General features: G+C 29.8%; 1 protein-coding gene across 1 annotated transcript; it reads left to right on the forward strand.

Moving 5' to 3' along the window:
* Positions 1-37,863: 37,863 nt before the first annotated feature.
* MS3_00007686 (uncharacterized protein) lies at positions 37,864-109,651 on the forward strand. Its single transcript, XM_051216002.1, has 7 exons — positions 37,864-38,347; positions 71,994-73,856; positions 92,117-92,674; positions 93,496-94,254; positions 101,766-102,219; positions 105,531-105,622; positions 107,303-109,651. The coding sequence occupies exons 2-7, from the start codon at positions 72,153-72,155 to the stop codon at positions 108,122-108,124; spliced, it is 4,389 nt and encodes a 1,462-aa protein (XP_051066549.1). The 5' UTR covers positions 37,864-38,347; positions 71,994-72,152; the 3' UTR covers positions 108,125-109,651.
* The last annotated feature ends 9,341 nt before the right edge of the window (positions 109,652-118,992 follow it).

A 118,992-nucleotide genomic window follows, 5' to 3' on the forward strand; every position in this document is an offset into this window, starting at 1 on the left:
TACTGTTGATTAAGATTTAAATGATGAAGAAGAAATTTTCCAAATTTTCATTAAGAAAGAAAATTAGTGTCCAGTTATATTAGGAATACTAGTAATTTTCAGATGTCAAATGGAAGATCAAATTTCAGTAAGATATAGAACAAATAAACGTAATCAGTAGTTTTTTATGTACTCAGGGGATACAGGTTGTACTTTAGGTTTGCATGATAAAGAAAGATTCGCCATGGAATATTCATTCTGTTTCATAGTTAACTTATACGCTTACTAGATACAACTCAAACTAACAATGTTCAACCTACTAAGTAAATACTTTCCGTTTAGAAGTAATTTGAAAAATTGTTCTCTCTCTCCCCCACACACACACATCCACAGTCCTTTCATATCATCATAACTTCATCTAACATTGTATTTACTAAATTGTAATGAAAAACAAATGAGTTCTTATTCCACAAATTCCATCTCACCATTCCTGTGCTGTTAAATATGTATCATGGATACACGTGTATGATAACAAAGTTTATTTAGTGTTGGTATATTAAATTCAACTGTATCCACTTTGTGTTGTTTAATTACTTGAAGTCAATCTTTCATTAAAATGTAAAATTGACTCATAAATCAGTAAACGTTAGAGGACCTTTTCTCGTTCTATTCTTTAAAGCTACAGCATTACACAAATATGTCTTTTATCGAAGTTGAAATCAAAATCTCTTCACTAGCCAAAACGTTTATTTGGCATTGAGTTGTTGAACCAGTTTTTACTAAAATTTTGTAACTTATTCAAGAAATCAGATAAACTTGTTGTTTAAACTTTTGATAGAACCAATAAAATCAGATTTGTGAACTTAGTAATTCCAGTGCATAATTCATATTGCTTAGATGTAAAATCTATGAATTATTTACATTGCTTTATTAAAATTGCTCAATCTCAGAGATAAATTAAGACCTCTTTCTGGTCTCATTGTACTTATACAGATACCTATCCACTCCAAAACTATTAAGATTATTTAATGTTAACGTAAATTTCTAGTTATTATTTAGTTTATCTGTTAACATTTTCCTCGAAGGTCATATGAACCGACTGAATATGGAGTAAAACAGTAGAAATCGAAATTGCACTTAAGTCACAATTCGATTAATATTGAATCACAACACCTACAAAATACCTTTTATCACCAATAAGACTTCAACGAGAAAGTCTACCTTAAAACACTTTTGTATATATTGACGTTTTCATTTAGTAGATTACTTCAGTTCTATCACCAGCTCCATTTTATTTATTAAAAGCTGAACCGTTTTCGGATGAAATGTCAACTAGTCAAAACACCTTGATAGTTGAATATGTGACAATCTACCAAGGATTTTAAAACAAAGTTTATGAATCTGAAAGAAAATCTACTGACTATCGAGTTAATATGCTATTTTTGGATAAATCACTGAGAACTCAGTGATATTATTCCTATTGATTGAAAATCCCTGAATTTCTTTATCAAAGTTGACTATTACTTAAAGACAAGCTGATAGTGTAGTGAACAGAACATCAGTGGGAACAATCGAATGTATTTAACACAAAATTACAGAACATGTTAATAAAATCTAACAATCAAATAGTAAATACATAATTTGCAAATTATCCCTCACTTGTCTAAAAATGACTCAGACTTCATTGTTCTTGCGTTTTCATACAAATTCCATCCTGTTTCCATTCGTTACTGTTTGATCCTCTTGTTTATCTGTTGCCAGACATTTTGTTCACGACTAACATCATATACTACTTATGTCAATATAAGTAGCACACACCACAATACAATCTAGAAATGTATTGGAAAATAAGGGTCACAAAAAATTTTTTTGACTCTATTTTTCAAATAAATGAACATCACCTAATCACTGCCCTACATATAAATAATTCCAAGAACTTCAAATTCCTCGGTAAGTATAGCTTTAAATTCACTAATTCTAAACTTAATTTCAATGAATTCATGGAAATATATTTTCATGGTAAAATTGAACAACTTTCCATGGTCTATTTAATTTAATATTCACTTGTTAGAAGAAATTAATATTGTGTATATTAAATTTAAATGAAACAAAAGCTTAGATGTGTTAGTAAATCTTATTCACTTATATATATATAATGTTATGACTTGTGACCTGTGTGCCCTGTTAATGTATAACGTGATAATACCGCCAATTAGAAAGCAATGACTTATCAATCGGACAAATGACGGATAAAACCCGCGCGATCAATCTAGAGTACTTAACGGTCCTGCTTCCCGCCTAGCTCAGCCAGTTAAGTCCAGAACTCCAATCTCAGCCTCTACAATATGAACCATTTCTTTCAAACATACTGGGTTTATATACCAACCAAACAGACCACATCGTACCAATAAAATAGGAAACAACATTTGTACATGATTTAGCCAAATGTGGCTGCGAATAAAGGAGATAGTAATTGATAGACAGAGCATAACTCAAGAATGGTAAATCGTATAATAATAGTTCATAAGTCAAAATAAAGCTCATAATAAGAGAGACATGAATATGAATAGTTTAGTTATTTAATAATTATACGATAAAAATATACGCATAGTATTGGTCCATAAATGGATCCCAGAAATTACCATTCATTATTCTTATCGGAAATATAACACAATCTTTATTAGAAGTGGTATAATGTAAATAAAAGTTTCTGTATACAATGGACAACAGAATCAATAAAATAAAATAGTTTTGTTCAGTACATTATTTTGTCAAATTAATAGATAAAGTTAAAGTCAATTTATTCTATGATAAACAAATAAAATGAGTTTTTATTTCCTTTTCTTTTCTGACAAAAACCATTCATGATTGACTTTACTGTTTAATTATATGTTTATTGTTTAAATTTAACCATGATATATTGCATTGACATTTTTTCCACAAAAAAAATGTAGTAATATCTTTGTTTATTTTGAATTATTATATTATAGAAAACAGGCTAAGTGCAAATCAATGGAATCTGAACCAGAGTTTGTGTTTATTGTTTCCAAAGAAAAAATAATGGTAATATATATAAATAGTGAAATAATTAACTAAATAAATCAGGAGACTGTCTTTTCGAGATAATGAAGAAGATTTGTAGTTCAGATTGGTGATTTTGATGAAATTTTGTTCACTGAAGTTTGTGCTAATAATGTCATTCAGAAGATCGATGAAATCTCCATGATCCAACTATCCGGCATAGAGAACAAAATTCCATCGAAATGATTGTGTTTTCTTTTTTAATACATTATTTTTGGTATCTAATGTAAATATATTATAAAATGAAATCAATAAAATAGCTTAACTATTTCAAAGGAAGATTTTGTGAAAATGTTTTTAGAAATTTAATAGCTGAATTCGTGGAAAACCTGGAAGCACTGGATGACCATTTCATCCCAGTATGATGGTCTAGCTTTAATTGACTGATGAATTCAACTATTATTTATTTTATCAGAAGAGTGTTTTGTGGAGATTATAGTAACTTAATAGTTTAATTCATGAGACAACCATGGAAAACTTGAACACACTGAACGACCGTTTCCTTCTAGTATGAGACTCTTCGGTAGTGCTCATTGACGATGCTGCCTCGCAGGATTTCAAATTGTATGGTCTTCAGAACTGTTTTATATTGGAAACATCCTCATCTATTTTAAAAACAAAATTGACTTTAAAATAAAATGAGTTATTTCTGCTTGATTACTGGTAAGGACGTGAATATATAATAATTTAATATTTAAGGTCAATTATGGTAACTTATAGATACTTTGAATAAATGCTAAACACTTTCATCATTTGACACATTGTTGACAATAATGAACGTCGAATGAAATGTGATTTATAAAAATAAGTGATTTAAGAGATTAAAAGCAAAAATAACAATAACATAATAAATGAACATAATACAATCATGGTAACACAGTCAAACTAGGGCATTTGAAACATTTCGTCCCTGAAACCATAGTATGTCATGTAGGATGGTTGTGAGATTATTTACCAGTGGTTACATTATTAACTGTGTAGAGATGTAATTAAATTAATATTTTCCTCATGGATGCTTATTATTTTCAGAAATACTTCTTTACACAGATATATAGATTTAAAAGAGATCAGAATTAAACTATGGTATACCATTATTTCGAGGATATTCGAGGTAGATACTAAATTTAAGGACAGAGAAAAAAATTGTTGATGGTTGAAAACATTTATATTCTTACAAGCCTTAAGTTAAAAATCAGTTGGAAGATGATGTAGCTTTCTTTAATCAACGTGATCATTGACATCAACAAGAATAAACCAAATCTATTCACAACGACAGTCATTTATTGAAAAAAATACATCAGGGGATTATACATCTTTCAAATAATTTCACAAAACTCAGGTTTAATTTCTGTAGTTATTTATTTATATATAAATATATAAATAATGTTTTAAAGCATTTTATTTATTTAAACAAACATCTGACTTTGTTGTTTCATTCTAGTTTACAGTGTCAATCAATAAACAAAAGTTGAGAAGGAAGATGGAATGAACAAAGAAGACAGAATGTATAATAGAAAATATTTTATTAGATAAAACACAAAGAAGAAAATAGAATGAACCAAAAAAGGCTAGCAAAAGAACTGCATACATCTCCCTTAATTGTATATATATATAAAGCCATTGTTTTTCGTAGACCGTCATTTATCTATTCACATATTTCTCTTGAGAGAACAAATTAATCTTGAACAATGAACAATATAAATAAATGATTAATTAAAAGAATGACTTATTACGTCTTCTCATTTCATTAGTACTTTGTTCAGAATTATATATGTTTTGTATGTATTCAAGGCGTGTTTTTCTTTTCTCGTTTTGATATTTCGATTTATTTTTCTTATCTTTCCTCTGTGTCTTTTCATTTTCTTTCACCATCAAATACGCATGAATCATAATGTTATAGTATGTGAAAAAATAAAAAAAAGAAAGTTTCGTTTTTGTTTTTTATTGTTAATTACACATTTGTATTGAGTTTTTTTATTCGCCTTAACAAAATTTATCGTGAAGATGGTTATTGATTATAATGATCATTTCATTCATGAGTTCTTTTCCTAAAATAAGGCAAGGAATAAAGTTTTTTACACCTCACCACTGAACAAAGATGATTGAGTGTCTCTAGTTTAATTTAGATGATAATTGATCAATGCATAATTAGTAATTGATTGCCTTAATCTATAGTAGTAATTGTATTTAAGTCAATATTTTCTATAGTATGAGTTAACTAAAAGATTATATTAAATTCACTTGATGTTGTTTTACTTGTATCTCCTCATTGTTGTTTAGGACTGCAATTGATCTGTCTCGTGTTGGCATATGTGCATACTGTGCAGATTGCCTCGATATTGCTTTAAGTCACAAGGTTTTTAAGTAAAGATGGATGATGGCTAGTAGTGGAATCCAGAACGCGCGTTTCATCCTCTTTGAGACTCGTCAGCTGGATGTACCTGCATCCCAGAGTTGATGTTTACTCTGCGACTCGAACCCAAGCAGGTGGCTACCAGGACTCTGTAGATAAGTGGATAATGTGATCAAGTTTGCAGTAAACGTCATTGGGTTCGACTCCCACAGTGAATATGAACTCGGAGATGCAAGTACATCCAGTTGACGAGTTCCAAATAGGACGAAAGGCGAGTTCTGGATTCTACCGCTAACTAATATTTATCTTACAAAGATTATATTAGGCTAGTGTTGGTTAGGAATTGACTTCACTTAGATGACTGGTAAAAATTGGTGAATACTAGACAACTGTTATATTCTAGTATGGTACTCTTTACTAGCGCACATGGGTGATCGTGGAAGAGATTAAACTCGTAGATTTCCAGGTATCGTTCTAAGTTTACCAAATTCAGAGTACCGAGTTGTTTTTAATGCAGATATCACCAGAAATTAAACCAATTAGCCTTGAACGATATAGATCCTAATGAAAATCTGAATCGACCGATTTTTACATAAGTTGTAACCGAGAAGAGTTCATAGCAGGAAAGTCAAATAATATTGAAAAAGAACATGTACAGAAAAAATAGAACCATAAAAACCTATGATAGAAACAAGTAAAAACGTCCTAATTAATAATAGAATAAAGATTTAAATGAATACAAAACATGAATCTCTATGTTTAACTTTGAGCTATATTAACTAGACTGTTCAAAAATATTAAATAATTTACCCCTGGGAAAAACGACTTTGTCTGTGATAGAATTAAATTCAATAGTTACTTACTTCAGGCACTGATGTCATATTGAATGTATTGACATATTTCACACAAGAATAATACATAAAACTCTAGCGTCTGAAATGAATTTAACATAGAAACAAAATTTAATATACTACTGAAAAAACTTATTTATACATGAATTAATTTAGATGAACTGAATTAAAAGGAAAAGGGAAAGTATCATTCTTTATAATAACCTTTTAATAATAGTCTTTTCTCAGTCTAAATAATGTCATATAAAAGATAAATAAATAAACAAGGGAAAAATCGAAACAACTTTATTATACATTTCACATTGTTTGTTTGAATCTTTACATTGATGTTTAGGACTGCAATCGATCAGTCTTTTATTAACATATGTGTACCTATGCAAATTGTCTCGATGTATATATAACTATATGAAGAGAATATTCATTGATTCTAGTTAATGTGATTACTTGGAATCATCAACATATTTAAAAATATTTGTAAAAGTTTACATTTTTGTGTTGTTGATATTAAGAAATGACATTTACCAGTCTCTTTTTTGGTATGTGTACATTCTAAGTGCATGACTTTTGAATAACACCAAGATATAAGATGCATTTTTTGACTAGTTTAGAACTCATCAGCAGGATTTATCAGCAACTCAGTCTTTATGTTCACACTGATACTCGAACTCAGTAACTTTAACTTCAAATGGAAAAAAGGTTAGTGTAGTGTTGGTTGCTATGTTAAGCTCATATAGATTATTCTAGCTTCCGAACAGGTCGAACTATCCAAGCTACATTTTGACTTTGTTAATCATTCACTTACTAATCTTGACCGTTTTTATATAAGCGTATGTATGCGCATTTCTTATCTTACTCATTACATGTCTGTAACATATTTTTCTGTGACTATAACGCTTGATTAAATTTAGTTGTCTCACACGCTTCGCTCTACGCTCTCTGTTTCGTCTCTCTGATTGCTTGTTCAAATCACTGAGTGCATGAAATAAACATTCTCAAAGTTCATTCTCATATTTTTCTTATTTAATTTTGATATTCACTAACGCGCTTTAAGTCGATAATTATGTGCAAAGATTGGCGACATGTATATTTTGATAACAATCATTCGTACCTAGAGTCAGATATTTAAAGACCACTAAATTATACATTGAGCTACTCAATATTCGTAGTTAATGACTTTTTCAGCGGGTATGATATTATTACTAGTAGTTGTTCGAGTTATTCCATCCCGAATATAGTGAAAACTATGCAACTATCCAAACTTATGAAAATAATGTACGTTCCTTCCATCCAACCATCAAGAATAACTTTAAATCCAATGAGAATCTTCATACTATATTTCAAAATAATTTTTGCGCATTAATAAATGAAAACCTGTTAGATAAAAGTAAAATTTCTGTTTTTTATAGATTTCAATGACCTTAGCTTCTCTATGTGAATAAGCAAATGTTTCTTAATTTTCTTTTTATTGGATGAAACAAAAGTAATTTCGAACATGTCTATACAATAGACAAAACTATTTTCATGCTAAACTCCCTTTTCAAAAAGTTTTATTCAAATTTCCCTAGTAATTGCAGAAATAATAATAATAGTAGTAGTATTAGTAGTAGAAGTGATAGTAGTAGTAGACGTAGTAGTAGTAGTAGTAGAAGTAGTAGTATAGTAGTAGTAAAAGTAGTGGTAGTATAGTAGTAGTAGTATCAGAAGTAGTAATACAACTAGCAATAGTAGTAGTATTAGTAGTAATAGTAGTAGTAGAAGTAGAAGAATAGTAGTAGTAGAAGTAGAAGTAGAAGTATAGTAGTAGTAGTAGACGTAGTAGTAGTGGTAGTAGTGGTAGTACTAGTAGTAAAAGTAGTAGTATAGTAGTAGTATCAGAAGTAGTAGTACTAGTAGTAGTAGAAGTAGTAGTACTAGTAGTAGTAGTAGAAGTAGAATTGGTAGTATAGTAGTAGTAGTAGTAGTAGTAGTAGAAGCATGAATTGATAAGATTATTATTTACTGATTAACTTTTTATATTTATTAATAAAATAATGAAGATTGTAAGTGTAATGAAACGTTTTGATTTGTTTGTTTGTAAGCCATTAAATTGGTTATTAACCTAAGTTCTAATTACTTATTTGAATAAATACTTGTAAATTATTCATTTTATAAATAAAACATTAGTGTTTTATTTTGATTTATGATGCTTAACCATGAGGAGACACATCTTTAATATGGGGTGTAAGTTTAAGTAAATCCTCACTGGTTTATTGACTTTAAATATTTATAAGTTAAACGATAGTTAAGCGGTAATAAGTACTGGTGATAATGTTCAGAAAGATAATGAAATCTTTTCAACTAAAAATCTAGTTCAGAAAACATAACACTGCCAAAATTATACATGCATTCAATGATCCCACAGCTTGTATTATTTCATTAAGATAGTTTCAAAATTATAACAGTAACCTCATGAAACACCCAAGAAAATCATATTAGTTTATTTTATTTCATTATAAGTCGTCGAATATGTTCATTACATTCTTTTTCCTCCTTTGTACCATTAATTATGTAAAAATATGAACTTAATCTAATAGCTTGACAAAGTAAATCATTCTTCTTTATAAACCTTGCTTAGTAATACCCGTTCACCATAAATGATAAAAAAATTATCATACTACTCAATCATTAATTTTCACAACCACTAAAGTGTTCATTTAATGGTATATATATATATACCCTCCGTTTTGAAGTATTCTCTAGTAGCTTTGAGCATAGTTTATGAATAACAATGTGAACTCGTTGTCTTCTATTCTCAACATAAATTACGTTCATGATATTCATCACAACTAGATATTTTGGCATAATTTACAAAATCCAATCAATAATTTAATAGGGTTTATATCTTAATGTATTAGGAATTTCAAAACGTTCAGTTATCTACGAAATAAAATTTGAGATTTTGTACTAAAACACTTTGTTAAATCTCTTATTTCATGATGAATTTAGTTTTATCATCATTTACTTTTACATGAATAGAATTCTTTTCATTTTTCTTCTTTCCTTATTATTTTCATAGAAGATATTTCTGGTTAGAATTCTTGATTATTATAATTATTCATATTACGTGCTCCTTATATTCAACATTCATATTTCCTCTGTTTATCTTAATGATCATGTATTTCTTACATCTCATAAATACTGCCTCACCTTTCTACAACTACTTCATTAGAACTATGTAGCCAATTTCTAATCATAACTCACTATATTACAATGTTGACAGACGTACAATTTGCATAAATAAACTAGAAAAAATTATTACTTATATATATATACTTGAAAATGAGCTCGTTGGAAAGTATTCTTTCTTTGAATTAATTGTTTCATGATTCAATGAATATATTCAAATTATCCATGCATATTAAGTTGATTTTTATAAAGAATTTTCTTTAGTTTATCTTAACTTCATTTCAGTAGTATGTAAATGAAATAAATTGAAAAATCTATTGATAAGAGTCATTCATTTATTATTTTCTTATACTTTTATAAATTTGTGAAAGTACTCATTTGATTGTTAATTAACAATCTTTATTATTATTTATTATAATAGTAAATATTCCATAGCATTATGTTTCAATAAACACAATTATTATTTTCTTTGCTATTTATTAGAGCTTATTGTGTAATTAGCGCTTTACGTGACAAAAGTCATATAAGATAAATATTATATACTAAGCTGTAATTAGCTTATTGGAAATCATAACACATACTTTACTCATTACCATATGATTAGTTATACTGAAAAGTTCTCAATATAAAGTTTACTGTATTCTAGCAATTACATTCATTTATCCATCTGCATTGTAAATATATATATTTTTTCTAAAACAGATAACATCTCGACTCGTTAACATTTTTCAGTAGTTTTGATGAATAAATTCCAAATTTAATACCCTCTCGCTTTTTTTAAAAAAAGATAAACAAAAGGAAAACTATATATTAACCACAATGATGATGATGATGATGGTGAGTGGGTTTGGATTTTTCTCTATCAAATATTTTAAGAGTTTGTAATTCGTTCCAATTGAAGCTCATAAGTACATTGAGTGGTTAATTTATACAATAAATTGTAAAAAAGAATTAAAAGCGGTTAATGTTTTTATCACAATGTTTCCATCATTAGAAATAGATGGTACAAAGGCGCATGGAAGTTGTATAGTTTGAAAGATTAGAATTGCTCTATTTAGAAATTAATTAGTTTATAACAATTTAATGCTAGCATGCAAGTATTATGAGATGAGAATAATATTACAAAATAAAGTATATACAAATGCTATTCACATATTGGTATATATTCTGAGAAAATTAGTAATAATGGTCATCATTAAAAAGAATACTTGTAAAAACCATGTAATGTGTAAGTATCACCCCATAATCTCAAGTAACCGTGGTTTAACTTTGAAGAAGCAGCTCTTTCCTATACCGATGTGAAAGCTAACTAGATTATTTAAATATCAGTTAAGAATATATATACAAAACTGCCTGCTCTCCCTCTTCATCTTTCTTCTGCTGGTCGACTGCATTATGAAGACCTCGACATCTGAGAGAAAGCACGGAATACAATTGGCAGCTTGGAATCAATTAGAAAATTTGGACTTTGAGATGACCTGGCCCTTCTATCCCATACACATGTGCAAATGCAGATTAAAGCAACTAGTGTAGTAGAAGCCTTTAAATCAGTAGGCGTCAACATACACAAAGAAAAAAGCAAAATCCTCAAAACAGCACTTAGAACATCAATTCAATCACACTTGATGGAGAAACTCTGCGAGATGTGGAATCTTTCACGTATCTGGGAAGCATCATCGACGAACAAGGAGGATCTGATGCAGACGTAAATGCGAGGATCGGCGAAGCAAGGGCCGCATTCTTACAATCCAAGAACATATGGAACTCAAAACAACTGTCCGCAAATCAACATCAAAGTCAGAATGTTCAATACGAACTCCAAGATAGTCTTAATACACGGAGATGAAATGCGGAGAACTACTACAACCATCATGGAAAAGGTACAAGTATTTATAAACAGCTGTCTACGCAAGATACTCAATATCCATTAGCTGGATACCATCAGCAACAACCTACTATGGGAGAGGATAAACCAGCTTCCAGTTGGAGAGAAAATTAGGAAACGACGTCGAAGGTGGGTAGAATATACATTGGAGAAATCACCAAACTGCATTACGAGACGAGCCCTAACTTGGAATCCTGAAAGGAAACGAAAAAGAGGAAGGCCTAAAAACCCACTGCAACGGGAATCGGGAGCAGATATGAAAAGGATGAATAGCAACTGTAAAAACTGTAAAGGACTGCCCAGGACAAAGTTGGAAGGAGACTGCTTGTGGGCAGCCTATGCTCCTCCGAGAGGTGTAAAAGGCGTAAGTAAGTAAGTAAGTAATATATACATACCTTAAGCTCTACGGAACTATTTATTAAAATTTAAACTTGCCTTTAAAATTCTTATAGTTAGATGAATTAAAAAGACATGATATATATTTTAGTCTTCACTGTGTATCTTCTGGACACAGATGTAATTGATTTTTGACGAAAATCACTTCAATACAATATTGTGCAAAATGGAAATTTCCTCCGAAAGAATATAATCAGTTTTCCTACGATTAAAAGAAAAGCAGTCGTGTATTTAAACGTATTATGATTTGAGATTGTTTTCTTCTATTCGAAAATAGATATCTTTAGTCAGTAAAGAAATTTCTCTTGCATATACGCTGTTTTGTTACTGTTAACAGGATCATCTCTGATAGATAAAACGACTATAAATAAGGTTAACCTAGATGGAATTGTATGAGAAATAATTTATTAAGACTTCATAGTCGACAAATAATAAAAGCCAAACTATTTTTGACGAATTACTCAATCATTTTACTATCATTATATATGTATATAACTAAAACTTCACAGACTAATTGTATATTCATGAGAATTACATTACAGTGAGTTCGAATCATAAGCTAATTACTTAATTTTAACATACAACAATAATGGTAATAATGGTGTTACTCTATACTACACTTGTTAAAACAAACAATTTTCGATTTCATTTGTTTATTACTACAGTAAATGTCGTTTTTCCAACATACATTAAAGATGTAACTATTCAAAATGGCGAGACTATAATTTATGGACGAATCAATCACATATAAGATAACAGGTATCGGATTTTGACGTGAAATTCACCCATACATTTGGCATTATAGCTGATGTCAGTGCGTTATGGAAACCCTAAATTTAACTCCTAACCTTAACGATCAACTGTAAATCATAATTCTAATTCCTTACACTGGTTTATAATCCTCATTCGGTACTGGTTATTAAGTGAAAACTCCCAAGGTCAGTTGAGCGTCACTCAAAGGTCGTCCATAAATTATAGTTTTACCTTCAAAACATATTTAAAAAGGTTTTCAATAGTAAGTATCTGCCTTTTATATTCATTTATTAAAGTTTTTTCACAAGTTTAGCTTCTATAACTACCTTTTTGACCTATCATAAATCAAGTGCTTGAATTATGATATATTTGTATCTGATCATTTCAAAAGGTAGATGACATGTGAAATATGATTAAAAGTTCAGTGTTTCTATTTGAGTTTTCCAGCATTTTGTATTATAATAATTTGCAACCCTTTTATAATAGCATGCAATTGAGTACATGCAATTCGTAATTATCCATTTGAAACAAATTTAAAATTGGTTTGTAGAGTTGGAAAACATGTAGCCTTAATGTTTGTCCAAGTTATCACTGCAACTTGATAAAATTAGTATTGAACACTAATGTACATACATACTACTGTATAATTTTGAAAATGAACACGTTGTAAGGGCTCCCTTTGCTAATTAAACTGTTTTATGATATAATAGATAGGCCGGAAGGGGGTTTTGTGGATATTATAGTAATTTAATGATTGAGTTCATGAGTCAATTGAAGCTAGTCCACCATAGAAAACCTGGAAACACTGTACAGCCGTATTGTTTTACTATGAGACTCCTTAGCAGTGTTCATTTGAGATCCCGCCCCGTGGAATTTGAACCCAGGACCTATTGGTCTCGTGCGCGGGCTTCAATCTACTCACGAACCTAACCATTAACTTACTGTAATATCCACAAAAACCCCTTCTGATAATAATCATCATATGCTCACTAGTGACTGCTTTCAGAAGGTACTTCCTGGAGCTCTGGTGCGAAGCAGTGACCAGTGGATTTAAACCCGGTCCGTTGTGAGATAGTAACTTAATTTTGTGGACCTTTTGAAGTTGGACATTAGCACAATTGTATACCAGCTCAGTGATATAGAAGTGAAGCGTTCGCGCGCGAGACCGATTGGTGCTGCGTTCGAATCTCTCGAGGCGGGATCGTGAATGAACACTACTGATAAGTCCCGCAATAGGACGAAATGGCCATCCAGTGCTTCCAGGTTTTTCATGGTGGTCTAACTTCAAGTGACTCATGATCTCAACCATTAAATAACAGATATGTATCGAAATATCAGTATTTCTGCTAAAAGATTTCTAAGAAATTTGACAACTTTTCACAGTTGAATTCGTGAGTCAATCTAACCTAAACTACCATTGAAAAAGTGGAAGCACTTGTGAATTCAACTATGAAAATATTATAACCTACAAGAACTCTCATTCAAATATGAAAACTGTCTGATAACAGAAGACAATATGATTAATGCAGTTAATTGTATACTATTAAATAATTCTGAATAGCTCTGATCACATTTTAATATATATTTACTTATAAAACAGCAAAGTTGTCAGTTTTCATTGTTTACAAACTTTAACTCTGATGACTATTATCTAAACTATTTGAAAATGTCCAATTTATTTGTAAGTTTATTAAAGTTTGCAGTTTTCAAAATGTATATCAACTGGTGAATCATAGAATACTCGAAAAGTGTACCGACTTTATTTGTAAATCATTGTTTGTAATTATATATATATGTATGTATAATGCACCCTTTTATTTATTTGATTCATATGAATAACTATGTATCCAAATGTTTTGATATGCATATGAAAAAGAAGAAAAGTTTAGAAAAATGACAAAAAAGAACGTAAACATTTCGTCCTAATTGATTTTACTTTTTCTATTATCTCAAATAATCAGTTATATTTTACTACAAACAATTTTGTGGTTATTGTTTGAATGTATTGTTTCATTTATACTTTCATTATCCCCGCCTATACATTTTTCCATGCTGTCATTGTGTTTCCTTTAAGATTGTTAAATGTACAATGATCATTGGAAATTATTAGTCATCATTATAAATAATTAAGCAGTTGTTCCATTCTCTAGAAATAATCTCTATACAGATTGATGTTAGTATATTTAAGAATGGAAAAGCAAGCTTTTATTGATTTACTGTATTTTAAGTAATGGTATTGAGAAAGAATTTGAAATAAATGTGTTTAAAAAAGGTGCTTACCTCTGTGAATGATTACATATATTTGCTAGTGAAGGCGTTGTAGAGTATTGATATCTTTTCAAAACCTGTTTAAAACCAGATTATTACATGAAAGTATCTCTCTCTCCCTCAGAAAAAAAGTTGATGTAAAGTCGTAAGTAATCTGATCAACCTATATTAAATAAATCCACACATATTAGTTGCTGATTAATTTTTTCAATATACATTAACAATAAAGCTTACAAACGATTTAACAAAGATTTATCAATAATCCTAATGAGAATCTTCAAAATTTTATGCTACAGGGAATGTCTAGATTGTCTAAGATTTTTATGTAACTAGGTGTATTATTTCGTTATTCTTTTGTACAAAGAATTTTGTTGACTTATTTGGATATATAGTTGTCAGTGTTCTTCATATGTGCCTTGATAATCTCCCTAAGTATGCTAGTGAGCAGTGTTTGACACCACAATCCATGTAGCCGCTACAAAACAATAATAAAATAGATTTACATTTGCAATACTTTAATACTGTTGAATAATAATAAATATAATTTTTGTGGGTAAAAAATTGTCTTTCTGACGTTTCGTGACTTCGTGTAAACCACCTCTTCAGAATAAATGAGTATAATATGAAGAAAACAATGAATTATTTCCTTTGTACTATCTTAATTTGTGTTAATTTTATTTCAATCATTTACTTATTGTGAACAAGTGGTTTATATTAAATCCTAAAGCGTCAGAAACACAGTTTTCTAATCAGAACAACACACAACACACATGTCTTCCTACTATAAACTTGTACTTTTACCTATTATGTGTAGAGACTTATTCTATTTCATTGTGATTATTGACTCATATTGCCTTAATTGGTTTAAAATTTTCGTATAAATATTCATGTATATTAGAGTAAAGCCTGATGACGATCTAATTGAAAACAATTGTTCGCCTATATGTGTTGTTCTAATTTTCACAATGGGAATCTTTAATAGTTTTCTAATCATTGGGATATCATACAAAATATATTTATTATTAATTTTTTACTCAATGCTCAATTTATTTGAAAATATCGAATTCAGTCTTTGTATCGATATCTACAAAATGTTGAATAATATCTGAGATTGCAATAATAATTACGTTAAAGAGATGTGAACATAATCAAGGTGGTCCATAAAACCCAATACCCACGGCTTGTTAATGAATTGAGTGATTGTGATTGTGTAGCTTATCAAGATACAGTAATACTTTACAAATGAAACGTTTAACCTTTTATGATAAAATGAAATTTATTATTCTTATTTAAGGATAACTTATTTTATGATTTTATCCCTTTCATTCTTCTTTAGTCAAAAGCATGTGGTTGATAAGGACCTTGTTCTACGCCAAGTAGCTTACTTCAAACGTCGTTATTTGTTAGAATGATGGTATCTGTATCTTATTCATGACTTATTGTTAAGAAACTAAACAAATAAAATGGTGTTCTTTTATGAAGAAAGTTATTAAAATTAAGTAAATAACATTCCCATATAGAACTGTTGAAATTGGATGTGATAGAATATTTAACTACTGGTGTGTTGTAACTAATTTCTTGCAGTACGCGACAATGAAGTTTACCTAAGTTGTAATTAGTATTAATAATTTAAAAAATACTCAGGAGTAATGTTTTTAACTCGTATTCAGTGATACATTTATATAATGAATTTATACATTTGGTTGTAATACAGATAATTCAAGATTGAAGTATTTCACTGAGAGTTTGATTTCGATGAGTAGAACAGCCATATATAACTTATATTCTTTTAAAAATAGTGTTTAACAAAGCTTGACACAAGTTGAAAGATTCTTGAAAAAACAACAAAGTGTTTGGTAAAATACTCACCTCATGAATTAATAGTTTCAATATTGATGTTATGTTAAGGTTAAAATATTTTAATATAGTAAACTTTGGTATTGAACAGAAATGATTTTCCAGTTCTTTTAGGTTTTCATATATATAGAATAAATGTTTCCCGATTTGTGACCTAATAATTAGGAACTACCTACAAGAGTTTAAAACTATCTCCTGATTCTCAAGGATACCAGTAAGCTAGAATTATGGAAAACGTAATTAATTTATCATAATAGAAGCTCACTCAGGACATAGTTCGATAGGAAATCCTTATGGTTGGCCTGTACTCCTTCACGAGGGGTAACAGGTGTAAGTTAGTAATAGAAGCTGCAAAACTTATCAGAAGTAACAAGATTTTCAAAAATGTTTTACTTCAAAGACCAACTTAATAATCAATGAAAGAATTCCGTTTCAAAGAAGGACTTTTCAGAAGTGTCTACCAATATTCTTACTGGCACTAAACGTAAAATCTTCAGGTTCTGTACATGTAATTTAGAAACTGTATGTTGTATCCCGATAAGAATAATGAATGGTAATTTTTGGGATCCATTTATGGACCAATACTATGCGTATATTTTTATCGTATAATTATTAAATAACTAAACTATTCATATTCATGTCCCTCTTATTATGAGCTTTATTTTGACTTATGAACTATTATTATACGATTTACCATTCATGAGCTATTCCCTGTCTGTTAATCGCTACCTCCCTCATTCAGAGCCATATCTGGCTAATTCTTGTACAAATGTTGTTTCATATTTTATTGGTACGATATGGTCGGTTTGATTGGTATATAAACTCAGTATGCTTGAAATATAATGATTCATATCTTAGAGGCTGACTTGCGTTCTGGACTTAACTGGCTGAGCTAGACAGGGAAGCAGGACCAATCAGAACTCAAGGCCGTTCTTACATGTTTACGCGTCTTTGGTCCGATCGGTAAATCACTGCTCTTTGATCTTCAGTCCACAAGATATAATACTGTACATCATTAAACAATCCCAAAATTAAAATAAAATCACCGTCAATCTTAACCCTTTCTTCAATGATCCTTCATTTGATATAAGTGTATGAAATTTAAAAAAAATCTACAAATATCAAATCCTTTCAAATAATACATAAAACTGTATCTAGTCCTTTTATTTCTGTAATATACATTTCAGGTCTACAAGTGACAAGAGCTGATATTATCACTTTTACAAATCAAAAATAATCCCAATATTTAAAAAAATCATGGTTTACAGTTTCATATAAGAAAATTATATTCATCTACATGAATATTGTGAATAAGTATATGGTACTGATGTAAAAAAAATTGATAGAATTCAATAGTTTTGTTAGATTTGCATAACTAAATATGGTCAAATAATACAGTTTTAAAAGATAATACTAAGCTATACACACACGGATATATATATGCAATGCAGTACTTCTGATAATAATATTTTTCTTACAGACAATGAATTTGCACTCAACTTTTGTATCTATCTTCTTTATCTTCATTTGGTTACGTAATTCTTCTATACTTTCGAAAGTTTTACGATAAACAATATAACTATATAATCTTTATAAAATTAAGTGAAGATAGATATGCACGAACAGAAAATAATATAATATAAACAATAATGAAACTATTTTTGAGGTTTATATTATAAACTTCAGAAATATTATAAATTCTATCTTTTCTCTCATTTTGTTAGGTAATTTTACAACTATATAAATTTGAAAATATAATTATGACAATTCTTCAAATTATTGAAACTAATCAAAGATGGATAGTGGCTAGCAGTGGAATACAAGACGCGCGTTTCATCATATTTGAGATTCATCATCTGGATATGCCTGCATTCCAGAGTTGATGTTCACTCCGGGATGGATAGGATCGAGTTCTGAAGTAAACATCAAATCTAGGGTGCAGGTACATTCAGCTGATGAATCCTAAATGGGACAAAACGCGCGTCTTGTATTCCACTGCTAGCCACTATCCATCTTTGCTTATAAAGCTTGTGATTTAAATCTATATCGAGTCAATTCGTACAGGATTTATATATACCAACAACAGACTGATTAATTGCAGTCCTAAGTAACAATTGGAAGATACACGTAAAACAACACCAAGTGAATTTAATGAGGCTAATTCTGTGAAAATGAAAAAGATAATTTTCTATTCAATTCATCAGAATGTACGCATAGAGATGAATTATATTTCATTGTTAGGGAAATGGAGTAAACGTTGTATGAACTACATGTATTCGAAGATGAAAACAAACAATTTGATTTTCTTTTTACAAAAAACGTTTCGTTGTTTTAACTTGCCTAATTTTGATTATTGTTTTTCGTATGAATCTTATTTGATTTACAATGAATGTTTCGTGAAATTTAGTGTGTATTTTATAAAATGCGTATTCACTACAGACAGATGACATCCAGTGTTTGTGAAAAGTAAAGAGTTACTACTGTATTTAAAGGTTTTATGGTAGAAACTGTTGACGCTTAGTCCATGAAGCAAAGTGTTTATAAATATAATTTACAGAATATATATAAATAAGGCATAAATGATGATTTTATTGTCCAGTTTACACAATAATAATACAGTAATTCGTGAGCCTTTCGTTTATAGAGACGTATAGAACAAAATCTCATTGAGTTGTAATATTCAATATTGTTTACGTAAATTATTTTGCATCACATATCCTTAGTAAATTGAGTTCAATATTTAGGCAACGTATACGCTGAAAGTATGGTAGTTTTAACATTTTTGTTCCAAAAAACAGAGATCTTTTATAACACCTAGTCAATTTTAATAATATCAAGACGGAAAGCATTCAAACATTGAATTGATTGAAAACGGCTATCAGTTTGTTCTTGACCACATTTCTATATTGATATGTTGATAATGAAACAGTGAGTCTAAGAATTAAAACTTGTAAAACTCGGTGAAGAAGTCCAGTTGAGAGAGATATTATGTAAATCTCATAAATTCATGCCAGCCACGAATTCATTGACAGCCAATGATCACTAAAAATCTGCTTCAAATTAATTCGATACTGCTCAAAATCTTTACAGAACATATCAGTTTACTTCAGAAATCAAATACCGAAAATTCTTGCTAAACACTTTACTCCTAACTTAATATATCGAAATCCAACTTCCGTCAACTTATCACAATCAATATTGTTCAATCAAACGTCGATAAGTTAGTATCCTACTCTCAACTTAGCTAAACATTTGAATTGTTAGTTTTGGTACAGGTACCTAAAAAAATCTTACTCAACATGAAATTTAAATCTCATGAATTCAATTCCGTGTAGTGTTGTGATTACTTAGTAAATGGCTCTATAAAATTATTGATAACTCACGAAACCAAGCCAATTCTTCAATAACAGCCAGATTACAATCGATATTTATTTGTACTTTTTAAAATAGTTGCATTATTCAATTATTATTATTATAAATTAATAAACCACTGAATATGTAAGTAATATATCTCTATAAAAAAGATAAATAGTAGCTAGTAATGAAATGAAGGACACGCGTTTCGTTCTATTTAGGATCTATCAGTTAGATGTGCCTGCATCCTAGAGTTGATGTTCACCCCTGGATTCCACTGCTAGCGATTACCCATCTTTGCCCAAAAACATATGCCACTAAAAGACTGGTCAATTCCAGTCCTAAATAACAATGGAAAGATACAAGTAAACAACATCAAGTGAATTTAATATATCGTTTATTTTAAATTTATTTTAGATTAGCGGCATTTCAAAACTCTACAATAAAAAAAGAAATATATCATACTGTCCACATTAAGAAAATTCAACATAAAAATGATTCTTAGTCTTTTCTCACTCATCATACATAAACTAATCTTAATTCTCTTGATGCTTTTTTTTTAGTTACTTATTAAAATCGGCAATTTTGGCCTGTTTTCACTTATTTAAATAATTCAATTTTTTCTTTTTTTTAAGATAGAGAATCATGAAAATAACTCAGTAAATCGGTAAATGTTTCTTTTTTCCCCCTTTTTTTTAAACAAAAAAATTGTAAATTGACTGAATATAACAAGTTACTCATTAATTAGTACTGAAGTTTGAATTTATAATAATTATTCAATATAAAATAGTTACATAACATAGTTACATTTTATACATTTCATGTCAAATACATTTACATCTACCATCCTATAATTTCTTCGCATATATATATATATATATATATATATATATATATATATACCACATATCTGATTATAATGCGGCTAATCATATGTAATTCAATTGTTTAATAAATCCGGTAGTAAATAACAGATTCTATAGGAAATATATCCCTTTTTTTATTCCTATCTTTTAAAGTATAAACAAAATTGCGTTGTTATTAGGATAAAGCCGACAATATTATTATATATAATTTGTTTATATTGGTCAATTAAATCAGTTTTATTTATTGATAAGTTGTGTATATATATACAGTAGATTATTGATTAATCAATACCAATTATTCTCTCAGTTCACTGTACTCATATTTGACTAATGATCCGATAAATAAACAAACTATACTACAGTATATTTTGATACAATTAATCAGTTGTTTATCAGTTATGACTGTGTGTGTTTGTGTGTGGTAAAATCTTCATCTAGAGTCTTAATTTCATTTTTACTTGAAGATGCATCAGTTTTTATTCATCTATAACAAGTAGTATGTATCAGACGTTCTCTAGTTATAGAAAATAACCAAACTACAGTGTTTTGTTTCACTGGTACCAATTACCATTCCGATTATATTATCATCAAATTATTAAACTTGTAATTTATCTTAAACAATATCCACTGATAGTTACTTCTTTGTTTCAATTGTTATTTCAGAAAATAATTTTACAATTAACAATTTAGACATTTGTATTGTCACCATTTTTATTAATTCTGTATGTCTTTTGTTTTAAATAGATGAAAAAATCGTTTTATTTATTTATTTGCTCTCCAATTTATCTGTTATTTAATTGGAGACAAAAAATGGATGATTGGAAATTTGATGGATTGATGAAATGTTATTCATCATGATGTTGGTGATGATAATTTAATCAACTTTTTTTCGTATCGTTCATTGTTCCGTGTATTCAGTAAGAATGTGATTAAATTGAATGTCTGACACGATGTCTAAGAAATTATGCCACTTTATGATTGATGACTAGAATCTTTTCGGTAGTTGTGTTAGAGAATTAAAATATTTCTATCTCATCTCAGTTTCATTCTAATAAGTAATCCACAGTGCATGTGTATGTGTGGAAGAAAGATAGGGTAAGTAATTTCTAGTAGAAAAACATTTATTTTCAATTGTTTTTGTCCTATTAGGAGTTGGATTTTTTGATAATTTTTTCTGGTTATTTATTGGTGAAAGCCAGTAAATAGTAGTGTACATAAGGAATTAATCTCAGTAAGAAATTCGCAGAAAACCAGGAAGAATTGGACAATCGTTTAGTCTTAGTATTAGACTCCTCATAAGTGCTCATTCATGACCCCATCAGAATCCATAGTTATTTGACTATTGAGTTAAAGTCATTAGATCTCAATATAATGTTCTAGATGTCAAGCCTTTACGTGCTAAACGGAAAGCCCTGAACTCGAACCTCAGCAGGGTTATCAAACAATACAGAGTACTACCATACTGGAACGAAACATAGAGTCGATAGTTCTTTGGTAACTTAAACTTTTACCATCAATTATTGACTATCTGACCGATAATTTTCAGTCATAATTAATTAATTTAGTCATCAAAACATGTATGCTTTATCTAAACGAATATAAAATACATGTTACTAACAGATGTACGCATAAGTTGTTCTGTTTGTTTTTTTAATCTTCTGACATACAATTTGTAAATAATACAAGAATGCGTGGTTTATGAATACCTATAAAATCATGGCATTATCCAGAAAATTAAAAAAAACTAAATTATTTCATAGATTCATAAATAATTAACATCTGTAATTAATCATATCATGACCGATTTTTAAAACATATTGTACATTTATTTTGAACTAATGTGATGTATATATTCGGAGAGAATGATTTTACATATTTACTGCACAAGATATGGATTCACTGAACTGAGGTTATATAGTTGTAAATATTTAATTAACAAACAATAGATACATAGATTGTAACTAATATCATTTCTTATAGATTGAAGTAATAACCTTTTAATTATCAGCTTACAATAATTCAAAATCATGAAACATCGTGGTCAAACTCTCAACTACGTAATGCTGAAACAGTTGATTTAGTTTAATATCTAGAACGACTGACCTGGTCAAAATGATCGAATCCTCACGAGATCGATTTTTTAATCATAGAGAACAGAACTATTGACCGACTGACGGAGAAAATTTAAGATATCAAATAAAACAATCAGTCAGTAAAGTTTACCTTAGCAAATGATAAATGATTAATCATGTGTAGCAAGAAAACATTTTCATTTTCTTCGTTATTACATAATCATATACATATATCAATCTTAACTATATTTATTCATGTACTATTTATCCCTATTCTTCTTCTTATGATTCTGGTTACGTTTCGAACATTCATTTAAAGTGTACAAAATAAAGTGTGTTAAAAGCCCTTTTAATAATCATATCAATAATTGTAATTTTAGGTTGTATACAAATGATGAAAAATTTGCTCTATTCAAATTTATCAAGGGATCTAGTTATCTGAAAATATTTAATGTCCTTTTTTTCTCAACGAAAAAATTTATTTTCTCTTTCTCTTTTCTAGAATAATTTCCAAACGTGATAGTCATGACTTTCAAATTAGTTAATAGATCGATCTAATTATAAACCTAATTAATTTGCACTGTTATCTAACACCAATAAGAATTCGAAAAAATACCAGCTAAACCTGGTAAATCTAGCGTCGATAGATTTTCTCTATTTACATCATTTTTGTTTATATAAACTGATTATTATTTCTCATATCATGATAATACTTGGCGTTAAACTCATTATTGTCCATCACTTATTGACTATCATCAAAGCAAATTTCTATATTTCTATTGTATTAATAATCAAAATTATCATGTTTATCATCATAACAGCAGACGGAAGAGAAGTAACTAGATTGCATACATAAATTTGTTTTTGCTGTTTACTCCTTTTGGATTTAGCCTGTGAAATGTGAAAGGGTATAGAATGCAAAAATAACGGTTTGTTTTCCTGAAAATCATCATCATCAAATATAAAAATGTTTCAATAAACTCTTATACTTGTACTACAAAGTTGATTTAACAAGTTGATATACGAAAAATTGAAAATCGCCATTTAAACTTACTTCTTAATATAGTTTCATAGAATAAAAAAGTTTTTTTACATTCAGAAACGCAGTTCAAATGAAAAAGTAAATAGAAAAATTAATTAACACTTTACCAATCAACATATGCTCACTAGTGACTGGCTTCAAGAGGTTATCCTGGAGTTCTAGTGAGAAGCAGTGACCAGTGGAGTTCAACCGGGTCAATTGCGAGATAGTAACTCACTGATGACAATGGTGGATGTGTCGCTCGATTTCGTGGATAAGTTGAAGTCAAACATCAACACCATTGGATGCCGGCTCAGTGGTCCAGTAGGTTAAGCGCCTGGCGCGAGACTGATAGGTCCTGGGTTCGAATCTCGCGAGGCGGAGTCGTGGATGCGCACTGCTGAGGAGTCCCACAATAGAACTAAACGGCCGTCCAGTGCTTCCAGGTCTTCCATGGTGGTTTAGCTTCAATTGACTCGTGATCTCAACTGTTGAAATTAGTACAATCTCCACAAAACCCCTTATGATACTTTACTTTTAGATAGAACGTAAATTACTTTTAGCTAACTGATAATTTCCTACTTCTCACTACATGATACAACTTTTTGCAAGATATTCAATTACCAGTGAATCAGTTCTCATTTTCTATTTATTTTATTTATTTATTTGAATACATGAATATTGGTACAAAACATTCGATATGTAAAGGCTGGAATACTACTCAGATATCCAAATCGAATAGATGGTTATCTTTGGGGGCCACACCCGGAGCCTTCGACCTTAAGGTTTGATCTGCAATGTAGTGGAGCAACGTCAGGTAATGTAGTCTCATGGTAACGGGTGACCAACAATTGGTTCCTATGCCATTTGTTCCTTCAGAAACATCGAGCCCATGTATATCATCAGATTGGAATCGGGGTTTTCCAACTCCACTAGGTAGATCCCCCATATCCACCAATCAGGTTTTCGCTTTTCGTTCTCTCAATTTCATAAACTACTTGCTACTCATATGTTTTTAAATCATTTTCAACTTTTAGAAAATATGTTAAATATATATATATATATATATATAATTCTTATTTTCGGAAAATAAAACGTTATTAAATGTATTTATTGAGTGACAAGTAAGTTACTAATCCAACGTTATAATGATAATGCTGTTAATAAGATAATATCAACTGTGTTTACTGTTATCACTACTCATGATTTAAAACAGGCATGAAATCTATTATTTGTTTAAATAACAAAATAAATCTCATACATTAAATATTGTATTACATTCATTTTAATTCAATAATTATAAGGTATCATTGTAATGATAGTAAAGTTTGTACATTTAAGTAGAAAATATAAAATAAACAAATTTCACAAATAATGAACAGTCTATCATTCAACTACTCATTCGACATTTATTTATTTATGAGTTAAATCTAAGATTATGAGCACGAGAAAAAGAATATTCCAAATGAAAATGTTCATCTCACAATTAAAAAACAAAACAAATAGAGATTGAATTTATCCGTTTATCACGTTTAATTTCTTTTTTTTCATTGAATGAAAGGAATAAAATGAAAGTCTTTCGATTTCATACAATTTTCTCTCATTGAAAATAAGAACACAACTAAATAATGTGAATTTATTGATTTCATGGTTTCTCATCAGTTACTTACAAGTTAGAAACAATAGTAATAAGTATTTATAATTGATATATATATATACTTTATATTAATAAAGATCAACAGGGTAGCAACAACAAGTGCGAAAGAATTATAATGTGACAAAATGGACCGATAGCTTTTTGTTACTAACTGTGAAAAAGCACATGGAGACAAGTTTTTTTTTTAAAAATGAATATTGATATTAAAATGAAATTATAATTCTAAAATATTTTTTTGATAGAGTGACAGAATAAAATGTGTGGGGCACAAAAGAGACTTAAGAATAAAAAAATGAATTTATCATTGAGAATATAAAATAGGGTATTACATAATCAAATGACGTCAAATCTTCTAAAAAATGCTAGGATAGTGAGGGATTTACAACGGTCTCTGCTTTTTAATCCTAATGACCCAAGTATAATGTGGTGAACTTGAAGTTACTTGAGTATTGATTATTTTGAACAATTTTAAAATATTAACCATCAAACAGACGACAGGTAATTGAACTACTGAAAATACATCAGTACTTTATTCTCAATTTTTATGGAATGTAGTTTAAGATGCGAATAAGAATTCTTGTTTCTATTCTTTTAATATAAGTGCTTTGGTACGAAAATGTAAACTGGTAGATATAATTAGAGGTAACACGAAGTGGAAATTTGTAAACTTTGTCTGTTTCAACTAGAAGTTTATTTGAAAAAAGAGAAAAAAGTTTGCCGGCTGGATATATCGTTTTCATTGCAACATTCAGTCTAAACTTAATCATGTTAGCTATTTCATCACGTCTGAAGACAAGCCATGAAAATAGTGTCTTTTTCCAATTGTCGTAAATTCTGTTTTCTTCTTTTTTGTCCACTCATACATATGGACAAGCTTTTGACTATCCATTATCACAAAGACACTTTTATCACTATTTGATTTTGCTTCAAACTTCCCTTCTAAACATTATGCTTTTTTGAAATAAACCCACTTTAGCTAAAGGGATTATTCAGATTTTTCGAATAATATATACTTTGATAATTTTTCGTAGCAGGGAAATCAATTAAATAAACACCTGGCAATCATTAAACACTTATTAGCATTGATATCATGAACTGATCAACTTTAGACAACAATTGAAGTCCTGGAAGTACTAGACAGTGACTTCATCTTCGTATGGAAGTAGGCGTCCACGATATCACACTCAGAAGTCGAACGCAAGATCCTCAACCACGAACACTTGTCCTCTAGACCACTATCTCACAAGAGACCTGGTCCAACTTCACTGGTCACTGCTTGGTGGATGCGCACTGCTGAGATGTCCCGCAATAGGACGAAAAGGCCGTCAAGTACTTCTTGGTGTTTCATTGCGGTCTAGCTTCAACTGACTCATGATCTCAACTACTAAAATTACTATAATATGCACAAAAATCCCCTCTGATATTTTCATAATAAGCCACTTCTATATAATATAGCAATCATCTATTTTACGGTTTAGTTAATTTTAAACATAACTCGACATTTATTAGTAGTTACAGAACATAGTTACTTATAACTCCTACTTCAACTTTACTACTGAATTATTGTCTTTGTTTTTGTTAAACAAAGTGCAAAAAATATTGAAATTTCACTCATTCTATATTTTCTTTCAACAAATTATGAACTAACATGATATTATATCAAAACTCATGTTTCATAATAATAATCGGATTCTTTCCAAAAATCGTTTATTTATGTAAAATAGATAGATTTGACTGTTAAACGATATATATATATAAATATATCAGAATGGGTTTTGTGGAGATTTTAGAAATTTCACTGGTTGAAATCATGAGTCAGTTGAAGCTAGACCACCATGGAAAACCTGGAAGCACTGGACGGCCGTTTCGTCCTAGTATGGGACTCCTCAGCAGTGCGCATCCACGATCCCGCACCGCGCAGGGTTCGAACCCAGGACCCACTGGCTTCGCGCGCGAGCACTTAACCACTAGACCACTGAGCCGGCATCCAACGGTGTTAATGTCTAACTTCAACCAATCCCGCGTGGTTCGGGATCGTGGATGCGCACTGCTGAGGAGTCCCATACTAGGACGAAACGGCCGTCCAGTGCTACCAGGTTTCCCATGATGGTCTAGCTTCAATCGGCTCATGATTTCAACCTATGAAATATATATATATACTTGATGATTTTAATTTAGATGATTATCGTGAGGAAGTCCAAAGAAGTTTGTTGGACGAAACTCTAAAATTATATGGAATTTCAATCGGTAAAATTAATTAAAATATAATTCTCATATATAATATCTTGTCTCTATGATCGGTGCTCACTTTTTATTAAACTATTCATTTGAATCTTGACAAATATTTGTATACATAAATTCGTTCATTTATTTTATTATTTTCAATGAATATTTATCAATGTATTTTGATTTGCGGAAATTGGCAATTATTCTTATGATTGGAATTTGTTTTATTTTTCATAGTATAATTGGTTAATGAACAGATTCAATTATTCATTATTAAATAACAATAATAATAATGATAACAATTACTTTGTTAAAGATTTTGATTCTTTTTTCTGTTCTTAATCATACAGGTTTTTTCTTTTTTTCTTCTTCAAATGAAAGAAAATTAAAAAAAATTTTTTTTGTCATAACAGTTCTAAAGGTACTTGTTGCTTCATTCATAGTTACCCATTAACTTATATATATATATATATATATATATTAACCAGCTTAACCGCACAATCAAATAAACAAATATACAAATACATGTGTACAGAAAAAAGATAAGTAAGAATAGAGATTTTTTGTTTATCTATAGAATAGAATAAGTATTGACTTTAAAGATAATAACCATTATGATTTATTTATCTATGTATATATGAATTTATACAAGTTGAATGTATGTATATATGAACACATGCAGTAATTATCTGACAATTAGAGAAATGTACATTTTCATTTATGACCTTATAATATCCAACTGTAATAATCATAGTAATAATAATAATGACATTAATAATCATTAGATATAAATACTTTTGATAAAAAAATATTACTGCGTGATATGGTAAAAGCATACACTCACGTGTTCAAATGTATGCTGTATGTAGACATATATATATATATATATATATATATATATATATATATATATGAAGAAAGTAAAAGGTCTTATGAATATAACCAATATATATGGTGATTATAACGAACATTCTGTCTGAGGTTCATTCCATTCAATATTCATTTTAATTTTCGTAAACAATAATATTTTTTAGAAAAAAAATCAGTAGACTATACAGAAAATCTAAGAAATATACCATAATTCCAATTGTTTGACATTAAAACAAACGATCAACATTTAACTTATCATACAATCAGTATTCAGATTTTATGTTTTACTACTGTAGATATATATATATATATATATATATATATCACTCATCAACCAATTAGTTACTGCTGTAGACGAAAACCAGAACTAATCTATACAATTTTCAATACTTTGTTTTATTGTTTCCAGTTAGTTTTATGTGATATTTTCTGAATATTATTTTGTTGTTTAAATTATCAACTGGTACTTAAATAGTTGTTTTTTCTTTTTTTGCGAGTTCATATTTTTGTTTAACTATCAAAACAATATATACTCAAATACTTGGCTGAAATAATATGTTCCCTTTCTTCGTTCTATACATATATATAAATACACTCATTATAAGTAGAGATGATGTTTAATAATTTCGTATGTGAAAAATCGACAGATGGTTTTCGTAATTTCAGTAAATTAAAAGGACTATGCGGTATACGAATATATTCATATCAATAAGTTTTAAAAACGTTAGAGGCAGCTAACTACCGCTAAACTACCATTAAAAAAAAGAAAACTCTTCATTGTCTATCACATATACACATACAGACATATTTATCTGCCAACAGGTTCACAATTACTGTTGCAATAACCGAAATAGACAAATATTAAAATGAATGGAGACAAAAAGTAGTCTAAACACTCTACTGGTAATATATCATAAAAAAAAATGAGAAAACCTAACATTATTTTAGTTTCCATTAATGTTTGCAGTAATATTTCCCATCTATAATTTCATTTGACTTATACGTCTTTTTCTTCGTCTTCTTTTTGTACTTTCTATTCTTTATTTCAATTAATAAAAACTCATAAATTATTTGTTAAAGCTGATGGGAAAGAAAATGTTTTGCTTATTTTGAAAAATTATTGGGTTTCTAATGCTATTTACACATTGAGAGGGAGAGAGAAAGAGAGGGAAAGAGTGAGTGAGAAACAGTGGAAGGTTATAAACTTTATCACTTCCATTAAATGGTATGGCCGAAAACAAATATCATTATTATTAATTTTATTAGTATACAATTTAAATTATCTAACGTAAACTATTGATTTAGTTTAGTGGTATAAATTCAATCAAAATTTCAAAGAAATAATCATAATCAAAATTGTGATTATTTAAACATTTTCAATATTCAATTCATCGTGTGAATTTTTATTTGAACATTTCACTGAAAAACCAATGAGTATTTTATTCAGCTGTCAGTTAGTTTTTTTTTCCAAACTAATACTCATGACTTATAAATTATTATTTTTCATTTGACTGGTAGTGTGATGTATGCTAATTATACTGATATAAGTAGTATATAGCACTAGTCAGGAATAGAATGTCTGGCAAGAGAAAGTCGAGAAGCTCGAGAAGAAAAGAATACGAACAGAAAGCGATTGATATGCAGAATGAAGGAGTAGTGAAGTCTGAAATGATTGATTGACATTTGCAGAAGGAACAATCAAGTTTAAAACAATTAATTGATGTTTTGCAAAATAAGTATTTACCATATAATTCTCAGATTTTACTAAGTGATACTGTAATTTTGTGTTCAAATACATTCGATTGTCCCTAATTGTGTTCTCGCTCACTACAGTAGTCTTCTCCGTTAGTATCTATATAAATAAAACTTTGATTTCATAAATTAAGTAATTTTGATTTGACAATAAAATAATATTTAACAAATATTGCCACTAAGGTTTGTGAAAATTGTTAAGTTTTTTTATTGAGATCATGAATCGATCGATGTTAGATCACCACTGAAAACCTGGAGGCACTGGACGGTCGTTTCGTCCTATTTTGGTCGCGCAACTTCGTGGATTGGTTGAGGTTAGACATTAACACCATTGGATGCCGGCTCAGTGGTCCAGTAGGTTAAGCGTTCACGCGTGAGACTGAAGGCCTGGGTTCGAATCCTGCGATCATGATCGTGGATGCGCACTGCTGAGGAGCCCCACAACAGGACGAAACGACCGTCCAGTGCTTCCAGGTTTTCACTGGTGGTCTAACATCAATCGGTTCATGATCTCAATAAAAAAAACCTAATTAAAAGTTAGTTTTGTAAGATTTATCAAATGGTTAACAAAACAATTTACTTATGAAGATTTGTTCAAAGTAATTGATCCATTTTAACAATTTTCCAATTGTTACTGAATGAGCTTTTTTCAAAAAACAATCTTGGTTTACAACGTTCAGTGTAAATTAATGGTTGTTATTCAATTACAGTAGTGATTTTTATGTTAAGATGGTATATACTTTGGTTAGTATTAAGTCAATATAACAACATCTTGTGGATAAAAACTAATCTTTTCTAAACTTCATGTGAAATTCTTTCATTTGTAACTCTTAAGTAATATATAAAACCTAATTTGTAACTGATATAAATGAATCTCTGAGTCAAAACACACATATTTCATATTTTAATTAGTTCGTAAAATACGACATCTATCATATATTTTGAGTAGTGAAGATTATCTCACTGTCAACGTAACACAACTATACTCTTCAAGAATATTCAAATAGAAGGACATAACTGACCAATGCTTTGCTAGCTGATGTAAGTTCCAGCTACAAAATAGATTAGAGTAAATTTTAATCACTATTGATTATCAACACTTAGTGATGTCTATAAATGTGAAAAAAACGAAGCGAACTTTCTTTCTTTTTATACTTCTACAACATTAGATTAATAAATGAAATTTTCCGCTCGTGTAACCCACTTATAATCAGACACCTATTATCATGATTGATAATTTTCTTTATGGATCGGGTCAAATTATACACAGATTGAATTTGTATAGAAATGGATAAAGAAATAATGACTTCTACTGGTTATGGTACATGACAGATAATCTATCTGTTACTTCAATAGTAAAAACCGAAACGTTACGCTCTACTTTAGAGAAAAAAGCTAAGCTTCGAGCATAGATATGTACAACGATGTATATATAAATGTCTTATATAATAATTATTACATTTGATTAGTAGTTTCTCTTCATATGAATTAATTCATCGAATACAAGAAAAAACTAATTGACAAGAATCATTAGTTAGACAGACATAAAAAAATAGAGTTTGTTCTTCATTTCTGTTGTGTGTTGTAATAAATAAGAAGTAAACATACTAAACCAAAAATGTAACTAATTTCAATAGTTGATATTGTTTTACACATTTTCTTTACTTTGATAGGTAAAGAAGAGTCACTAGACTTCAAGCAAACGTTACTATTTATGGATTTTGAAGTTTTCCCACTCAACATCAAAATCAAAGACATTATCATTTAGCCATACATAGATCACATCTGATATCTTGTATGATCAAGATATTAATAATAGTTGATTATCACGAGGATTTAGATCGTACAATAAACTGAACAGTTATTGTAAACATCTCCACTTTACAGTAGATCAGTGGTGAACCGAATGACTTAATGGTGATAAGTCTGAACGTAGTATTTAATGATATGAGTTTATACACCGCAGCGAATATCAGTTTACTCAACATTTCCGATAAATCTTATAGACAAGTTCAAAGTAGCCAGTCAGTCATATGCAACGTAGAATGTGGTACAATTATGAACTACAAAATATCGCCACATGGAAACAAAATTGTCAAGACAAATCCCAGCGTATTAGAAGTAGTTAAGAAATCAGTAGCAGAAAAAAAGATTAGGTTTAAACAATACTATTCGAGAAGAAAGAAAGAATTTACACCATAAAAATTCGCAAGATAATTTTGGAACTGACGATTCAAGCAATGAAGCAGAATAGAGTGCATCCATATGCACTATTTCGACCAATTGAGTCACGCCACCCAGTGTTTCTAACTACTAGCTACGACAATCATATGAAATTTAATATGATTTTGTCCATCTTTCAATGAATTCAAGGACTGATGATGTTATTTTGTTTGGACATTCTTAACGTTTTTTCAGCCAACTACACTAGACAAATCGCGCGCTGAAATAAGCAGTGGTTCAGCATACGTAGTACACAATCTAACCACCTAGCTCGATGAAGATTCATTGTCTCACAAAGTGATTTGATAAAATGGCATAGTACCTTGAGTCTAACCTAAATGCTGCTCACTAAATATTCCCAGTAAAAGTAACTATGCAGTAAACTCACTTTTTGGTTGATAGTACGAAACGTAAGTTCATCGACTACTGTTGATGAGTCATATTCTCTTAAGTTATACATTTTCGATTGTCTGTTGATCTCATATAAATTGATAATATATCGTATATACAAATAAAGAAAAAAATGAACGGGGAAATGAATTAATTTCATTTTTACCAGAATAAGGATAGATTGAAGTTAGACACTGACATCATTCGATGCTGATTCAGTGGTTTAGAGGTTAAGTGCCCTGGGTCCGAGTCTTATGTGCGGAATCGTGGATGCGCCATGCTGAAGTGTCTCATACTAGGACAAAACGGCAGTCCACTGCCTCCGGGTTTTCAATCGTGGTCTAGCTCATGAATTCAACCGTCAAAATTCCATTTTTACATTGTATACACTTAAAGTTAATTTGATCTAAAGTTCTCAAACAAGCCAGATCCATAAAAAAATACAGTAAAAGTATTTTTTTTCAATAACACTTAGATTTTATCTAACGATTATTAATATAGTTTTTAAGATCTTTGGTTACAATATTTATGATCACGTTACACAAAAGAAATAATTTAAATGTAGGAACACTGATGAAACAACCACTGACAGTCAAGTATTGATGAAGTGTGAATTCAATTATTTTTTAATACTTCACAACAGTATGTGTTTTACTGTTACAAACAAGGCTAAAACATTGACTATGAGATCTCGTAGCATCAAAATAGCGTATATTCACTGAGTAATGGTTCAGTAACTAATTTTATCTTTACTGTATTCAAATCGCTACATGACAAAACATTAGCACAATGTCACCGACCAATCACTGATATATTTTTTACACTATTAAATCTCTAGACTACAAATTCACACTAAAAAATCCCTAAGCATTAATAGTTTGTGTAAAGTTGAATCATATTCTTTTATGGCTTTCGGTACTTTACATCTGGTTAAGTAACTCCTTAACATAGAAAATGTGTCGTTGATTCACTCAGACTAGTGGTCAAACTGTAAACTGGTCGAGAGAATTAGATCAGCACTGAAGGAGTGAACAGATATGACATTAGTCACCATCCAGTAATCAACCACTTTAAAGCATCTCCTTCCTATAAAAGGTTAGTCTCAGCCCGAGCAGCTTGATGCAAACGTTTTAGAATACGAAATTTAATGATGCTATTTTGAATTCCACAATGAGAATCAATTCCCTCTGTTATACAGGTATGCCTATCTAATAAGTTGTAGCGTCGGTTATTATGTTAAGCCCATATACTTTATTCCAGTTTTCGGACAGCTCATTCTGTTCATTCTGCTCGAGTCACATTCTGACCTTGTTAATTATTCGCTTATCAATCTTGACCGTTTTTATATGAGCGCATATGTGTGCACACTCCCCATCTTATTCATCGAACGTCTGTAACTTATTTTTGTGTAACTATAAATACTGATTAACGATTGGTTAAATGGGTGTTGGCTTACCCTCCATCTCCACTGTGTGACGTTTCGCTTCTCTCTATTCTATTCGCTTCATTTACAAAATATATGTATTAAAATTTCCATTCTCGTTATTTGACTTATTGCAGTTCGTTATTGACTAACGCGATTCAAGTCGATGATTATATACGAGGATAGATGACATATATATTTCGACAACGATCATTCATACAATCAAATTTGAGTCAGATCTCAATCCACTAAAGTGGAGAGCCCGTCAACAAAAATCGTCCGATCTAAATGACGACAAAATAAAGAGCCCCCAAAAAAAGTATCGAATGGTACGAAATCTAAACCCAAGGTTTTATGTCGAATACTTCCAACCACCTAACAATCTAAATACTAAATATTTTTTATTTGAAAATATATGTTTATACATAAACCATATTGTCTACCAGCAACGAAAACTGGCAAGATATATTTTGATCTTTTTCTTTTCACTACACTGCAAACAATCTTCATATATATAGATTCAATTTAACATTTTACGCATATTCAAACTATACAATCAGTAACTATTATTTATGACGTAATTACTTAAGGAAGCTTATTTTTCCGAATAAAGTTCTGAAATAATAAAGAAATATCAAAGTGATTTGCAATGATTTTTGAAAAAAAACCCATTGAAAATAAACAAAAACACAGTAAATGTCATTAGATAAACTGAAAGTACTTCTCATATATAAATAAGAGATAGATTGCAATGTTCGACAATAGTAACTAAACAGTAATATAGATAATTTGTCAAATGTCATTAAAAGAGAAATCATACAAAAAAAGTGCCATTCGTTTATCTTGTATTAATATTTTTGGCTGATAAACGACAAAACTTATACTCATCATAAACATGATACTATTAGAAATGTTATTAAAAAAATACATTGTCTAGAATATCATTCATCTAATAGTTTATTATAGAATTTGTACTGTTTATGATTCAGTTGAAATCTGTTTACAATGATTACTTATAAATATTATTGTTAACTTAAATTCTTCTGTTTATATTCCAGATGAGTTTTGACAATGAATATTGTTTTACGTTCTATGCTTTGATCAATTTATCTAGTAATTAGTATATTACATAACTTACTGATTACATTATTAGTTATTTGTCTTATATATGTTTGAAATGATAATTTTAATAAGTCAAGGTGACTAATCAGAGAATATGCCTATCTCAAATGAACTTAATTATTTTAGTAGAAAAATTTATATACAACGTGTATTAAGTCAATAGTTTACAGATATGGCATATTCTTTTTCAATTTTCAATTAAGAACCAATTAAAAAATGTAATTTAAGGTAGTTTTGGTCAAGTATGTCTATCCATTCTTCTGATACTCAACTGAAACAAGGACTTTTTTGATAGGATTGAAACGCTTTGCCAAAATTTAATAGTTTACATTTCCTATTTTAATATGAGATATAATCACTAAATATCATTGATGAGCTACTGTCTCATTCTGGTTACGAGTGCATTTACGAACCACCAACATAAATATACCAATATAGGAAGTGAAGCTTAAAAATCCATTGGAGTCATGTAAAAGCGTAAACAGTAAATCTAATATATATGTCACACTAAATTATTAAAAATTTTTAATATTTAATTTATGAAAAGAGATAGTTTCACCAGTCTAATGATTAATTGTTAATTTAAACTATGGTAAAAACATGTCTTTCAACTGATCGAACGATAAATTCACTTGTATGACTTTAATTATGGATTTTGGGAAAAATGGAGATAGTAAAAACTTATTATATGGCTAACAGGGGAATTTCATAAGTCCTTTACTTCCCATTCTGAACTTGTTACCTATAAGTATCTGCATCCAAATATTAGTGTTCCGACAAATAATTAAAGGCAATCCCTAATACTTCAAATGCCAACACATTATCCACTGACGTACTGAGTTCAGATAATCATGTATAGCAAAAGAAAAACTGATAAATTTCAGTCCTGAATATTAATAACGGAAAACCGCAAAACGTTTGAATAAATGTAATTAATTGATCGAAATTCTGAGTAGTATTTGAAAGATAAATAATATGATAAATAAGAAAGCATCCACTAAGTTATAAAACAACAGAGCATTTTCAACCAAAGCAATTTTCCCCTCAAATTTGTATAGTTCGAGAATTATACAGTTTTCACAATCATTATCTATACTACTTTTGTTAATAACAATAATCATAGTTCTTAGTTTTCTTTTACTAATTTCCTGTCTCAAACGACTTGTTTACCTCACACTTTAAACTGACATAATGTTGCTTCAATGCTCTTTAAGATTATATATCATTATAAAACTGATCATACCATGTTGGATATTCTCATTTTTATAATTATTACTAGCTACTCAGTGTGTATGACATCTTTTTCCAAGCTTTGTAACCATCATCTTTCTAATTTCTTCATAAAAGCAACGCTGCGCAGTTTTCTCAATTTATTTCTGTTGTTACTATACTCAATAAATATTTATTACCACGATTCATTTTAAAGATGATCATTTCAAAACGTTCCTTTTTATTTCATTGACTATTTAATAACTGAAGAAAGAGATCCTTCAGCTGAACTCTGATAATTATCGGATTTTGATAAATATCTAATTACTAGTCTAAAACTATTCTATCTGCATTTCGTCCTTTATTGAACATATCTCTACCATTTTATTAAATTTGTAAAGTTGTAATATTCTCTTTTGCAAGTTGTATTAATTGTTGACCCTTTTTATTTTACTATCAACCACTTATTATTCTTTTATAAGTCAATTTGTGCCAAAACATTTGATACATGATGTACACTTTTGTTTAATAAATGAAATCCATTTAATATTTCTTTAGAGTAATGACTTAGGTACAAATATTTTTTAAATTTGCTCAAGTACATTATTTTTTCTATGAAGGTTTAATACGTAAATATGTATATAATACCAAAATGTCAAAATGAATGATTTAACCGGTGTATATTGACTATCCACTTTATTGTCAGCCTTACATGTCTATATATATATATATATATATATATATATATTTGTGTGTGTGCATGAGTGTATTGAATGTCTATCTATCTTCCATATCCATATAGCAACTTCATCTTCCCTTAAATAGGAAAGACTTATATTGTCTCCTAAACAGATATACACGTTTATATTCATAGAATTTACAATAAATATGACAAAACTCAAAAAACGAATAAAATCATTTTTGTTGTTGTTTACATACAGACAACTATTCACAAAAGTGTGGAAAATTTAGTCTACGAATGACAATATACTTTAATATCCATATTTATATATTATACACACTTTATAAGTTGACAATAAATCACACTATATATAGTACGATAATTATTAGTGATGATGATTGTTAACAAGCAACAGTATTAATTTATCCCATTAAAAAAAGAACTATCTAAAAACGAAATAATTTCTCAAAACACCAATTATAATTATTATGAATTTATTAAGAATATGGTCAAATGACCTACAATAACGTTACATTGACATATTTTGTCCAGTTGGTAACTGTATATAAATAAATGCCGAATAGTTAAAATAGGAGACATTTTGTTTGTTAAAAATATAAATTTGTTTTAATCCAATACAAATAGGTGTATGATTGTACTTAAGCATAAATAACATTGATCATAGAAATACACAAACATTCTTTTCTTTTTGAAAAACAAAATCCAATTCATACACACAATTAAAGGAGTAACAAATTTGTTATTATCAAATAAAATGGATATTTGAAACTGTGCTTAATTGAGATAAAAATAAGTTGAATACATTTAAATTGAGGAATCTCATTTTTCCCTTATCTATGAAACATATTTGGAAATGTAAAATGGATCAACAGTAAGTCATTTGGAATGTTGCAAAGTTCATATATATATGGACGTATGTATTGTTTTTCTGTAGTTTAGTTTAATTAAATGAACAATACAATTCTTTTGATTTTGACCTCTCAACTATTCATGTGATAATATTCTACCCGAAATTTACATACATATTCTTTTGTAATTGACAATAGTTAAAGTTATTTGGTGTTGTTTTTACTTGTAAATTATATTTATAAACACTTTGCTTCATGGACTAAGCGTCAATAGTTTCTACCATAAAACCTTAAGGTACAGTAGTAACTCTTTACTTTTCACAAGCACTGAATGTCTTCTGTCTGTAGTGAATACGCATTTTATAAAATACACACTAAATTTCACGAAACATTCATTGTAAATCAAATAAGATTCATATGAAAAACAAGAAATCAAAGTTAGAAAAGTTAAAACAACGAAAAGCTTTTCTTTTAAAAAATCAAATTGTTTGTTTTCATCTTCGAATACATGTAGTTCATACAACGTTTACTCCATTTCCCTAACAATGAAATATAATTCATCTCTATGCGTACATTCTGATGAATTAAATAGAAAATTATCTCTTTTTCGTTTTCACATTAGTTTCATTAAATTCACTTGGTGTTGTTTTACGTGTATCTTTCAATTGTTACTTAGGACTGCAATTAATCAGTCTATTGTTGGTATATATACATCCTGTGCGAATGGAATCAATATAGCTTTAAATCCTAAGTTTTTTAAACAAAGGTGGATAGTAGATAGATTATTAAGTAGTTAATTGTTTATAAAAGTAAATTCATTCGTAATAGCCTCTTTTATCTTTTTTTAATGCTATATATATATATATATATATATATATATATATATAACAAATTTTAATTAAAATTTTTCTTTTTAGCTTAGTGGTTATTGTTAATGTGCGGACGTAAATCTTTTACGATTATAGATCTACCATATCCCGATTTTGTGACTACCTTTAATACTCTTGAAACTCATTTTTAATCTGAGCAAATGATAATCATATAAGAAGAAAATAGTTCATTTAAGATAGCATGAATTTTTGTCATTCGAATGATATATATGGAAAACAAATCCTAAAACAAACGAAACTGTTATTAACTTGTATTCAATCAGGATCTGTAATGACCAATGATGCATGTTAGAATAACTACATTTTTCTTTCATTTAATTTACTCAAATAATCTAAATAAGTTTGTCAAATTTTAATATACATTAATCCGAATTTAATCCTTTGAAAAGACGAATCTGAGAGATAAAATTAAAAAATGTTTATTTCATACACATAGTTCCATTTATCATTTTGAAAAGAGAAAGAACAAAGATTCTAGCAGAATAGCATGAATTCATTTTATTTCATCGATTTTCGTCAGCTACTCAGAACAAGCGAGAGAAAGACTTTAAACAATGCAATCACCAAGCATCTCTTGGATACAGGATATCAGGTCGATACCTTGGAATCTTTCAAGGTGAATAAGGAGCAACCAAACTTCAGTCTTTTGGAGTTTTCTGAAGCCGATGATATAAGACATCAAAAACCTGATTTAGGTATTCAAAAGTAGATCATCATTCGTGACAAATATTCATTCGTTGCATAATAAACGTTTTTCTTGAACTCTTTCTTAAGTTCATCACATCATTGAGTTTTTATTTCAACTATCTTCCAAATTAGTAATCTTATTTTATTGGCTGAGGTTTACTCATTTTATTCCTATCAGCGTTTACTCATTATGCAATCATTTGTTTCTGTCTATTTGAACTGCTGTCACGTTCAATGTTGTAGAATGTTCTTTTATATAAGGTATATATTTACAATATTCAATCTATTCAATTTATTTACACCCTTCCTATAATGTTATCTTCAACGCAACTTCCGACTAAACACTTGCATGTAAGTAATTTAAGCCCATTCTGTAATTATGATTTTAAATGTCATAGGTTGTAAGCAGCTGATGAGAACCAACGAAATGCAACGAATTCATATCATAATTTTAGAATCTTTGTTTTTGTTCATTTTTAACAAGAGGATATTCAGTACATATTTAGACAGTTAAAAGTAGTATTGTAACATAAAGTTTAATTTTCATTCAAAAATTAGAACTTTTATAATGCCAAAGACAAATGGTTCGTGTAACAGTAAATTCATGTATTTAGGCTACTTAATTATGTATATCAGTAGTTAATACGTCAGTCAGACATATTTTTTTAAATGTTGCGTAACATTCAAAATAAACTCTCAATCAATTCATAGAAAAAAAAGAATTCACCTATAAGATTATAATATGATAAATATCACCTTCAAACAATACAGTTACACATTGAAAATTACATCTATTTAACATTAAAAATTGTCATTATAACTAAAATGAACTTTGTTTAAAACCTAAGGAAATGGTAATGATTATGTAATATAAAAGATAATTTTGATAATAGATAGATAGATATACACTCTAATATTGTTGCCTATCTAGGAAATAAGAAGAGTTTGAAAACGTACTTAAAATCCGAATTGAATGTAAATCACTTGTTCAGTTTAAAATAGTTTGTATGACCAAAGAACACATTACGCCGAGAAATTGAAACAGGCATGAGAGGAATGAACAACAATTGAATAGAACTGAAAAGGAAGGCCTAGGACAAAGTAGGTTAGAGAATGCTGGTCGCCGGCCTATTCTCAACTGAGAGTAACAGGAGCAAGTAAGTACGTCTTTGTCAAAAACAAACAATGAAATCACGATAAACTGAGGTGAATAAAGTAACGATGCAAAGACAAGGTCTTATTTTTTCCTAATTTACGGAATATTGATCTAATCTATGTGGTGGTGTTAATTGTTATTTTGAACTGAATAGTATGATCAATCGAATCTTGAAGATTTCTATCAATAAACGAATCAGAAACTTGAATAAATCAACATGTTTTGTTTAAAAATAGCTATGTTACTAACTCATATGAAACTAATTATTTAAACAGCCAAAGTAAAAGATAATTGAGTAAAAATGAAAATTTCAATACATATTTATATCCATCAAATGAATAATAATTACCCATAAATAAGACACTTAACTGTTCGATTTGAAGACTGTTTCCGTATAAAACTGAAATCAATTTGACAACTAATAAAAAAACATGGAGAATAGAGTGGTTGCTTCATTTAGGTTTGAGATAAATCGTTAGTGATTATTTAAAGTCAAGACGCAGATTGGAACTTGGGATCTTTGACTATTATAAATAATATGATAACATCATACAATCAAGTCAGCACCCAGTTATTACTATTTATTTAGCTTCAGCAAGCTTGTAATGTTTGTTTAAATATTGGAAATACAGGTTGATGAACAAATATCAAAAGGCTTTCTATTAGAGGAACAATGATGTTTAGTAGTTAGATCTACAGATATCTTAATGATGCATGACATCAGATAAATATTTAGTAAAATATTTCCAAATGGATAATCAGCCTTATTCGAATTTTTTCAAACTTAATAAAGCTATAATTAAACTATTTACATTAAAACCTATAACCAGAATGTCTTTATGATATTTTTAACGGGCAGAAACCATTCGGTACCGATTCACTTTTTTGAAATTACCTTCATAAAATCTACTCTACATGCTTTATTTCGGAAGTAAAATTAATTACATTACTTAAGAACTAGTACCATACTGTCTATATACATGCACACTCAATTAATGTAAATTACAATCTTACTCCTGGAGAAACACTTAATTATCTACTAGCATATACTAGCACAAAATATATCAAACAGTTCGAATCACGTAAATGAAAATCATTTCGTTTAACATTACGAGTAGGCGTTGCTGATGACCATGAGCTAACACGAAATCTAGATCCAAGGTTTACTGTTGACTAATTTCAACAGTTTAACATGTGAAATATATACTACGAAAATTATCAGTGATAATTCATATATATATCGTAGGAAATAAATTAATGATAATTATTCACGTAGAAAAATCGATTTGCAAGGAATCACATAACTGTCAACCATGTTTTATTGATGTTTATATAGTTATTTATGTATGAATTTCTAGTGAATATATATATATATATATATATATATAGAGAGAGAGAGAGAGTCTGTGTTAAGCCAGATGAATATTAGAATAGAAATATGACTGATAACTGAATATGATAGAGTTTTATTCTGTGAGCTAGATGGTTTGGTTGTGGAGTTTTCATCTTTAAACTGAACGACATCATCAAAACCAACTCCAGGTTTGTTAAAGCTTCATGATCAAACCATCCAGCTGATAGAACAAAACTCCATCAAAATGATTCTCTTTTCACACGATTTATATACTTGATTACATTACAAAATAAGTGCTTTCAATCAAAAACAATAAGCAAATCTATTTAAAAATTCCTTCTAATACATACGATCACATTAGTTAGATCACCAATGGAGACTAAGAACCAATGAACAGTTGTTTCATCTCATATATTTTTTTATTATCGATGTATTATTATTATTTTAAAAGTAGATAGAAATAATAACTGTACAGAACTTATAGGAAACACTTCTCAAAACATTTATTTACTTAATTTAAATAGTCGATAAGTATAGAATATAAGGAATTATGTTTTCTCATTTTTGATAATCAGAAGTGAATTCCATTAAATGGTTATATGAATAATGATAAATATCATATTTGTTGAACATTGTAGTGATTACAATAGCTAGTTAGCTCAGTGGATAAAAAGTTGCATTTGAAAAGAAAGTTGTTGAATTCAAGTTTCAATCACCACGTATGTACATTCTATGAAGAATGAAACATACTTTATGAATCACAATGTTAGTTACTATCCAAAAACAGAATGAATATAAGCTACCTAAAAAATGGTTTAACACTAATTTATATGAAGCGTAAGTTAAAACAGAAATTTTAGAGATGCTAAAATATATCAGAATTTGACACTTGTGTTCTCATTTTTAAATCTATCGGTGAATATAACCACTGTAGTGATTCTTTGTGAAAAGTATATATGATCCACTAAGCAGTAAATGGTGTCATACTTATAATATTGAGTTGAATAAAATATTGTATAGACATTAATGACAATTTGACCGAACTGGTATCAAGTAGGTATTACTTGGAGTAAATGTTTGATATCAGTTAGACAACAGGTGGTAATTAGATCCTAGGTTTGATATTGACGATAAGAGATGTTTCATGCAATCAAATAATTATCATAGATCTCTAAAATAAACATATTACAAAAACTCATTTTTTATTGTTTGTTTAAATCTTGTCAGTGATGTTTAGGATTGCATTTGGATTCAGGTACATCGAGTTGATGAGTCCCGAATAGAATAAAACTCGTGTCCTGAATTCTACTGCTGGCCACTATTCATCTTTGCTTATAAATATATTACATCTGATTGATTAAGTCACTTCGTTAAATAGTGGAGGTCGTTTAAATACTGAATATTACACGTTCAACAACTAATAATAAATAAAATTTATCCGTGAACTTAATTCATAGTGACATATTTACTACATTTCAGATATGAAAGTCATAGATAATGACAATAAGTAATAGATACAAGTAATCATAGTTTTGATATCTTAATGAATAGAAAGAGAGCTAAACTTTTATAAAATAAAAATAAAGTTGATGATAAAATTTTGCAAGGAATGCTATTAAAACAATGATAATAAAAACTTGGAAACTATTTCATATGATAGAGAAATGTTTCATGTAAAGCTGATAAAAGGTATTCAAAAGCTTCAGTTTTAAATATTGTCACTAATGGCTTTATAAATATGACAAAAAACTAGGAAAGGAACTTTGTTTATATAAATATTTCTGACAGTCGGAGAATATATGAATTCAGTGTAATCTCTTTACGACCAAAACAAAACACAGTTTTAGAATCGTCAGATGAGAGAGCTATGATAAACTCGAGAATATACTGTTTACAGAGAAGTTTATATAATTATCTGTGGTCTCTAAATATGACAATCATATAGAAAACCTTTTATGGAATTGAGGTAAGATCTCATCTTCAAAATCAGGTGGCTATTTAGCCATATGATAAGATCTCTCAATTGTGGTCTGAGTTATTATCAATCAACTAGTGAAGGATATGGCTGTGATTCTTTTTGTGTCAACTCACTAAATTGCCTATCTCTATTATTGATGAACATACTCTGTAGTAATAAACATTCCAGGAATGAATAAGTCATTTATTTTCAATAACTACCCTATTTACATATATATGTCGTGAAAAATTATAAATAAATGAAAAAAGTTAATAGTTTCACTTCACTTAATTTTATTGCTAAATATCTTTGAAAAAAGATAACTCTTACAATGGGAAAAATGCTGTAAACTATAACGCTCCAACCTCTCTCTCTCTCTCTCTCTATATATATATATATATATATATATATATATATATATATATATATTCCAAAATTTAACTATTTCATCACAACCAACTGTCATACAACATATAACAAATGAAACATTACTGTTAAATTATTTATATTTCTGATGTGTATAGAAGATAAATGGAAGATTATTCCTATTTCATATTTACATTTCATTATGTAAATATTTCATGAGGGAGAAACACTGATATAACTAGAGTTATTTGATCGATGTATATTAAAGTTAAAGTTGTTGCTTCTGTGTTTTTTTCTTCATTAATCGTCAAATCTGTAATAAAATAAAATCGATTGATCAGTGATAATTTTTTTGTTATATTTAGTAATTAAGTCTACTTTGCTATTGGTGTAATCTGTTATTTTATTTATAATTTATTATTATCGCCATTTAGTTTAATCTGTTTAATAAATGAGTAAACTTTTACATTTGATAAGTAGTTTAGAGTAAATCATTCCTACATCTTACTTGTGTTTGTATCCGTGTATAATCTTTTTTATTGTTCAAAATCTCACTGAAATTCGTTAAAAGTTAAGTACATAATTTGTTTCATGATTTTAGATTGTATCGTCCTCACATTATCCATAATTTGGTTTATTACCATACATATAGAAATAATAAGTCGATGAATTAATATTATATGAGACTTTATGTATCACATATTTTTATTAATAAAGGAGGTCATTAAGAGAACTCGTCATACATCATCTTTAAACTATCCACACCTTTAATTAAAACACTTATTCTGCTTGAAGAAAATTGCTGTTATCAATGTGTTTGTTTAAATACATTGATGGTTTTTATATGATATGAATTGTTGTAAATGACAGAATGAATGTATATATAATGCATTCGGCATCATTACTTCAGTGTTCTCTAATTTGCAATAGTGTTTACACTAATACTTCTCTAGAACAAACAACATTAACTTATAGAGACATTATTTTGAATTTAACATGTGTACCATTAAAAAAAAGCTCAAGAAATTTGTGATCTATTAAATCATTGCAAAATATATCAAGAAAATCATTCACTTAAATGAAATAATACAATTAATCATCATGATCATGATATTAGTAATATTCTCAAAATATATGATGAACATTATTGGTTAGAAAACAAAACCATGAAGGATCTCTTCAACATTTGAACATTTAGATAAGTGAATATTCAGTATTAATTTTTCTTAAACAGTATATAGTCGTAAAATGCATCGAAATATCTTACTGTTCACCGAAATCAATGATTAATTTAAGTCAATAATGAATAAATAAACCATAACAATTATAACATTTTATAAGTACAAATTAATAAAAACAATAAGTAGAATGTAATCAGAACATTCTCTATCACGTAATATTTCTTTATCGATTATATCTACTGGCTTTTTCTTTCGGCCAAAAATATGTAATAATAATTTCTAGCATGTATTGTATTGCATTTCTTACATAACATCTAAGTATATACGTTTATTTACTATTCCTTAACAAAAAAGCACATCTTTATAATATAACGATAACCACATTCATTATTTTTTATAGTTTATTACAATAATATTATTATCAGAATGGGTTTTGCGGAGATTTTAGAAATTTCCCTGGTTGAAATCATGAGTCGATTGAAGCTAGACCACCATGGAAAACCTAGAAGCACTGGACGGCCGTTTTGTTCTATTGTGTGACCCCTCAGCCAGTGAAATTTCTAAAATCTCCACAAAACCCATTCTGATAATAATCACCTGCTCACTAGTGACTGAAATGAGGAGATACTCCTGGAGTTCTAGTGAGAATTCGTTACCAGCGGAGTTCAACCAGGTCTGTTGTGAGATAGGAACTCATTGAAGACAATGGTGTACGTTGGCGCAACTTCGTGAATTGGTTGAAGTTAGACATTAACACCATTGGATGCCGGCTCAGTGGTCTAGTTGGTTAAGCGCACTGCTGAGGAGTCCCATACTAGGACGAAACGGCCGTCCAGTGCTTCTAGGTTTTCCATGGTGGTCTAGCTTCAACTGACTCATGATTTCAACCACTGAAATAATATTATTATTATAAATCAGTATTATTGGTTTGATACGACTAGAGAATTCTTGGAACATATTGTCAAGTATTTCAACAAATTCATCTTTTCGTAATTTAAGATTTCCAAAAAAGCAGATGACTTGACATTTATTTTCAACAAAGTCTTATAATCAGTTCTACCTTATTAAATATTTTTCTTGTGTATCAAGAACTGATATAATGCCCGAAAATTAAATGTAACAGTCAGATTTTTATTGATCAGTGAATAGGTGACTAATTATGTAATTTCTTTTAATGAATTATATTTTATCATATTTATTTTGTATTGATATGTTGTGCATAAATAAGTCATTTTATTAATTTGAATATTGTTCATGTGTTTAGTGGTCATGTCTCTGATCGCTGTCCACAATCATTACATGTTCACATCATTATTATTATTGTGCTCATCCATCTATACGTATTTTCTATATCGATTTTAACAATCAAAAAATCAGTTGTCAATTCATTACAAACTTCCTCCATAACAGAAGCGAGGGGGATAGGATAGGGTATATGATATATATACGATAGATGATGTTTTATGGAGTGGCATATTTTCAACACATATATTTGAATTTCACTGAGATTCTTGTCCATAGAAACCAGATAATAAGAGAGGAAAGACGAGTAATGTGTTTATATCATTATCAGAAAGGATTTGAATTATCTCTTTGTGATGTTCTACATGTATAATGTGTCGATTGTTTCGATATAATCATTTTTCCTAAGTTTCTATGGAATAAATGGATGCAGATACATTCACATGACAAAGCCTGAGAAGGACAAAACATGCATCTTGGTTTTTACCACTAGCCACCAATCCATTTATTCTACAACAACTAATATATGATCTCGGCTTATTTTTGGCAGTATTCGTCATTGTAATGTTTTAAAAGACTGTTTGAAAATTTCATGTAAAAATTGAGTTTGTAAAACTGTAATAGAAAAATTTATAATACTTCCAAATTTGGAAAACAAATGAGTTAATATTGAAGTGAACGACTGAAATGCATAGATGATTACCTACCAGTTAGATGTCAATTTAAACGTTTTGTCATTTTTGGTTATTGTAAGTTAAAATCATACAACAAACGCGAACAATATCATAGTAGATATGCGTTTGAGTTATCAGTTTATTGATGTTCAGCAACTGGTTTTATGACCCATGAAAATAGCATTCAACTGACGACTCTTAAATCAGATGAAACGTACGTTCTGTATTTCATTGTTGCCCACAATCAATCTACTCAGTAGATTGTAAATTATGTCGTAGGTTTATGAAACTGACAATTAATCGTAACATTACAGGTTCTCGTATTCAACAGAAAACAAATAAATAATTTTAGCAACTAAGTAATAACTTTTTGAAGATGATTTGCGATGATTTGAGATTACAAACAAATATTACTTATAAATAAATTAGTATATTTGTAATATCCCAATGAGTAGAAAAATAAGATTTTTTGACGTTTCGTGATTCAGTGTTAGCCACTTCTTCAGAGAATAGATCGGGATATTACAAATATATCAATTTATTTATAACAAGTTACCCAATGTTCAATTGATTCGAAATTATCAATTCAAAGCTTAGTAATGATACCTACGATTAATACTTATGATTATTAACAAATAGAATAACTATTGACTCAAATCTACAATGATAAATTCTTTGAAATACTTACAATTAATCATATTTTACAAAACTTCATCATTCATTTTATCCAATACTCATTTTATCAACTTCTTAATTTACCTACCACAACACTTTTTAGTTGAAGTCTTTAATCTAACTTTGTTAGTTCTTCACTCAACTGCTATATTTAAGGTACTTTAATGAACTTGAATTCATAATTACGAATAAGCTGTTGTTTTTCTTTTTTTTAAAAAAACACAAAGTTTAACCAGATAATAAATAAATGTCCTGTTATTAATAGCCAAACAATATATAAACGTGCCAGTATGTTTGTTTTACTTCTCTTCACTTAATCCTCTAATCATATCTAAGTGTTTTCTAAAGGATAATTAACAAGAAAGAGTTTTGATAAAGCTGAAAAATTATAAAAGAGAAGAAGAAGACGGAAAAGAAAACGAGAAATAGACAATTCATCTGTTATCAACAAAACAAACATAAACACAATAGTGATGACCTAATTTGTAAAGTGATCAGAGATAAGTAAACAAATATAGATAACAAATCAGTAAATAAATTAATAATCGTAATGATAATCGTAATCATAATAATAACAACAATAAGGACAACAACTATAACAAAGCAATAATGACAAATCATTAAATAGGAAATTAGCATAAATCTAAAAACAAAAGTCTTTAATACTGTGAAATTAATTTCATATTGCATAGTTTATGCAAAAAAAAACTGATCCTAAACAATAATGTAACGTAATCTTAAAGACACATCTAAAATAATTTCTAGGTATTTTAACTCACTTACTAGATCCTTTAAGTTAACAGACGATAACTAGTAAATGTCCGGAGTATATTGTTGATGAAAAAAAAACTAAGCAATATTTGAATCATATGAGAAAATTAACTATAATTGCCTACTAATATCTGTGTGATCTAGTATGAAATACCATACTAAATTTATATCTGTATCAATCTTATGGATAAATTGATTCTATCAAATGTTGTATTATTCAGATATTACGGTTCATGAGATGATAAACTTGTAAAAATGTACATATTTACAGAAAATTTAAGAGAATGTGTTATTGTATAAAGAATTTTATACCAGTAGAAAAAAGTTACAAAGTTCAGTACATTACATAAAGTTTCAGTACACATGTTTTACTAAACATGTATTTTCGATGTTGTCTATTACCAGTGAACACTCACTGTTCTTATGCGTCATTTTTGTAAATATTCACCAATAGAGTACACTAATAGTTGTAATAAATCGTATATAATAAATTACAGTTAGACTCAGTGATTACGAATATATGATCACTGGCCAAGATTCAGTTTCACTTTATGTTTTAACGCAATACTAATAATAGTGTTATTTTTTTCGAAACTGTATAATTTTCAAGTAAAACTTTCATAGTTATTTGGAACAACATTGTCCCATTAGAGAAAACAATACGAATAAAATCATTTGTCTCGTTTTACTAGACACCTTTCAGTAATTAAAACAACTTATATAATTCATGGTTATATGAGATACTTGTCATTTTCTAAATCATATAGTCCCATATTATTTAGCTTTCCTATCTCTATTGAAGTATCTGATTTCCTTGAGTTCTGATATTTCTTTTGTTCAAAATACATGTAACATTTGTATTAGACTGTTCAGATAATGAAGTTAAAGTACTCAATCAATCCGTGTCTTATGCCTTTGGTGATTCGACTCCTAGTTCACTTATCTTGGTTTGAACAGAACAACAGTATCACTGCTCTATAAACAAAAGGGTGTAGTTTGTCTTCCATAACAAAAACTTGTGCTCTCCCAGTGGCTTTATAAAATCATTTCAATAACAGGACTGTTATTCATCTTCGATGTGTTTCGTTTACATAAGAGCTTAGCAAATAAATCTTTTGAAGCTATCAACGCTGAATATAGCTCTTCAAATGTTATAATGTTTATCAGTGAATAAATCTAATCAATGGGACTTTGATAAAAATTTTCTTTACTATTTCAGTCATGATCCATCAGATAATATTAGCATTCAATAGTTGATACTACTGACTTTAAATATAGTATTATATAATTCACAAAATCTTATGTCACATTTCATCTACCATAATTTCATTCAAAAATTGTCTGATCATTTTTTGCAAAAAAATAAAATAAAATTATGTCAACATTTTTACATGGAATAAAAAGAAAGAAATGAGAGAGAAAATTTATTTCTCATTTTAACATGGGGATAAATCCAAGTAGTTTTAATTAAATTGTATCAGTGATTTTTCTTCATGTAACGTGTGTTATTTATCCAAGCACGTTAATTAACATGTCCTCTAGAGTTGGTTTTTTCCCCTCTATTCTTTATTGTATAAAACACGATAGTAAGATGTTTAAGTATAGTCATGTTAAATAAATGTAACGTAGTTTTTGAATGGATTTCACTTACTTCTCACTTCATTCAACAATCAATTGTTTGTTTTAATAGAAGTTATATATATATATATATATATATATATTGGTTAATCAATTTAGTGAAAACAATTCTTTATATGAATAATTTAACTTATCTATTGTTTGTATTATTTTGATTACAAAAAGATAATTGACTAAATTAAGGAAAATGAACAATAAAGACAAAAGGTTTTCTTGACCTGATCAGTGGAAAAAATGAACAACAACAGTGAATTAAAACAGTAACTATTGATTTCAATAATAAGTTATGATTTAATATTTTCTGTGTAAAGTTATAAATTTTGTTAAGATTATAGTTTTGAATAAATAAAGACTCCCCGATCAACGTTAATCTTTGACTTGAAATATAAAAAAATTAAGGCTAGATTATACAAGGAATGAAATTGAGATTGTGGAGAAGACTTGTAGCTCAGGTGGATGATTTGGATAGAGTTCTGTTCTCTGAGCTGGATGGTTTGGTCGTAGAAAACAAAGCTTCATCAAGGAATGAAATATTTACTCGATATTTTACATTCTTGATAAAGCTTTATATTTATCAATTATGATCTTTTGAACACTGAGAACAACAAAGTAGACGTTTATGAACATGGCATTCTAGACTAAAATATAAAATAATGATCATTTTATAGGAGATAAAATTAGTTAATCTACTAGTTAACAATAAATTCTATTTCGGGAAATTGTTAAGTTTTCGATTAACACCATGAATTAATCAATGTTGGATCACTACTGAAAACCTGGAAGTACTTGAATACCATTTCATCCTCGTATGGTACTTCTCAATAGTACGTATTCACGATTCCGCACGCGGGATTTGAACCCAGGACATTTGGTCTCGCATGTGGACGTTTAACCTCGAATCCCACATAGCGGTATCGCGAACGTACACTGTTGAGGAGTCTAATACTAGGACGAAATGGCCGTCCAGTGCTTTTAGGTTTTCAGAAATGGTCTAAAATTGATCATTTCATGAACCTAAAAACTTCAATTTTAATTCAAAAGTGAGTAAAAGTAATTTGAGCAGAATAAAACACACTTTGAAAAAAAGATAGAAATATAGAAAGTGTTGACTTCTGTTTTACGCATTTTTTCATAATTCGTAAATAATCATAAGAAATCTATGCTGTTAATTAAAATTCAACCTAATTTAAATACAAATTCATGTTCTCAGTTTTCAGTGGGATTGATTGAACACTATCATCTTACTAACTAAAACAGAGTAAGTTTCTAACCAATAACCTAATGCTTGCATTCTTTACCCATCAAGCTATCACTTAATACTTATATTCATATAATGTTAGGTATAATTATAATTCTACATTTTTATATAACCTTTGTATAGCAATCAGTTTACCAGAATTATCTTATCTATTTGTTTTATGCAAACATTCAAGTCAGAGGAAATGTAAGAAAGGGAATAAGAAAACAAAGAAAAGTAAATTGACTAAATAAACGATCTATTGTAAGTAAATAACTATTTTCATATATGATCTAATGGTGACTTTTTCTCTATAAATTTTCTCTTAAAATTATCCTCCATATATATATATACATATATATATATATATATATATACATATATATGTGTTTTTCAAGAGGATTTGTGTGCAAGCATAAGTGTGTAGATGTTTGTGCCAGTATGTGCACATATCTGAACACAATATTGACATTCTGTTTAAAATACTTTAATAATTTCTTTCCATTTCAGTAACATTTAAAGTAAATGACTCATTTAAAGATAAACATATTTTAGTGATAAAATAAATGAGACATAATAAAACTTTTTATTTATGAATTGGTTATCTATCTTTTTATTAGTTAAATAGTCAACTTTAATAAGAGTAAACAATGAAAATGGAAATATTTGAACAAAATTATTTTTTCTGTGGTCTTAGTGATTTATAGAATTATTTTAAATATTACACCACTGAGCCGGTATCCAACGCTGTTAATGTCTAACTTCAACAAATCCACGAAATCGAGTGACACATCTACCATTGTCATCAGTGAGTTACTATCTCACAACTGACCTGGTTGAGCTCCACTGGTCACTGCCTCTCATTAGAACTCTAGGATATACCTCTTGAGGCCAGTCACTAGTGAAGATATGTCGATTAGTATCAGAGGGCGTTTTGTGGAAATTGTAGTGATTTAATTAGTTGAGATCACGAATCAATTGAAGCTGGACCATCATGGAAAACCTGGAAGCAATAGACAATCGATTGACCCCGGGTTCGAATCTCACGGAACGAGATCGTGGGTATACACTGCTGAGGAGTCCCACAATAGGACGAAACGGCCGTCCAGTGTTTCCAGGTTTTCCATAGTGATCTAGTTTCAATTGACTCATGATCTTAACTATTGCAATAACTACAATTTCCACGGAACCCTTTCTGATATTAAATATTACAGTTAAATTAAAAAACCGAAGCTATAAAATGTAGAACAAATTATTCCGCTTACATTATGAATTACTGAAGTGTTCATATTTCTTAGGTTTTCTTTTCTCATTGGCTATTGAATTAATTAAACGTGCTTTCGGTCTGTAGTGAAGCTCTTATAAAATGCATCATATGATGACAGATGTATGAATTTTAAAAGGCCTCTCAAAATGGTTGACCCAACTTTACTGACCGAGAAATTCGACCTAAATGAACTTTAAACATAAAACCATTATTTACAATAGATTGATTGTGGTTAGTAGTGAAATTCAGGAGGCGCGTTTTGTTTTATTTGGGATTCGTCGTTCGTATGTAACTGCATTTGTATTAATATCCACGCCTGAGTTTGAAGCCATTACCTTCCTCTTCAGACACCCAAATCGATTTTATTTCATCAATATTCATTTTTGACATGGTCCAAAGAAATGCTAAGAGATTTAGAATTATTCACAGAAGAGACAACATATCTAAACAGAATATTTTGTTTATAGCAAACTAACTCTCCTTGGATAACTAAAATCTTTTATGTAATATCCTTTGAAAATTTATTTGTTTACACTGTATGCTGTCATCGTTTGAATATTCCAACTATAAATAGTGGTTGATTCTATAATTCTGATGTTCCTATTAATGAACATAAACATTATTTCTATGACTTACATCATAAAGAGAAAATAGCTTTTTTAATTATCTTGTTTCGTATCATTTCAGTGTATGTGTTTCTGGCTTTATATATATAAGATTAACTATGTTTGAATTAACAAATTCGATAAGTGAATCTAAATTTCCTAAAATGTTTAACACAGCTATTTGAAGTATCTAGGGATGACTTGTTAATGCTATTAAGACACCATAAATTATATTCGTTTGTCAGACTCAATCTATGCAGAGGAATGATAAATGAATTTGAAAAAAACACAGACCATGCTTTGAACTCCTGTGTTACCATAAGTATCATAATACCGAAATATGAAAATTCATACGTTCATCAATATATTTATTCATTTGAAACAAGGTGGAAAATATTATTATTAATATTATCATTCGAAAAAAAGTGAACAAGGTATTTGCTTATATCTAGCAAACAAATAGTGTTTTTAATCGCTGGAAAATTCCCATTATATTAAAACACAATTGTATGAATGAAGAATATTCTTTTCAATAATTTCTCATCAGGTTCTACAATTATAAATGCTAAGTATTAAGTTAAGCAGATCAATTCAAAGGACTTTTAATGAGGGTAAACTACAACTAGTGTTCTCCACACCTACCTAGACCAGCCCACCTCCTTCTGTATCTATGAATTCAACTGCTCCTGTGGAGCAAGTTATATTGGCAGATGTTCTAGGAATCTGTACATTCGAGCTCGTGAGCACCTCCCCGTAGGGTTAAGCAAAGGTGTAGTCAAAACTGTTAACAGCTCCATCTTAGACCATGTAGTTCAAACAGGACATACAGCCAACATGGAGCAATCTTTTGCAATAACAGCAGTCTACCTAAATCCGTCAGACTACCAACCCTGCAGAAGGCTGAAGCAATTGCTATTCGGATCAAAAAACCAGAGCTTTACATCCAAAAGAAGTATGTTTAGCCACTCCTTTTACCCTGGCCAACTACTTAATAATTGATTTTATGATATGGTGACAATCTGATTAATGTCCATTTATGCCCCAAACTTATTTCTATTATTGCTATTGTTATTATTATTATCATTATCTTTACACTTGATAACCTTTTGAGGAATTTATTCAATATCCACCCCTATCTACTATATCTGACCTATTTAATATTATTTCCGATTTTTATTCCATTATTTTCTCTCTCACCCCATGTTGACCATATTTATTCTGATCATTTATCGCACAATTTCATCTCGCTTATAAACTGATTCCAGTTAACACTTCATATTAAATATCCCCAACATTAAGGATCTAAATTGATTTTACATAACAAACAACAATTCTTGATTCACATATTACAATTTCCAAATGATGTACTCTGCCTTAAATCTGGCCAATTTTATGGATTATTAATTTGGATTTATAATTGTAGAACCTGATGAGAAATTATTGAAAAGAATATTCTTCGTTCATAAAATATTGTTCTGTTTAAAACTATGAAGCTTTATTTCTCTACGCTTTAATAAGTGTTATTATTTTTACTAAGTAATAAATAAACCATTACCTTGATATCACTTACATTATCTCCTTTGCACTTTTGCAATAACCTTGCTGAAAATCCTCAATTTTTATCAAATATAATTCAGTGTTAAAAGTGGAGAATAATATATTACAATATGGATTCTATTCAAAATACACTTCTAACTATCCCATTGATTCATGTAATGTTTATGCATAAAAATGTAGTGGCTTTGCTTCGTTAATGGATCACCTCGATAACCGTTATCTTCAACGGTATTTGAAATCAGAAGGCAATGAGAGGCGGTAACTACAGTTTATTACCAAATAGCGCAGATTGCAAAGCTATAAGCGCATCGAGCGAATTTAAAGCGGAGAGGCGAATATATATGCGAGTAATTACATAGACAAATTTATAGTCATATTGCATAAGGACGCAGCAAGGCAAAACAAGGACTAATAATTAGATTTGAGCACATACATACATGGGGAGGAGAATGAATCATCGAACGATACTGAAGCAATCAATATTTTAGCTAGAGTCTGTCATATGATTTAGTGATCATAACGGTACAAAGAAATATCCGAATTCCTACTGTTCAAATAACATTGTTTGATAAGTAAGTTAATAAAAGGGTTTAACCAAAATTAACCATAATCGAAATTGGTTATAGGAGAGTTATTATAAAACAACCTGGAATATAGTCAGTAAATATTTGTTCCCAAAAAACTATTTATTATTTAATCCGTTTAGATTTTTTTTAATGCTGAACTTAATTTCTCTTGTCATGATATCCTTTCTATAATGTTTATGTGTATTAGTGTTAATTTTATATAATTACCATACAGGTATTCTGAAAGACTAGAGAAAAATATACTTTTAAAATAAAGTAATTTTCATTCCATCGTTTTATTAATTACTCAAATGATCATATTTGATAAAATTATATAAGTGTTGATACAAACTGTCTGATTTTGTGTATGTATATCGTAACAAACCTATTGTAGGTTATATTTAAAAACTTAAATAGAAATTGAACGGTTATATAATATACTTCAACGAACTGATACTTAGAATAAATTATTGGGTATACAGAAAAGAAAACTATATGAAATTCTTAACCATTTCTTTCTAGACATATAAAAGGAATCTGTAAGGTGGTTAGGAGAAATCATGAATAATGCCTTAATGAACATTATCAGTTGATCACACCCTAGATATCAAGTAGTATTAACATATTTGTCCTACGTAAGGATAATTATAACTTGAATAGCTTATTGATAATATCGTTGAATAGCACACTGTCTTGATGGAATATTTCTTTTTTTTCATTATTATTAATGCATCTCACTGTTAAGAGTTAGCTAGGACACACCACATCGAAGTACAGTTTCTGAGTAGTTGTCTTTAACTACTTGTTGCTATATTACAACACGATCAGCAGAAAGTATCCATAACAAAAACAAACATGTAACATGACACTTGTATATATACATAGAATTATTATTTAACCAATGATTATCACAGATCATTGCTCCATATTGATTTATTTCTGAGTTATAATCATATCATATCAACAGTCAATAATTTTCAGAGTACATAGTTTCAACTTGATTAACAATTAGAGACAAATTCTTATACACTTTATCATATAATTACATAGAGCATGTATTTTTACAATATCAATATGTAAATAATAATTAGAATATGTTAGAAACAATTACTTGGTGTTCATGTATAAAATTAAAATTTCAATGTAATTATATGTTGCTTAGGCTATTATAATTAAAAATGTATATATATACTAGAAAACATGAAAACGCTTGTTAATATTAGTTGAAGCATAAAATGTCTTTAAAAAAACACTTAGCACTTTTCAGTTATTATATATTCACATCAGAATAAATCAATCAATGTTTTGTTATTTCTTATACTTTAGCTAACTGAACGGTTCCAGTTGTCATAGATACATCTTAAACTTTGTCATACTCTTGAATATCGATTATGTTCTTTAACTTGTTTATAATATAAACTAGGTTTAAAGTTCCTCTATAAACACCGGCTGCAATTAAATGTCTTCTAGACATTTCTTGTGTTAAACAGTTTCTGTACATGTTTTCTTTATTTTTTTTTTCTAAAACATGATGCATCAACTACAAAATACAATAATATTTTCTTAAATAATTGAATGAGGAAGATTTGTACAACACAGACATAAATGAGTTGGTAAACCAGGGAGAGAGACAAACTATTTGGGACTGACTAACAATATGCATACATTAGAAACATTATAAAAACTGGAATTTTAAAATGTCGCAGTAAAAATATTGATATCATTGGATTATTAAGTCAGGTCCAATTTTTTATATTCTAAATGCGATGTTAGCAAAATCAAGAAAAAAAACATCTAGAATTTTTTGTCCTTTAATAATTCTCTAACGAGTCGGTGATAATAACTATCTTTTGCATTCGTTTATTAAACTGTAGATTATAAAATTGAGTATTGACATTTTAAATCTGATCTTGTTATTCATCACAACCACTATTTCATGCAAAATAAATGGCCATAACCATCTAACAATTAGAAGATTTGGACTTCGCAGATGACCTAGCACTTTTATTCTATACTCATGAACAAATTCAGGTTAAAACAAACAGTGTAGCGGCAGCATCTGCATCAGTAGGTCTCAACATACACAAGGGAAAAAGCAAGATTCTCAAATACAACATGGAAATCACCAACCCGATCACATTTGTTGGCGAAACTCTGGAAGATGTGGAATCTTCAACATACCTGGGAAGCATCATCGATGAACAAAGAAGATCTGATGTAAGGGCCGCATTCATACAGTTGAAGAACATATGGGACTCAAAACAGCAGCCCGCAAATCAACATCAACGTTGGCATCTTCAATACGAACGTCAACACAGTTCCACTGTACGGAGCTTAAACTTGGAGAACTACCACAACCATCATCAAAACTGTACAAGTATTTATAAACAGTTGTCTACGTAAGATACTCAATATCCGTTGACCGGATACCATCAGCAACAACCTACTGTGTGAGAGAACAAACCAGTTTCCAGTTGAAGAGGAAATTAGAAAAAGACGACGGAAATGGATAGAACATACATTACGGAAATCACCAAACTGCGTCACGAAGCAAGTCCTAACTTGGAATCCTGAAGGTAAACGGAAACGATGTAGGCTGAAGAACACATCACATCGGGAAATGGAAGCAAATGTGAAAAGGATGAATAGCAACTGGAAAGGATTGCCCAGGGCAGGGTTGGATGCAGAGTGCTGGTGGGTGGCCTATGCTCGTCCGAGAAGTGTAGCAGACATAAGTAAGCCTAGTAAATTAAACAAATATATCATGTGATTCATATGTGCTGTCTATTAAAATAAATTCTAAAGTGGAAAACTATTGTTATGTGAAAAAAATTATTCTACTAAGTTTATAATCTAAGAAATATTTGTAACTGAAGTTAGTTTTGTTTACAGAAAATGATTCGGTCACAACTATTTTCAATGTTTCAATGTTTGCAAAGATCAGGTATGTAGCTGTTACATTCCTTATTTATCAGCCTATACTTTCAGATTAAAATGACTGAATTACTGATTGATTTACTATTATTCATTTTAAAAGAAAGTAGCGGTATCATGTTAGTAAACATAACGACTCCCTTAAAAAGATATATACACAGAACCACATATTAAGACATAAATAAAAATGCTTTCCTAATTTTAATCATGCTTATCACATTGTATTCATACCAAGTTTAATATTTCCTGTCAAATAACAAACTACTTCCTCTATTTTAAAGCATATTTTTGCTTCGAAACTATTCTTGTGAATGATAATTAAAAGTTATATAGTCCAATCTTTTATACGTTTGTGTATCTATATTCATGAAGCGTTTACAAGCTGATAAATTTATAGAAAGATTAATTTTTTAAAAATGTCAAACATGCACTTCAAACTTTATTTGGAACAAAATTCATGCTTCTTTTGTCATATATTTAGATACTGATCTAGCAATTATTCTCATCTACCTTAAATAATCGTCGTGCAACTTAAACTATTTTCAGAATGAAGATGCGCCTTGTTGAAGAGTTTCATACTAGGATAAAACGATCTCCCAGTACTTCCAAGTTTTCAATGATGATCTAGCTTAGATTGACTTGTGAATTCAACTATGAAAATATAACACTCTCCACAAATCCTCATAATGATAGAAAAAGTTGATCATTTGACTAGTGATTTAGTTGTTTATCAAACATAAAAATCCAAATGATGACAAACGATAAACTAACGAAAGGTACACAAAACACTAAACTCAATTACAATTCACTTGGAGATAGTAAATTATTATTAAAGGTACTTGTTTTGTTTAAATTTAAACTAAAAATGCATCACGTTATTTTTAAGGATACCATTTTTTTTTATTCAATTTCAGTTCATTACTCAGTTTTAATGATGTTTTCTCACTTTTACATTGATTAATCCATTATTTACACATTTCTTTTAATCTTATTATTATTGATAATTTCTGTTGGTTTTATATCAATGATATTCCAAAATGCTTAATTTCAATTATCAAGGGAGTGATTATATACATAAATAAAATGACGGATAACAGATAGAATGACACTGAATGTACATATGTGTATATGCGTCTGTATTAGAGAAAGATAGAAATAAACATTATAATTTTATGACACTATTCATTATGTAAAAACTTTCAACTGAAATATAAGTTGATATTACAGCCTATATTTTATATGAGCAAAATAGGTGATCAAAGCAAACGTTTAAATGGATTAGTAACTAGAAAATACAAAAGAATATCGCTTACCTTAAAAAATGCTTATATATATATGTCAGAAGGGGGGTTTTGTGGAGATCGCAGTAATCTAATGATTGAATTCATGAGTCAGTTAAGACTAGACCAACGTGAAAAACCTGAAATCACTGGAGAGCCGTTTCGTCCCAGTATGAGATTCATCAACAAGGCAAATCCACGATCCTGCTCGCGGGGTTCGAACCCAGGTCCTCCAGGCTCGCGCACGAATGCGTAACTTCTAGACCACTGAGCTGGCACCTAACGGTGTTAATGTCTAACCTCAAACAATCCACGATATTGCACTGCCGCCCACCATTGTCTTCAGTGAGTAACTGCTTCACAACAGACTTGAGTGAACTCCATTGGTCACCTTACTCTACTATCTATTATTTTATTTTATACTTAATGATATTTGTCCGGATTGACCGTAACCGTTACAAACATTCCAACACAATATCAATCCATCTTAATTTTATTTACGTTCATTCACATATATTTGATCCTCACATTCGCTAGAAAGTATCTTTATCAGCAACCCATCGGCTTGTAAGTATTTTTCTGTGTTTTCCACATTAAACCTGTTCATCATAAGGTTAGTAAACAAAATCCTGGTTTCGTTTATATACCTCATGACTATGAGATGAATTGCTCATACCTTATTAACTTGTAGGTATGGCTAAACATAGAACTAACTAACTTAGAACTTCAGGAAATTTTATTGATATTTGTAAGATTTTGCATACAATTGTTGTGTGATTATTTGTATTAGCAAGTAATTTCTCTGAATATTTGTTCACTTGATATTTTTCTACTAAGCTATTAGTTTTTAATTTAACGATCATCTATTATTTGATTTAGTTAATTTTGAAAATAACTCAACATTTCTTATTAGTTACGGAACACACTTACTCATAGATCCTACTTTAAACTTACTACTGAATTAATGTCTTTGTAAAAAACTTTTTACGATTAAAAAAAACAATTGCAAACAATATTGAAAGTTCACTGCTGAAGAGTCCCGTACAGGGACAAAACATATGTCTAGTTCTTCCAGGTTTTCCATGGTGGTCTAGCTTTAATCTTCTCATTAATTCAACCACTATATATATATATATATATATATATATATATATATATATATAATTCACATTTATATAATATACCCTTGTGGGTCAGGGTAATTTTACATTGATTTTCAGGAGAACCAGACACCATCCGGACTTTCGCGTGACAACTTAAAAAGTACAGCTCAACCCCGTTTAGCAGGAAAACCAAACACCGTATAGGCTTTAACGCTACAATCTGAATAGTACAGCTCAATCCTGTGACGCAACCACACAGGCACCAAGCACCATGGTGGACCAGTATATATATATATAATTAAATGAATTCGTAATGTATATTTTTTAATTAAACCAATAACAAAAAGAAAACTTTAAAATAAACAAAATAAAAAGGAATTTAGAAACAATTCAATTTTCAATCTAACAATTGTTCACACCACCATATTTCGTAAAATTTCAAATTTCCGCAAAACTTTTGTTTAAATGGAAATTTTCTTTTTCTTCTTCTTAATTTATTGTTTATTATGGTTTTATAATTTTTTTTAAATATTAAAACGCAACATTTTAAAATTCCATCGGATTAAATTAAATTAAATGATTATTGAATCATTTTAAATGATAAAATCCGATCATTAATTCTTGTTTTATTAATAATAAAAAGAAGATACCAGGATACAATTTATTAAAATATAAAATATGATTCCAATGACTTCCAAATAAATAACAAAGTGATATACAACAGAAGATGATGTAAATTAGATCATTCACATGGTTATTAAAGTTAGATCTTTTCTATAGGATACATTTATTTGTCAAAAATAGATTAATTTTATTACTTTCATTTATTTAAACTATAATCTCTCTCTAAAGAAATGAGTCAAATTGAATCATTAATTATTCATATTTATAATTTAAACCACTTCTAATCAATATAATTAGGTTACTTGGGAAAAAAATCGTATGTTAATCTAAGTATCCTTCTTTAAATTGTGTAACTTTAGCTTCATAAAATTCTATGTTGTCATTCTTTAAGTATCATGAAAAGAGAAGAAAATACTTTCAATGAAAGAAGAGGCGAGATTTTTCTAGTAATTTCCCTTTTTTACACTTTAGATAGATTATAAATTGATATTGTAGTGAAGGAGAACACAGGTGAGAACAACCGAATTATATTTAACACAAAATTACAGAGTTACTTGGTAAAATAGAAAAACCATACTATAACACTTAATTGGTAAAATGTTCAATAATTGTCTCAAACTTCGTTGTTCTTGCATTTCCATACTAATTGCTTTCTATTCCCGCTCTTTCTTTCTTGATCTTCCCCATCTTCTGCTGCCAGACATTACATTCCTGATTCGCTTCATATACTACTTATATCAATATAAGTAGCACGCACCACAATATTATCATATGATAAAATTACTTTTAGAATTTCTAGTAAATCAAATTAAATGGAAGTAATCAAAATTGTTTTTTTACTTAAGTCTTGTAATATTTTCAAGTAATAATTGTGTACAACAAGTATTATTTAGTAAAGGTTGTGAAAAAAAACAGAAAACAACAGTTTGTTTCATTAATAAGGAAGAATGTATTTGTAATAGGAATTTGTAGTAAATTCATCTTTTTGCCCAGGAATCTGGTTCAAGCTTTTTCAAGGAATTATAATCAAGCATCAAAATTATCAAATATAAATAGGCTTGTTGTTTGATAATTTCGGTGTTTGATTATAATTCCCAGAAAAAGCTTGAATGTCATTGCTAGACGAAATGTTGTATTTACTTCAAATTTATTCGTCGATATTTTACAAATACATTCTTTCTCATTAATGTCTCATTATTGTCTCAACTGGGCACCCAAATACTGTGAAACTATTCGATCAAATTTAAACGAAAATTTATATAAGCAGTTTATTTCTTTTTCTCTTATTAGACTTATGAGGAGTATACAAACGTTAATAATTGTAATATTTAAATCATATCACCTTTATAATGCAGCTTACGGTATTTCACACACATAGTGTTGAAAATTCTAGATTAATTTCAATCATATACAAGTAAATAGTTCAGTTCCTACTTTTGCTAAACTCATAGTGAAATGTAGGCTTACAGATAACAGTTTTATATGATTTGAAAAACCTTAAATAACAAACAACATTTTAACACAAATTTAGTGTATTAAAAGAAGAATGTTAATTTATGAATCTATACTTAACCCTTGCAGATTATTTCGCCGGTAAATTTTAAGTCATAGTTAACAATAGAATTCAACATGTAAGCTTCTCCCTTCTATAGACCTGTCAACTAGTTGTTCCTATACCCATGTTGATGTTTTTTAGGATTGAAATCCAGTAAATTGTTTATTATTGTATAAAGCCAATTCAGTTCTCGATAATTTGCTTCACTATGAAAACTAAGTTGTAAACTCCAAATGAAAAAATGGATATGCAAAGTGTGTTTTTAATGAATTCACATAATTAAAAATTATCATTTGTTAAACTAGTCAATAACTGATTCAGACTGATGAATTTTAAGGACCATAAAATTCAACTTCACGCTTGAACAAATTAGCGGTTCATAAGTTCCAAACTACCTGAATCTTGAAACGTAAACCGTGAGATTTTATCCCATAAGCCCAATCCTTAATTATTCTCCTTAAGACTCGAGTAGTATTCTATTCAGTTCTGCAAAAATTTACACACTTACATCACCGAATAGTTTTTACTCAGAATGAAGTAATTATCTGATATCCCTTGATATTCAGTGATCCTTCAGACGGTTTCATTTCTCGAGTGTCAATATCTTCATTTCATATAAACGTCTCCATAAAAATACCTAATTAAAAAAAGTACATAAGTCAAATTTACATTTTTATATTTTGTTCAATCAAGATAACTGTTGATGTATAATGAAATAAAATGGGAAGATTTGAATAAAGCAGAATTATGAGCTTCTTAATTTTCCTAATTAATATTTTACTTATTAGGATCGGTTCGATTAGACATTCGACTAATTTTACTAAGGGAAAAATAAAACTAAATCAAGTGGAAAATACAAAGATCAGTATTAGTAGTACACATTATTGTATACTGTATTAACTAGTCTTTATCAGAAGTATTAAAATTCGCCTTTTGTTTATTACATTCATGACTATAACTAGTCAAATATTTCTTGACTGAACTAATATTTGTTTTGTAAACTTTGGTCATTTATTAATCATTTTAAATATATTATTGACAGTATTTTTCCTAAGGTAAGAAACCAAATATGAGGATTTTTCTAAACTTTATTGACGCTTGATACATGTAGTTTTGGTAGGATTTTATTTCTTAGGCAAAATAACTTACTATATATAGTTGTATACTTTAAGTGAGTATATTGGAATAACCTAATTCACATAAGAGTAAGTAACGCTGAAGAAAACCAAGTCTACTGCTTCTTTTCAATGTACACTGAATATTTTTGGATGAATTAAATGTATTTAAGATCCTCACAATTCATTTGTGCTACTTATGCGCTATTTTAAAAATGCTTGACTTTTACATCTTATATTATCGAAGGTTATATTGATAGGATACCTTTGTTTAAGTATATTAATGCCTTAATATTTTGCGTAATATCTGTTTCACTGTGAAGTGTTATAAATACACTTTCTTATTCACGAAAATCTGTATAGTTAGTCCATCACAACAAACCTCACTGATCATACAAATTGTAACAGAAAGTCAGAAAGCAGCTGTCACCATATCTTGACGACGCTTAAAAATCCATTGAGCATCTATTGGCTATCTACCTTGCCTTATTTTGACACTTCCTAGCACTTCTAGCCAGGTGCCTTAAGAAATACAAAATTGTAGCTTTCTTTATGCAGCGTACACAATTTCAGCCTGGTCGATATTCGGTGAAATATGCCAAATTTTCTCTTTAATTCTATACATGATGTCAGTTGGTGATGAAGACTGTCCTTAACTATTTATATTGTTCACCATTAAACCAGAGAGAAACAAATGTGTGCAAAATACACTGTTCTACTGACGAAGGCATATTAGGTTGTTAAAACAGAAAGTTAACTGACTAACAAATTGCTCAAAAAAGCTTGAAATACTAAGTAACTGACACCTATTTCTTAAAAAGCTAGATTATGACCGGTCTCTCAAAAGTCTTTGTAGAATGTTAATTTAAAAATATTGTTACCTATATAATTAGATCCATACTCTAGGTCATCATATCTAAACATGGTTCTTATTTTCGACAGTATTGTGTTCTTTAAGCTCAAAGGTTTAACGGATGTGTTGATATTTTTCAGAAGGAAAATAAAATCTTCACTATTCAACCATATAGCTCAGAGAGTACAACACTGCTAAAAGTAGCAATCTTCATCAAGATTGTGAGTGGTTTAATGAATTAAAATTACATATATTCTTAACTTAGATGTTCATTTTTAACATATTGATCAAAAAGAACTGCTAGGTAATTGTATTGCTGAAAACTTCCCAACACCACATTGTCTTGTTTCTCGGACAATCCATCCCATTACTTTTAAATACAATCTGAACTAAAATGTAATATTTTTACAAGTCAACTGTTTTTTTAAATAGTTTATTGACACACTAACATTTGGAACTTAAAGTTCTATCAGTTCATGCATGTTAGTAAATTTAAACTGTTTCTGATAAATGTTAATTTTCTGACATTTTACATCCCTAAAATAAACATTATCATATAGAATATACCGTCTTGGACATTACTGTTTTGAAATTTTACAGATCATCTATTTAAAATACGAAATTTTTATTCAGTAAATAGTTTCACTGAAATGAAGATCCATTTATCTAAAAGGTATTCCTTGAATGATCGAGGAGGAAATATCATTCATTTTAAATTAGTATACTTGTTGAATTTAAGTAATATATAATTATTGAATCCGACACAGGGCAATAGGAAATTTTATTGTTTGCTTGCAGCATAGCTTATATATATAAGCCAAATGACATATGCGCAGTTATAATTTCAAATTTATTTCATGTCAATTTCATAGTAAGTATAGAAAGCTGATTAAAATTCTGTTTTAAATAAATATTTATTTAGATTGCTTAATTAACAAACAAGTTTTTACTGTATTATCATCATTTAATTTTTTTCTTCCCATTCTACACAATCGTTCTCAGCTCAAAAATAAACAAAAAATAAACAAAATGTTTAAAGAGAAAACATCCAATGATCAACATTTTGAAAATTAGAGTTTTGTTTATTTCACTAAGTTCTGTGGTATTTTTCTTCCATTAGCTGGTTTATTTAATCATTGTGTAAAATGTCTAATGTTATTCAACTAGAGATGACACTGTTCACATTAAAATCTTATCTGTGTTTAGTTCAAATGTGGAACTAATGTAAAATACATTGTTCTATCTACCATAGATTCAGTTGATATTATACATATATATATATCTTTTATCAGAGTAGCTTAGAATATCTCTGCTGTGTTACTAATTTTGAGATTGTGTTATCGTCATGAATTATTTTACAATGTCCATTATTTGGCTAAGACGTATGACTTAATTATTTACGCCTGCTACTCCCAATGGAACATAGGCCTAAGACTTATGAACAATAGTAAATATTATTCTATAAGAAATTTAATATAAGTTAACTTGTAATTTCGGCTCTGGATTATTATAAATAAATTTTAAGGCTAAATTTTACAAATCAATAATAACCAAATAGTTTTAGATCAGCTAGTAGTATATATTTTACCTATTGTTATCCATGAATAAGATGACGAATGAAAAAAGTTATTCAACCGGTTAATTATTGATAGAAATTGTATTTTTATGCGAACATGAAATGAATAATGTAAGTGAACCTTTCAAAGAGTTATTTCACTAAACAACTGACCGAAGAAATAAGAACTCAGACGCAGTGCGAGTTCAATTACATTTGATGTATATAAACATGGGAAATCTTGAAGTATGTGACAAATGTAATATTCTACAAGAAATCCTCTTATAAATTATCTTTACTTTAACTCCAATATAGATTGGTTATACAAGGATAGTGTTTCTTATTAGCACCCAAAGCTGAGCTAAAATTTTCATCATACATTTTCATACTTTAATAAATCATGTAAATAAATAATCATATGACTAAAATTTTCATTCATATTATTATCAATTCACTATTATTTCTAAAGATAACACTAGGTTTTCAGAACATACTAGAAATTTACGAAAGCGTATTTGAGTAACATTGGTTTCATACTCAGTTGTAAAATCTATTTATTTAAGTGTAGAATCATGAATGAAAAATTTACTGAAAAACAACATCTTTTTGTTCAATTTGAATTTTGATTGTGTTCATGGAAATATGTACTTTAGTAAAACGAAACATTGACTCAGATAATTCATTTTTGTATTGATTGTTTGATTCTTGTCATTGATATTTAGGACCACAATCGATCACTTTTTATCACCATATGTGCATCCTGTTCAGATTACCTCGATATTCTCTTAATTCACAAGCATTATAATCAAAGATGGATAGTCGTTAGAAGGACGCGCAGGTACAACCAGCTGACGAGTCCCAAATAGAACGAAACGCTCGTCTTAAATTCTACTGCTAGCCGCTATCCATCTATGCTTATAATCGGCTGAGTTAATGACCTTTATCAAAGGTTTAAATCATGGATTTTAAATCCAATTTCATGTTATGCATAATATTCAACAATGAATAAACAATACAAGCCAACTTCTCCTAAAAATTAAATTTGTTATAACACATCAATTTCCTTAACATTACATTATTATTTTATAAAACATTATCAATGTATTGTGTGAATGTCTACTTTATAAACATATCAGAAGGGATTTGTGGATATTATATTAATTCCAATGGTTGAGATCATGAGTCGATTGAAGCTAGACCGCCCTGGAAAATCTGGAATCACTGGTCGGTCGTTTCGTCCTGGTATGGATTGGTTGAAGTTAGACATTAACACTATCGGATACTGGTCGGCTCAGTGGTCTAGTGGTTAAGCGCTCGCGCGCGAGACTGATAGGTCCTGGGTCCGAATCTCGTGAGGCGAGGTCGTGATTGCGCAATGCTGAGGGGTCACACAATAGGACGAAACAGCCGTCCAGTGATTCCAGGCTTTCCATAGTGGTCTAGCTTCAATTGAGTCATGATCTCAACCGTCGAAATTATTTTATAAACGTTAGAATTGAGAACGTCACTCTATAACTCTTTATTTATTCACTTAAAAATCCATTTACTACCCAAAAAAATCAGTTTTCTGTTTCCCATTTTGAAAAGTATACACAACTTTAAGGAATTTGCAATAATATATTTTATAACTTTTTTGGGATAACGCAAAATTATTTCATCGATGTTCATTTAAAATTCACTTTATTTTAGAACTAATTACATTTCATTAGTGTAAAAATCAGACCTAATTAACAGATAAATTTAGAAACAAGTTTGGATTTTTGATTGAGATCATGAACCGATTGATGTTAGAGCACCATTGGAAATCTGAAAGCACTGGACGGCCGTTTCATCCTATTGTGAGACTCTTCAGCACTGCGCATCAACGACCCCGCCTTTCGAGTTGCGAACCTAGGGCCTTCAGTCTCGCAGGCAAACGCTTAACCTACTGGACCGCTGAGCCGGCATCCTGTGGTGTTAATGTCTAACCTCAACCAATCCACGATTTAACAAATTTACGGAAAACTTTTCTTCATTTACAAAAAAATCACAAAATTGTACATTTTTCGTTTTCATTGAAAAATAAGTGCTTAACAGATTCTTACTCATCGAATTTATTGGAAAATATAATTCATATGATGGATAGAAAAGTCGAAATTCGATTGATTTACTCATTATGAGTTTTGTTCAAAATTACTTCCTTTCTGATTCAGTGTGCTGATCATTCAGTGTAGTATTTGTTTACTTCTCTCTTATGATATTCTGTATAATATACGATATTCTTGTATTTAATTGACATGAAGTATGCTCTGTATGTGATTTGTTATAACTCTAAGTATTTTTTTATATATGTGATTTCATCCAAATTATTAATCAAATTGTGTGTACAATCAATATATAAACTAGTGTATTTTCGACTAGGGTCGTCGACACTGTCTAGAATAGCATTTCTTTCACTAGTCTTTTGTCTTCTCATTGTGACTTGGAAGGGTTCTAGCGTGCAAGTGCTCAAGTTATACGCGTCATATCAAGAATATAAGCATCTAGAGATATAACAATAATAATAAAATAAAGTGATAAATCAGAAAGGGGAGTTTGTGGATACAATAATAATTTAATGGTTGAATTCATGAGTCAGTTGAAGCCAGACCGCCCTGGAAAACCTAGAAGTACTAGACGGCCGTTTCGTCTTAGTATGGATTGATTGAAGTTAGCCGTTAACAACGTTAGATTCCGGTTCAGTGGTCCAGAGGTTAAGCTATCGGACTTATGGCCGATAGGTCCTGTGTTCGAATGCCGCTGGCAGGATCGTGATTGCGCACTGCTGAGGAGTCCCATACTAGGACGGAACAGCTGTCTAGTGCTTCCAGGTTTTTAATGGTGGTCAAACATCGATCGGTTCATGATTTCAATGAATAACACCACTTGTTCGTTTCTGCAGGAGTATCACGTGGAAAATTTTGTTAGATTTATGTTAATTGTTCAATATAATTATCATACATATGCTGTTTGTTTTTCAAATAAACTTTCTTATCTATTTAATATTGAAACTATCTGTTTAAAATTCAACCCCCTGCTTTTAATTGACTTCCGGTTGTTGTTTCCTTGCGGGGTGGTTCAATGTTCAGCATATTATCTATACGGATAAAATTTTGTCAAACAAAATGAGTGTTTTTTTATCAGACCAAATAATGAAATTCATGTAATTGGTAAAATCGATTGATTGAATAGATACTGCCTTATGATTGATTACCACACCAAAGTGAATAATTTAACAACCATATGATAAACATTGTATACATTCTTACGGTATGTCAATCAAATTCAGTTATTATTTGTGGTTGATATTAATAATTAATTATTATCACTAATGGATACCAACGCTGTGCTCAAAAATTTTAAGATAAATAGATCTTCATTGAGAAGATTTCGAAATGTCTTTAAGAAAAATAGAACGTTTTTGTGTATAACTCAAAGTTCTTGTTTATAGGAAGTTCAGATGATATTTTCCTCATTCAAATGAATAAAATATAAATCTAAATGTAATCAAAATATCTGTCATTTTGGTTATTTAATTAGTATATATCATGGATTTTATTGTGATTTATTCTAAAGGTAGAGAATTTATGGGAATGTTGAAATCTAGATCATTTGAATTCAATTTTATCTACCTATTCTCTCGCACCTGTTACCTCTTGTGAAGAATGTGCCGTTGACCAGGAATCTTCTGACTACTCTGTCCTGAGCTCTCCTTTTCAGTTGTTTCTAAATGCTATTCATTCTTTTGATGTCTGCATCCAATACAATGTGTTCTGTGATTTTTCTCTATTCATTTTGTCATGAAGATTCAAATTTATGGCTTGCCACATTATGCATTTCAACAATTTCCGCAATCTGTGTTCTATCCACCTCTAGCGTCTTTTCTCAAGTTGCTCATTAGATGGAAGTCGTTTAGAAATATCACACATGTTACTAAAACCTTGTTGTTTTGAATTTGCTTCCCCAATGAGTAGCTGTTGAGCACCTTTAACGTGTCACGGAATAGAGAAAAACAACTATTTATTGCTTCATTGTCAATCAGTTGTTCTATAAGTGGCAGTTTCAAATGAAAACTTATCGTAAATTTAACAAAATCTATGGACTCTTTAGGGATGTTTGTTAAATATACACAATTATTGATAGATAATTATAACAAACGCGCCTAATACTTAACTTATATATTTAATGGATAGAAAATTTAAAGTTTGATTAGGAATAACAGTAGTAGTAGTGTGATGTGTGCTACTTATATAGACTTAAGTAGTATATGACGTTAGTCAGGAACAGAATGTCTGGCAGCAGAGAGACAAGAGGATCGGACAATAAAGGATGAAAACAGAATGCAGTTTGTATGAAGATGCAAGAACAATGAATTTTGAGTCATTTCAAGACAATTGATGGACATTTTGCAAATTAAGCATTTACTATATGGTTGTTAGGTTTTATTAACTAGTGCTGTAATTTTTGGTCCAATACATTTCATTGTCCGTCACTCGTGTTCTGTTCACCACAGTAGTAGTAGCAGTAGCAGTAGTAGTAATCGTCCGATATCTATTTTAATGTTTATATAACTTTCATAATTTGAATAGATTATATGACTTGAATAGTTCTCAATAGCCATATAACCATCAGTCTGCTGGAAAAAATATATATGCTTTCATACATACCATCTTAGAGATGACCTATAAGTTTCCTCTTATGCTTCAACCGGTTTATGCAACTAGCATTACTTCTTTTAGGATGACTTTTAGCACAATAATTTTGTATAGTGATTCTAATACTTTTTTAAAACAATTTTATTGATTTCAGGTAATGACAAGGTGACAATGCATTGTTGATAAGGTGTTTACAGTTAAGAAACCAACTGACTACACACTGAAGTAATAATTATTTTGAATAGAATTACAATATTTTTGGATAAATACCAGTTATTTCGTCAAATTTTGAACCATTTTCCAGCAATTAGCCATGATCGATGTTAAGATGTATAATCTACTTATTATTTACCAAATTATCCTATACCTAATTGTCGTATTTTTAAAATTCAGCATCTCTCAATTGTTTGAACGTGTCACTGTACAGGAAAATATCCCTTTAAATACTGTGATATTTGATTTAAAACCGATGTTGGAACGATATATGAATGGTCATTTGTCCCCATTATCGTCATCTCAGTCATCAGTATCGCATAACAGAAATATAACAGCATTTGCGAATCAACAAGAAACCTTTTGGCCATTTATCTTAGACGAATTTCTGATTAAACTAGCAAAACCACTGGATCGTGAAGTGATCTGTCTTTTACAAACTGAATCCTTAAGACATTCAGTCAACCGAAATGATCCTTCAATTGCATCTTACAGTGATACAAGTCAAGTTTGTATACCTGGAGCTTGTTGTAAACTATTGCATGTAAATATAATTACAAGCCCAACAGAATTACCTACACCATTCTATATTCAAGTAGCTGTACAAGATATTAATGATAATCCGCCACGATTTCCACCACTTCATACACCATATATTTTAATAAGAGAAGATATTAAACTGGATGAGAAGATATGGTTACCTCAAGCTTTTGATGCAGATAGTGATCAATTCAGTGTAGCGGAATACCGTACAATTAATTGGGTACACGGGAATCAAAGTCATTTTCGACTAGGCGTTTCAGATTCAAATGATTTAAATAATGATTTCATTAGTGGTGTTCATGAAATACCAAATAGTATAAATTTAAATTCTCATTTGGGTAAACCTTATTTGACTATAACAGAAGGATTGGATCGTGAACTTGTTGATTTATATTCCTTTACACTAATCGCCATTGATGGTGGTGGAAATATTCCAGTTAGTAATGCACCAGATATGAATAAGGCACTTACTGGATCTGTCAGCATCATTATTAAAATCTCCGACGTTAACGACAATCATCCAACATTTGAACAAAATACATATCGTGCTGAAGTTGCAGAAAATTCAGTGACTTCACCAATTATTGAATTCATTTTATTCGATCGTGATATAGGAGATAATGGTCGAGTGACTATAGTTATCGATGATCCTACTGGACAAGCTCAACATCTTTTCCGTATTATATTACAACCAAGTCAAAATTCCAACCTAAAATTGTACAGTCACACTGGGTTTCCCAATTCTCCCCCACAACAGTCGAATAATCCAGCAGGAACATATTATAAGGGATCATTACAAATAATTAGTCCATTAGATGCTGAAAGGCATCTAAATTTGTTAAGATTTCATTTAGTTGCTACTGATCATGGCCAACCAATATTAAGTTCTCGTTGTGAAATACAAATAAGAATAATTAATGTAAATGATAATCCACCGAAAATTGTATTTTTAAATAATGGTAAACGATTATCTGATGGACGTATTTCATTACCGGAAGTAGAAACACCACAAAGAGCTATAGTCGCTTTAGTTCATGTAACCGATGATGATTCACCAATTGAACAAATTCGTTGTCATTTAATTAAAGAAGATGATATGTTTTCATTTGAAGAAACTGGTGGTACAAGTTTTCTTACACATCAACAAACTCAACAATCATATAATTTATTTAATGAAGCTATTGGAATTCATTCAACTTATAAGCAATATGTTATTCGTACAAGAAAAATTCCAGATAGAGAAGAGAAAAATTTTTATACAGTAAGTTGAAAATTTATTTACTTATTTATTTGAACAAATAAATATTGGTACAAAAAAGCACCGAATGTATATGCGGCATACAAGTCACTTGATTTGTGTATGGAGTGGGATACTGCCCAGGTGTCCAGACCAAAGCGAGTGGTTTTCTTAGCGGGCCACACCCGGAGCAATGTCAGAAGATGCAGTCCCGTGGTAGTTGGTGACAAAAAGTTGGCTCATTCCACATTTGTTCCCTCAGGATCCTAGAGCCCATATGCACCACTGATTTGAAATCAGTGTTTTCCGACTCCCTTAGGTGGATCTGCAGTATCCATATTCCCTTTTCGTCCTCTCGTTTTCATTAACAACACCCCACAGTGAGAAAGCAGTGAGTAGGACTTCCCTGGCAGTGGCTGTATACGCGTGACCATGTGAAAGCATTTCGAGAGGGAGAGCTGACTTTCCCCACTCTCGGCCGTACCAGGGCATTTGAGGTTTAATATGATATATTACTAAAATCTTTGAAATCTTTTAAATTTTGAAAGTTATGTACACTAAAATTATTAGATTCATATTTCAATTTTAAGCAACTAGTATTTTGTAGTTTAACAAAATGTACTGCCATAATGAGAATTATTTCGTTACTCGATGAAATTTTCCAAAACATCAGTTTGATTTAAGCATTTGATCATCCGAATATTATTTCATTATTTACGTGGTCCATGTTTTTATTTTGTTCTGGTCATTTATGAAGTAACTTTTCGTTGATCGCTTCTGAAGTTAGTGAACTTGATACATACATTAGACGTATTTTGAAGGATATAATTTGGTGTGTAATCTTCTAGCAGTCAAAATTATTAACTTTCAGAATTCAATTTAAGGCTAAACATATGTGGCCAAGTTTTTCACACTAGATTGTTTTATTAAGATCAAATAACTTTATGTCATATAATATTATGGCCAAACAATATACACAACATTGCTTCGAAATACAATGAATACTAATTTAACTGAATCGGTCAACAGGATAAACATTTATTGTTCGTATAGACATTTTTATATCATGACAATTCTATACACTTTACTAGTCATTAAAAAGGAATAATAATTGTAAAACACTCAGCGGATAAGATCAAAATTAATCATAGAGATTTTTGTAGATAAATTTTATTTTTAATATCTTCCATAAACTCATTGCCTAATTAATGTGAAACTGTTTGTTCACATCTCAACAAAAGTTTTCATAATCTATCTATGTCAATTTATGTGACTTGTTGTAAACGTGAGCTTGGATTGATAGTTGTGTTTGATATTTCTTGTTGATTACCTTTAAGCATTGAATTTCGAATAACGGAAATGTTGATGGGGATCTTTTAAATCTAGTAGTTACTTCAATAAATAACAAATATAAAATCCATTATTTGTTAGTTACATTTCTTACCTGATTTTTAGAACCATTACTATGATTTTCGTGTGATTTATTTTAATATCAGACGTAAGATATTTATTTTTAAAGAGTGTTTATAACCCTGTAGTAACTGGTTGATAGTCTTAGTCACAGTTAGAGCATATATTTCTTCCAAACTATACTCCATTGTTATGTATTAGGCTTCTATCTATAATTTGGTTACTCTCATAATAAACTTTAAAGCGTTAGCACACCTATTGTGTCAGTTAAATAAATATATTCTATCTTAAATAAAATTGCATTACCTAATTCCAAAACGTCTTTAAAGATGGTGAAACGTTCGTTCAACAAACTTTCCAATTTATTTCATTCTAAATCATTCCCAAAACAAAAAAATATTTTTGAAAATCACCAAACCGTTACTATCGCAACTTATGATCATTTGTTTTAATATGACTAATGAAAATCTATAGTTTAATATGACACAATCACTTTTTATTCTATTAAATATGCCTCACTAAAAAAAGAAGTAGAAATCAATGTATATTCTTTGTGTACTCATGAGAATTCACTTCAGTTCTGATTCATTCATGAAATTTTATTTAATTAATTAAATACAGAAATCTAAAATGTTGTTGTTTATTTCATCAACTTTAATGAGTTTAGTTGAAATTTGCAGTGATATGCAAACAGGATTTTTCTTTATATCAAAATAATACGATGTTAACAATGTGTTGAACATTCAGTTCATTAAAACATTGAGATGATTCAATGAACAATTAGTGAACACTAATGTCTTTAACTATGAAATATCAAATGTAATGTAATTTTTGCTTAGATGAATTACTTTCTTATAGGAACATATTAACAATAAACTTGCAAGTTCTATCAATATATGATAAGGGGAATTAAAATGTTTATCTAAGCCTTACTTTCAGATATAGTTGAGGTGAAAGCAGAATTTTTGAATATATTTATCCCATTCGAAATTATTTACTCAACCAAGAGATTTTTTGATAGCGAAACTAAATTCATTTTATTCCTTCTTTTTAAACAATCACCATATTCAGCTTATAGCAAAAGATGAATAAACCACAACTGTTTATAAGATAAAAATGATGTAATGGAATTGATGTGATAAGAGTTTTTTTTCATCTTGGATTTTACATGTATCTGTGACTTCATAGATTCAATACTAATCGTTAACAAGAGTATTTGGAGCATCAATAGTGATCAATGTTAACTCATTATTTCATTTTCTTACTTTATCACTCCTAAGTCTCGTTAGTGAAATTAAATATTTATCAATAACTCATTCATTTTATCTGAATTTAGTCGAGTCAGGTTTATTTATATAAATAAGAGATTTCAATCAACACGTTTACATCAGTTTAAAATTTCTAGTTCAGGAGTTTTAAACTACAACTTACCTCGTATAATATGTTAAGCACAGTTCAATATACCCTAATTAGTTAATAGGTAATAAACAGTGTCATTCTGTCTTGTCAATCAAAAAAGCCTGAATCTATGCTTAATTTAACTTTATTTTTACTGGAAAAGTAGATCTCTACTCGAGGAAACTGGTGCTGCTCGTGACAAATCAGTACAAATCATTCACAACTATGATCATAAATATTAGTTAATTATCCGAAATTTATGTTGTCATATTATGACGATGACGAGGTTATCATTCTTTATTACCAACAAGTCATAGTTTCTAATTAAAACCGCGCAACTGATATAGCAATTCAGTATAGTTCATGAGTCAATTGAAGGTAGACCATCATGGAAAACCTGGAAGCACTAGACAATCGACAGGTCCTGAGTTCGAATCCCGCGGGGCGATGTCGTGGATGAGCACTTCTGAGAAGTCACACAGTAGAACGAAACGGCCGTCCACTGCTCCCAGGTTTTTCATGGTGGTCTAGCATCAATTGACTCATGATCTCAACTATTGTAATAACTACAATCTCCACAAAACCCCTTACTCATATAATAATTGTAAAAGCAAAGTTTAAACGTTAATTCAACAAAGTTAGTCGCATACTTAAAAGCTTAAACTGTCTTGGCCTATTGGAGGTTGCTCATCATAGCTTTTATTAGTATTGCTTTCATTTTGGTCATCATCTTAGTTAATGTTCTATAGCTTTTTGTAAATATCAATTAATTGAATCAATTAATCTACCGTATTTGTAAGATATTGCACACGTCCCTAACGTCTAATTACATAGCGAATTTAAGGAATATTAAAAAAGAAACGAATTTATCTTGTTGGGAAAATACTTATTGTCATTACTTGGCAATGACGATTGAAGGAAACTAAATATGTGTAAATCAACCATCTTAAAAAGAAATCAAATATAAATATGAGAGTCGAAAAAAATTGAAAGTTATAAAATCGACGATCGGTAAGATAGAAATGGGGTTTTAAGTAGTACATTTCTAGGACTCTCATAATGTATAAAAGACTAATCTGTATCCTCTTTGAGGCTTTTCCTTAAGTATAATAGGGTATTTTCTAGAGAATTAATCTCCCGTTTGTTATAAAATGCAAAATAACATATACATTAACGAACTCGATCAGTGACCTTATTGTAAATTATTGTCTGGGAACGGGTGAACTCTCTTTTTTGATTTAAATAGTATTTGTTGATAATTAGTAGCAACCACTACATATAACTTCACAGCTTCACAATCTCTTTTCTATCACATTTTTTACTCTTCGCTAAATATTTCAACTTTAAAGTCATCTATAATAGCAATTCATTTTCATCCCAGTTTGATCATTTTTAGCAAATCTCAGTCAATACTGAGTTGACAAGGTACAATATAATAGTCTGCACTTTCAGACTTAGTCAATTATTGTTATTCAACATCAGTGAAATTGTAGAATTATGGTCTACTTTGATATCAGTACTGCTCTAATAATAGACCAAATCCTAAAATTGTAGATTTGTCATAATGTAACTGCCTAATTTATAAGATCTTACGTGGAAGTCACAATCACAAGCATATGATGGAGAACACATTTAGGTTATAGACAGGACAATATATTTAATATGAATAAAAGTAAATCATAGATCATGACCACGCCTGCAAGGCTGGGCCATGCAACCCGATTGGATTCAATTCAATTCCTTCTTCCCGCCTTCTCTATTGTTGGGTTTTTCCTCTGCGTTAAATATTGAATATCTATTTTCTCATTTGTCTTGTATTCAGCTTTAGGGATTATGTGGTTAAGATTCAATGCCACTACAAACTGTTTACTTGTAAACGATATGGTTAACTTTACATGCTTGAGAACAATTTTGACAATATTTAGCACAGAGTCCTAGTTTTAAGCTTATCAAAAGTGTTTAATTAATTAAATAGTATTTTGGTATGACACTTTTCATGGTCAAATAAGTAACTTTAAACATTTAGTATCAAAATTTATTGTTGTTTATCATAGTCTACAATTTTAATTTTAAATATCACATAAGCCATGTTGAATAATAACCAAAAAATACTTCTATTTACTTAGCCATGTTAATGTTCCATAAGGATCTATCATTATTAACAGTAAATATAGGGATCTTTCAAAAATATTAAGAAAATACGTATGAATTTGTAGCGGTAAATGAATCCCTAAAATAAATAGCTCTGTAAGTTTTCGACATCTGATGCTGACCACATTAGTTTTAATGGACTCACATAGCTGAAGGCGCTCGGTCATGCATCCGCACCAGATCACGAGTGGGAGCCGCCTTGCTCAACAACCCCTGCAATCGCCAGCCAGATTAGATCAGACGATTCTCGATATATTGATAGCCTATCAAATATATCTTCGAACCTCCTCGCTTCTGTCTTTTGATTTCACTTGGTGGGTACGATTCATGATAGAGTGTGTTACTGGTTAAAGCGTTGTCAAACTCTGAATACCTGTGGCATATTCAAATTTACTTTTAACAAAGTTCCTAGATCATTCTGAAACTGAATCAATTGCTACGTTGTCAAATAATTACGGTTCGTTTGTTATTCAAAAGGATTATCGTCAAACTATTGCAAGTGTAAACTGATTCTCACATTCGCTCCATTTTTAAAAAAATAATATTATGAAAGAAATATGTACAGTTTTACTCTAATTTAACTATCCCTATGATTGTATAAGTGTTGTATTTTTGTTGCCTTAATTTTTATCTAATCTCACATAGTACAAATATTAAATAGGAGCAGATTTCTAAAAAAGATTTGAAAAAGTTTTGAAAATCTTACAGGATAAGATAAAAATCATCTTACATCTAATTTAATTTAAAATTAGAATTTCAAAAATGAATTAGATTTGTTAGGGATATATATATGGGAAGCATCATCGATGAACAAGGAGGTTCAGATGCAGAAGTAAAGTCGAGGATTGACAAAGCAAGGACAGCATTCCTACAATTGAAGAACATATGGAACTCAAAACAACCAATATCAAAGTGAAAATCTTCAATACGAATGTCAAGGCAGTTCTACTGTATGGAGCTGAAACTTGAAGAACTACAACAACCACCATCAAGAGGGTACAAGTATTTATAAATGGTTGTCAACGCAAGATACTTAACATCCATCAGCCGGATACCATCAGCTACAGCGTTCTGTGGGAGAGAACATACAAGCTTCCAGCTGAAGAAGAAATTAGGAAAAGACGATGGGAATGGATAGGACATACATTACGCAAATCATCAAACTACATCATAAGGCAAACCCTTAATTAAAATCCTAAAGGGAAACGCAAAAGAGGAAGGTCAAAGAACACATTACGTCAGAAAATAGAAGCAGATATGGAAAGGATGAATAGCAACCGGAAAAAGCCGGAAAGTATTGTCCAGGACAGGGTTGGGTGGAGGATGCTGGTGAGCGGCCTATGCTCCTCCACGAGGAGTAACAGGCGTAAGTAATATATATATATAAGTAAAATCGTCCTATACTGATACCTTCTAATGTAATAGATGACTATCATATAAACTCTATTCTTGAATTTAAACATTTGTTACAATGACAATATATTTCTAACTCATACATTCGATTCATATCATACAGTTACACACAATTGTATACACATACACGCACAACTGATGTTTTAAGAAAGACAAATCATTTATTGTAATACGTAGTTTCTATTGTTTAAAGAATAAAATGACAGATTTGTTTTCTTTAATTTGTCATAAGGTTTAATTAGTCAAAGATGTTATTTCTTCATAACGATTTTTACGTTTAATTTAGTTGTTTCTACAGACTTCATAGATTAAAAATGTTATTTTTTAAATTTCAATTTTAACCTATTAATTGCATATATAATTTAAAACAATTAGTCCCTTTGAAGCATACACAATTCCTTGGAGGAATATCGTGCTTTGAAATTTTCAAACCAGTATCTTCACACATTTTAGCAGAGTTGAATCGTGGTTTGTAATGGAAACCAAGATGAATGTTTCATCCTACCTAAGACTGGTAAGCTGGATTTAAATGCTCTCCAGTTTGATATTCATTGAGATACTGAGCATTAATAGCCACCAACTCATTAAACGAATATTGTCAACACGATTTACATATGCTAATAAAGATTGACTAATAAATACAGTTTTTAACACAAACAACCGGAAAACTCAAACGCTCACGTATATACACGTGCTTGCTCAGATGAAATTAATTTCTTAGGTAGACTTTTTAATTCCTGGGTAATTAGACAGCTTGATATTTCTTACCATAAAGCATATATTTGATGGTTTGAAGTATTTAAATTTTAGTACAAACCAGGAATCCCAGAAATAACTCAATCTAACCATTAAATACTAGATAAGGACAAACGAAAGTATTGTATTTGGAATTCGACATCAGGCAGTCATCAAGTACAAACGAATCATCAGTTCATACAAACACCACAATATATTACATAAGCTTTTATGTTGCTCAATAAATTAAAAGTGTATTCTTGTATATGAGTCGAAATTATACCATACATCTAAGTTTTGAGATTATTTATTTAAACGATATGTTTTATATTATTGATGCTTATAACCCACGATATCCTGGCTAAATTTATGACAGTAGTTTGAAGCACAAACACTATCTCTATGATCTTTATATGCTTTACATTAAACTAAATTAACGTTATATCCACTCTTGTCACTCTTAATAAAATATCTAAGGACTCTATCATTCTAACCATAGAGCAGATGTGATTGCTTTGCTAGCATCAGTTATGTAGAAACTTTTAAAATAACTACTAGCACGTCACTTAAGTTGCACTCAATATCAATCAGTTAGGTAGCAGATGGTAAGTTGTTGTATTTTTGTTTACTTTTTAGTAATGTTCAGTTTCTAGTAACCTAACTTATGATTTCCCCATTCCATTGAGTGACACAAAATCAAAGAATATTGTTGTATAATAGAAATTTCACAATTTCAACTAGCCAGCTGAATATCAGAGTTTTTTCCGATAATTGTGTAATGAAAGTATTCTTGTCTCTCAGTAGTTCAGACTTTGACCGAATACTGACTTTTTGTCTTTTCAAAATGCAACATGGAAACCAAGTAGATCCGATTACTTAGAAGAAATTCTCTGTTATAAAAGGTGATGATATCTCAAGAGTATAGCGTAATTTATTTTATCTACATTTAAAATACGTGATACTACACAACTACGATACTATTTTAAACATCATAAAAAGTTAATTTACGTTCTATACTTGGTATCGTACTCCTGAATGTGAGTGTTATCAAAATGAGTACTTCAGTTTCTGGTATGAAGTCGTGACAAGAAAATTTCACCCATATCAGTAGTGAAACAGTCGTCATCAATGCCGCTCAATGGTTATCGTGGTTGTTTAAGAATTAAGATGTGAACCATCATATTTCAACTTAGTGGTCAGAAAAATAACATGGAGGAAATCAAACCTGAAGTTCATATGTCCTAACCTTAACGGTTTTATATTCATGCGTTGTTAAGAGAATCACAAAGTGGGACAAAAGAAATGTTCAACGCTCTCCAATTTTCACTAATTTCTTAGCTAATATCAATCCATAATGAAAACCGACTTTAACTTGAAACATGTCATTATTAGTTCTAGCTTTCAATGATTCTTTAATATCATAGTTGAATCCATAAGTCAAATCAAGCTAGATCAACAATGAACAACCTGGAAGCACTAGACGGCCGTTTTATCCTAGTATGGGACTCTTTAGCATTATGTATCCGTTATTCCGCCCCGCAAGATTAGAACCCAGCACCTATCAGTCTTGCGCGCAAACGATAACCTCTAGACCAATGAGCCGGCATCCAACAGTGTTATTGTCTAGTGCTCTAGAGGTTAAGCAATTGCGCGCGAAACTGATAGGTGCTGAGTTCGAATCTCGCGGGTCGGAATCTTGAATGCGCACAGCTGAGGAGTCCCATGCTAAGATGAAACGGCTATCTAGTGCTTCCAGGTTTTCAGTGGTGGTCTAGCTTTACTTGAGTCATGAATTAAACTATAAAATTACTAAAATCTCCACTAAACCTCTTCTGATTCTTTAATATCTTAATTCACTTTTGTATTGTTTGCTTAAATCTTCCCATTGATGCTTAGAACAACAATTGATCAGTCTCCTATTGGCATATGTACATCTTATGAAGAGTGACTTAATATTGCCTTAAGTCACAAGCATCATGAGCAGAGATGGATAGTAGCTAGCAGTGAAATCCAGGACAGGCATTTCGTCTTATCTCGGACTCATTAGCTGGATGTACCTACATCCCGAAGTGGACATCAACTCTGGAATATAAGTACATTCATTTCACGAGTGCAAAATAAGGTGAAACATGCGTCCTGGATTTCATTTCTAGTTATCATCCATCTGTCCTTATGATTCTTTAATATATTTTTAAAATTTAATTAGTAAACACATTTAAGAATACATTTAAGAAATTGTCTTCTAAGTAACACAATCATTTGAATTATAAACCAAGAAACTGCGTATCATGAATATATATATATATATATATATATATATATATATATACATATATATATATATATAATTTTCTCCTTTATATAGTATTATTCCCTCTTTTGTCAATAAACAATAGGTTGACAGATAAAGTAAAAATAACAATATTTTGATAAACAGGTATCAGATAAAATAATGGAATTAATTTGATTTAACTATAAGTTAAAATGACCTACTTTCTTCTTTAAGAAAAAAAAGAACGAAAGTAGTATGTAGATAAAGATTGTCGTGAAAAAAATATTTATGAAACAAAATTAAGTTTAACACGAAGAAAAAACTTGATAAAGATTACTATTAGGATCTATTGAAGTAAAGTCTTGAAAATCACATATTTTTATCAATGAAAGAAGTAGAGTGCATAGAAAAAAGAATCGAAAGGAGAAATAATCTTAAGTTGAGTAATCTTTAACTTTTAGATTGATTCTTAAAGTTCAGATGAAACGTTACGATTAATATGGTACGGTCATATCAAAATTGTGGTCATTATAACTGACAGTAGTACACCATATAGCAAATTCTCTGAACATGGAAATATAGACTATTATGTCAAGTTGTTTTTATGTACTCCATGGTATTTGAATATTTTGCATCCATTCCCCAGTGGAGTCATTAATGTAAACATCAGAATAGTTGTCAAGTTCTCGTTATTTTTCAATGTTTCCATAATTCATATCATTTTTTTAATAGTGACAAAAGTACTTTTAAATTTATTTTGCTTTTTTATATTTTGCAATTTCTTTTTCTATCATAATTATAGTCTACTTGTCCACATTCTTCCAAAATAATCAATAAATAGAATCATAAATTATTTTGCAGCTTTGAGTCCTAATTGATTGTTGTTTTCATCTCAACTTTTTATTGTTATTCACAATAAATAAATATTAAAAAAAAGATAAAAATAACCAGACATACTTATTAATGTTTATTGTTACTAGGTATTTACGCCACAATTAATTATGTGTTTATTCAACCATTTTTACCATCTATTAAATTTTATACTGTTATTTATGAACAAATGTATCCATTTACTTAAATACATGAGTGGTGTTATCAGTTCGTTTGTTTGTTAAATTAAGTATAAATAGAAAGAAAACTCTACTCATCCAGTTAATTTGGAGGATATTAAGATAATCGAATTTATTTTTTCATAGCTCAAGTTGAGGATTCTAGACATATTGCACTCTGTTGGCTAAATATTTTAGTCTTTCTGGATAATATCATCAGTACATATTTCAAATAAAAGTGATCCATTAGAATTTTTCCATAATTTGTTCTGTCACTTTCCAATTTGGCTAGTTATGTTAACCAAGTTAATTTCTTAGTCATTAAAGCAGTTTTAAATAGTGTAGTAGATCATATGAATTGGTTTCTCAACTATTCCACCCAAATTGAATACAAAGTATCCTTTATAACTCATATAATAACTAGAATCTATTTTCGATTAACTCTCACTATAACGCAGTCTTTCGAGAATGACTACAAAAACTTGTATTCATGTAGAATTTAACAGAATCTCATGTAATCGTCATTACATAATACATGTTATTATGCTTTATATAATTCTCCGAGGACTTTAACAAATTAACGATACACATTTCAGTTATCATTCATATTCATTAAATCAGAAATTTCTAGTTCACTATCCGTCATATCCATAATTTCTTTTCACTTCCAACCACTAACCATATGTTGATAAATAGTTTAATACCTAAAAACAGTCTACTTTCGTAAAGATATTTCTTTGAAACTTAGCGTTTTAGTTTTTTTTAGCGAGCTATTTTTCAACGGGATGGGGTCGTTGACCCCATTCTCAACCCTCCTCCCTTATCCGGGCTTGGAACCGGTAGAAGCTCCCAGGGGGGCTATAGGCGGATAACTTATCTTAGCAAAACTTTGGTTTGAATTTCACCAATGTATCAATGAGCAGAAATACATGTTGCTTATATATTTGAAAATCTTTTGAAATGTGTTAATTTTCGTTTATTTTTCTTATTAATTTATTAAAACAACAAATGTTTGTCTATCGAAAACATTTTTTTCAAAAAAAAACTTTTGTTTAGGTATATGTGTTCATCTTTCATGCCTACAAATATATTCTGTTTTTTGCCTGAACCTTTCTCTCAACACTTCTTGTTGAGCTAACTTCATCCTACATCGTTTTCTTACTTTCTTTATAATTCTCAAATAAATATGCAAATGGACTTATTTCTTGAAATGAGTTCTAGTTGTGTTTTATACAGTCGAATATGCATAGACGGTGAAATATTTGAATAAAAAATCGAAATTTATTTATTGTTTTTTTCTGTGTATGTACAATGTTTAACTGTCTATTTGTGTGTGGATGTAATGGTGTGGCATTAACTAAGTGGGAGGAATTAATCTTTAAATATTAGGTAAAGAAAATTCAATCTCATCAATTCAAAATGACTAATATCAACATTACCTGTTTAGAGTTTTCATGATTTAAGGTATGTATTAACGACACAATGTCCCTCAAATAAAATGTAAACATTTATAGTAGAAAATCAATGAATGAATTCTATAGTCAACGATGGAAAAAAGTACCGGATTAGCTGGAAAATTTTGTTTCAAAACTATGAATCATATAATTTTAGGGATTGCAACAATGATTGTTAGTGTTTATGCGATTTCCTTTTCTAGCTTATTGGTCTGGGTAACAGATTTTCCTTAACGCTTGTTGTATGGTATTATATGATAAGTGGTCGAATCGATCTAAATTGACTGTGTTTTAAGTTTGCATTCCAACTCTTATCCTATGAAACCAATTTCCCTCTCACTGAATTAGTGCAGAAGTTTGTGAGAATTGTGTCAGTTTATAAAGCTATACTGACTGGGGAACTATTGGAAACAAGAGGAGTTACAACTAAGCATTTCATCTTTATATGGAATTTCTATAAAAATGTTCACTCACAATTCAACAAAGAAACAAACCTAGAAGCTTGAAGTCTTGTTACCGTTTGTTAACACAAGTTTTAAAGATAGTTATTTTTATACTTCATTTTACTGGTTATGACGTCAAAAACTTTAAGTCAAACTTCAAGTTTTCGTAAGAAACTGTACTCGGTCTTTTGATTTGCTTTTTTAACATGGTAGATATTCAAAATTGCTTTGTATTTAATTTGTCAACATATGGTTAAATCCAGATAAGAACTCATTCGATTTTAACTAATGCTTCTGTCTATAACCAAAGATAAATGGTGGTTAGTAGTGGAATCCAGGACGCGCGTTTCATCCCCTTGGGGTTTACCTGCATCTCAGAGTCCATGTTCACTCCAAAACTCGAGCCCAGTGCCTTTTGCTTCGAACGTCATAGCGCTAGCTATTTAGCTTAATTACACTAAACAAAACTGTAAATAATCAATTGAAAGAAATATATTTTAATAACTTGCTAAGTCTCACTTTAAAAAATGGTCATTATGATCTGATAAGTCACGTTAGGATTAGTTTACAAACTAACAATATTTTGTCTAATCTATTTAATGGCTTCATAATTTTTAATGTCATATGTCTTATCTATGCGATCATGATAAACTGTCGAAAATGCTGGATACTGAATATAAATTAAATCATTGACTTGGAAAATTAATTTCTAGTGACTGCAAGATAGATGGCCAGTTATAAATTAGTTAGACTTATGATGATGTATATGTGTTTCGAAGATAATCTTGAACCATTGTCACACAAAAGATTATTATTAATCACGAAAAGTCTGAGAGTTATTCCCTCTAACTTAGACTTATTGATGCAGTACTGTCTTATTCTCAAAATTTAAAAGTCTTGTATTCGATCTAGGTTAGAGTTATGATTTTAAGTTAATGAATAATACCAAATTATAAAATGATCAGTGGTTAATAACGGTTTTCAGCTAAGATCAATAAGCATAAAGGAAACGAAAATTACCCTCTAACAAGATAACAAGCCCATAAAACAATTATGTCTAAAAATTTAATAACCGAAGTACTTATCATCTTGTTAAATGTTTACAGGAAAGAGAATAATGAGGGACATTTCAACCAAACTAATTATCATAAAACCGAACTTAAATATACAAAATGTAGTAATGATAATTATAAAATAAAAAGTGTATTTTCTAAAATTTTAGAAAAATCCGCCTCCTCTCATAATAGTCACATGCCCATTAAGTACTAGTACCAAGATAAATTTCTTGAACTATACTAAAATTTGTAGTCTGCACAATCAACAGAATTAGCGATTAGACAGTAACTTCGTAACCGCTGAAGTTGGAGGATGTATAATAAAATGAAAAATGTGAAATTATAACATTTTAATCATAATTTTGATCCTAGGTTGGGTAGCAAGTATACACAACTAAGGAGTCTCATAATTGAACAACACAGCTAGTTTTCAATGACTCTACGACAGTTCAGGCTGAGAAATTTTACCATTAAAATGTTCCAAATTTTTGTAAAACTATCTTGATAAATAATACGATAACTTTTGATCTATTTCATCCATTGGAATAAAAATAATGAATTGTTCAAACTTACCATGTTACATGTGTAGTGAACGAACGTTCAGTTAGGGAAGATCAATTTATTATTAGTGCAAAATTAATTTGTCTTTGTGAAGTATGAAAACCATAAAGTAAATACTTCATTTGTATATCTCCCATCAATTGTCTCTTACAAACTTCATCATGCTTTCATTCCTATTATTATTACAATTAATCTCTGTTTAAATTCCTGTTCTCAATCTACCTGTTCGATCTTCTCAGACTCTACTGCCAGTCATTCCACTTCTGATTGGTGCTACACGCTACTTATGTCTCTTAACATAAGTAGTGTACACCATATATATATATATATCTGATAAACTGATTGATTTTTCATTGATTTTTCAACATAATGTTCACTCACTACTCATTACTTTAAATCTGTCTTGCTACAGTTGAATAATTGAACAAAATCATGTTTATCATATTTATTATAATTAAATAAAGACTAAATTTATCAAGATGATAATCCTCTTTTTGAATGTAATATATCTCTAGTTTGGTATCAATATCATTTCAAAGCGAAACAAAATCGTAAATCAATTCACAATGAGATTTAATGCTTATCAGTTCCTTACTGTTATTTATTGAATTAAATATATTACCTTTCAATAACACAGGAATGACCTACAATTATCTTGATTTATAATTATGCCTTAGTTCAGAACTGGTTGAATGATTTGCAGGAAATGTAGAAAGCTAACTATGGTAATATTTATAAACAAAGGAATGTCTGGCTTACTGATTTCTTTGAATGAAATATTAAGCAAAATTATTTTTTTCAACATTTATTCATTATCCGACTACTTAGTTTTACTATTCTCAATATTTTCCATAAAATCATCTGAAAACCCGTGTGTGACTGGTCGTGTAAACGGATAACTGCTTTAGAGCTGTTTAGATAAACCTCAAGTTCAGTATGCGAGAAGGCTTCATGGGACTCTGTCTGATACTTTTATACAAGATTTTCAGTTGCTGTAGTAACACAAACAACAACAAAGTTGTATGCAAAATTAAAACACGAATTTCAGCAAAGGGATCTCTTTTCAACGAATTTATTATCAAGCTGTACAATCGTATATATATGAAAATTTTGTTTTTGTAAAAGTACTATTTCCGTGAGGAAATATGAACACAGCTAATAAAAAGGTTATAATACTTGATTACGTAATATGAATAGTAACAATAGATTTAGTGAATATAATAAGATGATTAAAATGTTATTTTTTGTTATAATAGTTAAAGGTCATAGAGGTGTAAAAAATAAATAAGGTGATATGATGAGCATTTACGAATAAAACAATGAGAATATAAGACATAAGTAAAGGGGAGAATGCAGTAATAATAATACTAATAATAATAATAATAGTAATAATAATAATAATTGGATAATCAAAATGCTTAAGGCCAAGGTAACGATAAGACGTACTTCTTTTGTACGCATAGTTCTGGTTTAAGCTCCTGGATGGTAAGAGCTTCGGCTATTTTTAAGAGTTGGATACGAAGAAATCTGGTTAGATTTGAACGAATCGTATAAACAACCTTAAAATCAAATTGTGGATCTGTAGAATGGTTACAGTCGATTAGGTGTTCAAGTATAGAACTCCTAAATGCTTTCCTTTCCCCCTTATAGAACCAAGCTGGAATATGTTCCCGTATCCGAGTTGAAAGCGAGCGCTGGCTACAGCCAATGTACCTTGCTCTTGTGGGAACTATCTGTCAATTGAAGTAGGCAAAATTGTTAATGGCTAGAAGTGGAATCCAGGATGTGAGCTACGCCCTATTTTGGACTCGTGAGATGGATGTGCCTGCATCCCAGAGTCAATGTTCACGCCGAGATCCGAACTAAGCACCGTTCGCTCCAGATGCCATCGCGTTATACACATAGCTACTGAGTTCAGATAGCCACCAGCTTGTACAACGGGGTGAAGTTTTAATTCCTTTTTTGATCTGCTTGTTTGATTCTTCCACTGCTAACCACCATCCATTTTTGCTTATAATGCTCGTGACCAAATTAATATTGAGGCAACCTGCACAGGATGCACATATGACAGTAAGAGACTAATCATTTGCAGTCCTAAACATCAATAGGATGGTTCAAGCAACCAGTACAAAAAAGTGGATTTGTATGTTCAACCAACTGATAATCATTTATCCAACCAAGAAATATTTTGTTAAATATCACAATATTGAATGCAGACATTAAATAACATTATAACTAGATGCTACCAACTTCTTTTAAATTGCAGAACGGTTTATATTACTTTATCTGCTTTAACTAAGGAAAAATTGACTTTTAATTTATCAAAATGTATAACATAATTTCACCTTGATTTAACATAAATATGTCGTTGCAAATCCCTAATAAAATTGATTTTATACTATTTTGTTTTGTAATTTATAACGCCTACAGCGTACATTGTAATTTAGACTTCATACATTCTCTTATTTACATCTGAAATGTATCTGGTGAGTACAAAAGGCAATCAAATACAAATTCATATCTTGTAATAGACTTTATTTAACATCACATATCAATGGTTAAGATCATGAGTCAGTTGAAGCTAGACCACCATGGAAAACCTGGAAGCACTGGACGGCCGTTTCGTCCTATTGTGGGACTCCTCAGAAGTGCGCATCCACGACCTCGCCCCCTGCGAGATTCGAACCCATGATCTACTGGTTTAGCACGCGAGCACTTAACCACTAGACCACTGAGCCGGCATCCAATAGTGTTAATGTCTAACTTCAACTAATCCACGAAATTGAGCGACACATCCACCATTGTCTTCAGTGAGTTGCTATCTCACAACAGACCTGGTTGAACTCCACTAGTCACTACTTATATATATATATATATATATATATATATATATATATATATGCATAACATATTATGGTTGCTCCATTTACAAGCTTAATATATTATAGATAGTAAATGATAAATTATTAGAAAACTTAATAATTAAACAAATTAATATTATTAGTTCAGTTAATTCAGAAAATAAAGTTGATTACTCAGGCATTCTACTCCCAACGGAGCATAGGCCGCCGACCAACATTACCGAACGTCTCAATTGTTATCTCCTTTTATTTGATGTATTAGAACTCAGTTAAGTCACCACTGAATAAATATAAGATGCAAATAAGAAAAAATATTTTTTTAGCTAGATAATAATGATAAAGATAAGAAAATCAATTAAAAACTACTAGAATTACGTCTATCGACCTACGTTTACATAAGCTTTGAGTAATCAATTTAACTATTTACAGTTTAGAATTGAAATAAGATTTACGTAATAAGAAATATATAAAATACCGTGAAACTCAACCGACATATAATTCCCGTCATGGTGGTCTAAAGAAAATATTTTTTTAAGAAATCAATTGATATATATATATATTTAGATTTGTATTCAAATGTAGTGCTACTGAGGTAAATAAGCCAATAATTGGTAGAAAGCTGAACATGTTCATGAGTGTAATAAATGACATGTTTTGGTGAATTTTTCTAAGATTTTAAATGACTTAAACAGTATTCATTTATGTGTATTCATATAAACAAAATAGTTCTTAAAACCAAAGTAATCACAAGACAAATCATTGTTGGAGTTGTTCTGTTGTTTACATTCACTATTGAATTTTGATTAACTTTTGTTACCATTTGAAAATCGCCTTGACTTGATCATTATCTCCAGCTGACAAGTACAAAGTGGGATAAAAAATTAGCCCTGCACTCCAGCTCTAGACACAATTCATAAACTCTAAATAACAAGATAATGTTTCATAATTTTGGTTTTCCAGAGTCTAAACACATATTGGTTTATCACTATAGTGGTTGTGGAGATTGATACGTTTTTGAGTGAGATCATGAACCGATTGATGTTAGACAACCATTGAAAATCTGGAAGCACTTTTGTGGGACTCCTCAGCAGTGGTGAATATATGCGATATAAAATAGCTTGTTCTGATCACATATGTATACACCATTAGTATACATTGGTATTGTAAAATTTGCTAGGTAATAATAAATTTTAAAGTATTTTTAATCTTGTTAGCTTAGTAGTTTAATATTAAATACTTACAATATATAAACAATGGTTTTATCAAACTCAGGTAAGGATGAATCAAATTATAACAATGTTTAGCACCTTTTAAAATGATGTATTTGAATGTCTCACCAATATATTATCTGTTCTTAGAATTTATAAACTCGATACTTGATTCCCACCACTCGGTCTAATATGCTTAATTTTTCGTATAAGAATTCTAAATTCATATTGTTCAGACAGTGCATTTATGTGACACTATTTTTACACTTAACAGGTTACCATTGAATGTATGGATGATGAAGGACAATATGCGTTATCACGAAATGCCAGTCTACATATCACTATTACAGATATCAATGAACATAAGCCAATATTTACAAAAAGTATATTCACAGGTCAAGTAATCGAAAATCAACTACATGCAGAAGTACACATGTTGACACCGATTCATGCAACAGATCTTGATTTAGGTGTTAATGCACTAATTACCTACAGTTTAGTTAATCCATATGAATTATCATCTATACAAACAGTAACAAGTATATCATCACTAGTGACGGCTTCAACGCCATCGTCGTCGTCATCATCATCATCATCACTATTAGTTAATTTCGTAAATAGTACTGCATTCTTTAGAATAGATCCAATCACAGGGAAATTATGGACTATTCAATCATTGGATTGTGAAAATCGTAGTGAATATCATTTGGTAGTGATTGCAAAAGATTCTGGGTCACCTGTACCACTTTCTTCAAGCGCAAGTATCATCATTACAGTGGAAGATACAAATGATAATATGCCGGAATTTTTGAATACACACTATCTATTTGAGGTAAGTTCAAGACGAAGTTAATATCTCTTAGCAATTTACCTCAACTACATAACTACATAAAAGTTTCATAAGGTAACGATTATTATTAGTTTAGTTCTAATCAAATAAATTTGTTAAATCAGAAGACTTTCCACTAGTTTCATCAATTTCTACAACTTTCATTATAATATTACTAGTTAACTTTATGATACTACTAACCGCTTGGATTAGATTGAAATACACCTACTTAAATTACTTAAAACCAAATTTAGTAAACATGTCAATTTAAATTTACGTTAAAATCTACTATTTCGATTATTCAGTGAGAATTACCTAAACTATCATAGGTTTCCAAAATATCAAAAGTTAAAGTGAATAGTATTTCACGCACTGATTTCAAACAATAAGAAATACGCTCCAATTTAAATGGATACTTTCAGTAATGCTATGCATTTCAGAGTATAAATAAGTAACTGAATAAATAAAGATCTTGTATCAAACATAATCAATGAAGTTTAATGAGTTATTGAAGGGATTTCATTGAGGTGAATAATATAAACACTTTCATTCAAATGTTCCTATATTGATACGCCAGACATCCATACAAACATGGAAGTATCACTGACTGAAGTTACGTTAGACGATAATGTATAGAGGTTTTCTAGAACATTTATTATTTCGTACGAGAATAAAAGTAATTCTTGCCCGTAGAAACAATATTTCTCTGTAAATAGACTACTTTATATAGATTAATTGCTTATGAATCATTTTATGTTTAAAATATATTTGTTTCCACTGACATTTATTGTATCATGTTTCATATTTCGTTAAAATTATTTCAGGTAGCTGAAAATGCACCAGGTGGTACAGAAATTGGTGTTGTCGAAGCTATAGACAAAGATGTATCAACAATAAATCAACGTGTACGTTACAATTTACGTGGTAATAATGACGACTTGAAATTAATTACAATTGATCGAAATAGTGGTACATTGAGAACTCGACGTCCAATTGACAGAGAATCTAGATCTTCTATATCACTTATAGTAGAAGCAGAAAATGAAGTACCAATTCATCGTTCACAATCTGTTAGAAATGATAACTTTAATACGATAATCAACCATATTGGTACAGAGGCAAGTGTAGTAATCACAATTTTAAATTTAAATGACAATCGACCTGAATTCATTTTAATTGAACCACATCGTTCACATGTCACATTTACTTGGGAACAATTAAACCCATTAATTATACCGAAACAAACTCAACTAAATGCTACTACGATACATTCAAAATCTGACAGTCAGTTTGGGAAAAAAGAGAAATCAATCAAAGAAGAAAATCAAAAATTATCCTCTTTAGAAGACGCTAATCCTGTATGTGAACCTTTGCCTCATCGTGTGATTGATAGAGACATGGAGTCGGATTCTATGTTAGACTGTTGTATCCTTGAATTATTAGATAATTACAATGGATTATTCGCACTGATCCCACAAGCTCCAAGTGTGCTATGTGCTATGTATAGACCGCCGAGTCCACAAACTTACAAACTGACGCTTATAGCAAAAGATGGTTTGACGAATGATAGCCTATCATCTCAAGTAAGTAAAACTAATTATGTGAAACTGTTCATGTTTTATTTCATTGTCACTAAGATTGGTGGTTAATTAGTTAACTAATGCAGTTTCTATTTATTATGTTTCAGGCTCAAACTGCTCAACACCTGTTTTGATTTAGGTAACCGAGTAGTATCACTAGCCCCCATGGAAACCCAAAGTCGAGTATATGAAGCCATACTTCAGAAATGAGTTATACGAATTAATTGCTTCGTACTGGATCAACTCTTAGGTTCAAAAATATTCTAAAGATAGTGTAAAACAGTAGATTGTTGAATCGTTTACATTTTACTTCCTAACCACTAGCAAAGCTTATTAGTTCGTTATGCTAAGTTTTAGTGCTAATTTTTAAATCTTTGGACATAATGTTACGATTGAATCAAATGAAGAACTTTGGTTGTGACGAAATTTGAACTAAAGGCCGCTAAGTCACTAGTGTGATACTCTATAAACCAAGTTGAGAGACCAAGATGTCATTATAAATAATTCTGTAGCTCATATTAGTGATGCAGTTTAATGATAAAATGTAACCGTTTATCCAGAAGACATCGAAATAATGAGCTTATGACTGTTGCAAGTATGGTTTGACTTGATATCTGTAAAAAAATTTTCAAATCTGTTTTTATCTGACTTCATTACATTATTGGATTGATAGTGTCGTTAGAAATCTGGACTAAAGTATTTCAACTCAGAAGTCTCTCTAGAAAGATAATAGTTTTCGATACCCTGCAAAATCTCGTAAATTAGCACTGCAAAAGATCTCAAAATCAGAACAAAAACAAATCAATTTGATTTTACCTGTTTTTTTGTGGTCTTTCATTTGATTTCAATGTGCAACAACAAACAACTCTAGCTTAGTCTCTATTGAAAACCGTATTTTCTTTTATTTTCCCGTTACGGGTGTAAGATATGGGCACGGAAATAATGCCACATGGTGTATTCTAACTTCAGTCATGAAAACACCACACATACGACTTTAATGCTGAAAAATATTAGATTTCATATTGTATTCATTTTGTATTGAACGAACGCTCAGGTGGGGAAGACCAATTAAGTGTTTAATACAAAATTGGTGTCTTAGTGAAATATGAAAACCATAAAATAATTACTTCATTTGCATATCTCTCATCAATCGTCTCTTACAAACTTCATCGTGCTTCATCCCTATTATTATTACGATTAACCTCTGTTCAAATTCCTGTTCACGTCAATTCGATCTTCTCAGAATCTACTGCCAGTCATTCCACTACTGATTGGTGTAACACACTAATTATATCTCTCGACATAAGCAGCAGACATCACAATTTGATTTAGCATAAAGCAGAAATTTCTTAGAAACTGTCATACTTGATGATTCATGTTAGTCTTGTTTCAATGTACATTAACAAATAAAAAATATGAGAACACGTACGACAATTATTTTCACTCCAAATTATTATTTTGGAAATCGATTTCAACTTAGTCGAACTACTTAAATGTATAGATAAGTAATATGAACTGTATTATTCAATTAAAATTCGATGAAATTTTATTACTACAAAAAAACCTTATAGGATTACAAGAGAATAACATAATGAATTATTTTCCATCTCTCCATTTAATTTATGTACTCTTATGCTTCAATGATTATTTGGAAATAATACAATAATCATATTAATTAAATTCATTAAATCGGTTTTTCCAGTACGAACTGATATCTCAACTAAAGAATCTTTAAACACTCATTTCATACTAAACATTGAGACATCGATCATTTCATTATGGAGAAATAAAACATATTACTTAATAATGACAATAATAATAATAGTCATATTAAAATGAATAATAATTATCAGTAGAAATAGCCTAGAACTTCAAAAATAGATTAGTTGACAAAGAGATATATACTTTTTACCGATTAACATTCAGTTAAATCAATGAAATATAAGAAAAGTATCTTTTCGTTTGCTCTTAAGAAAAATAAAAAAAAGAAAGGTATATAAGGGAGTCAAAAAAGAAGAAGAATAACAACAAAAACAACAACGGAATAAACAAACAAGAACAGGAAAAAATCAATAAAGAAGGAACATTTGTATCTGAGCATATGTATATATATATATATATATAGAAATGGTAATGAGGACTAAAGAACAAATTAATCAATAATCAATACCTTTAATTAATTTTATCTTAGTTTTCATTACAATTACAAACACTAATTCTCATTTATTTGTTTTGGTTATCATCGCTATTTATTTTATAATGCTTCTTCTAATGTTGTTTTCTTCTTAATTTCATTCTTTGGTCTATTTGTAAGTAAATTATTGTTAATAAGTACAGTAAGAATGCTACTAAAAGACAAGTCAGAAAAGAATTAATACAAGAATAGAAAAGTATAGAAATAAGATGGATATAATCGAGAAATAAAACGAAATAAGAAGATAATACTTTGAATCATGTTTCTGTTTCTTTTAATTTTAGTACAAGGATGTAATGAAAAATAATAATAATGATAACAATAATAACCATAATATTAATGCTGATAAAGCAAATCATTTATGCTTAATAAAACAAATACCATGGTAACTGTGATTTTGTGCTTGAAATGACAAATGAATTAGTTTGTCAGTTAAATATAGATTGATGAATGCGTTTTAGTTTTGTGTTAAAATGTTACTTTTATGAATCATTTTGAATTATGAAGAACTGACAATTTAATCCAATAGTGTTCAAGACAATAAATAATGTCAGTATATATAGATCTCCGGAAATTGTTTATTCACATACTTACTTAGGTTAAAAAACATCACAGATCGTCGGACATTATTTCATCTTAGTTTAGTTTTCATAATGAACCAATATCTGTCGGATACTAGGTTGCAACAAATAATTTCATTACTCTATTTAGACTCTGCTACTTAAGAGTGAATAGCTCTATTCTTACATGGGATCTAATGTCGTATTCAGAACAAACTTTGACCAATAATTTGGAACTCCATGGTTCAGTTTTTGGATGTTAACCTATTCTCAATATTCTGTAGTTAGCATTAACAGCAATTGATGATATACATCTCACTTCAAACACTGCTTCTCGAATGGAAACATCAGTACTGTTAAGGTGATTTACAGCTTTATTTAATTCATGCAGACCAGATGAAGTCTAATTTTTTTTTAATAATCCAAAAAACAAGAAAGATTTTGCATCTTCTTTTCTTTTTTTTATAATTAGTCTTTCAAATCATTATACCTACGTAAAGTATCCTGAAACGTAAATATATGTTTTGACACTATTCATGGTACTTTTGCTAATTTATTTGACCAAAGAACATTCCAAAACATTTCTATATTCTATGCATTTGTCCCATATATTTCATATAACATTCTTTAATGAACAGTCACTCAGCTGTAGCATTCCTAATAAAACTCGTCTATAATAAACTATGGAGATGGGAAAAAATGTGACGATTAATTTATTTTCTATCGTACCAATCATTACTGTAATGTTAGAATAGAAAAGTGATGAATTCATTTAGTGTTGTTTTACTTGTATCTTCTCATTGTTATTTAGGACTGCAATCGATCAGTCCCTTGTCGGTATATGTGCATCGTGTACGAATCGCCTCGACATAGTCTTAAATCATAAGCTTTTTAGGCAAAGGTGGATAGTGACTAATAGTGGAATCCGAGACTCGCGTTTCGTCATATATGGGACTCGTCAGCCGGGTGTACTTGCACTCGAGTTAATGTTCACTCCGGGGCTCGAACCTAGTACCATTCGCTTCAAACGCCATCGCATTATTCATCTAGTTACTGAGTCCTGATGATGATGAGTTTTAATCCTAACGAAAACACTAGTATACAGTTAGATTCAAATTGAGTTTAATTGATAAACCATTATTCAGAAGATAAAATGTTTACTTTGTACTTTTTTTTATAGAATAATTCAAATACTGTTATAAGTACATGATTGTTTCATCTGTCATAAATGATAAATATGAAAGTTAGAATAAAAAGTATCTGTTTACATCCACAGAAATAACCCTAATAATAAGACAAATAATAATAACAAACTAATTATATATGATCAACTCATTATAATTTAATTACGATTAAATATCATAATATCTTTTTAAAAAAACAGATAATAATTCCCTGATGCATTTATCATCATAATGATCATGATCACTACTACTGATAAATATTCTAGTAGATTCATTCATTCATTCATTCATACTTATTAAGTTCATTTAAAATGCTTACAATGATAAACAAATAAGAAAACAATTTTACAACTTAACATGACAAGAATAGTTCTTAGCCAATTAATTATTTATTTATTGTCACTATTATCATTATTTGTTTCTCATATGTTGTTTTCATTCTATGTCACCTATTGCATATGTATATATATAAAAAAATTTAATAGAAATTATTAATATTGATAGTAGATCGGTATCATATTTCATTAAAAACTGTTCGATGTTCTTTTTCAATCATGAAATAATGTTAAATTATTTTTGACAGATTCCCAATTATATATATGCCCCTTAGAGATATTAGTAGGTTTTATGATGAATATAGGCTTAAACATGCTTTTTAATTATGTATTCAGTCAAATTGAAAAGTTATCTTCTGAACCAAGTACGTAAGGATAGGCATCAATAAGGATGAATTCTTAAAGTGTAAACACTGAAATGCTGGTTTAATAATACAATGAATAACGCCACTCATCTAATTATCTGACTAATCATTACTGAGCTCTAAAAAAGTACATATTAATAGAGGCGATCAAATGTAAATCTGTTGAACTGAATTCCGATGAATTAATTGTAGTAAAATGTGATTGTATATGAAACAAATCAGTGTATATTTGCTTTAAAATAAGTCATTTGATTAGAGTTTGAAACGTTACAGAATATATATAAAGACAACTGACTACATTTCAAGTTATAATTTTATGTCTCATCTGAATGGAACTCGAACACTTGAAAAGTTACAGAGTCGCATATTTTTAGAGAGTGAATGGTCACACATTCAAAAAAGATAAATTGCTTAACGATAATAAAGCTTAAATTCATAAGGAATATCGTACAGACAAGTGTAGAGCGCCCTTTCATTTAAAATATGAAGTTATTAAAATACAATCAATGGCACATAATTATGCTCGAGATAAAGTTAAGGTATATGCTGAAGAAGTGATCAACAAAATATATACGTTACATGAAATCATAGCTACGCTTCTGATTTGTTATATATTATGTCACGTCGACATCCACTTGTGATTTTAACGAAGCAGTCGATAAACATCAGTCACTTTTGTCAAATTCAAAATCACTTGGTGAACTAAATCTACCATCTGAATACTGGATGACCGTGAATAGAGAAATTTTCCTTCTACATGACGGCATACCATACGAAAAACGAATTTTAAAACATTTCACAACTCAGAGTCTGGATTAGTTAGTAAAGTGTTCGCAATGGTATTAGAGATGGAACAGTCAAGGACTTATTACATTTCTTAATTTAGATGCACCCAATGTATGGTAAAAAATCCAATACTATTATTCCGTTGGTTTATATTCTGATGAACGATAGAAGTACGAATTCGCATGTGTGTGTTTAATGAATCGAATGAATTGTGCTCAAAGTCAAATCTATTAACTATCATGACCAATTGCGAACATTCAGCCTTATTAGCATTTCTACAAGCACATTCGAATAAATTACACGAAGTCTGCTTGTTTCATGTGAGACAGCGTATGTACAAAAGACTACAGCAATCACTGAACCTTCAACAGTGTTACAATACAGTTGATAGTTTTACGTTTCAGATCCGTTAATCAGAGGCGTTTTATTTTATGCAATTCAAGAATGTGGTAACGCCGTCTGCATCTTTAATGGAGTTATCACTCTAGGTTCAGAATGAAGAGATCGAAGTATTAACAAATTATATTTAAAACACCTGGTTTTGGGGAACAATATGACGTACACATCGCAGAGATTGAACATCAACCCGTTGTTCCGAAGTCGTAATAACCAATGGTGGAAATGCTCAAGTCAACTAGAAATATTTGGTTCAATCTGAATGATTTTGAGTTATCACGGTGTTGATATGTTCAACTGAGATTTGATCACTATTGGTTGCCATGTGTTCATCCTGAGCGAATCACCTCAATATAAAATTGAAGAAATGTGACTAGTACTGCAATTCAAGACGCGCGTTGTATGTAAGTTAGCACTCATCAGCTGGATAAACCTCCATCTTTGAGTTTATATCCACTTCAGGACTCTAACCCAGTACCATTCGCTTTAAATGCCATTTCACTATCCAATTAGCTACTGAGTCCAGCCTTTCAATTGAATAGTATTAAGTTGCGATCCCGTAGTAGACGTTCAAACTGGGTTGAAGGTACATCCGGCTGTCGAGTCCTACATTTCATCTATTCTATATCAAAAACATTCGGCTATTGTTTCTTCCATTTTTCACTTAACTTGTAAGTAAAAGAGAATTAATTTGAATCACAATAACTGAATAATAATTCTTAATTTAAAGGTAAAATATTCCATAATTCTTTGTACATTTACATTTGGTGAGTTCGTTATGTAGACTACAATATCACCAGTTTTAATATCAGCTTAATTCAAATATAATTCCAAGTATTGAAAGTTAGTCAGTACTTCGGTTAACTTTCTCAGCAAATTTATAATTAATTTTCCATTAATTACAGTATTTTGTTACTTATCGATTTATTTAATTTAGTATGTAGATAATAATGTTACTAATTATCTAGAATGATTTTACAAAGTTCTATTTAGACTACTAATAAAAATTGTATATTACTCTAATAGTATTGTGTATACTATTGACATGACGAGTATATACTTTTTGCTTAACAAATGAAAACTACTTCCTTCATTATAGATACATTCTATAAAAATACTCAAAGAATATTTTTGAAGTTAATATCAGAAATGAACAAAAAATATAATAGTATGACAGAAGATGATGAGTTTTAAAGGTCACCGACATTGAACATTTGATATTCTCATTTTGAATAGGGTAAATATTTGTTTCTTGAATTAAGAAATATATCTAGCTGATGATTAAGTTGTACACATCATGAATGTTTAAGTAACTTAAACTTCTTTTTATACAATGTATTTCAAAATCAGAGGTATTTTCATCTTAACTTTATCCTTATCCAAGACATAAAATTTTTTTAATCATAATAATACATCCAACATGTTTCCCACTTATCTAGATTCGTGATTATTAATAATTGGTATATCTCATAAATAATATTTATATTATGTATAAATGCACAATCATACATTCATCTGGTTTATTCATATCCGAGTTTTCATTCGTTTACTGACTACGCTAAAGGATTAATCAGTGATTTGTAAATGCTCAATTTGTTCTCAAAAATAGCTTTTATTATTGATGATTAATTTTGTAGTATAAAATTTTGTTTTAATGATTCTTTTCATTTTTTTTTAAATCTTTATATTTTTAGGTTCATTTCACAGTGATCATTCGTAGTGATCCAAATCTTAGAATATCAGATAAAAAAAGTAATAATCATCGTTCAGATCAATTAGGAATAGATTATTTAACAGAAAAACAGTTAAATTTTGATCAGAATAAATTACACAATGATTTGATAAACAATAATTTCAATTATGCTGAACGTGATAGATTAAGTAAAGATTATTCACACAGATCATTAAATCTTGATGGTAACGTTAATTCTGGATTATTATATCCTTCAGGATTATCATCATCAGTGTCTGCATCACAACAATATAAATTAAATCATTCTAAATCGTATGGATCTGGACATCAAACAATAATAATTATTGTGATGGCTTCAATTGCTGGAGTGTTATGTGTTTTATTATTAGTAGCTATTATTTTAACAAAACGTTGTACATTTGATACTGTATCAACATCAATAACAAACACGAAAGGTACGTTTAAATATTATTAAATACATAATAAAATTTATAGAAAATATTGATATATAAAAACCTTGCCTCATAAATATAAAGAATATTCTACCGTGTTATACTAATAAATAACAAATATTCATTACAAATGTACTCAAGATCAAGCTTACCCCTAATTAGACTAGATCATTTTGATAAATAAAATGAATACAATCATTACATCTGTTGTACATTATCAATACAATCAAATGTGAATTCATACTACGAATAAAATCTTAATACTTAATAGTTTTAAATAAAGTTTAAGTATTATCTTACCATAAACAAACTATATTTTTCCATCAACCATCATAAAAGCAATAAAGCTTCTGGAATAGATACTTCCAGTTTATCAGTTCAATGAATGAACTTATTCTCAACTTTAATCTAAATTAAAATCTACTATGAATACAGAAACCTATTTACTATATAGTACTAGTATTTTTAACTCAGGTATATGATTTTGTTGAAGTTTAATTCTCTGAGCTGGATGGTTTGGTCTTGGAGCTTTCATCATTCTTCTGAATGACATTATCTGTCCAAACTTCAGAAAGATGTTTCTACTCTATGACCAAACAATCTAGCTCAGAAAACAAAAACACTTCATCAAAATTATATGATTAGAAAATATTTCTTTTCTTATTTATTACAACTTCTAGATGTAATAAATTTGTAAAGACCCTATACAATAAAATACATTTTGACTTGTTCACTACAATAGGGCTAATGTTTAAATAACATATTTCTCAATTTATCTTTGTTAATTATACACCTAGTAAATCATTAGAAATGTCTAGTTACTAAATTTTAATTTAAAACATTCATTAAATTACAAATTATTTATGTCTCCTTATTAAATGTCATGACTATAACTATGTACTAATAAGTCATAACTACTATCAAATATTAATTGAATATTTATGTATCATAAATTATTGATAATTTTTTGATTACATAATATTGATTTAGGTATATTAGAAAAAAAAAGCGATTCACATATATTGATTATTAGTAATAACGAAATATTCATAGTCGATTAAACCCATTCTCTTTTACCAGAGATTTATAATCTTCACATGATTTAAATATATGTCAAGTTATTTTTAAAATGATAGTTGCTGCCATTCATCGTCTGATTAAACATCATTAATGATAATAATAATAATGTGGTTATATTCTAAAAATCATTTCAGAACTCATGTCGATTTGCAGACATGATCAGGTTGGTACAGAAAGCAAAGTTTCATGTAAAGAGTAGAAATATAAGGTTGAATGGTTTTAAATTATATGGCCTATAAATTTTTTTGGTGGATACTTGTCACAAGTATTACTGTTATATGAAGTGGTGATTTGGAACCATCAATTCCTAGTACCGAAACTAAACCTGTTAATATATGAATAGGGTTACTTCCGGTACCGTTACAGTGTAATTGTGGTCATCTATAATTACCGTATATAATAAAGATAGAAATTACTTCACTGATAAACAACGAATGAGACAGTTAAGAGTGTAATAAAAAAAGTGATAGTCACTTTTCGCTATCTAATTTACCCATGACAATTTTCTTCTAAAGTGCTCTAAGATATTACATAACCAATCACCCTTTAAAATGACAAATAAAAAAACATGCAAGGTTTCAAACTTATCAAATAAACAAGCATAAAATTTATTTGCAAAGAATTCTTTCAGATAACGTAAATTTAGTTTGCAATGATTTGATATAGAAAGTGTGTACTCATATAGGCATAACTGTGACAATTTGTTGACATTTATTGAGCTTTAATGGTCAGTTCTGTTCACATTCTCATCCGGTTACTTATTTTGTCAGTACTTACATTTTCACTCTACTACTCTTTGTACTATTCTTCGTAAGTTTGAATTTTAGATTATTATAGTTTTACATAATAATGTACGTCTGTCTAGCATAAACAAGATAGTATCTATCTTGCATTTACTCTGAAAGATTATAATAAATGTTCTGTAGGAATAGATTATAGTGTTACAGTAATGAACAATGGTAGTTAAATATTCCTTGAATTTTGACATAACATCGGGCTTCTGCTGTGAATTCCAGATCTAAGTTTAGTCAATTCACAAGTCCGATATCTCGTAGCTAAATATTTTATTTTCTGCATTTGCTACATGTCAGATCTTAAAGGTAGTAAATTCAATAGTTTATTCAGTAAAGATATATAATAATACTAAAAATTGTTTCACAACCTTAAATTAATATAATTAGAAGTAATAACAAAGTTATATTGTTACGTGTGCTACTTATGTCGACAGATATAAGTAGTATGTATTACCAATCGAAGAGTAGTGCTTAGCAACAGAAGTTTGAGAAGATCGGATAGAAGAGAACAGGAATGGAAATGAACGAACAACAAAGCCTGAGACAATTGATGGATATTTTGCAAACGAAGTATTAAACGTATGGTATTCATATTTTTGTTGAGATATCTTTGGTTGTCCCTACTTATGTTCACCTTCACTACAATATACTCCTCTGAAACCCTGAATGAAGGAAATTTAGAGAGGAATAATTATCTAAAATGTCAGTCAAATTATCAGCTACTATGAGAATTGGAAGGTATAATGAATTGGCATTCAATTTTACAGTGATGAATTTAACACTTCTTGTATAGATGATTATTACATGAATTTAACTGTCAAATTTTCATCGAATAGTAAAACTTTCTCTGTTCTTAATTTACCTATTCACCTATTATTATTATTATTATTATTATTGTCAAACATCATTTCACATCAGTCTTGTTAGTTGATAACGGTAAACTGCCTACTAGGTTTTTTTAGTTTTTGATGATGAGTCAAATATTTTTTATATCAATTTAATTTCATTTTTTTAAATAACTGTAACTACGTTGTCAATCGATAAAATATTTTAGATGCGAAGTTGCATCGAAAACTACCCGATTTACAGTCATCAGTAGTATATTTAGTAATAACAGTTTCAGTAATACTCGGAATGGAATAATTTTGAAAGTATGAAGAATCCTTAAAGAGATTCCCAAAAAATATACTAAAATATATTATAATTTGAGGGAAAATGGGTGGCGGCTAGCAGTGTAATCCATGACGACCATTTCTTCATATTTCGGACTCATTAACTAGATGTGTCTACATTTCAGTGTTGGCACTAACTTCGGGACTCAAACCCAGTATCATCAGCATCAAATGCCATCGCATTATGCACTTAACCACTAGGTTCAGATGGACCACACAAGTGAATAACAAGATAAATTGAATTTTTACACTTTTTTTAACGTTACAGATTTTACTAAAGAAGAACCAAATAATCAAAATGAATCAGCTGTTGGAATGAAATGCCCTAGTTCAACTGGTTCATCACCGTCCAAAACAAAAGTAAATACAACAATATTCAATTGAATTTTATAGCATAATTATGATGATATTGTCGTTAAATGTTTCTTGAGTGGATAAAATCACAAATTCCAATGTACAACTTAATCTTATTTCAGTTTACAATGAACTAATCATGTTTTCTGTATAAATTATTAAGTAATATATCAGTTTTATACATTTGAGTAGAATTATTTTAATAATTTTCACCTTAAATGGTAAAAAATAAGTGTCCTATTGCTTCTCTTTTACATACTTACGTATATTACTTTTATCATCTCTGGTTTGATTACTTTTATGATATTAACAATTTAAGGTATTCGACGATATTGCGCAACCATCTTTCATTGTTTTCTGTGGGTAACTGCCTCACACCTGACATGGATTAGCTTCACCGGTCACGGCTTTCCATAACAGGACGAAACGGCTGTCCAGTGCTCCCAAGTTTCCAACGACGTTCCGAAATTGATCGATTCATGATCTCAATCAAAATTCAACAATCTCCACAACCCTATACTGATAATTTACGGTATTATTTGATAGTTGGCACTATTTACTACTGTCCACACAATTTTTTACAAGTAGTTCCCAAGAAGATATAAGCGACAAAAACCAAACTTAAATTTAACAATGTATATCAACCACCTATTGTAATACTATCTACATACTGAGTAAATACTTATGTCAAGATGAATTTTTTAGATGTTTTTAATTGAAAGTTGTGATACACAGAACCAACCAAGTTAGATGTTGGACAGTAACTCACAAGTGACATTGGATAAAGGATGGCTACTTTCACAAATTTGATAATGCCTTCATCGTGAACTGATGTCAACTTGTAGATCAATATAAACTAAGTGAAACTGGTCAGTTATTTTATCCAATCATAAAACTCCTGAGTAAGTTACATTCTCGACTTTATTATGGCTTCGGATAATTATTATATCATTCTGGGATTCGAATCAAGACTTAAATATGAACAGCTAAATGTAGCACGCCATTCTCTAGACTAGACAGTCATAAATTTGACACAAAACGGATTGTGAGCGGGCATTGTTGTGAAATCTTTTACCCTCCACGTGTCTGGGATTTTTCATCCTACATCCGTATACCATAACACTTATGAAACTAGTTATGTACAGATCTAAGAAAAAGAAAAAAACTACATTCTAACACATGTCATATAGAAGAATGAAGAAAATATCTAGTAACTATCATTCTGAAGAACAGCTAATGTTATTATAATTAACAAAGACTTTAAACTTGACTAGTTAATGGCTTACAAAATCCGAATTTAATGATTATTTACATTGTTTTAGAAAAATCCAACATAACGAATCCTAAAGCATTTTTAACGGTTTGGAAGTTAGTGCATTCAACAATCAGTAGACATATCAATATTAACCTAGTTTCTAAAATAATGAAAGATTTTTATGCTTTCTTAGTCTTTCTAAATATAAATATATACAATGTCATAGTTCTTCGGTGATATTTATGATTTGTAATGATTTTCCCTTGATATTATTCCCTTCTATCAACAAACCCTTGGTAGTCAAGGTTAATCATGGCTTCTTTTGATAAAAAAAACGTCCTATAAACAAAGTTGATGTGTGATTTTGTTATATACTTGCTTTAGTTTTCTTCATAACACTCATTTTTTCTTATTAATAATGCTTATTGTAGAATTTTCATTCATTTCCCGTAAATATGCATCATATCCATTCAAATCCTGATTATTATGCAAAAGAAATGATCTATCATCATCCTGTTGGACTTGCATCAAGTGAAACAGCTTATGATATTTCACTTGAAACTATGAAACCACCTAACAATGTTACATTTTTAAACAACTATACACCATTTGTTCCTTTAAATTTAAGATCAAATAATACTCAACTAAGAGCTATATCAACTCATTCACCACAAACAAGACCTATACAATGTCAAATTCCAATTGATGATGATTTATATCAAGAACAGAAATCTCCTATAATTAATTCTTCTACATCTTTTAATCCTTGGTCACAATCATGCTCACCATCAAAGAATCCAACTTATATGCAAATGAATTTAACTAATACAAGAAGTTCACCATTAAAAAATTCTTTTCAACATCCAAAATCTAATGAAAATTTTTCAAAAAGTATTTATCAAACTATTGATACACGACTTTTAAAACATTCACAATTGAATAATAATACACCAACTAATACTAATATGATTGGTTTAGCTACGCCTACAATTAAACGTGATCATTCAAATAAATTACATGATTTAAACAATAACAATAATAATAATAGTACTAATAATAATGGTGGGAAAGTACATTTCAATAAAACAAAATTGAAATTATTACCAAAAGAACATTTTCAACAAATTAATGATAATTTACAATCTACTAAAAATGATGATAATAATAATACAGAGACAAATGAATTAATAAAACCTTTATTACAAAGAGCTAATTCTGAACGATCGCCTTATTTTCAAACTAGTTTTGTGTAAATATTCAATAATCTATTATTGAAATTATATATACAAATGTATTAATTTATTTATTCATTTTTCTCAATATTATCTATATTCAATTTGTTTATATTTATCTTGTGATTAATCAACTTTCAACAAGATAAAGAAGACAAAACACTAATATATTCACGATTATTATTATTATTACATGATTTCAATAATTGAGATCATGATTCATTTGAAGCTAGACCATCATGGAAAACCTGGAAGCACTAGATGGTCGTTTCATCCTATTGTGGGACTTCTCATCAGTGCATATCCATGATGCTGAGCAATCCTACAATAGGATGAAACGGTCATCTAGTGCTTTCAGGTTTTCCATGATGGTCTAGCTTCAATTAATTCATAATCTCAACCATTGAAATTACCACCATATCCACAAAAATCCATCTGATATTATTATATAGTTTATAAGTCAATTGTAAGCACTATGTGTGTATATTTTATTTGTGTATTTAATAATTTACACTTAATGTTACAAGTAAAAGTTATATTCAGATAATGTTATTGTACATATAGTGAACTGCTACTATTATTATTATTATTATTTCTATTGTGTAATTCTTCCTTATGCATTTACTTATGAGAACTACTGATTAGGTTTATTTATATAAAATCACTACAAATTATGACACATTTATCATACAATAATTACACACAAAAAAATGATCTGAACTGTTTAACCATTATGTAGAATTTGTTGTTTCAATGATAATGACAATAATAATAATAGTAACGATACTTATTTATATGTTTATGATTATACTTAGATATGATAGTTTACTCATTCGGTATCAGTGTATAGTATATTTTATGAAATTGTTTCTATCAGTGTTTTCTTTGAAAATTACAAGTGAATTTGAAAGTTTATATGTGACAGTATGAAGGGAGAAACATTTCTTAATCTTAGTTTTATGACCAATGTCATTTGTTAGAAACGTTCATTTGTAATATGATAAAGGGAACAATGTGTATGAAACATCTGTGATATGTTGAACTATATCGATTAGATCATTTGAAGTTTGAAAGCCATCAAACAAATAAAGTTCAAATATGTGAGTAAACGAATCATGTAATCAAGATCATTTGTCGCTTGTTATAGTCAGTTTGGTAACCTTTAAATATGCAAGAGCTGTTAACAATATTACTCTTTTAACAATAAAATTTCTTACTTAGTCTTAATTTTCTCTTTCTGAGTAGCTGGTTGGTCAAATTTAAGGAATGTAATTTTGGGTAATACATGCTTCTTTATAAATTCTAAATAATGTTATCTAGCAATGAAATTTTAGATTTTATTACTGAAGAAGTCATGATAATCGCCCATAAAATTAAATTTACCAACTTGTCACTTATATCTTAGCTTTAAAAAGTCTTTGAGGAGAATACTAAACTAAACTTGTGGACAATTCCTAACGTAGATCAACAGAATTATGTCTATGAGATCAAATGTAATGACTGTAATGATATGTATGTAGGTAAGACGTCATGTTAATTGAATGTAAGGGTGAAGAAATGTAAACTTTGATTAAGACAGATTCCCAAATCCTAAGAACATCTAGCAAAGAAACTAGAAAACAAGTTGGGAATAGCACTGAATTAAATATAGTTCTTACTTACAACTGATTTCAATGGCACGAGGTTTTGTTTAGCACAAAGATAGATTGACGGCTGAACTTCTGCACATATAAGAAAATCCAAACATTATAAATAGGAGAGATGGAATATAATTGGTTGTTCTCTGAAAATTAATAGTTCATAGGTAAATGTGAATTTTATTTGACATTTTACTTCATTTAATTGTCATTATGTGGAAAACAATGATTACCTACACTAGTTCTAGTCAATTGGTTTATTTAAATATACAATGAACAATCAGCTTAGTCAGCAAAATAATATTACCAGTTTATTTGTTTAATTCAAACATATTGGTAGTTTGGATCGTCCCAGTGATGTTTAGGACTGACCAATTGGTTAAATGAATGAATTAAACAGATTAAAAATTAAAATTCACTATGTTGTACAAGCCAGTGATTATCTGAGATCAGCAGATAAGTGGATAATCCGATGGTGTTTGAAGAGAAAGGTAATGGGTTAGAGTTCTGGAGTGAAAATCAACTCCAGGCTGCAGCTACATTCAGCTGTCGAATATCAAATAAGATGAAATACTCGTCTTGAATTTCACTGCTAGCCACCATCCATTTATCTGTTTACTTATTTCAATTTTATGCATGCTGTAACACGTTTGGTTTGTATAACTTAACAAATTACCTAATTTGATCAAATTCCTAGTCAGAGATGTTATAGGATCAATGAAGTTTTCTCTCAACAGATCTACACACACAGAGAGAGAGACATATAACTGGCATTTTAACACAATTTCTACTACTTTTAACATTAAATGTCTCATACGCAACCTAACAAATTCTTTTTTCAACGTTTTTAATATGATCGGACGAGTTATTTCAGTATACAGCTAACTTGCGGACCACATGTTTATATTCGATAATTATTACTTTTGATTAATTCCCATTAAAAAGCTTAAACCAGACAGACAATAAAAACGTATTTATTCAAAATTCAGTCGCTATGATTTTTACAGATAAAATTTCTTCTTAAATGATCTAGATTAATGGCACATTTATTTGGTAATAAAGTCTCTCTGCTCCATGATAGAACATATTGCCGGACTAGCTCTTGTTTGTTTTTTCGACGTTTTTTTATGATTATTTACGTGAATTAACTTGCTCCATTTCTTAGCATATCAATTACATGTAATTCACATTTACTGAGAAAATTTTAGGTGTGAATTCAGAATACACATAATGTAAAAGGGTTTTACAGATATAAATCTTAGAATTGGTCTATTGTTAAATTAAAGAAACCTATTATGCACACACTACGTTCAATTATGCATCAATATTTGACATTGTTTATCCAAATTATTTGAAATTTTAATTTTTAACAACTGAATTCATGAGTCAATTAAAGCTAGACCACCATAGAAAGCACTGGAATGCCATTTCGTCGTAGACAATAACCTAACGGTTATTGTCTAACTTCAACCAATCCATGGAATCGGATGTCAACACAGTGGTCTAAAGGTGTTAGGTTCCGATGAAAATAATTAATGGTAAATTTAGAATCATTTTATGCACCAATAATAAATGTATATTCCTACTGTATAATTCTTAATAACTAAACTATTCATATTCATATTCCTCTTATCATAAACTTTATTTTGACCTATGAACCATTATTATACGTCTTACCATTCTTGAATTATACCCTGTCAATTAGTCCATGCCTCCCACATTCACAGCCACATTTGGCCATATTTTGTACAAATGTTATTTTCTATTTTATGCTACGTTGTGCTCTGTTTGATTGGTATATAAACTCAGTATGTTTGAAATATGAGGATTAATATTGCAGAGGCTGAGACTGGTGTTTGGGACTTGACTGGTTGGGCTAGGTGGAAAGCAGGATCGTTAAGTACTCTAGGCTTCTCGAACGTGTTTGACGCATCCTTGATCTGATCGATAATTCACTGCCCTCTAATCGGCAGTCACAAGTTATAACAAAAGGTTAGGCGTTCGCAAGCGAGACTGATGGGTCCTGGGTTCAACTCTTACTAGCGAAATCGTGGACGCGCACTGCTGAGGAGTCCTATACTAGAATGAAACGACCGTAAAGTGCCTTCAGGTTTTACATGGTGGTCTAGCTTTAGTTGACTCATGAGTTCAACCATTAAATTACTAAAATCTCCACGAAAACCCCTTCTGATAATATTCTTTTTTTATGTTTTGAGGTAAGGATCATATAAGAATGTGAAAAATTAAAAACTATTAGTGAGATTAAGATTTTATCAATCAGAAGCCGATATTATTAGAAAATTACTAATTTTACAGTGTAATACGGTGTATTTTAGTGTTTGATATTATACATACTATCAGATTGATAGTCAGTAAGATTTCCTGTAATAAACTGTTGCTATTCACCGATGTAATAAAAGCAAATTACATAACATAAATCAATCAGTTGCTTCTATCTTACTGGAATGAAAATGTAGTCAAAATTTGTTGTTTTTTTTTCACCAAGGTAACTTACAATTCACAAAATATTTTCATGAAATTCATCATACAAAATTCTAATGCACACAGTAAATAATTCTACTAATTAGTTTGACAGAATTAACAATAATTATGCTTCTGACTTTCAATCCTGTTATTAGGATATTATAAGAATAAATTATTTGATCCAAGTAGTCCCAAAACTCAATTTTATGGAAGCTTACTGAACTGTTGACAAAATAACAGTTGATAATTTGATTCCGAAGAACATTTTGAAATCGTTCAGTGTTTACGAGTCTCAGTGAGTATATTTGTAGCAGTTTGGCTTCGAGATCATTCCTTACACTTCATATATCAGTCACCAGGATAACCTGTATCAAATAAATACCAAAGGTTTATGAATTCAAAGAAAGAATTCACAGACGAATTAAGAAACCAATAAAGGATCAAACGAAGAGTAGAGTTAATTAGGACGATTCAAGCACATATTCATGTGGAAAAGCCAATGATGAATCGAGCGATCTAAGCAACTAACATTTAAGTTAGAGAGTAGGATATGTGTGTAGACTGTCACATGTGATCAAGTATATATGTTCATACAGACATGATGGTTATACTAATGACACAAAGACATAGACAAGTTGTTACTGTTCGAATAAAACTATCTGTCGACTAAATTAACTGAAGAGTTTGACAAAATTAACCGTAAACAAATTTAAGTTTAGGAGATGTGCTATATGTTATAATTTTATAGTCAGTATAATCGAATAGGCATAGTTAAACAACCCCAGAAAACTAGGAAACAATGGACAGCTGTTTCGTCATAGAGTCAGACTCGACACTGTGTCCACAGTTCCATCAGCAGGGGTTGATCCCAGGACCTTCGGTCTTGGGCATAAACGACCAACCTCTAAACCAGTGATACGACATCTACTGGTTTACATGTTGAACTTCAACCGACACTTCAATGTTACTCAACCATCTTTCAATGTAAATGGTAAGTGACAGCCTCTGATTACACATGGTTGAACTCCACTGGTCACAGCCTCATACAGGGACTTCGGAATCACGTCTTGTAGTCACTAGCAAGCACATGATTCATTATTACAGGGTCCTATGAAAAATGAATTATGAAATTTGAAATTTTCCATAAACCCCTATGATTATTATGATTTTGTCATAACCAGACATAATTTTTTTCTAATAGATCATTAATCAACTATTAGTTTTTAGTTAACTAAGCTATTATTAGATTTATAGTGTATAGTGTCAGCTTAAATCTGGTTTGTGATAAGCCGTAAATAGTACTATTTTAACAGAATGAAGATTAACTTTCACTATTAATCTACCTTTTTTTCTTTGATGATGTGATAAAACAATATTAACAATAATGTATATACTATTGATTTTTACAGTAGATTGATCATTTAGTAGTGAACAATCCATATATGTTAAGTCCTTCTTAGTGCTGATGAAATTCCTCTAAGCAAGTAGCAATTTGGTCACTCCGCACCGTGTGCACCATATTGTGATGTAAGGTGAAGGTTGGAGACAATCGGTAGGGAACCATGGACCTAGTTTTCGTGCTATTTGTCACTCGTTATCATGATATGTCCTCAAGATTACAGAAAAACCATGAAGACGAGTGACAAATAGCACGAAACATAGGTTCATGGTTTTCTGTCTATGTTGTTGACTTTTTGAGATCACTCTCGTGGACTAATTCTTATTTTGATCATTGGATTCACGTTATTAACTTTATAAAGCGATTGACCATATATAAAATCATTATGCTTAACTACATCTGGATATACATGTAATTTACAACTGCTATGTTTCAATTATAAACCCATCATATAGGCATTACAGCCAACGTACAGGTAAACTTACATATCTCAAAACGTTCCAGAAAGTCTGAAATCAATATTTTCCTGGTTATTTGTGAAAATAGAACACAGCTTATCACCGCTTGATTATTCACTAAATGAATACAGATATTCAGTTTAAATGGTCAGAATAAATTTTATAGCATGAATACTAAGTACTGTTCATTAGATGGGTTAACAGTAATCTCTCTTTTTGTTTGAGAGTTTCTATCGAAACAGTGAGCTATTTTATGTCTGACTCAAGTCTTCGTTTTTCCTACGATACTTCCATCATAGGAAAGGTTGATGACAATAAGTATTCGGTGGACTGATTACTTATTTCATCAATTCCTCAGTAATCCCTTAATAATTAGTGATTCGAATAAGAAATTTTTAAACATTGTTCTTATAGCTATTACAGCAATTAATCCACTAAAAGCAATCAGAATATACAGATCTAATTAAATAACTAACTAATTTACGACTACTTAGAGAATTCCTATAAACTATGTTTGCAAATTAACGCCTAATTTTGTAGTAGATTGCTTATAGTCACACTAATTAATATTGTATGCAATACTGTATATATTATCGGATAAAAAAAAGTTGTCGAAAACATCCCGAGGTTATAAATATGGTGTGAAATGAGATACAGAGTATTCAAGGCTTAAATATAATGAATTAACATCTATTTCAGTTTAAACTCAAGAAACAAATAAGAATTTCAATAAACTAATCATAAATTAAGATACTGTAAATACAAAAAGCAGAATAACAGACTTACTTACTTACGCCTGTTATCCCTCCTGGAGGAGCATAGGCCGCCCACCAGTATTCTTTATCTAGCTCCAACCTGGGCACTCTTTTCCAGTTGTTTCCAGTTGCTATTCACCTTTATCACGTATGTTTTCAATTACTTACGCAATGTGTCCTTTGGTCTTCCACTTTTCCACCTCCCTCCGGAATTCCAAGTTAGGGCTCACCTCGTTTGCAGTTTGATGATTTCTCCAATGTATAACCTAACCGCCTCCATCGCCTTTTCCTAATTTCTTTTTCACTTAGAAGCTGGTTTGTTCTGTCACACAGAAGGATGTTGCTGATAGTATCCGGCCAACGCTCATTCAGTATCTTGTGCAGACAATTGTAGCCCATAGATCTTCTAGGGCTACTACCGGTCCCAAGCTCGAGTAAAGGAGGGTTGGACGTGAGGTCAGAATCTCCATCCCATAGAAACCAACCTTGCTAAAAAAATGTTAATCAAAATAGCAGACTAACTACCTACAGTCAGTCAGTCAGCTACAGCGTATGACCAGGCACATATATATACATCCGTCCAAGTTGCCACGCCTCATTAGCACAACAAGATGAACACCAAATTCATAGAAGTAGTCACTTCAATGGTAGTAATATATGAAAGAAAGATTGTGTATAAGGATATAATACAGGCAGAAGGAATTAGTCCGTAGAAAGAAAGGTATAAAGCAACTTTAATCCCATGGTTTAAGGATAGACAAAGAGTGTATACACCTACTCCATTGTGATCGATTCTGAGCCATGTCACCTAGAGTCTTCAACAATGAGTTACGATATTACCTTCAAAGATAGAGCTCCCTGGTGCAAAATACTTAATCAATACCAGATCGTTCATAATGATTCATATAAAAGGACGATCAACCCAAACAATCTTTCAGAATTAAGTTTGCAACACAAGACATGAAATCGAGTTGGCTTGACAAAAATAAACTGTTTGTCAACCTTGAATATCATGCACACTTTAAGTTGTCCCCTGTTTTTATGATCGCCTATTGTGAATGAAGTATATTAACTTGCTTAACAGTTGTCCAGTTTAAAATCACTTCGTAAATATTACTCAAGGCTCCTTACTGACTCAATTGTTCAGTGATAAACCTAAAAGTCCGATGTTCACTACCTTATAAAATCCTAAACGTATACTTCTAACAACTATCAAATTAAGAGAGAAACAACCATCCAGTGCATTCAGATTTTGTAATAGCTTTTCATTTGTATTTTTGTTTGCTATAAAACTGATGTACAAAGATAAATATCTAAACTAAATAATGAAAGATTTAAACTTAACAATCGGTCAACATCTTTCAAACTATTTCTTTTTTATTCTCTGTCTCATCTCTTATTAGGCTTATTTTGCATAACAATAGATGTTTCTTTTTATTTATTGATTGGTGAAATAAAACGAAAAAGGTCATTGGAAAAAGTTAATTTAATATTTATTTTATACATGTTTATAATTAGAAATGGTTTGTTCTTTGTGAACTTAGAAAATTTGAAGAAAAAATTTAAAAGAATTAAATCCATGTTTTCATGATGAAAAATATGAATAGTTATTTAAACAAAGATGGATAGTAGCTAGCAGAGGAATCTAGGACGTCCGTTTCGTCTTATTTAGGACTCGTCAGCTGGATTTACTTGCATCCAAGACTTGATGTTCACTCCGGGACTCGAGTGACTTAAGGCTATATCGAGGTGATCCGCACAGGATGTACATATGCCAACAAGAGACTGACCAATTACAGTCCTAAATAACAATAGGAAGATACAAGTAAAACAACACAAAGTGAATTTAAACTTCACCTCATTGCACAAGTAGCTGGTTATCAGGACTCAACAGCTAAGTGGATAACGCGATGGAGTTTGAAGCGAATGGTACTGGGTTCGAGTCCCGGAGCAAACATCAACCCTAGGATGCAAGTGCATCCAGCTGACGAGTGCCAAATGGGACGAAACGCGCGTCCTAGATTCCACTGCTAGCCACTATCCATCTTTGCTTAACAACAAATTATTTTACAATTATTAGATAGTTAATATTTGAATTTCATCGTTTAATCAACAGAGCAACAAACTAGTAGACTAGATACTGGTTGATTTGATTTAATGCTCACTCAGACTCTCTTTCAATTCCACGACTAATTTACATTGAATCTTTTCATATTACTTTTATTTGTACAACTATATATCACCTCAACCTACTTAACATGGTTATTTCAATTGTACTCTAATGATATCATTGTCATCTATTGAAAACTGAGTGATAACTTTAATAATACAATAATGGAAGATTATGATATAAACATAAAATTTCATAGGCTCATATAATTTAACTACATTAAGTAATTATAAATATCACTTCCTGTTTAATTTAAACACACAAGTATATTATTTTATTGTTTTGTTTTAAATTTTTCATTTACTTTTCTTCTCTATGATTGACATTGAACAAAAACAGTAATGGTAAGTGTGTTTATAGTGTATCAGAGTAAACACATATAACAGAGACAGACTGAGTCTTCTTAGAAGTATATATACTTGTTGACCAAACACTTAAAAATTCTATACACAGGAACACACAAGTACTGCCCATGTAATGATACATTTACACTTCTTGGTTTCTTACTTTTTACGATCCCACTTAACAGAGTGATAAACAGTTCTCATAGGAGTAATAGATTATAAACAAGTAGAATTTATAGAAGGCTGTCAGTCATTTGGCTACTTCTTTTTTCTTGTCTAATGAGTTTATTCGTACACACTAGACAAAATTTTGTCATTTGTAACACATATATTAACACAGTGATCCGCACACACTAAACGTTTGTCTGGTTAAATTCTTTAACGTTTGGCGATAAACTTACTAACAGATTCTGGTGACGTCGAAAAGATTTTGTCTTCTAGATAATTGTCACTCTGAAACTCGTCGTGTCGTATAAACAAATAACTGAAGAAGAAAAAAAACTATGTTCTCGATACAATACGATCTCTGAAAGATCTGAATGTTATTAGTTCAATGTTGTGTAATGGCCGTATAACTAAGAAGTCCTAAACTCTAACAGAACCTCCATTCAGTCCACACTTCATTGTAATTACTCTTTATCTAATATCAGTGTGTGGGGAAATTTGTCACTAAAATTATTTTTAATCAAGGTTCTAGTGTAATACAGAGTTTTTGATTACTATACTTTAATTTAAAGTGAAAAAAGCTTTTTAGGTGAGACTATAACTTATGGACGACCTTTGAGTGACGCTAAAGTGACCTTGAGAGTATCCACTTAATAACTAGGACCAAATGGGGGTTATAAACCAGTGTGAGGAATTATAACTATGACTTACAGTTGATGGTTAAGGTTGGGAATCAGATTTATGGTTTTCATCACGAACTGACATCAACTGTGATGCCAAAACTCTATGTAACCAAATGCATGGGTGAATTTCGTTCCAAAATCAGAGATCTGTTATTTTATACCTGATTGGTTCTTCCATAAAATCATTAATGCTTGCTTCACAGAAAAGATGTTAAACGAGCACTTACACGCTTCTATCTCTCATTTCGATTCACAGCGCTTATTTATCTCTGGGTTGGAGAATAGGTGAGGAATATGAAATATATATGGATTTACAATATCATAAACACTATTTATAAAATTTACTTTAATAATTGAAGTATATTCATTGAATCTTCCTTGGGTTTTACTTCTTAATCAAAAACAACTGTTGACCTTAAAACATGTTTTTGATTTTTTTCTTCAATCTTTGTTTATTTAAAGCCAGTCTTCTTAAATAACCACAATGAAACAAGAATTGATTCAGTAAACTCTCTGATCTTTGTTTTCTTAAATAGCAAAGAAATAACAACTTGTTGATTCTCATAACTTACATCACAAAATGATTTTATTTACATATCCAATGAAAAATAGTAAACGCTAGACAGCTGTTACGTCTCATTACAGAAATCCTCAACAGTGTGCGTTCGCCGACTTTACAAGGGACAAGACTTTTAGTCTTGCGGTGAGCACATAACTTCTAGACCATTGCGTGTTTAACTTCAGTTGATTCTCGATACTAGTAAACTACCTTTTAATGTTACCGGTGGGTATCT

Source organism: Schistosoma haematobium, chromosome 4 (assembly GCF_000699445.3).
Source record: "Schistosoma haematobium chromosome 4, whole genome shotgun sequence".
In the NCBI taxonomy this organism is placed as follows: domain Eukaryota; kingdom Metazoa; phylum Platyhelminthes; class Trematoda; order Strigeidida; family Schistosomatidae; genus Schistosoma; species Schistosoma haematobium.

Bases quoted from the DNA above. Each gene is read 5' to 3' on its own strand.
- MS3_00007686 (XM_051216002.1), top strand. From the start codon at position 72,153: ATGATCGATGTTAAGATGTATAATCTACTTATTATTTACCAAATTATC. The intron at 94,255-101,765 runs GTAAGTAAAACT...TTATATTTTTAG, and splicing joins ATGATAGCCTATCATCTCAA to GTTCATTTCACAGTGATCAT. The intron at 102,220-105,530 runs GTACGTTTAAAT...TTAACGTTACAG, and splicing joins ATCAATAACAAACACGAAAG to ATTTTACTAAAGAAGAACCA.